This window comes from Chelmon rostratus, chromosome 2, assembly GCF_017976325.1.
Source record: "Chelmon rostratus isolate fCheRos1 chromosome 2, fCheRos1.pri, whole genome shotgun sequence".
NCBI classification, from domain to species: Eukaryota; Metazoa; Chordata; class Actinopteri; order Chaetodontiformes; family Chaetodontidae; genus Chelmon; species Chelmon rostratus.
The window spans coordinates 22,034,403-22,159,123 of record NC_055659.1 but is presented as its reverse complement, the minus strand read 5'-3'; the positions used below and the strand labels follow the sequence as shown (position 1 = coordinate 22,159,123).

At 43.1% G+C, this 124,721-nt stretch overlaps 1 protein-coding gene across 30 annotated transcripts; it reads right to left on the bottom strand.

The window, feature by feature from the left end:
• Positions 1–7,217: 7,217 nt before the first annotated feature.
• On the bottom strand, positions 7,218–83,229 carry celf4 (CUGBP, Elav-like family member 4). Of its 30 annotated transcripts, XM_041951347.1 has the most exons (13): positions 82,953–83,229; positions 60,803–60,885; positions 20,904–20,952; positions 15,867–15,995; positions 14,871–14,950; positions 14,392–14,532; positions 13,970–14,108; positions 12,706–12,858; positions 12,166–12,276; positions 10,689–10,751; positions 10,214–10,291; positions 8,500–8,643; positions 7,218–7,345 (listed from the first exon to the last, which is right to left on the bottom strand). In XM_041951347.1, exons 1-13 carry the CDS (start codon positions 83,227–83,229, stop codon positions 7,218–7,220), a joined length of 1,575 nt encoding a protein of 524 aa, XP_041807281.1. The 30 variants fall into 30 exon arrangements, with proteins under 30 accessions (XP_041807281.1, XP_041807289.1, XP_041807339.1 ...); XM_041951355.1 differs by lacking the exon at positions 12,166–12,276 and having other exon boundaries at positions 10,214–10,297; positions 10,686–10,751; positions 13,970–14,102; positions 14,380–14,532; XM_041951405.1 differs by lacking the exon at positions 12,166–12,276 and having other exon boundaries at positions 8,560–8,643; positions 10,214–10,294; positions 10,686–10,751; positions 13,970–14,102; positions 14,380–14,532.
• Positions 83,230–124,721: the final 41,492 nt, after the last annotated feature.

Sequence of the window (124,721 nt, the reverse complement as noted above, 5' to 3'; positions counted from 1 at the left end):
CATTCATTTCCCCACCCTCCATATGTGCTGAAATTGGGAAATAGATTTCCAGAATACTTTGAAAACCACATGAAGGAAAATGAGATTCTAGCAACACTACTGAGCTTTAGAAATTAAACCACTGATAACAGCACTGGGGAAAAAAAAATGATAGTAACTCAATATTTTTTGATGAGATAGTGCAGTTTTCGTTGAATTTTGCTCTTGGTAGAACACATCAGTTGAACAAGATCAGAGCTCTGTCAAACAATACAAAGCAGGATGGGAAAGAAATGAAGGAGGGGAATAAAATTTGAAAACAGCGAGCAGTTAATCAGTGATCAGCAGTTCATCAGACATTAGCTCCTTACATATTAGCAGCAACTTATGGTGACCTCAAGGCATATCTTCTGTTGTGATTATATATCTGATTGAACAGTTGGGTTGTGAGGGAGTGCTTAACTAGGAATTTACCCTTTTTTCGTTTTCTTTAAAGGTTTCAAAATGGAACAAATGGTTCTGAGAATGAGGAATCTTCCAACTGGCATCTTTTTTAACAAAGCTAACTTTTTGGAACAGAGGAATATGAATTTATAGTTACAAATGTACATAAGGCTTTAGTATTGTACTGCATTGTGCTGAATAGTTTATCAGCAACAGGAAAATGTAAAATCAGTCTTTGAGGTTGTTAAATTCAGAGTGTGTGCCAATACTTAAAGTGGTAATATGTGATGTGGTGATACAAAATAGCACTTCCAAGCGAACAGTGGCAATAATAGAGCTCAGATCTTGAATCAAACAGCACAAGTAAATAAATACATAACCACAAATAAATAAATAAATAAATAATAAACATAAATAAATGATTAAAATCTGTCTTTGACATCACTTGGTCAATAGGAGCATTTTTCTCCATCATCAAAGAAGTACTGAAGGCATGATCCTGCAGACAGGAGCAATGATCATCTGTGGACCACAATAGTGGCCCATGCATGTCATATAAAAACTATTTGGTCACGTACCAACTCATAGAAAAATAATGCCATGAAAGCATGCATATTATCTCAGACATGACTTATAAATAAATATCTAAACAAATAGATAAATGAATAGAACCCATCAAAGTATTTTTTTTTTTATAAAATAGGTCAATGTGTGTCCAAGCTCTAACTGAGGTCAATGCTCTCCCTGACTGTATTCTGGATAAATGCCTTGGTCAGGTCCTACAGTTTGTACCGTATCCTAGCAACTATTTTTTTTGTACCTGGTTTTATTGAGCATTATCATGTTTTCATTCATATATTTTTTTAAGTATTTAAAGTACTTTATCCAGTCCTTGTAGATAGAAGTAAAAGTCCTATAAAATATGCAAACCTATGTACAGAGGAAAACAGAGCAAAAAAGAAACAATTTACAGTATATTCATCGGTTTATGTATATATTTATATATATATATTTATATTCAAACTTCTGCTCTGTTTCTTGTTTTTGAACCACTATACTTTGTTTTACTTTTCTCATGTAAACTTGCAGCTTAAAATTGGAGCAAATGAAGAAGAGGTGCTCGGCACTCTAGTTCCCTTCGTTCTGCTTCCCCTCTCCTTGTTTCACTCCACATGAAAACATGGGCTAGGTGAAAGACATGAGTGATTGCTCAAACAAACCATTAGAAAAGCACAGACCGTGGTGACACCTTTTTCAATTTCCTCAGATCAGCGGGGGGCAGTCAAAGAGGGCGCACAGCGCGGCGATCAGGGATACCAGACACATGGCATTTAGCTTCAGATGTTGCTGTTGGCTCAAAGACAGCTCAGGTGGATGTACAAGACGTTTTGTACTAACCAACCACGGACACTGCCGGAGCATGATGGTCATCTGGTGTGCACTGTACGCCATACTCAGGGCATTGTTATGTGGCGCACACACAAACAGTGGCATCCTGGGATGTGCATTGGCATCTTTTAGCCTCACTGGATTTGGAAGGTAAATGTTAAATTATTCAATCTGCTAAAAAGGTTAGACACAGACGCTAGGGAAGCGGCATAATGAGCAGTTTATAGGAAAAACTAGTAACAGCACCCAACAGGAAGCATTGTCTTCCAAAGTGTCATATAGCCTTATAAATATTCATGTATATAAATATTCATTGAGTAATCTCCACCAACTGAATATGTGTTGGATGCAGGAGCCAATAAATCCAAGTCTGTTGACCTTTTGCAGGTATATTGTAGGTATTCATACCATTTTTGTAGACTATTATGGGAAACTGTATGCTAAAGCAATATGAAACCAGCCTCATTGGTACAGCAGTTGTAATGGGTAAATGGCTTTTCATATTTATTGCTTCATTTTACAGTTTCATTATGCTTTTATGTTTATATTTCATTGTATGAGGACATATAACATAAGGCAATATAACATCTTCTAAAGGATATGCTTCATGTCAAGTATTACCAGCAGAGATCCACGCATTAACTGCTGAATGGGAAAGTACATAAAACCTCCCTTATTCTGTTCAGTGGGAAGCCAGCTCTCTAATTATAACATATTCATCAGTGTTACATCACCTTCATAACCATTAAAACCTAACGTCAGGTCCAATAAACTCACTCACTTCGCTTTTCAAGCCACGTAACCCTGAACTTTACCCTAGTTTTGACTCCAACCAGTGGAACGTAGTCACAGGTGCCCTGCACACAGTTTTGATCGTTAGTACCTGTGGCAACAGGTTACCTAATGCCCACTTTTGTCTGAAGTGTAATCGCATGAGTCTACATTAGTTCTAAATACATTTTTTTTTTCAAAGACATTGATGGGCCAACAGTGGTCGGACGGTTTGTTATATTGGACATGCACTGAAGCTCTCTACACGGCTGAGAAATGATATGGATCTGGCTGTAGTTTTGACATCATAATAGCGCGTTGGCTGCTTGCAGTAGTGTGTGTTCAGTTTTTTTTTCTTTGTTTTCTGAGAGCACAGTGCTTGATGGCAGATTCTGCAGGTGACAAGGCACACCCTGACATGGTGACAGCCCATACGCTACATGCACTTTACTGAATGCAAAAGAGAGCAAGGGTTGTGAGACGTATTCATTTTGGTTCAAGTTTCAAAGAGAAGTTTGTGTGTGTGTGTGTGTGTGTGTGTGTGTGTCTGTGTGTGTGTGTGTGTGTAAGCTCAAAAGATATGTTTGGAATAGAGTCGAAGATAATTGTCCTTTTCCTCTAAAATCATTTAGCCTGATTCTCTTAAAGCCTGCTACTGAGATGTGGCTTTTTGCATTTTCAGATAATATTTACACCATATGTGTATTCTCACACATGTATCTTTTAGCAATATATTGTGTGTCAGCATATAGGTAATCAGAGAGAGGAATGCCTGCAGTTTTGGGAGCTGCCAGATTTGCGGTTCTTCCCAAGCAGAGCAATGTTTCAAACTCCAGCTAAAATCTACAAAAAATTACAGCTCAACATAGTCAGTAGCCGTTCTATATACAGACACACATATATAAAATATGTGCATATAAATACATATATTTGTGATTAATATCTATTTATCCATATATACTGTATATATGAATACATTTGCTTGAATGCTTGTTATACATATATATGTACTGCAAATATAAACAAGTTCATATATTTCAAACGTTTCTGATGTTATTCTATCTATGAGGTTAGGATGTCAAGTTAAAAAAGATAAGGCTGTGATACGGAGCAGCCCCTCCCATGCACTCGCCATCCCTCCCAAGACAAAATGAGAAGAGAAAAAAATAAACATTTTGAGTACTTGTAAACTAGCGAAGTGAGAGACCCCATTTGGCCATCCGAAATAGTTTTGCCTGTATTCAAAAAGCATATCAGCAATATATATGTATATATACATGTGTTGTATATATTCGAAATGTACACTTCTTTTAAGTGCAACTCCTCAACCAGTTAACACTGACTGAAAGAGATGCAGTGGTCCGAGTATAATAGAGCTACAAGTCCTCAGCAATAAAAATGTTTGGTCTTTTGGTCCCTAAAACAACTAAGGAATGACAGGTAAGACTCCCTGGAGACCGTTGCTATGGCTCTCCTTGGCAACGGTATCCCCTGGAAACGGACAGGCACTCCGAGCTAAAGATGGCCATCCCAAATCGAAGCCAATTTGTGTCCTGAAAATATCACATTCCCTACTTAAGTTCTCTCTCCGAGAATTTCTTGTCCCTTCTTGATTCAAGTCTTATAAATTGGTCTTCAAAAGTCAATTGCCCCAAACTCAAACCATCTTACAGAAGGATCTCCTACGGCAATCCTCTATTCAGTTTTTAAAAAGTTTTGTTCTTGTTGGACTTTTGACATCCATATTCCCTTTAAGAGTTCAGTGGGGTTGGTCATCGTAAGTAGGTTTGATATAGTTTCTTTTACTTCTTTTCTCATTGTTCAAGTAAAAGTTGTCTGTGGTCCAGAAAAGGTAGCTGTCATTCAAGCAGGGTTTTGTGGGGAAAGAAGTGTGTATATGTGTGCAGAAGAAAAGGGTCCTGGGGCCAACCAGGCTGGTACAAATTCTCTCTGAGTTCCAAAGTTTTAGTACATCCAAAAGGAGGTGTCTTTGACTCGGTCATCGCTCTCTCTCTCTCTCCTCTGTTTCTGAAGCAGCCTCAGTGGTCCAGATGTTGAGTTTGCACTCAGTGGCGGGTAGCAAGAAGTCAACATATGATTCAGCTCAACAAAACCTGAAAAGCACAGAAGAAATAGAAATATTTTGAGTCAACTAATACGTAGGAAAAGGAAACAAATAGAATGCTGGTGTTTCATGCACAGTACAGCGTTGTAAAGCATGTGAGATCAGGGGGCTGGACATATTTAGCCATGCTAGCCACGTGACCCCAGGGATGTCAACTGAGTTGGTCGGTAGGCCGACCACTTTGGTCCAGCCTGAAATATGTGATCTTCATGGTCCCCAGAGGATGAATCATACTGAGTCTAGGGATACCAGAGCCACCCTGGGGTTTGACATTTTAAGATTTTAGTGAAATTTGTCAGCAGCAAATGATTGCTGTGAATTTTGATGTAGATATTCATGGTGCTCAGAGGATGAGCACCAATGGTTCAAGGCGGTGTTTCTCCATGACTTTAGTGATTCTCTAGTGCCACCATGAGGTTTACCTTTGTGGTTTTAAGTTAATTGTTTTGACAACTACTGAATGGATTGCCGTGAAATTTGGTAGACATTCATGCTCTCTTCCAAATTATTTGTAATAGCTTTTCATCTAGGGTCATCATCAGGTCAAATATGTAATTATCCAATACTTTGGTTTATGACAAAAATTACTAATAGCATTCCCATCAGCCTCAGCTCAACTTTGTGTTTTGTGCTAATTAGTAAATCTAGTACGGTAAACACTATACCTGAAACACTACGTCAGCATGTTAGCATTGCCCCTGTAAGCATGTCACCATGGCTGTCCATTGGGAGCTGTGTGTTTAAATGAGCTGTACAGTTAGTATCCAACAATTATTTGCTCTAATTGTATGTCTAGTTTTTCTTTAATTGTTTATGTGCCTGCATCTCTGTTAGACAATTCCAAGAGATAAGGCTTGAACAAACATTACATAAGAAACATGTCCACATTACATTAGAAAACTACAGAAAAACTAATGGGGGAAATATTTGTTTTTAATTTTGATCTTTTTTGAATCTGTTGCAGATACAGTGTTAAAATTTGCCATAATATCATTCCATATGCATCCTCCTTTCCTGTTGACACTCATGCTTACACGTTGATGGAGCAGTGAAACATATTTACAAGACACCTGCTTCTCTAAAGCATCTTTGCCGCAGTAAAGCTCTGGGTTCTGGTTTGGATAAACAAAGATAATTTTGCTGAGACAATTTTGAAAACAAATCAGTGCACATCCTGCAGTGAATTAATTTAGCTCCCTGGCAGTGACGCTGTTGTAATCTCCTATGTGATAAACAATTAAGTTTAGTTTTTTTATTTAGATCAAACTGTTTAATCTTGTTTTTGAAGTGATGAAGGGATTTTAATCAGGACACACCTTAATCCTCATGTGTCATTAGAATTTACGTAGTTATGTAGTACTCCAGCTTGCAGTCTGAATATGGACGCATCAGTCTGACAACACTTTACTATAATAGTGCATTATTATTATTATTATATTTGGATATAGAAATAGTAAAAGTGTGAATGCAAGTGCAAAAATGGCAGTGTGCTTGTTTATCAGTTGAAATTTCAAACACTATGAAGTGTCTATCTCAGGCAAAAAGAAAAAGAAATCCAAAAGAGATGTTTTCTCTGGCATTCTGTTGAAAATGTTTTTATATATCAAAAGTAATGGTTCTACATATTTTGTGAAACATTCATATGAGATTGCACCATTCTTCCTGCAGTGATTTGCCTCGGGACACCGTCTGGTACGGTTCACTTAGTTTGTGAGTGGGTGATAAGTTGCCCTTGAATGAAGTCATCAGCGGTGAATGAACGACACAGCCTAAACTCTCCATCACACAGATGAAGGGAGGAGACAAAGAGGAACAGCACAATTACCCGCCTGAGGGGTAATAAATGCCTCTCCCTTGAAAGCAATTCCTTCCCTGTGCAACACACTGAACCATTTACCAATTATCTTTTACCTACAGGGTAACATACAGGGTCACTTACTGTAAAGCTGTTCTACAAATAGAGGAGGCTGCATGTGAGTAAATGCTCCTGCAGCTGTTTGTTTCAACAAAAAACTAAAATCATATTTGTATGAGTGGCGTGGTCGAAGGCATATATTTTCAAAACATTGTGCTAATGATAAAATGCTATATTTAAAATCTGTTATTCTTAATAGACTCTTGGTCATCAAACTAGAGATTTCTAGAAAGCGATTCAGATTGAATGGTGGGATTAACATTTACACATGCGTACTTATCTATCAACAAAGTGGTAAAACTTCATCACTAGTCTTTATAAGCAGTTTGCGGCCAGTTATTAGGCATCTGCAAATGTTTTATGACATTTATTAAAGGTTACTGAAACGACATCAGGCAGTGCCGTAAATGGGCCTGCCATTTGAGCGTTTGTCAATATAATATGCAGTGGCTGTGCATGTATTAGTTCAGTTAATCGCCTGTCAAACTAAAGTGACAACAAATATTTCCAGGCGCGTTGTTGTCTGACCTGTCTTTCCCTGTGTGCGACGGCTGCCCCTGCCGCCAGGGTGGCGGTGGCTGGCTGGGGCGCGGGCTAGTAGGGGCGGTTGGCGTCCTTTGGCCTCTTCAGCTGCACCTTGAGTCTTTTCATGCCGATCTGGAAGCCGTTCATTGATTGGATGGCAGCTTGGGCACTGCCTGGGTTGTCGAAGCTCACAAACCCTGGGGGAAAGGCCAAAAGAGAGAGAGAGAGAGGGATGTGGTTAGATGAAGAGGCAAGGACAGTTTGAAGTTACAGAAGAATGGATAATGAAGATGAGCTCAATAAGATGAAGCGGTCGTTTACATGGAAGTATAATTAGAAAACGTTCCAATAAGAATGAAATTCTTTCATCTGGACATGAAACTAAAAACAATTAGCATCTAATATAAGGCACCACTAGTTGTAAGCAGTAATAGAACAAATGCAACAACTACATAATACAACACTTTTACTTACTATTAATATAGCTAACATACTGCATGACAACAATAGATCACAATTATTACAGGGAGCGCAGCATGCAACCAAAATCACATTATGAACTAGGTGATGGGATGTAAAACCAAAACATCAACATGGCTGTGCTGTTTTTGAGTTTTCGGTTTTTGACTTCCACTTGAAAGTGAGGAAGCACAAATTAAAACCTGCATCTCAAAAATTGTAACATGAATTATACAACATTAACGCTGTGTTGTATTAATGAGCAAAAGCTACTTTGCAAATACGTTGCACCTGACGGACTCTCCATTAAATATTCTCCACAATCCATTTATAATTTGCCACATAATTATACGTTCGGCTAAATTGGGCTGTCAGCGGCATACACTGAGACAGCAGTTCTCTGTCTTTGCATGCTAGAGCAACTGTTTTATTCTTAGCATGCGTTGCTTTTGCTTACAGTGAATTAGAGACTGAGGTAGAGACTGAGAGTCAGCATTTGTATCATATGTCAAAGAGGACAATGGAACTGTAACTACAAATATGGCATTAAAAGTCATCTGAACAGCTAAACATCATCAGTTTAGCTGCTGATGTGTCGTTGCAGATATATCATTGAAATATTTATCAAAATAAGAAATTAGCCAGGGCTTCAAAAGAAAACAGCTTCAATGATTAATAGAAAAATCCACACACTCATTCTCTGTTTTTTTAGTAACAACCAGCTTTTGCATAACTGCAGAGAAATCCTCCACTGTTTTGTGTTGTTTCTTTTAAGGCAGGAGTGTTGAGAGGTTAGGAGAGGGGTGTTGACTGCGGTAAAGAAGGTGATTAGTAAGAAAGAATAATCAGAATAAATAACCAATAATCTTTTGGTTTGGTCATTTTTACCCACCAAAGCATTTACTTTGGTTTGTCGCCCGATCCACAAACACTTTGGAGGAGATGACATTACCGAAAGGCAGGAACATCTGCATCAGCTCTCCATCCCCAAACTCCTGAGGGAGGTGGTAGATGAACAGGTTGCAACCCTCTGGTCCTGCAAACAGACAGAGAGAGAGAGAGGAGGGGAGGGAAACAAAGGAGATAAGGGGCAAAGGTCAGAGAGAGAGAGAAGCATAAACGGTTGACAGAAGGAGACTGAAAAACAGTCTGAAAACAGGGAGATAATGGAGGAATTGAGTAAAAAAGTTGATATTCCTATTGAAGGTGTACTTAAAGCCAGTAGGCTTCAAATATGATTTTGGTCCGACGTCATTTTCTGCGGAACTTAGAGGAGTTTTGTTATTTCATGACGTTTCTTTATTTGACTTTGTCTCATTGATTTTCTTTTCTTGGTTTCTTTTTTTTTGATGCATCATGCACCAATCAGGATGTAGCAACATTTAAACGCTTGATTGAAAAACATTAAAGTGGAAAAAATGATTAATTGATTAGTTGATCAGCAGATTGCAGACTAAAAAATCATTAGTTCCAGCGAATCAACTGTAAGTTCTTTGTCTTATGTGATAGTGAAGTGAGTATATTTTGGTTTTGAACGGTTGGTTGGATAAAACAAAACATTTAAAGATGTCACGTTGGCCTTTAGGAGCTCCTTTCACCAAATTTGCAACATGAGATCATTTCCTCTCTTGTCGATTTTGTTGTTTAGTTTAGTTTCACTAATCAACACAAATCCTTGCAGCCTGTGCATGAGCATGCAAGCATCCTGCTGGACTCACGAATGTATCTGCAATTTGTGAGAGACCATTGTTCCACATAATAAAAAAATGTATTGATAAAAAAATGTTCTATTTACAGTCATTGGAAAGAAAAAAATTACATGGCTTTACACTGACCTTTGTTTTTATGTTGTGATCAAATAGCTGGAAAAACAGTTCTCTAATATGAATCGAAGTGAAACCAAGTTTGTTATTGGAGTTGCAAAATCATGAGAGTGTGGAGCAGTTTATCTCAGCATGTGTTTGTTGACAGTAAGTTTTTGTGCTCAGGTGGTTTGACAGTTTCAGCTGTAATGCATGAACCTCTGGGATGCCACAGCTCTTAAGTGATTTGTATTGTTTGGTTTATTTTCCACAAGAGGGCAGTAAGGTCCCAAGCATGGGTGTCCCAAGTCTGGAGGTCACTGAGTTCACCAGTAGGTTTACACCTCAGTTTGAAACACTCAGTAATGGTAGTGATGTTAGTTACCCTACAGCCAGCCAATTATAGCCTAACACTCAACATATGCTTTTCCATTTTGCGCTATTATTTGATGTTAAACTTATATCCTCCTCAGACTGTTCTGAAAGGATGAAAAATGAGAGCGTAAACTAGTCAGTCTTCTCTGACCAATCCAGACTGATACTGTGTGCTATACTCTGCGTTAGTGGGAATATGCTGAATATTTTACTTCTGACAGACTGGCAAGAGGTGAAATCATGCCTGAAAACAAAGTGAGGACTGTGAATCGCCTGGATATGTTTGAACGTGGGTGTTTATTCCAGGACTATATTGGCAAGCGGATTAAAGATGAACAGTGAAGTAAACATGACTAAACGGTTGCAGCGTGTATGAATATTTAGGAGTGAATGGTGGGCCGTGTGTGTGTGTGTGTGTGTGTGTGTTACCTTCTCGTTGCTGCTGTGGAATGATGGGTGGAGGGTGGGGGAAGGCTTGGCTGATCTGGCCGTATGCAGCGGGGTAGGCTGCTGAGACACATACACACACAGCGCGGATCAGATAACAGTCATGACTGGAGCACGCACACACACACTTGGACACATACAAACAATGTGATATATGCAGGGACACAATAGGCAATCGATCAGATAACAGACAAAAGAGTCTATGTGTTGCACACACACACACACACACACACACACACACACACTGGACACTGAACACAACAGAAAGAATAAAATGATGTAGTGAGGCTGAAATGCTTAATGTTGCATGATCAAAATTCAAACAAAGGAATCTTTTCCCTCTGTCACCTATTTTTTCCTGCACACACACCAACAAATGTACACACACACACACACACACACACACACACACACACACACACAGAGATCAGTGGTGCTGTGAGAGTGACAGACAGACCTGCATACTGCTGGACTCCTGTGTAAGCCTGCTGGAGAGGATCAGCTGCAGTGGGACTTTGAGCTGTTCCACCAGAGACACAGAGAGAAGAAGAAGGAGGAGGAGGAGGTGGCGCAAGGGAGCATGGATGGATGGAGGTGTGAGTGTGTGTGTACGGGGAGAGAGATGAGGCAGAGAGAGAGAGACGGTGGGAGAATGTAGATGGAGGAGAGGGCACGGAGGAAGGCGAGAGTAATATATAACAAGGGTGAGCGGGAGGAGGGATGGAAGGAAAGGCGATGGAGAGAAGAACAGACAGGAGAAGAAAAGCGGAAAGGTTAGAGAGCCGAACAGCGGCATGTCAACTCGCTTCGCTATCAGTGTGTGAGGAACTGAAATCTGAATCTCTCTTTGCTGGCCTTTTTACCATATGTTCCTCCTATAGCATTTCAGAAGTAGCTCGTTCCCCCCCAGAAAAGCAGAAAAGAAACACTTTGAAGGACCACAGTTAAAACACACGACAGAAAAAATAAGACATGGCTCCACTGTTACCACAGGAAAGAAAAAAACATGTCATAAACGTGTACCTATTAGAGGCAGATCTGATGAGGAAGAAATATATTAATTTCCTGACGATCTTCTGTGGTTAGATATGCAAAACAGAACAATTACAATACACACTCACAACACTGGATGCACCTGTTGCTATCACTTCACATGTTCACAGATGCTGCGCCACACTCGAAAACTACCCATCTGTACACATTGTACATGCACATTAAGTACACCACTGAGAAAACACACACACACACACACGCACCAATAACCCCACTATCACCAAAAACCAAAGAACACACCGTGGACCAACAGCAACACTGAAAAACGGTTCAGATAGCCAGAAGAAAGGAGAGAAGCATGGGCTCAAATACACATCAGTACATTTTAAGCTTGTAAAATCATGTCAAGAAATAATTTTAAACCTGTGGTTGTACATCATCCTTCGTGAGCCTGTGGAAAACGGAGTTTGTGAATGTATAGAAAAGATCTGGAGCTGTAGAAAAAAGAAATTTGCGAATGTCTGAATCCAATTGTTGGACAAGTTCTATTAAAGGCGAGGTTACACAAAGAAAGACAAAAAGAACTCCATCTGTGTACAGACTCAAAGAGGAAAACTGTGAAAATCAGTACTTAAAGTTCCCACGTGTGACACTGATATTACACATGAACACACATTTAAGTTAGGAGTGTGAATTTTGTCCCTGCTTTTGGCTGTAAAATCAGGGGACTTGTAACTTAAATGTGTGTGTGTGTGTGTTTCTAGGGTGGCTTTAACATTCACAAACTTGAGTTCCTCGTGCGTTTTTGCCACAGGTTTACAAAGGGTGATATAAAACCACAGGCTTTGAAATTATTTCTGAACATTATTTCACGAGCTCTAAATCGTACTGACCCTTATTTGAGCCCGTAGGAAAGTGGCAGGGGGGCGGGGGAGCGCTACCTTCAGAGAGAGAGGAGAGGAAGCAGCCACCCTGAACCCCAAAACAACTCCGCGGAGCCACGCCCAAGCCGTTTTTCTCCGAGTCCTCCCTAAAAACCACCTCCTGCAACACTGGAGAGACAAGAGTGTAAAAAAAAAAGACAGATTTTTCTTCCACCTCTTCACAGACAAAAACCAATGAGGTACTAGCCACGGCTCATGACACAAGCGCATACTTAGGCTCCAGCAGCCCATAAGCACCTTTGCCAAACACTCATCTCCTCGACATGCTGACTGTCTGGGGGCTACGTACGCCTGGCCTCGGCCTCCTGAACATGCTTCAAGGCTGTTCACGCCTGTAAGCCGGCAGCATGCACACTCTCCCATTACAGTGAATGTGTTTACTGCTGAGTGCGTCTATAAGGATTTAAGCTAAGTCATGGTTTAACATAACAAACAGTGGATTCAGAATGTGTGCCGGATCAACCTTTATATTGTTTCTGTGTCTCTAAGAGTTGTTTTGTGTGTTTGCATACGTGCCCCAGAATTGATCAGACTTACCGGGGTAGTGGTGTATCCCGTTGGTGAAGACAGCCTCTGCGGGAGGCTGCCCATTTGCCTGGGGGGGCGGCATGCCAGTAAAACCATTTACACTAATGGGTGAGGGGATGCTGGTCACTGTGGGGGCGCTGATGCCTGGAGGAGTACTACCACCTGCAGCCACAGGGCAGACGGGTAAAGACAGAGAGAAACAGTAAGCATTTCACCATGGTTTCTTTTTTTAAGACATTACGGAGAAGTTTTACTTTGACTGGCCACCTAACTCTTGGAAATGTCAGCGGGGCCGGTCCAGTGGACCAGTGAAGAGACTAAATGTCAGGACTGATTTCTTGTCCCAGTGTGGCCCTTGCTGTGACACGACAGCCATTAGATCTGAAGCTCGGACATATTGTAGAAGAAAACTGTGTTGAGGGTATCTTATACAGTAGGTGCCGATTCTGTATTTGCCTCAGATGATTGCATGCTATGCCACAATGTGTTTTGTTCATTTTCACCCCTCCAATGCATCTAGAAACATTTACTGTATAAATGCAGTGTTAGAATATGCCCATTTAAATCCAGTGAACTTTGTTCCTCACTACTGCATCTTTTCACTGCGATGCTACAGTAAGTCCTTGAAGGAACACACTGTTTATTTATTATAACTATTTTCAAAAGCGTCTCATACTTTTTTTCAGGTTTCTCTCCCTCTAATTTCCATGCCTATGATGTAGAAGCCATGGATATTTTAATTGAGTGAGCAAGAAAAAAAAATCGTCAGGACTACTATTTGAACATGGGAGAAAATCAGACCATTGGTTTGTAATGATCTGTTTAAATTGAAAATTCTCAGTGTATAAGCACAACAGGCCCTGCCTTGTACCCCATCGGAGGTCATTTGTCACTCTCAACCATTGCTTGGCCTGTTGCCCTCAGTAAGCTAGGCTATTGTACTCTTCGCTAATGCAAAATGGAAAAAACGAGCGGCGTGATGAATGGATCATGACACCAAACTATTTGAAGTAATGTGAAGGAGCATGCTGGATTCAACACCATAGACAGAAAAACTATGGATAAAAGCGAGGCTAGCTTTTTACTGGGCGGCAGATGCAGCGCAACTCAACAGAATAATGTCAATTACTGCAGTGTAACAAATGACTCCTTACTTTGGTAAAGAATGGTCGATAATCTACCGTATGTCCTGCAGTGTAATAGATGCCATATCCAACAGAAATACCTAAAAATCCACTATGGCCCCTCAGCCATTGGTCTTCACCACGGTTACCTGACGTCGGGGTCAGCGGTGCTCCTGGGAGGCCATTGATGGTGGCCATGTGCTGCATCTGGGCAGCAGCAAAGGCCGCCATTGGACTGAGGTAGCCTCCCTGGCCTACAGACGCCATCAACGCCGCCTGCTGCTGCACCTGCACAGCAGAGGGGAGGTGATTATAAGAAGGGTCACAGTGGGGGTAATCAGAGACTGCTAAGAAACCAGGTGCTGAATCTTACCAATTGTGTTTAACACTAATAAGGACATTTTGCATCATCTTGTAGGTAGAGAAGTATAGGATTCTTAAATGGAGGTAGCTCATATTTTTTCTCATTTCAGATACATGTTCGAGCAAGGCTTGAGCAATCCGTTTAATCTCCATGGCTCACTGAATGAATAACTGTGGATTAAAAAAAGCGTTTTGCGGGGCGTCTTGCCTGAGCGTAGGCTCCGTAGGCTCCAAACTGCAGGGCCATCGGGTTGAAGATGCCCATCTGACCAGCCATCTGCTGCATGCGGCGGATGGTGCGCTCCTTATCCGTGTCGGCGAACTTCACCACCAGACTGGACGAGGCACCCTGTGCACCCACCCATCCACCCACCCACACACACACACGTGCCAGGCAGTACATTTTAGCGTGTACCGGGAGATACGTGACATAAGCTCGTATCTGCACTCGCACACCAATACACACATCCTCTCCTGCCAAGGCAATGGCCTCAGAGCTATAGTTGGCGCCCATCGCCCTGAAATAGTTAGGATGGATCATATTTAAAGGATAAATTTCCTTACTGGGATTAATAAAGTATAACTTAACTTTAAGAAGGTAATTAATTGCTATGTGACTCATCTCACTACGTGACTCACCTCTCTCACATAAATCTACATGCTCACACACAGTTATAGTGTACTCACAGGCATTGTCTGGCTGCCGTGTAGTGCACTGATGGCTGCCTGAGCTTCAGCATGAGAAGAGTATTTTACAAATGCACAGCCTAAAGAGAGAGAGAACAAAAGAGAAAGGTTTGCTGAAGAGTATTTCATACAGTATCACAGCAAAACATTGCCAGGAACAAGACCAAAGGTAAAAAGTTTCCTGTTTTTGTTTTTCACAAGTGTCCTACAGCATTACAGCAACAAACATTTAGGAAGCGAAACCCTCTCTGCTGAGGAGGTTTGCATCAGTGCTGATTGACGCTCAGTAAGCGGGTTAACATGCCACTCTGACACCATTAACAACTTTGGGATCCTCTGATGGGGCTTAAAATGCCACAGCATTCTGGTGTCGCTTACTATTGACAAGCCCCGTTGATGAATTTGAATGATCAAGTTCCCAGTAATTATTGAGCTAAAGCCCACTTAGCCGAGTAAGCTGGCTGATGAAGCCTTGTTAATGGAGCTTCACGGAGGAATCAGAATGATCAGGCCCACTGTAATCATCAGGCTTAGTTATCATCGGGCCTCATTGATTGGCTGCTAAGCCCACTGATGAACTTCATGCAGTGAACTTGTGTAGCACTCTGACAACATTTCGAAAGGACATTTTTCTGGCATGACATGAAGCCTGGTGGTTAATAAGGAGGTTGACTTGGTTTTTTTTCTTTATCAGAGCCGTGTAGGTTGACTCATAAGGTTAATGGGGTTCATCTGTGAAGAGTCGGTGGTTTATATCACTCATCCCTGTGGGCAAAGCTTTCAAATGGCATTCACTGTTGAAATTTACAGAATCTACAGTATTCTTATGTAACCACTCCTCTGGTGATTGTGAAATAGCCCGTTTTGACATCACCCAACATGGAGTGCTGAAGGAGAACTTTGCAAGGGCACCAAGTTTGAAAGGCCAAATCATTTCTGTGCAGCAGCCTGTGAAAAAGTCTGCCGGCTCAAAGTCATAAACAGCTATACACTCACCTTTGCTGTTTCCATCGGGACCTCTGAGGATGGTGCATTCCTCGATGCTGCCAAAGGACTCGAAAAGGCGCCGCACATCATCTTCTGACTGTTGCTTGTTGAGCATGCCGACAAAGAGCTTTCTGTCTTCTAAAAGGAAAAGGAACAGGTCACGATCAGAGGATCAGAGATGCCTTTTGATGATCTACATTTAAAGACGCACTATGTTCACTAAAAGTGTCATCCCTAGTTACATGCCAAAAACGTTTTGTGATGCCGCAGACTGTATATTTTCATTCAAGATGACATACGGATATGTTATCTACTTAATCATTAATGTTACAAGCATCTGCAGATCTCCACTGGGTTTGAATTAAGGCTTGAAGCTGGTCGATTAACCGCTCTACTCTTGTTGAGGGTGTTTAGTCTGAACAAAAGGGTTCCTGGTCGCGTGTGGGTTCTCAGCCTCATTTGGAAAACGTCAGCAATGCAATAACGATAGAATAACAATCAAAATGTACATAACAAGTCACTGACAGATGCTGATAATTTTATTTAGAAGACCTTTTTTACGTGCGGTCTCTGTTCTAAAGCAACGTGGTTGGCACTGCGGCCTCAGCGTGAACGCTGTTCACAGATGCTCGCGGATTCAAAGTTTGTCTGATAGAATCAACACGATGCTCGCTCACATCGTATTTAGTGCTGCTCGCTCGACCTGTGTCTGCAGTAAATGTGTGTTTATAAGCATGCGCCTCATCCCCCATCGCCTCAGACTGTTACCAGCGAATATTTCACCTACAGTCACATTGAGCTGCCAACCTGTTTGGCTTACGGTTGTAGAGTAGCTCAAAATTTTAGATAAGAGGCTAATAAGATACTTCACTCTTCATGAGAGTGCTGTGAGTGAATGTTGTGGTTATCCAATTATTCCATAGGTAGCATCTCTCTCCATTTCATCATCTGAACTGTTGGCCTGTAATAACGTCATGCCAAACCCAGGCAGTGTTGCAGGCACGTCTTTACTGTTGTGCAGTTTCTGTACATGTCGATCTGCAGCTTGTCAGATCTGCACAGATTCAGTAATCTGTGTGCAGTTTGCGCCAAACAAACTAGAAAGTGAAGCGAGGCTGCTCATTTATTTATGGAAGCCAGTCACACTGGTAATTTCACCACTGCAGTAGTCTTTGTGCATAATTTTGCATTTTACCCTTTTTTCCCCCTCTGTTATAGCACTGCTGTCCTTGACGCTGACAAGTCCTCTGTTAACTTGGAAAGGCTACAGCCGGCCATGTGACTCCTCCGATGAACATGTAGGCCCCGCCCACTTCCTTTTACCCATCAGTAACAAAATTTATCAGTGAACACTTCGGGAGTTTATGTTATTCCTACCCATGCAGTTACCCTGACCAGTTACAGGGACTCGCTAACGCAGCAACTAGCACATGATCCCTCACTGGATTCCCACCCCCTGTAATGACTGGTGCTTTATACCCAACTCAAACTTTCTGGATTTGAGAGTGCAAAGCACATTGTAGTGGAGGTGTAGTGATACTATGATCTGAACATTATATACCAACAAGCTGTGCCTGTCCTCACTCAGGTGTGCCTGTCCTCACTCAGGACATGATTCAAATTTAATGAAAAAATCTAAGTTAAGCTCCACAGCAAGCCTGTATACAGGACATGAAATTTGTACACTGGTTGTTATTATTATTAAATATGCATCCGACAGGATGCTAGTGCCTGTTGCAAAATAATGAGACATCAGAAATTAATTGTGAAACCAAGAGATTAGATAAAAAATAAATATGCTACCACAGAAATAACAAATGATATGCATAAGTCAAAGGTTATGTTGAATCCAGCAGACAACTACGTGAATGTGGGGTTGGATGGGAGGGTAACCAGTTATTACACTGAAAGCTGTGCACACATTTTCCGAGCATGACCGCTGGAAAGCGCTGATAACCCCTTTCAAAATAAAATGCCCTCTCTCTGTATTGGAATACATCAGATAAAACATTAGTTCAAGTTCATATTATCAAGTCAGACAGCACCAGTTTAATACATGTGTTGGTCTATTTCTCATTTATGGGCACATAACATAGCAACCAGTCTTTTATACATTGCAGCTGCTGTCCTCTTCAATTGAACTTCTTCTATTGAATATATACACATATATATATATATATATAATTATATAAATATATATATATATATATATATATATATATATATATATATACACATATGTGTGTGTGTGTGTATATATATATATATATGTAAAATACGGCCAGACTGAGGTCCAGTGTGAGTTCATTATTCACCATGACAGTGTGATTGAGGCGCTGAATGAGTGTTTGAGGGAAATTGTGAGGCAGACGGTGAAAGTGTGTGAAAGTGCACAACAGTAGCAGATGTGTCGGTGTGCAAGGCGGTCTGTTTTTCCGTTACACAGAATCAGAGCTTTGTGGAAATGGATGTATATGTTGGGAAATTAATGAGCCTCAGTGCAATCGTCTCTGAATGCGCTCTGCAAATTAACGTGCGTGGAGGTGTGGTTATGTGTGTGTGTGTGTGCATGCATGCGTGCTTAGGGTCCGTTCCCCACTGCCTGCGCCTGACAGGGTGTCCTTGCCGAGTCAACAAGACTAATCTGCGCTCTGGCCTTGCACTGGGTGTGTGTGTGTGTGTGTGTGGGGGGGGGGGTGTTTACAAGAGTGGAGCGCACATCGGGGGTGGAGGACACACATATGCACACACAAATCTTGAAATGTTTGGCCCCCCACCTTCACACACACACGCAAACACGGTGACGATACACACCTCATTGGTGGACAAAGCCTACAGTTCCCAAGGGAAGGCACCGATAAACATTACATCTTTCTTTGGGAGAGGACACACACATGCACACACACTCATATTCAGCTAGGGAGCAAATCAATATACACCAGAGTGTCAACAACCATGTAAAGCTCTCTCTCTCACACACACATAGACAGCATGTGACAATCATCCCCTGATTTCCCTCTACTGTAATATTTACTGTAGCAGGCAGGAGTGTTACATCATAACAAGCATGACTATGTCAATAACAGTTTTTCCTCCTCAACATTATCGATTAGATAGTGACGGAAAGTAACTGAATACATTTACTCAAGTACTCTTACTTTACTTGAGTGTTTCTACTTTACGATGCTTTATACTTCCACTCCACCACATTTCAGAGGTAAATATTACAGCCTACTTTTTACTTCACTACACATATTAAACAGGTATAGTTACTAGTCACTTTTCAGATTTGATGTTCACAAACATATGATTCGGTTCTTAAAGACATTGTGCATCGCTAAAGGTAGCTAATGACTCCCAGCCTTTCTGGCATATAGCCACGATGAGTGATTTTTCCATCTGAGCTTTATATGGTTTCATTTGAATAACTGTTCGAGACTTAAACAGATCAAATCATCCATTCTTTAACAAAGATTAGAGAAAAGTCCCAAATCAAAATAATCTGTGTAGCAGAAGGTTGTTTTTTCTTCTTTTCCTAGGAGGGGGCTTGGCTCTTGGGAAACACGGTACTAAACTGGCTAACTTTGTATGACATTTTTAAGAGTAGCTGAAACTCCACCAGCTACAGCTGTAAAGCACTACTTACACTGGTGCATCAGCATAAACAGTCGAATATTGTCATATATGATAATACAGTATGTTAGTCACGGGGACATTTTCCTGCAGGTGTACTTTTACTTTTGATACTTTGAGTACATTTTACTGATGATATGAATGTGTTTTTACATTAAATGCAAGACATTTACTTGTAATGGCATATTTTCAGAGTATTTTACTGGTCCTTTTCTTTAAGTAAAGTTTTTGAATACTTCTTCCACTGCTGCGATTAAAAATGTAAAACCCTGACAGCACAATGGAACTTTGCATGCAGGCCTGAGAAAAACATCTAGGGGACGGGAAAGAAAAAGGATACTATCTTAGAAATAATCTTAGAAATAATCTTAGAAAAATAAGTGTATAGCAGTGGGCAGAGGACATACATACAGAGAAAGACAGACCCAAATAACAGACAGAGGTACAGACGTCCTGCATCGGCCTCACTTTGCTTCCTCACGCTGGGCGCTTGCCTCTGTTCCCTCCTGCTCCATCAATCATACTCAGAGCTCCACCAAACTAAATGTAAGAGGATGTTGCACAATCTCTCTTCCTTTCCTTACAGCTTTTTTTTTTCCTTTACAGGCTAACACCTCTCTCTCAGTCCTTATGCTTTTCTCTGCTTATCAACCTTCAACTCCTTGCATGCTCTATTTCCTCTTTTTTTTTTTTTTTTTTTACCTCTCTCTCTATCGCTTTCCCTCTTTCTTGTGGCCGAAGAATCGCTCTGGTGCCAATTATATTAACAACTGCAAAGTTTGAAAGGCCTCAGCCAAAAATGGTCAAACTGCATCAATCTTCTCTTGTACAGTCCATTGATTGATGTCAGGAGCAGGTCACTGCATGTCTAGACAGAGAAAATGCGCTTTAAGCTGCCTTAGCTGTCAATAGAGCGCGACACACACCACATACCAGACCAGGCATCCACGTTCATTCATTCGCACAGATCACTCGTTTGAATCTGCGGTTAATTTGGCTGATACGAACTCGTGGCTTTGAGTCAAACAGGATTTGGTTTGTCGCGGGGGCGTTATGAAAGGTGTTTGACAAAAAGAGGTGACCTGTTTTCCCCTCGAGCGTGACGAGACACGCATGTTTCTGTGTGTGCGCGCGCATGTGCATGCATCAGTGCATATGACGAAACTCCAAGAAAGGAGCTGGAGGCTGCGCGAGCCAAGGAAAGCGCTGTTTACATAATGCGTTCTGAATACTGGAGGGTCCGGCCAGGCCGCGCTGTCAGCCTGCGTCGCGGCACAGGGCACCGTCTAATGGGACAGATAATGGTGAGGCTGATACGTGCGGGCAGCATGTTTGTAGGGCTAGAACAAGAGAAGGAAGGTAGCAAGGATTCGGGAGGGGGGAGGAAAAGAAGGAAGGAAGGGCGTACAGTACCTCCTCGACTCTCACTGTCTGCTGGCTTCACCTGGATTGGTCTGTTCATCTGTGACAGAGAGAAAGAGCAGCAAAGAGAGGACAAATAAAAGAAAAGAAGAAAGAATAGGAGGAAAACCAGAGACAAAGAAGCCAGTGAGCATTATGTAGTCATGTAATAGCACATGCTTCTCCCCCTCCCTCACCCGCTGAAAAAACTTTTTTAGGATCACTCAGCCAAATTGCGGGTAAAGTGTATTGAAAATCTCCAAAGCTGTAGCACTTATAGCCATTGGGGGAATAGCTGGTTGGGAATATGGGTTGGAAATATTATTTGATCTGAGATGAAAGGAGAGAGAAGGGTTGGAAAGGGGGATAAGCAGAGGGATGGAGGGAGGATGGTGGAGAGGTAACTGTGGGTCAGCAGAGCTGCGACTGTGTATCGTCTCTGTGGATGCTCCTGTGCTATCACCATGTGGCCTGTGTGGACTGTGTATTTAGATTTACTGTGGTGGATATGAACACACACACATGCACACACACACACACACACACACACACACACACACACACACACAGTAAAATCAACCCGTTCCCACAGTATAAACATAGTATGTATGATTTTCCAAACTCCTAAGCCTCAATACAAAACATTCTTGCACAATCTTCTCTTAGCTTCACACACAAGCTTGTAGATACAAGTGCACACACACACACACACACACACACACACACACACACACACACACACACACATACACACACACACACGCAGTCTGTCCCCCAGTGAGACCTTTCCACAGTGTGTCCGCCGAGGCCCTCCTTTCATTTCACTCCTGCCTGTCAAACCTTCCCTCTCCGCCTCGCCACCCTGCTAAACGCTCGCCGCCAATCAATTTTTAATAATGCCAATCGCCACGCTGCCAGGAGGAATGGAGGGAAAGGGGTGGGGGTTGGTGGGGAGGAGGGAAGAAAGCTGAGGGGGGGAGGGGAGGAGGGAAAGGTCAAGGTTCTGTGCAGCATCAGTGTTTTGCTAAATGTCATTAAATCTTTTCTTTTGAGTCTGCTGATACAGTCATCATCTTAATGAAACTTGGGGCTCTCAGCTGATTCACCAAAGGCAAAACCTTTGAGCACGAGGACACAATGTCACGGCGCAAACACAATTAATGCTCGGACCTTCACCCTTTTCCGGCACTTTTCTGCTGCGAATATTAAATCACATCATTCTCCACAACACTTATTTAAAATGGAGTTACCCATTCCTTCGTCTCCCACGTCTCCTCCCTCTCTTTGACAGCCAAGAGAGCCCTACTAATGTTTTTAATGCGCTGTGATGCATTATTTATCAGACTGGCTGTTGATATGGAAAAAGGACGAGAGGGGATAAAGAAATTGGGGAATGGAAAGAGGAAGTTAAAAATGAGTAAAAAAAAAAAAGGATGTGAATTTAAAAAAGTGCTCAATAGGAAAGAGAGAGATTTTTGGAGGGGTGAAACCAAACAGGGTGAGAAAGATGAGGCACTAATTGAAACAGTAAAAAAAAACAACAACGAAAAAACAGGGTGTTTGAGAAGAGAGAAATGTGGTGATAAAGAAAGGAAGTGGGGGAGGAATGAGGAAAAGAGGACATGGGGGGAGATGAGGACATAGATCAGAGTATGGGACAAGGTCAGCCCAGTGCTCCCAAGGGGCCTATAAGCCTGCATACATATGAGCGTTTTTACCGCGCCCCATACAAATGGCCTGGCCTCAATCTGACCTAATTATGTTCTACCTCCACTGGTTTTATATGCAAGCACCGGTCTAAACCTGCACGCTATATGATGGCACTGACCCTCTGAGGTTATGTTTAATTTTCCTGGTCTTAATTTCACTCTGCACTGAGATTATATAGGCCCAAAATTAATTGGCTTTACTTTATGTTTTACTTAAAAAAAAAAAAAAAAAAAGAGTAAGATCCTTAGTTATTAATATTTTCTTTGGACTCTCTTATTGACTTGAATGTAACACCCCCTAAAAGTTCAACACTATGGATGTTCGTTGCATATGACAAAACCCGCTTCTGTAATCCACGGTGCACATCATCTTTTTGATGTAACTGCTGATTATATAACAAATCTTACAAGAGGCTTAAATGAGACAGAAATATGGGATAAAAAAGATAAAAGACTCTCCCCTGCTCTCCTCAAAAAGCAAAAACAACACTTCCTTCCCCCGTTTTGTGATCCCTCTACCACAATAATTCTCATACTGTCTCTAATCGGAACATTTATTCTTGTTATGAGGTAAATTTAAAGAAAATTATCGAAACTTTAATTCTTGATTTTGTTTTATAGTCATTCCTAACATCTACAATCCCATGACCTAACTTCACAGATTAATCAGTGAGTCTCTTAATTTGTCATCACACAACTCGCAGAATGTCCGCCCATAAATTTTTAAACACGGTTCAAAAATAATGTTAAGTGGTCAAACCATTATTGTCTTTTGTCACTGAAAGCTGAGTGGAGTTTCATGGGCTCTCTATCAGTGGTTTCCATTATCCCGCGCCCATAAACTGCTTCAAGGTCAGTTTTATCATCCTGCTCATAATAGGGTGAGTTAGCACCAGCCCACCGGACAACCGATCCCAAAACAGTTGTTAAAACCAGACGCTGACTAGCTCGCATAGCTCTCCTCGGATGTCTGTGGTGGTGTTAGCCAAAGCCAGATGGCATCATTGAGCAGCAGAAGCAATACAGTGCACAGATAATCCAACAAGCTCTCTTTAGCCTAATGCCAGGATGAGAAAAAAATAACATCCACATTCACGCAAAAAAGGGCCCCGAGATGCAGACATACATACATGCGTACATGAACACCTACACACACAAGCAGGCATGAGTGGGAAGGCTTACATGACTAGACATGCACACTTATACACACGAGCCTGGCTCGTACTCAAACATGCAAAATCACAAACAGGCCTATGCATCCAAGCAAGCATGGAAACATATAACAAGATACAAACGAGCACACGCACACAATAAAAATGGAAATGTGTCCTTGTGAGTCAACATGTGCTGTAAATTGGCTCATCTCTCAGCATGTACACCTAATACCTCGCATGCGGCGTGCCTTTCCTCCTCAGCCTTGCACTGTAAATGCGGCCGCCTACTTATCCACGCATATGCCTTTAAAAACACAGGGGAGTGCACACGCATACACACACGCACATGCACACCCACGCACACCCACCCACCCACACACACACACACGCACAGGCTAAGCTCCATTGTTGCTGAAAGTCCACCTCAGCAGCCTTGTGTTAGAGTGGCCTTGGCGTACCACATGATCGACAGCTCAAAAAGAACTGCGGCTACACAAATGCACGGGCACGCCCACACACCCACACACGCGCACAGTCTTGCTACACTCCTCTGTTGATTATGTAACTCAATGACAGCGCTCTGCCTCAGTGCTGCCATAGATTCCCTGCTAACTAGAAGCTGAGGGAATACATGGTCTGCATGCAGTCTGTGCTGTACCAAACTGGTGAGTCATTCTTCTGAATCAAACTAGTATGGCCTGAATGTCTAGTGAGGCCCACAAGATTAGCTCCAAACAGTGTGGGACTATAGTTTGCTATATTGGATTCTACCTTGAAATGGGACAAAATTGAAGTCCTTGATCTGAGTTTTGCTGCTTACTGTATTGATTTCACTGCGTGCAAACCGCAGAAATGAAGTTACAAAAACACTGTTACGATGACAACTCTATGGGATTTCTATCCGCTGAATATCTGTACAGTACCTTGTTATGTCAAATGTGCTTCAAATACAGTTTATTACAAGTAGCTCGAGCCAATGCGAGTGCCAGCCTCCGAAACCACGCACAAACTAACACATGCACATGCGGCTCGCAGTCACTCACACTCCCATCATCGTCTGCGAAAAAAAGAATATTGAAAGTATGCTTTACGAAACTCGGGAGAGGAGGTAGGATTTTCTCATTTTCACCCTCGTCTAGCAGATGTGTTTTTGCGAGAGAGAGTGGAGCAGTGCAGGCCAGGTCATTTCATTATCACAGTGAGAAAGCACTCCATGAAACTCTCCCAGGGAAGCAAAGGAGGCTGCCTTCATAATATTCCTCTCCTACTATTGTCAAAACTTGCTCTATTTTACATTCTGCAGTTGAAGGCCCTTTTTCCTTTCACGTTGCGATCACTTCCATTCTGTCTCATTCGAACGCTGAGGTGTTTCTTTGTGCTTTCTGATCATGCATGTATTTACTGATTGGTGAGTGTGCTGCATGTGAAATCAAGTATGTGAAAGGGAGCAGCTCCAGATGTTCAGATTCTCCGCAGGAGCAATAGGGTCTAAGTATAACCAAATGCCAGTATTCATACTGTCAAATGAGCCACTGGCACTCGACCTGGACCCGCTTTCCAAAGTATCTCAGCGTGCACAACACTCATCTTGGGATGGAAAAATGCCAGTGGAAACATTAGCTGAACAAATATGGTTATAATCCTGAGATGCTTTTGGGAAGCTGGGCCCTTGTACACAGGGAAAATAAAACCTCAGTGGCAAGATCATCTGAAAAACTAGAAACGTTTAGCAGGTGCGTACTAGATTTCACCAGTGGTCACAGAGAGGACGTCCTATTATAAACGAATTGATTTTACATTAATTCACTCATACACTTCATACACTCCCATGGAACACCCCCCTCGCACTTCCACCAAAGCTCCTCCAGTACATGTAAAATCTTCATTTTATTGACTTTTGCAACCTCTTGAGTCACAGAAGTATTTTACAACATCTGTAGCAAAAGGGCAGTTCACACACACACACACACACACACACACACTGCCATTACCGCCGCAGACTGCAGAGCAAAGTAATGTGGATAATGGAACTGGAATCAGCTTGTGTGGGGAGAAAAGTTATTTTTCCCATGGCACAAGATGTGTTCATCAGGAGCGAAATTCGGGTCAGTCAGTCAAATAGCATCACCTCACCTCGACCTCTGCGATCCTCTTTGCATGTGCACGGGCTGATCTCGGCAACAAATGCTTTTCCAGCCAACAAGTCGCTCAGCAGGCAGAGCTGGAGAAGCAGTTGTTGTTAAGGTTGTGAATTCACTAAATTTACCCAATGCTAACGACACGCAAGCTCATGTCCTATTCAGTGGTGCTGAATAGGACATGAGGTGCAGTTAAAAATATATTTCCGTAACTACAGTTCTTAATGTATGCGTGACAAAAAGTATTTTCACTCCTGAATATTTTAGGGGCAGCTAAATTGAGCAAGAGGTGCAGGCCTTTTGTTTATTAGGTTTGAAATTTTGTTGCGCTGTCACCACGGTGAATCACAAAAGCCTGTATTTACCAGCAATTACTTCAGGTAAAGTTACTACCAGATTGAACTAGTACACTATTTTCTTCTTGGAGATGTCAGAAAGCAACAGAAGCATTTTAACTTAGAGAAAAACAGCCAAATCTTTGTGTGGCTGCAGATGACAAATATATATTCTTTATATTTTCAGTCTTGGAGAGATACCTTAATGCACACCACCTGGACTTTTGTGTTTTTCAGTGGTAACATTATAGTGTAATTCCAAGAAAAGAAGAATTTTTAAGTAATTGAATGTCACACATTTAGTCTAAATTCATCTCTGTAACCCCACTACACTACTTTTTGGCCATATAGGAACGGAAAACTTAACAAACCTAAGGAAAACATACTGCAACATTTTTAAATCGTTAATTTCCTCTTGGTAATTCTGCATTAAACTAATAACATCAAGTTTGTTATTTCAGTGAATCGTATCTTCTATCTATCTAACCTTTCTTCAGAATGGTGCCACCGTTCACTGCTCATTTCCTGCCTCTCTAGCAGTGACCTCTTCATGCTGTCGGCTGCTTTTTTGGTCATTTGTCAAAAGCAGCACCTGCGTCACTTGCGCCACATGCACACAAACAACAGCGGCTATTGCCCATAAATACTGAGTACAGAAACTGATTTTCCAGCCCTGTTTGACAAGAACTTTCAGATTAGTCGAGCAGTGTTGAGCTTGAAGGGCTTGAAAGTGGATGAATGGTTAAATCCCACTTGGATTCCCATCAGGTTTTAATCTCCACTAATGTCTACACATCTCATTGAGTATTTCCTGTCTTCCCCCTGTAGTTCTTCATCCTGACATATGGCCAAACACCAAACCTCTCTTTTGATGTTAAAGCGAGACATATTGCGGAGAGATCAATGTCTGTGTGTGAGGGTAAAGAGGACTATAAAGCAAAACATCCCAATCTCTTTCCTTTTGTTGCATTCCCTTCTCCTTTATCCCTTCTCATCTTTGCAGACAAACTGAGATGAGCAATCTGCTTCACGTCAGATCAAGGATGAGAGGAGTATTTTCTGACAACGGGACGGCATGGCCCAGTTGTTTGGGCCAGGATTGAGCGGCATTCTGCAGTCAGGCTGAGTGGACGGGAGCAAAATAAATAAATATATTTTTAAAAAAAGCATCCAGATGAATTATGAATTGGCACCGACTGTGCTTTCTTTGGCTGTTACACGGCAGCACTGAGGTGGCTAGTAGAACAACGTGGCTGCAGTGTGCATTATAGCAAATGAGACATTGCCCCTCATTTATCAATATTTCCTTATGCTCAAAATGTTGCGAGATGATGAAGCGCTGCACCAAAACTTGCTAAGAAACAATAACACACGCGTAAAATATTCTTAAGGACTTGTTAAACTCTAATTTACTGCTGAAACGGCTTTGGCGGCGGAAGTTTAAGGACACTTAAAAACAGCGAGTGATCTATTTGAACAGCAGAAGTTGCACGCTAAATTACCTCACGCCCCACAATTATAATCCTAAAGCAATTCAGTGTGAAGCACTTTCCCGATCCTAACCCTGAAATCCCTCTCAGAGCGACCGTGTGAATGAAAATTGCTGTCCCTGGCTCTCTCTGCCTGTTTCTATATGCTGCTGCTCGCTCCGTGGTGCTGCCGTCCCAGTAGTGTCTTCCGAGATCACTACGTCTCCACAAAGGCAGATGAAAGGGAAACACACAGAGATCACAAAAGGAGGCAAGCCTCTCTGTCCAACCCTCTGATCATCGCTGATTCCTTCATCAACATGGCTTTTACACGCCGTTCAAGCGTGCACGCGACATGAAAAGAGAGAGAATGACAGACAGGCATAGACACAGGACACACACACACACACACACACACACACATCCAAATCAGCTTCATCAAAGAGCGAGGAGGATTCATTCTTGACCTTGGGAACAGTATGTGTGACAAAATAATCTCAGTTTATACTCTTTTGCTTCCTGATTAATTTCCTTTTGCACTCTAACCAGCTCTGCGAGTGCTTCCTCCAACTTTCTGAAGGCCCGCTGTCGATAAACTAGTTACAAAACACAGACATTTTAAAAGCTGCAAGTTATCACACACCCCCACTCCTCCTCCACTCCTTTTCTCTCTCGCCCGCAGTTGGTTGAGAACAGCAATGCTTTTCTCACATCCATTGTTTGATCCATTTCACACCAGCCCACCTCTTCTTTATCTCCTCCTGTTTTCTCCGTCTTTCACTGGCACGCAGCCTGAGAGCTCGCAGTAGTGGGACGGCTTTCGAGCAGTTTTGAATGAGAGGTTAAAATGCAAATGCAGTGCTCTTTCTGTTTTCCTTTCTATTCTTGCTCCTCATCTTATTTTCCCTCGTTCTTCTTCCGCACGAGTTCGATGTTGAATAGAGTAAATGAGTGCGAGTGTGAAAACTATTTTTTTCCACGGCGAATTAATGCATAAAACAGTGTTTCCCCCTCCCGTTTCCCTCCGTCGTTTCAGTGCTGTACCTGTAAGAATCGATGTGGAATGAGAGTAGACAGGGTTTATGCTTCCTCCGAACACTTTAATAGGAATTGACGGTTGAGAATTCTGTTGTCACACCGTAACTGGATAGAAAAAAGCACATCATCTGCACCCCCAAATGATTTTACCCTGTCAAAACCTGTTATAACTTCACACTTGCCTGTGACATTCACATGTGCATGCACTACACCCTCACGCACTAAGGACTCGTGCAAATGAGAAGCACATGCACAGATACATACGCAATCTGTCTCACATGTACGTGGAACATGTAAAATATTCCATGCGATGTTTAAGTTTGTTGCTCTTGGCACAAGACATCACGTCTGACTCTGAGAACCTTTTGTAAGCCCTGAACACAGATCGATTATCACACCACAGCTTGATCCATCACAAAAAGAGGCATTGCTAATAGAGGACAGTGCCGGGGTGAGAAACAAATAGGCTGCAGAGCACACATGCACGCACACACTCACACATGCGCGCACACAAACAACACAACCCCTTGCGATAGTTACATAATTAGATGTACAGCACCTTGGCAATCAACAACTGTGATGTTGCCATGGGGACTATAGCTTTGACTATAAAAAGAAAGGATCTATATGTGGAGGCGGATGAGGGCGGAGGTGCGGAGCGAGGCAGCGAGAGAAAGAAAGAGGAGAAGACACGGAGAATGAGAAAGTGTGAGAAAATTGGTGTGAGAGAAGTGAAGGTGTCGCTGAGGGGCTGTGCGAGCGTGCGTCTGTGTGCATGGTGCACCTGCATGTGTGAGATTAGGAGTGTTCAAACCTTCACCGCGTGCACCGTGTGTGTGTGTGTGTGTGTGTGTGTGTGTGTGTGTGTGTGTGTACGGGCGCTGCCGTGTACATACGCGAGCTTGCAGGAGGAGAAAAAAAAACATGACAAGGACAAAATGTGATAGAGTTGGTTAGTAAGTGAGAGGAAGAGAAAGAAAAAAGGAAAAAAGCTAACTAGAGAAAGGGACAATTTTCAGCCTCTCTCTCCCTCCCACTCTAAGCTGACTGCATTGCCTCGGCTTTGCAGCATATAGTGAAGATTAGGCCAGACGAGAAAGCCATAAATTCTACTTTTCTCTTTGCAGAGGTGAACATAAATCATGGCTGGTACTGGCATGCCATCACTGGGTTTCTGCTTTTCACTTATCTAATGAATAATAATAAAAAAAACAAGTTCAAAAGCTGTCATATTATGAGCCGGGCAGACTGCTTTCACTTCCATCCCCCTGCAACTTTTGTCCTCTTCTCCAGCCACCACTGAGGTACGGAGACGATGAGTGGGTTTGCACATAATTGGGAGTATTCATGAGCTGCATATCGCTGGACTTAGTGTGTCTGTGGCGTGAATGTGTGTGTGTGTGTGAGAAGAAGAGAGTGAGAGCTGACTTGAAAGGCCTGCGCATATGAAAGATACCTTACAGCATATGCAAATGTAAATATAGACACAAATAGCAGCAGGGGCAAACACGCCATGAATGCGCTCAGCGAGGAAATGCAACCTCTCTTATGTTCAAATAAGCAGAAAAATGGGCACATGCGCGCCCACACGCTCTCTTACACACACGCGTGCACACACACACACAAGCACACTCATGTTTCATGAGGTTAGGGGGTGAGGAGATGGTGTTGTAATGAGCTGTCACTCACAATAGCCTGCCCTTGTATTGGAAAAAGGCAGGGAGAGAAACAGTTTTGAAAAACAAAAATAAAGGGAAAGACAGTCTGTTGAAATCTACAGAACCAACAAATGAAAGTATGCCCACACTTTGTTGGCCAAATTTGAAAAACACAATATTCTTCTCTCCATTTTGGCCCTTGGTCCACACTGAATGCGTGTCCACACCCCAAAACAACTGTTCAAAAATGTTCTGCGGAGAAGGTGCATCTCAAGAAGCCCGCCTCATGTTTTAATGTGGGTCAGGAAAGTTCAGAACATGTGACTGCTGCGTCAGACAACGATCGTAAAATGGGGATTTCATTGACATGCTGCCATATCAGAACGCTTTTCCTGGCTAGGGTCATGAGTTTGACTGTGTTAAAACAAAGTAGGGGTGATCATGGAGAGCAGGAGGGGGCAGAGCAAAGATTTCACAAGAACTTGCGGTTTAACGGGATTATGAAGTCATCACAGTTAGGTTGCCAGGCAACCAGCGGATACCTCAGGATGTCCATTCTCCTAACGAAGAAATAGTCCAGCTCACAACCCCTCGTGAAACCACAACTTGTCGTTTTTACCCTTTGGTTTTTGAGTGGCTCAAGCAAACGAGATATAACTTGTTAATTAGCGAGCATTAGAGGAGACAGGCTAGTTAAAAGTGAGCCCCTTTGAACTTCCAGACGACTGTGCGGTTTTTGCTTGCGGCCTCTGCAACGGCACCACTGTATGTACCCGATGCAGCTGAAATGAATGATGCAGTGCAAATGATTTTTCATGCAGTGCCAATGTGGGTCTGAACGAGGCCTCAGAGCAGATGTAGTCTGAATGGACAGAAACAAAGAGTGAGGGAGAGCGAAGTATCGTGGACTCGCTGTTGGAGAGTGCCAGCAACAGGCGTACCGAACCTTCGTTGTCACACTGTTAACGTTGTGAAACGGTTAAGGCAACAAAAATCGTAGTTTGGGTTAAAACGTTACTGCTGCGTACGTGATGTTGACTTTCGCTTTCACTCAGGACACGAACAGCGGTCTACTGGGTGGAAATCCTGTGTTTGTTTGACCCGTCCACCCACCCCACCTCCTCCAAATGTGGACTTTCTTCCCCGTTGTACCACGCCAAGAGTTCCTCCATTGTTCCCGCCATAATTACTACAGCCACTAGAGGTCGTGGTCTAACAATAAACATAAATATAGGTCATAATAACCTGCCTGCACAGATGACAAAACATGGCTGTTTTTCTGGTGAGGACGGGCTGGCTATGCATGAACGAAACCTCTGCAAGGGCTTTTATGCGACACATAACCTCAGTACTCCTCTGCTTCCTCCAAACTCTGCTCTGCCCTAAAATTACAGGACGGCATGAGAAGATCCAGACAGATAGATCAGCTCTTCTTTCCTCTACACTCACACTCACACTCACACACACACACTCCTTTTCTTGCCTGCATATTTCCATCAAATAATCACTAATTCCACACTCCCTGCCTGATTAAATATAGAAAAGGCAGGAAGAGAGGGGGAAGAGAGAAAGAGATGAGTGTTGGGAACAGAGGAACAGAGCAGATCGAGGGAGAGGAGTAAGAGTGGAGGAGGAGGAGTAAGAAGGAAGCGATACAGTCAAATCTGCCTGTTAGGCTCTGCCAAAGAAACAACAGGGAGTTTTTCAGTAAGACAGCTCTATTGGCTCCCAGCGAGAGCCCAGGTGGGCGATGTGAATGTTCTCTCACTCCCACACACTTAAGAGTCAAAAATATGCACGTGCACGTGATTGAACGCGGTATACGCATACGCACGAATGCTGATGTTTGCATGTACTGTACCAGCCTGCCCACACACACGTACAGAAGGAGTGCACACACGCAATGTCAACAACAAAACACACTTCGGGCAGAGAGGAAGGATCTTTTGTCCTCATCAGGCCTGAAGGACGCAGCGGCCAAAACGTCACTCTATTTCTCATTCTTTGTCTTTTATTACACTCATTCATTCCTATATTCACAGTGATGGCTTCACCTGTTCAGCGGCCTGTGGTAATATCAGAAGCTTGCTCCGTCTGCAATTCCACATACAAGAAAACACCAAGAGGAGACTGAAAAGGAGGAGAACTTGAATTGGTGACCATGAAAGTGAATGTAGCTCTGCAAAATAAATTGAACTTTGGTTACAATATGAAACGTTCACTCTCCATATTTTCTCTTTTAACTCCCCATTATGTTTTCTGTCTCTCTTTGTCTTTTACTGTCTTTCTTTCTTCATTTACGGCTGCTTCGCTTGTCAGCACCCTCTGTCTCTTTTTTTCTCCTGTAAAACTGAGGGTTTAGCTAAGGATAAGAAGAGGAGAGCTGAGAAACTGTGAGAGGGAGAGTTTTAAGTAGCAGCAACAGCACAGCACCAGGTTCGTTCCTGGGGGAAGTGAGAAAGAGGGGAGAGGAGAGGGGAATACGATTTCATTATTAATGGAGGAAAAGTTCCTTCAAATTGAACCTGTAAAGTATCTCCAGCTGCCTTTCCTTTCGAACAGAACAGGGAGGCCAGGGACAGGGAGAGGAGGGGAGAGGACCTGAATGAGGAAGGGGCAAAGAAAATGGACGGATAGCATTATCAGAAGAAGATTTTACAGTCCTTGTTTTTCTTGTTTGTTTGCCAGAGTTTGGTTTATTTTGGTAGCGCTTGTTGTCGTACTGTCACAGTCAAAACAAGGCATCCAAGTGGTCTTGGTCTTTGAAGGCATCATGACTCGACATTTAATGAGGAAGATTCAAAGCAAGACAATGCAACTTTTAAAAGGAGAAAGAAAACACATTTTTATGCCTACAAATAAAAAGTTGACTTCATAAGCAACTAAATGCACCACTGCTCAGTTCGATACACTTGGTTTTATTGCTGCAGCCTTACTTGGTCTAGTATGACCAGTGGCTCAACGTGGCTAATGTTAGCTAATGTAGCAAAGTTTAGATTGATATCGCTGTACAGCTGATATTACAGAATTACTTTGCTGACGTTAGTGCTTTTTATTATTTACTTGTGCTACAGTTACATTGTAATTTAGCATTGTATTCAATAAACCTGTTGAATCTTGTTGAATGATAAAACCACTGACATGGTAATCTGTGACATAATTAAATATAGTGTCACCAAGCTGACTCAGTAATGTCAGGTATAGGGATTAATATTTTCCTCATAATAAGACATTTTTTATCCTAGGAATAGAAGCAGACCATCCCGGGAATGCTGGGAACTGCACTTTTTAAGGTAAAACTTCACTGTAGTATTTCTAGTATTAAAATCTCTGACTGTACCCAAACGAGTAACCGCGTGTTTTATTGCTTAATAATTCATCATTTCATATGTAGGAGGAAGATTATGTTATTTTGTGTCTTAAAATTGTCTCACTTTAAAATGTCTGGTGCCACTCGGTTCCTCATAACTGAGTTAATTTAACTATTCCCTGACTGCATGGCATCTGAGTTTTTTTTTTGTTTTTGAGCAGAGGAGCTTCTGCTCACATGCTCCGCTCCCTTGGTATTAATTTCACTCCTATGCTTTGATGTACTTTGCAGGAATGGTGCCAAAACGCAGCAGTTCTTCATATTTATCTCATCTTGTGAAACAGGCCCCCTTTACATCTGGCACTAAATGACTCAAATGAACTTGGAGTTTGTCCAGACTGAGCTTAACCACATAAAAGTGCACATGTAAATGCACCCAAGACACACTGGAGTAGGTGATCCAACCACCTCGAGGACACATTTTGCCGTAATGATGCAACAGCGTGCATCCAATATACCTAATTCAAATATAACTGCATACTGTATGCAGAGGAGATGTTTTGGATTGTCTTGTTTTTTGTGTTTGTGCTTCCTTTCGTGTTCAAACAGATCTGAACTGTCAGTAGCTCACACCACTTATACGAACAGTAATTGCTTGTTATATGAGACACAGTTTTGAAATGATAAAAAGTGCATGCATCATTACAACTTTCCCCATATTTGAATAGTTTGGTGCCTTCTGAGAATGAAAGTTGTCAGTGTGGATACGGCTGCGTTTTCTGAGGCCGAGAGCAGATCCGTTTAGTGTCGATCTCTGGGATGGATTTTGATGAAATTCAGAATAATATCTCTACATCAAGTCGAACCCATCGGATGCCTTGGTTGTGTGATGAAATCAGGAGTTACTTCTACAGCATGTTAGGGGACCACTTCCAATTGTCAGACCTCCACCTTTAACATCCAACCACTCTGAAAACTTCCCTCGGGATATCCCATATGTCAGGGCTAATGTTTTACGTTGTATGAGCTAAAGTTAAAGCGTTTATGCAACTCTGTGGTGGAGCAGCCTTTATTTTCATTACCTGTCAGGATAGGTATTATGTCATTCTTATGACAGCCCTGGCCAATATGTCAGCCTCTTTAGGCTGAGTGCATCCATCTGTGTTACTATATATCTGACTGTAATATCTTGCTGGCCACTGGCCAACTGAATCTTGGTCTGCCAGGGTTGCTACTGTATCTCACTGTATCTCTCCAGCTCTCTCCTCTACCCTCACCGCCCCCACGGACCTAAAAATATTGGACATAGTGATAGGAAAGCAGATGCTCCAGCCAACTTTTTACATCCTTTAAAATCCATGAAGAGAACTGACCATTTGTACACTTCCAAGAATTTCTGCGAGGACCAGAATCCAAATCTATAACTAAATGCACAAGTTTGTACTTCCTGTGGTTGCAAAGACATTTAGCAAGAAGAAATCTATAGATATCCAAGTGAATACTCTCATGGAGGAGTGCCTGGGAATGCTGAGGCAGAGTGACTGATTTCAGGCGATAGTTTCTCCCCTGCAGAGTTAAGAGGGCCCACTAGCCCTTGGGAGCAGCCTGTCACAACCAGAGAAACTCCTGCTGGAGCCACTCTGTTGAGGTTTTCAGCCGGCTCCCAGGGGGTCCCCACCACCACTTACCCGTTGAAACAAAAATCAATGGCTTAATGATCCAAAACAGGAAATAGAATGAGGAAAAAAGAAAGTCCCTAAAACAACAAAATGTCTTTTGGCAAGGGACATTCTGTCCTGGGCCTTCATTTGTTTGTTTGTGAGTGTGTGCGCGTGTTGAAAGAAATTTGCCAGGATGGTAAGTGAGTATATATGTGTGTGCGTACATGCATGCGCAGCTTTGAGAGAGTGAGCTTACCCTAGCTTAGTGGCGCAAAACATATTGATTTATTGATTGCCTGTTTCACCCCCTCACCATCTCTCTCTCGCTCGCTCGCTGCCTGTTATAGAGGCTCCAGGGACTCGAGACTGCAGCGGGGACTGAAAAAGTCACGTGAGGTTGGGAGAGATGGAAGAGGAGAGAGAGTCAGGGAAGGAGAGACAGAGACAGAAAGCGAGGGAGGGGTGTCCCATCCGAGAGTTGATCCAGCAGCCTTTTAACCAAGGCCCCTACATCATTCAGATTTATGAACTAAGGTCACGACCAAATCAAAACCTTGACCTATCTGCGAGGATGCCGATTTATAAGCACCTTGTAGTGGGGAGTGGTGGGGACTTGGCAGGAGCTAGTATTCTTCTCCTTGGCCCTGGCTTCCCTGTGGAGAGAGCTGGATCAGGGCTAGAGGAGAGGCTGGCTGTAATTTGTGATTAGCAGACAGGTTGTGCTTTATGATATACTACCTCCGGCTGGTGCAACTCCCAGTTCAGAAGAATGTCACTGTCCCACGCCGTATACAGTAAAGCTTGCTGTCTCACTAAAGCACAGCAGGCTGGAGGAGGTCAAGTTCCGACCCTGCACAGTGGGGATTTTTTCTAGATCTGCTAAGTCACATAGCTGTTAGCACACAAGCAGGAAACCCTTGCGAGCCCTGCTGAGTAGCCTCAAACAAACAGCTAAACATTGTCACAAGGTATCACTGAAACATAACGACACTTAATGGGAGCTTATCTGCAAATGCTTGAGATGGGAAAATGGCATCAAGTGCACTGCGTAGCTAACAGAAACATGTGTCACCATTGATTTGTACCCCCTCCAGTTGCTTATGACTCATGGGGGATGCTTATGACAAGCATCCCCCATGTTAGTGCAATGTCCCTTCCTAAACCTAGTCTCTCCATAAATTATGGACAGGATGAAATACGATTCTCCATTCGACAGCCCTTCATTTCCTGCTCCCAGGGAGACCCTGCACAAAGAAACATTTGCCGCTTTTTTGTTGTCCCTCTCAGAACGAGAACAAGGGATGCAAAGAAATGAGCCAAAGTGAATTGCCTCACAGACGTTAAGAAACAGTGAATAACAACGAAGGAATCCACCAGGAAAGAAAGTGCAAAGTCACAGAGAGAGAGAAAGGAAGGCTACAGTAGGTCTTTCCATTTCCCCTCACCAGTTGCCTCCTGGTTGTCATGACGACGTCTTATCCCGGGGCTCGTGCTGGTCTGCTCCCCCTGGAGGCAGCCGGGAAATCAGGTAGGGGAGGGCCACAGGGACCGAGGCCGTTCTATTCTTAAATACACAGCATCAGGCAAATGCAATTACAAACCCGAGGAGGGCCAGAGACTAATCTAATAAAGTAGAGGTGGTCCACATGGTGAAAGCCTGCCACTTGCCTGAGATGGCACGCCCAGGCACAGAGCGCCACGGCCCCCCTGTGGCACTGACTGACCCCCCACCATGTGATGTGCTGGAAGAGACTAGATGTATGACTGTTACAGAGCACACAGCATGAACAGTCATTTTATCTTTAGCTCAAACCCACTGACTGAAACAGTTGATTGACTGGGACTAAACTTTACAGAGCTGTCTATAGGCAAAGCTCTGTCTCCTCCATGTAATATTTTAATGGTAGAAAATGCAGTTCTGTTGCTTTTTGTGTACGGAAAACCCGTTTGATACATCATGTTTAAGTCCCAAACTTTTGGGATGTTCTTGGCTAAATTAGAGGCTCTAGAACACCTAAATAATACTGACTGCATGTGCTTATATACACATTTCTATACCATGATGGTGTTTTGTCAGATCTGTCTGGCTTCAAGCAGTTTGAAACATGATTCCTGCAGCATCGTGTTCGCCTAAGATGGCGAGTTGAGCAAAATCTGTCTACTCAGAGGGGTTAAAGAGTCCAATTGAGTCTTGGACGTCAGCTCGTCAGCCCCGGCCAACTCACTCAGATTACAAATGAGAGGATCTGATGATGTCGTCTGCAGCCAAATTCTTCTAATTAAAATCACAATGGCTGAAAACACTGCAACACTGGTTTGTGTTTGCTGAGGGACGCCCACTTTGCCCTTATTAAAGGAAACCTGGAGAGGAAAGGTTAATAGCACTGAGCTCTGTAATACAAGTACAGGTGTAATCCTATTAAGTATGGTATATAATACAGTTGTGGGACAGTGGTTTAGCATGTCACATATGTGACTGTGTTGGAATCCTGCTTTGTGTTACTTTTACTCTGCACTTCCTTTTTGTTACACCCCAAAAACTGCCGATTACATTTTCTCTGCTTTGAGTAAGTGTGCAGGAGATTTATGTTCTTCCCATCGCTCGATAAAATCAAAGAGCTGGGAATACTCCCTCCTGGAGAAAGACAACTTTTCTGTAATTTCTCATCCAAGCTACAGTAGTTCAGAGCACGTTCACGTCAAGTGACAGAATGAAAATTAATTATGATGAAAATAAATCATTAGGTGGGGGTGGGGGTATAATTTATGAGTTATTTAGCTGCAGTTTAGCATCCAGAAGATAATTGTTATATTGAAAGTATAACAAGTGTAATTGAAAGCTTCCATTACTATTCCTGGATAAGATGAAACACGAATAACAAAGAGAAGCTACTGATTATAGTGAACTATTGAAGTGCACGAGGGACCAGAAAAAAAAGAGAGAGAAAAAAGCCCCATAAACTCACTTTCTGCTTTGTCTCGCAGCTATTGCACCACATTAATGCAGCGTTATCTAGTTTGCCCACACAGCATCTCAGCATTGATGTGAAACAATTATTTCTGGCTGGTTCAGACAGCTAAAGTTTAACTATCAGTCAACTTTGTGTTGAGTTAGAAGGGTAAATGCCAATCAGAAATCACCATTCTGGACTGACTGTTGACTGATAAACAGACACACAGGGGCGGATTTACTGAGGCTTTTGGAGCTTGTTTCAAATGTATTTTGTGCCTGGAGACACGCATGTTATTTATCAAACAAGCTCACTGGCCTGGAAGAGCAGTTTGCTTGTCATCTGAAGCCCACCTTGCATGTAATCAGTAAAATGTACCTCTCTTCTTTATGCATATGCATTTAGGTCACAGAAATAATGAGAAAAGATAGGACGGTTGTGGACACGAGGGACATAACTCTGAGGTCCACGGGGCAGTGATCAGTGTGAATCTTGTAACATCCTGTAACAGCAACAACCAGAGCGGACCGCACTCCATGAGGGCGCAGACCTGTGCTCTTAGATCAAGACTCTGCTCTTCAAGAGTAACATAGCCACTTTCCTCAAGGCTACTGGTTTCTGACAGGCTCTGACTGAGATGCCGGTCAGGTTTTTGATTTCTCCAGTAGACTGTAAGTGGTGACCTCAGAGGCGCATATTCACCTTAAAGGAAGCCTCTTTCCCACTAGTGTCATGGACTTGCACTTTGATTGTATTTCAGCAATCATGTACAGCGCTGAGTCATCAGCATACAAGCAAGTACATCACCGTGTCGCAAACATTGATCTGGTCATTGCTGATGGAGAGGGCTTCCAGTGTTTGGGCTGACAGGACAAGCTTGATGGATCTGTTTAGCTTTGGATTCTTGTGGATAGCATGTGGATAGACAGGAGTTTGACAGTTGTCCATAGTGCCACACGTTTTCAAATGCCTCTGGATATTCATGGCTACATCACACATGGCTGGATTAACCTGTTAGGGGGGAACATTGTTGTGGGCCTGCGAATGCTGCTGACACACATGCTGGCCGTCCTGCCCACTAAGAATCGTGTATATGTACCCTGTCACCTCCAAGTTCCCAGAGTTAAGCACAGTGCACACAGCAAACTACAGTATACATGGTAGCTTAATTATTTGCCCAGAGACTCAGGGACCAACAAGTACTCATGTGCAGTAATAAAACAATCTGACCCAAGGTTTTCTGTGTGTCAATTAGATTGTGTTTAGAAATGTGCACCATATGAGCACAATGTAAACTAAAACCAACAAAAGTCTAGATTTTGGCACCGAGTCCCTCTACAACAAAGGGCCACAAGATAAGCTAACAATAATGTATGCGCTTTAGCTGATGTTGTACCTTGCAAATTCCTTTAACAGCTTCAACTTATCAAATTAGGTGCAGTTAATTGACACTCACCTGGGGCTTTTAGGGCCTGGGGAGGCCTGTGGCCCTGGGGCAGTAGCCTGTTATGCCCTGTGGGTAATTCAGCCTTGATGACACATAAATCCTTTCCTACATGAGGAGGGTTTTTTTGCTCTTCTGCTGCAGGATGTAGAGACGGTCTGCAGTATGTAGTGGTCTGAATTTGAAATGCCTATCAACTATCGGATGTTTCTCTGGAGAGGTATGGTTTGGGTTATTTAGTTGGATCTGCTTCTTGTTCTGTGTTCGTCTCTGATAATAAGTGAACACAGTCTGTGACCACTTAATAACTACAAACAAAAAGGGCACATCCAGTGAGCTGATATTACAAATGTACTTTCTTGATGAGATGTCTAAGACAAGGCTGCAGTAACCTTGGGGTTAGGAGGTTTCCTGTTAAGAAGTCTCCAGTTTGCAGGCACGTGAAGCCCTTGCCTGTTTTTTTTTATTTTCTTTAGAAGAGGTCTGATTTGTAGTTTTAAAATTGTAATATTCAAGAATCTGTGGAAGCACATTTTTTATGCTAGTTTTAAATACAGTGTGGGCTGAATGAGTGAGAAGTTACGATTTATTAACTGCTGGAACTGAGAGAAAAAAATTAATTTCCCTGCATAAGATTTCTTTGAAAGCAAACCCCTGTTGCTCAGATGATTCCTCCACATCAAAGAGGTCAACTCAAGTGTAGCTTTTATGACTAAAAATGTTGTGCGCAACTAGAGGAATGAAATAATTTCTGTGTTGCCTCTGTAGAGGATTGAGAACTGACAAGAGCTGAATGTTATTTTACTTGCCATTATTATGAGACTCAACTTAACCAGGGGATTTTAATAAAGGCTATGAAAACTGCATAGGGTAGAGCTGAGGGACAGAAAGGGGAACAGGAGGAAAGCACTCTGGGGAGAGAGCAAAAAGCAGAGAAGAAGGTGCACAGAGAGCTGAGGCTGACATGAGATGATACATGCATGGTAATAAATGAGAAATAAAGGGAGAATGGGAAGCGGAGAGAAATAGAGGAATACTGCTCTTTCCCCCAGATAAAAAAGAGGCACATTACAAGACTCGGCTGAGTTATGCTCAGCTTACTTTGAACACATTTTGACACATAATATCTTAAATTTGACATTTCGTCTTCTGTCATGGTCCCTCATTGACAAATGGAACCGAATCAAAGGAGCAGGCAAACTCAAAAGACCTGATGAAGGGGAATTTTTGAGGTCTCCTATCTTAAGATGTGTTTAAACAACACGCCTCTAAAATAGAATTTCCCAGCGCTTAGTAATTTTACCAAAAAGGAAGGAAGAAAGTAATCCTGTAATCCGAGCCAGTCTGCACACAGGAGGCCAAACAGCCAAAGAGCTCCCAACATGTGGGCCAGATGAACCTGCTCTCTTGGAACCTTGCCTGGACAAACAAGAGAGTAAGCTTGTAAGGTCTGTGCATCAACACACCTGACATCAGCCAGGACTCTGCTCTGTAACACATGTAGGCTTTGGCAAGGCATGTGAAAATTTAGCATAATATGATACTGAAGCTCCTACAACAATACTTCTCAGTTCTATTCTTACTCTACAAGCAGTGACATACAACACATGTGACAACAAGCAGCTCTGACCTGAGCGGCATTGTTCGTGCACTTTTCTGCCTACTTTCTGAACTTCTTTCGGCGAGTCGAAATGAAACCACATAACTTCCGGGTCCTGCTTCATTCAAATCCCACTGACATTTCTAATAATACAAATAACTGAAAATCCAGCAGTGGAACATAACCTTTCTCGACAGTATATCGGATAGCTCACAACAAATGTGTAGATAAGGACCGTACGATATCGTTGTTTACTTAATATTTCTGCTTTTAGCTGCTTTTAATGAACACCATTTCCCATAAGCCCCCAGACCACTGCTGGCTAAATGTCACAGCTTAACAAAAGAGGCGAATCTGGGGGCCACGGCTAGTTCAGGCATGTCCACAATAACAGCAGGGCAGAGAAGAGCGAACAGCTGACGTTTTTAGACAGAATAGATCATAGCTATATAATTATAGAAACACGTTGAGGAAAGAGGGCTGGTGGATATCATGGACATGGAAGAAACCAAGTTAGGATGACACAATTTCTAACAGGGTATAGCAAGTAAATGCCACTTTGCCTCAGCAAACTGCTTAATCATCATAGAAGCAGGTTAGTCCAGATGTGAAGTCAGAACTTCAGCTCTGTATTTTTCACCAAGTTACCATAATTAAACATGGTGACTTGTTAATCACTGCCCACACTGTTCAGGTGCTTTATTGCATGCTGCAGACGTGCAGCGTTAACTTTTAGAGATGCTTGCAACCGAAGCGCTAAATGTAGCCATCATGCACAGAAGCATGCCTGAAAGCTTTTGAGTAAGTGCTCCAACTCTCCCGATCTTAAAACATTTTTATCAATGGTCAATGCTCCTGCTCGATGCAATCAGGCTACTAAGTTCTCCAAAAAGTCCCCAAAGTTTACATTGTCTGACTGAGACGATCATGCTTGTCCATTTCTCTTACACAAAGCCCTGCAGGACGATCGTAGGTGTTCCCCTTACTTCCTCACCTGTCCTCCCCTGCTCCTTTGTTCCTCTCCTCTTGTCCTCTTTTACTCCCCTGTTGGCTCCCTCTCCATCCCCTACCTCTTCCCTCTGCTAATGAGCAGGGTAATTACGGTTGGCCCAGGCCAAAGGGAGAGGGGGAGGTCGAGGAGGAGAAGACAAAACAGGAGGAGAGAAGGAGGAGATCCTGCCGAGTCTAGCCTGGTGCTCCAGATAGCATTAGTTCTCTCCTCTTCTCTCCCTTTCCCTCTGACACATAGCCCTACGCTTAATTAAACATGCCTCGGAGGGACGCAGAGAGAGAGAGGGAGAGACAGAGAGGGTGGGGGGGACTCATGTTGGCAAAGAGTTAGAGGAAGGGAGAGGGAAAAGTGAGGGTGATGCAAATGCAGAGAGAGAGGCAGATAAGAAGCTGGTGATGGAGTGTGAGAGAGGGGGAGGTGGGGAGAGTGAGGGGAAAGGTGGGGAGATATGGTGAGGAGGGTGGAAGGATGGGTGGTTAGTGAGCCAGAGAGAGAGAGAGAGAGAGAGAGAGATGGAGATAGAGGGAGGAGCTGGAGGGGGTTTGGAGCGAGGTAAGAGAGCTGAGGATGAGGACATCTTCAGCAGGAAAAACAAGTGAGGTCTGATGGAGACAAAAAGGAATTAAAGACTGGGGAAGAGTGAGGGGAATGGGATTACTATAATATATGAAAATAATAGCAAAGAGACTCCCATGAGACTGTCGAGTAGCCACTCCAGAGAAACCAAAGTAGTGAAAATGGCGCCTAGGAATAATATATCTGCATGCTAATTTTAGAACAGCAGGTGAGAAGAAGACAATACTGCAATCTAAAGTGTTGATACCTATTGATGAGGTCATTAAAGTGCACTGCGTCACAGAGCAGCCTGCAGCACACACCGGACACGTCCAACAAATCCTCCAAATTCATGAAAAAATGCTAAATTTGCCTACGCCGTCTACAACGACACATAGAGGTGTTTTCTGATCTGACACCTCTGGCCCGCAGGACGGCATCATCTCTCTGTCCTTCGCCTTCCAAAACCATTACAATTCACTACAGACAACAAAAGAAAACTATTTTATGACTTGACAATGCGATGGTTAAGGTATGGTGAGGCTTAGGTACAAATTAGGGTTTGGGAAAGATCATGCTTTAGGTTAAAAAGACAGATTAAAACACAGAGATGAGCAGTAATCTCTCCTATATATACACACACACACACACACACACACACACACACACACATATATATATATATATATATGTTATCATGCTCATCATGGTACTGAAGAAGAGGCCATGGGGCCGTTAAAATCAGCAGGAGTTATCGTCAACATGGATGTGCTCAGCAGGTTGCTTGGCATGCTGCCTACTAAATTCTAAAATATCTTGTGTGTGTGTCCTCAATAAACTACAGAGCAATCTGTCCACAAGGTCCTGATATTTCTTATGTCCTAGCGGATATTTTTGCCCAACGATGGGGGTCAAGTGGCCTCCAAAATGTCGGGGTTCAGCCTCTGGGGAGCATGAATGTCCACAGGAAAAAAATGTATTGAATTACTGCATTTGTTTTTCTTTTAGTTTTAAAAACTCCACAGCCACATATTCACAAGTAAAGAAACAAAAAAAGAAAACCGAAAATATAGGAAGCTAAAACATACCTTTAATGAAGAGACTGAGTGACAACATGCTGCAGACCCATGCCAATTAGTGGGCTTTGCTGTTGTGAATAATAAACTAGGCTAATAGCAGCACAATTATGAATGTGTAATCACATTAAGGGGACATGGAGACATGGCTTCAACCTGGTAATGATGACACGCAATTAGAGCGCAACTGTTATCTCCAGCATCATATCAATAATTCATCACCACACGCATTTTGTGTTTCCCAAAGATGACATCCAATGATTAATAACTAGATACATGTGTCTGTCTGTTCTCCGAATGCTGACAGTTGATGCCACATAATTGGACAGAACTTTTTTCCACAGTTTTGAGAAGGACTCAAAGAGTTGGAAAAGAAATAAAAAAAAGAGAACATACAAGCCGAATAGTCTCTGAATTTAATTAGCTGAATATCAGTTGCCAGACAGTTGTTAATGCTTACTAATACCTCTCCCTGTGACAGTTACGGAGTCAAAGAAAAGCAGAGCCAGGAAATGGATGCTTTGTGTCTTCATAAAATGATTTTTGAAAAAGCACATAAAAGTCACATAAGAATTATATAGCTCCTCATTACAACAGAAAGCAGGCATCGTCATGTCATCTCAAAGAATCTGAAAATGGACCAAAATGCCAAGGTATAAAGGAAAAGAAAACAACAATCAAAGAGCCATGCATTTACTCCCGCACATAAAAAGACACAGCCAGTACGGCTTACACAGAGAAATGAAAACAACTTTCCCAAAGTTTAATTAAAGAACAGGAGCATTGTCGTCAAGAGTCAACCGCCAGCCCCGACATCTGGGCTCTGTTGAAAGCGCTGCAGCTTGCATGCTGCTACAAGCGTCTGCAGCTTTTCTCAGCGGCCCGCCTCATTGGTGAAAGAGGGGCATGGCGAATGAAAGAAACGAGCACTCCCGGGTCCTTAGCATTGCAATGAGAAACAAAAAGACAGGAAGGAGCGAAGACGTGGAGATGGAGGGAGCGGGCGGCTTCAGACAGACTAACAGGGTCTGCGTTATTCACCGCGAGTGATTTTGGAGTGAGTTGTACTTTTAAACTTTAATGAATAAAGCCCTTGAGTCATGATGTAATGAGACCAAGACAGGAAAAATAACAGAGAAATCCCAAAGAGAAAGAGAGAGAGGGAGAGGGAGAGAGAGTGTGGGGGAGAACAAGAAAGAAAAGAAATGCTGTGTCATTATTGTTGACTCAGCACTCATTGAGTAAACACACCAGGATCATACTGCGCACACGCTGTCCAGTGTATGCACATATCCAGCCTCGACTCACTGTTAAATTACTATTGATTCACCGGCGCGGCTGCCTGCACACAGCTCGCAACAAAAGGATCTGTGTATCAAAGTTCTGCCAGAAACTCTAAAGACAATGCTGGACGGGGGGAAGGAATGTGGGACGGACAAAGCGGTATAATGCTAAGGCCTCCATCTACCAGATGCGGCTGATTATAATAATAAGATGAGGACATTCAATTAAGAAAACATTGGGTGCCCTATCATCAGTTCTATTATCCCTTTTGCTTACTAAGCACATTACAGCAGAGACATCTAAGAGGAATTTTCCTCTCTGAATGATCTGTGTTACCCGTCCCTCCTTCACTGTAGCTCCGGCGGAGGGTTAAACATCAGCACGGTGGCGCGGTGCTGAAATGCACAGCAGTTGTAGTTTTAAACTGATCCAGACTAACAGACGACATTTGGAGCGTTTTACAATAGCCAGTCCTGGGTGGGTAGCCGTTTCCTGGTAAAAAATCCTCTGGCGTGCACTTAGTGATGGCACAAATAAAAGAACAACTGTGTAGTTAGCATGAGCAGAGGCAGTAACCAAGGCTGAGGGAATGAAGAACAGAGCGCCATCTGCGCAAGCCCACACTTGAAGTATAGAAAAACATTATTCGCTCAGAGGGAGGCAAAAAGCAAGCTGTCTTTGAGTTTGAGGGAGAGTCAACATCAGCGTTGCCTTTCCAGTGTGATGAAAAAATTGGTGACTGAGTGATGCAGAGATTTTCCTCTTGGACTGACTGAACTGTCATTTATTAGCTGCAGTCTACAATGACTTATATTATTATTTTGGATGGGTGCCTAGATTGAGATGCAGTTATTTAGATGTATTGCAAAGTGCTAATGTACAGTAGGCCCAGTGGCAAACTTTCTGAGCAGCAAGTGCCATTAGTTGATGTGATGTTATTATTGGTAGCGTATCTAAGACAACTGTAACATGTCTGCAGAAATAATGCCTTGCAGTCATCGCGTCAACATGCTTAATGTATTACTGCAGCGTAGATATTACTGTGTCTCCATGGACGCGGCCGCTCTTAGACGCCGTCTTCAATGCTGTCTTTGTGTTTGGCGCACTAGTGTCAGTAGTTCATTCCATGTCAGCCTGTTTGAGTTTAAGGGAGCTGCTGTCAGTCCAGTAAGAGTACTGGTGGCACCGTTTCAAAGGGGCCGCTGGAAAATGCAGTGCGAGAACACAAAAGCAGCGACTACCAAAGGTGCCCCCGAAATCGATAAGAAGATAAACAGGAATCTTAGAGATTAGAATTTAAAAACATACTGAGGTGAAGAAGCAGACATTTTAATTATTAGTGTGCAGAGAGGGTTATTCACAGCAGCCATTAAAGGAGAAAATATACACTAGGTAGCTTACCACTAAGTGCTCTTGCAAGAGCCATGTCGAACTTTTAAGTCCTTTACTGCCCAGGAAGATGTGTTGCTGTTCGGTAAATGAATTATTGGTTGGACTGGATCCTTGCCAAAGACAACCTTGCTGTGGAACATGATTGTTAATTAGGTCTAGATGTGCTTAAGGGCTAACAAAACTGCACAAGCACCACATCTCCAAAACCCAGCTGAGAATACACTGATACTGCAGTCTTATCTTAGTTTCCTCGACTAACTTTGCGGGCCCGAACCTGTGACTAACTACCTCAAAACGCTTTGCCCTTTAGTGCAAAAAGCAGTTATTGCAGACATCCGTTTAGCCGTCTTTCATATGATGCTAATATTCTGTTTTGCAGCCGGTGGGGAATTCATTTGTCTGTTTAATTTCACAGGTGCCCTTAACGCACCGATCAACAACATGCGCCGGTCGTGAACAGGCGGCACCATCTGTGTGCAGGGAGTGCCAGTGGCCCTGAAGTCTTCACTCTTTGCCACCAAGCACTGAGACTCCATTAAGAAGCTCGGGTCCATGCATCTTTGGCCATCATTTATTTGGCAAAGGCAATTAAAAAGCTTCCCCACCCAAAGACAGCATGTGTGGTAGAAGCCACGTCTCCTCCCTTAATCACTGGTAGTAATTAGTTCCTGCGAGCGGTATCATTAGGTATCAGCGCCGGCGCAGTTGTCACAGCCAGCGCACGTCTGGGATGACAAAAGGAGATGGAAGAAAAAAGGGAATCGTCGCTGTAACAGAGAAACTGGGCGAGTTAGAATCCTGTCCAAAAACGTTACAAGGTTGTCCCACGAGGGGCATAATCCATCAAAGTGATTTTTCTTCTCTCTCTTTCTCCCACCCCCTCCTGTTCCGCCCCCCTGTCTTCTTTGCAACGTAATCATTTTCCTCTCACGGGGTGTGACATTCATAAAGGATGCTGGTGCAGGTGCCGCGTCTTGCCAAAGTTTGGGATGAGTTTCAGAGGTGTATTTACAGTGTGGGATTGCCAGAGGTGAGTTACAACGCTCCTCGGCAGACTTACCCTTCTAACTGTCCTTCTTGCCTAGTTTCTTTCGCCCTGCTCTTCTTCCCATCCTTTCGTCCCGACCACTATTGATCAGTTATCTGAAAATACTTTATTCAGATGGGAGCCCTTGGCTGTACTCAACACGTTCTCACTCCCGGCTCACGTGTGGACACTTGGTCAGGATCCCTTTCAAGGCACCAGGTACCGCGTTAGTGTCATTTTTCACAGTGCAGGGCTGTCTGTAGGCAGACCGCTGTCACTCTCAAATGACGTAGTTTCACGATTGAGAAAAGTCTGCAGTTAGAGAAAGGTGTCTGGTTGAATGAGTCAATCACAGGACCCAAAAGTGAACATTTACTTCTTTTGTAAGTGAACTAAGGCAGCCTACGTAACTTTATGTACTTAACTAAACTATGAAACTGGCGTACTTATTGCACCTAACCAAGTAGGTTTGGTACCTAAAACTAACCAAACTGTTACTATTTCAAACCATTAACCTTGTGTTTATAATTGTCCTCAGCTCGCTTTATTCTGAAAGTCTAACCAGACATTGCATATTTATTATTGCTAACTTGACTGCGTAGCCCTGCCTGCACAAACTGATGCTAGAGGGGTGCTCAGAGCCTCATAGCTTTCAAAGCGTGGGGCCCCTGACCAAGCGTATGTGATGAGTTGCAAATCAGAACATGTTGCTGTACCTTTGGAAGGTGACTGTGAAGGTGAATCTGAATTGATGCTGAACTGTACTGAAGAGCTTGATTGAGGGTCCAAAATATCAGATCCAGGCTTGATGACAAAGCATTATTCTTCTCAGTCGATTGTAGTTTTGCTAACCCCTCTGACTTCCACTAAATCCTCAGTTCACCCCAATGACACCTTGCTATCCTAAATGACATGTTGAATCTCTCTTTGAGCCAAACTCTACACAGTACTAGTTATTTATGGAGGGAAATAATGTCCTCAATAAAATGCAGCTTGTTTGTATAGTTTCTTGCATCGGGTGTTTGTTTCTCGGTGGAGTTCTGCCACAGTTTTTGGTTGCAAGAACGCAGCTGTTCTGTCCCTTAAACACCTTTGGTTTTCAGCAAAATAGCCTTTATTCAAAGTTTCTTGGGAGCCTCAGCGGATAGGTTGTTTACTTATAGTCTTCACAAATATGCTAACAAGCTGTCGGAACATACAAACCTTATAATCACATGAACCTTGTGACTCAGTCTGGCCGCCGCTCTCCCCCCCCTCCCCTGCAGATTCCCACTTCAATAATGACGCTGCAAATTTTCATTCTGCCGACATGCGAGTGCAGCGCGTGTCACAGCACTTTGTCAAATATGTAGACAGAGTTAAAACACACTCATGCTGAAAAAGAGGTACGGCAAGGGGTGGAAAACAAACATCATCTGACAAGTTTGTGGCACATTTGGTTCAGACAGTGTGATTCCCTCCGGATCTAAGAGAGTGGTGGCGACGAGAGGAGGTGTGGGAGAGGAGGGCGGAGAGAGAGAGAGACAGACAGAGTGAACTCCGTCAGAGCAATTGTTCTTCCATGTGGAAAGGTGACAAAAGAAAAGTGTGAAAGGGCTCACCAGAGGGAGGGGGCTGTGGAGGAGAGGGATGGGGAGACGGATAGAAAGGGAAGAGGTTGCAAGAGAGGCTGCGAGAGAGTGCGAGGGATGTAAAGATTTTAGATGGCTGTAAAGCAGCTGGTACAGTTGTTGCTCTGCAAATAACGTTAGCGCACTTAAAGGACGGGTTCAGGTTCTCAAGTCTGTCTTCACACACATGCGGCACATGTGTGTTGAGAGAGTTATCGGTCCCTTCTCTAACATGACTACACTGTAACAAAGTAGGAGACCACACAGCTTGACGTCCAGTGTGGGGAAACGAGAATGGAATCATGTAAAGACGGGAACCGCAGAGAAGACGTGAGACAAGTTCTCACCTCGCGTTGTTTGCGTAAATTTGAACACTAGAGTGTTTTTGCAGTCTGTGTTTACCTTCCACAAACAGCCCATGCAGTGACTCTATAGACATTAGCTGTAGCCAGCTAGCTGTCTGTTGGGACACGGCGTGAGTATTCCTGCAACGGCTCAATCTCCGACTGATGCTCTCCTCGTTTTTTTTTTTGTTTACACCAATCACACACCTTTTTAAATTGTTGCAGCTCACCGCCCAGCGTCCGAATTCACATTGACTTCGTATGCAATCTGGTCGCCTTTAGAATTTGCTTTACGTTTGTTCTAAAAAAACACTTTGGTTGCATAATCTTGTTGTTAAGGTATCACTATATGGCCAATATGGAACAAGGGATGATGACACTGATCAGCTCTTTCAGCGTCATACCTGTAGAGCATGTGACTGAAGACAGACAAAAAAAAAATTCTGAAGCTGTCCTTTAAGAAGACGAGGCACCACTCGCTCTCATTGGCATCATTTAATAAATGAAAAAGACAATCCAGTGAGACAAACCATTTTTCCAGAATAGCTTCTCTCTCTCTCACACACACACACAGTTGTTACATCTGCTGGTCAGAGTTGATGCTCCCAGCAGTAGCATATCAGGCCATAATTAAGGCTTGTTGCACAAAGTCTGGCAGTGTGGACAAACACTCTTTCTGTTCCCCCACTCACTCACTCACTCACTCACACACACACACAGAAACACTTAAGTGGGTGAGTCAGAGCAACACTCTTCCTGTGTCTCACACACATAAACAGTCGCCCAGCAGAGGCGAGGCGAGCGGCGGGGCCCCTGCCAGGTTATATGGAGGGACAGAGTGTTCTGAGTTACTGCACAGTGCAGCCACTCTCCACGGCAGCACCATACAGAGTCCATAAAGCATGATGGATGGCCTATCATCATTTACCTCTTTGGTGACTTCTCAATGCTGTCACACCCCGCCAAGCACATGCAAGAGAGGTGAGACACACCAAAACAGACAGGCAAGCAAAGGCGGTGCATAACGACAAAAAAAAAAAAAGCAATGCAGACAAAATGATGCTAAAAGGAGGATTAGCGAGAGTGTCGGAGGGAGGGAGAAGGAGAAGGAGAGGAAAGACAGAGAGATGGATGAGGGAGCATCTTTGATGTTTGCTAGAATTAATGCACACTCGGTCACATACGCAAACAGTCGCACACACACACACACACACACACGCACACACACACACCCACTATCACAAAAGAACTGAACCATCCCCTGTCCCTTCTCTGCTTTGATGACAGCACCCCACACACGTAGAGGCTGTATTTAGAGCATGCAAAATCTACTGTCTCCTCCGCTCTCCTCTCCTCTCCTGCTCTCCATGCCACAGCAGAGGGAGCAGGAGGAGGAAAAAGAGAGGGGGGGCAAAAGCATGAACACCAGATGCAGCAAGATGACACGGTGATAGTTTACACGTCAAAGCGGGTGAGATATCAAACATGGGAGCAAGAAAAGACAAAGAGAAGTAAAGTATAGGGTGTGTGTTTGTATGAGTGTGTGTGTGTGTCAGGGGGAGGGAGTCTGTGGCTGGAGTGGTAACTAACTTCCATGAGAGTGAGTGCAGCCGGGGAGCCAGAGGGGGCACGGGGCTCAGACTGTGCGCTGCAGTGGAAAGTAAAGCGCTCTGCACATTGTGATCAGGATGAATCTGAGCTCTTGTGCTAGTTTAACCTCTTGAACCCGCGGCTGTCTGTCACTCAGTCTGTTTCAGCCACATATGCTGTATGTTGCTACTTTAAAGAGGCACTCCAGTGATTTAGCACTGAACTTCCAGAAAGATGGGGGACTCATAAGAGACAGTTTAACAACACAATCATCAAAATCGGAGCAGGAGGGGCTGAAATATCCTGGCCGCAGTTGGTGGCTCCTGCATTTCCTATCATGAAAATGATGAGTCTTCATTAGACTCTCCATACATGGTGAATTGACACATCTTCCAGACCACACAACCCAGTCTTTCTGTTGGAAATTTGTAATCTCCAATCTCAAGCTGAGGTAACCCTGATGACATGAAGGGTTATTTTCCCGCAGTTCACGAAGCTCCTCTTGTTTTTAGCAATTTATAGGTGTTGCTCTGGTGTTGTGCTCACTGTCCCCGGTAAAGGCTACAAGTTTGATAATGACAGAAATCTGGGGGTGTGTTAGTTTACCAGACCTCTGTAGCCAGCTCCTCATCTCTGCTGCAGACCAGCACCTTGAGGCTACGTTAGCGATTTTGGTATCTGCCAACGTAAAAGGGGTTCAATGCTAAATTGATGGAGAACTCTTTTATGTTACCGAGCAACAACACAGTTTGTATGTTGAGTGAAAATGACATTAGCGTGATGGATATGTCAGCTGCTGCTGATGAGTTAGGTGAAAATAACCACCCCTATCAATCAAAAAGTGGCATACAGGTTGAGCAGTGCTCCTTGTGAATGGTAAACTGATGTTAATGGGCAAAATTAGGCTGAGTTCCCCTTTTAGGGAAAGATTAAAGTACTTAGAAATGGTATCATTTACCATGCATGCACTGCTATGCACACTCTGGGATACTTTTAATTAAAAATGTGTTGAAGGGGTTAATGTGTATAGCAGGTGCTCACAGTGATTCGTGAATGAATCCCCACAGTGCTGTTGTTGCACCGAACACTGAGAGAAAAGTCTTCTCGCCTTCTTATATACAGAAAGAGAGAGAGAGGGAGAGAAAGACCGCATCTCTGGACAGTGCCTATTGATCGCCACCCGGCACACATCACCACAACTTTCACAAATTGCTATTGAGAAGTGACCTGTAATGCAATTACTGGCCAATCCAGGGCCTTGGCTGCCATCAATTATTAAAAGCTGCCTGAGTCGCGGCCCGCTATCCGGCCTCAGCTGGTGCGTTGTGTCATTATCACATCTGCCGGCCACCAGCTCGCCAGCTGCTACGGCGGGGTCTGGAACAAGATTTCCAAGCGCCACTTCCCACTCCGTCGCACATATCAGATGATACGGCCAAACGAAGAAATTGAAATTGCTGCATTATGTATTCCAGCGGCTCCGGCGAAGGTGAGGCGGTGAAGGTCATGCAATAAAATGGTTTTCTTGGTGTTTCTTGGCACATTACCACTGAGCATGAGAATGGTATTTACAGAGGAGTAAACCCCCTTTGTGAAAACTGTGGGGCTAGTTTGTGCTTTACAAGAACTTTTGTAAGTAGAAAAACAACATTAATATTGCAGCGCGGCTCACCACTGGGTCCTAGTTTTAAAAACGTTCAGTAGCGTAGTCAATGCCAGCAACAAATCAATAGCTACTGTTTCTGCCCCTAACCTGCTACTTCTCACTGTCTTCTACTAATTCCGTATATGTTCCCACTTTGCTACACTGTTAGCTCTTCTGTAATCACTTATACGTTCCTTGAATAGTTTCTAGCCATCAGGGCTATGATGAAAGAAGACAGAGAAAACAGCAATGCAAGCATTGCATGATAATTGCCCTTTGCTTTGAACTGACACAATAATTTTTCTTTTAGTTGTTCTCATTATAAAAGCTCTTGTTCAAACTGGGCTTGTGATTTTTTTTTTCTTCTCTGCAGTCATTGTGAAATAATTTATTTGTTATCTAGCTTTACACCAAAGTTGCATTTTAAAGTGCTGCTACCGAAGAGGCAGCATTGAATCTACACAGCAAATTTAACACCAATTTTGAAAACCCTTGAACGCTTTTATTCTGAAATTCTACAAAGCCATTTTGGAAAACAAGTGATACCTTACGTTCATTGCTTCAATAAAGTATCTTAAAGAGACTTCTAATAAAACCAAAGGGCTTAGTCAACTATTGACATTTAACTTTTAATGTCGCATGAGCAGTTGGACTGAGTGAAACTAATAGAAAGAATTTAAGACTAATATAGAGAGAGGACAAAATGTATGGCTGGCTTCATGCTGTACGGTGGAAGCTGCAAGAGTCGTGCGAAGCCTGAGGAAAAAATGAAAGCACTGAACGACAGTGTTCTCTGGTGCTTCAAAGCCCTCTGCCCTCTCTCACACTGACAACTGAGGGAGAGACTTGGGAGTAAAGCAGAACAGTCAAACCACACTATGCATGACAGAAAGAAAAGGTATACAGTACGGACCATAATGCTCTCCAATGATCAATAAAACACCACTCTAATAGATACATTATGTTGTAGGTGTGACTGATTTATTGCATTTTTATTGTTTTCAGTTATCTGTTCCTCAACATTTACTGTGCACGGTAAATTAACTGAGCAGACAACAATAAAAACATCAGACTACACTGCACTTACTGTTGTGGAAAGTCGCACACTGTACTGCACGTGTGTGTGTGTGCGTGTGTGTGTGTGCGTGTGTGTGTGTGTGTGTGGGGGGGTTAAGAGCATGAAAAAACAAGGAGATGGAGTAATGTGACAAACAACTGACATACATACAACAAAAAAAAAAAAAAAAAAAAAAAAATCAGTAACAAAAAATCCCTGAACTGGCAGGATATTTCAAAGCAGCTGGAGTCGAGCGGACTCGATGCAGCAGCAGCAGGAGCTGAAACTATGACAATGGCAGAGTGACTATCACAAACAGCTTATGGAGATACGTAAATCTATGAACTATACACACTCCAGGCGCACAGTGGTTAGGATGCTATTAAAGCTCTTTTTTTTTTTTTTTGGAGGAATGGCTTCAGCTGCAGCAGCCCATGCCTCTGTCCTCTCCCCAGTGACGGTCACAGCCACTGCCGGGTTTTTATCAATAAGGAAGTGCAGGGCTTTAAGACAACAACTCCAATCGTGCAAGAATTGGATGGATGATTTCTCAGCACTTGAACAATAATGTGGCATGCACCAGAGAGAAGTTTGTGTCAAATTTTCTCTCTTTTCTTACCTATAAGTGAACCATCTGTGCCTGGAAATGACTTTTTTTTTGTGCCACTTTCCATTCTGGTGAGTACATGGAAGAGTCCTAGAGTGCCAGCAGTGACATTAACACTTGTAAATGCTCAGTGGAGCAGGCTACTGAGGATGAAGACGCATTGGTGCGCTGTGAGGCTATGCTTTTGTGGATCAATACAAACTCAAGGAAAGGACAAGTTGATTTCAGGCTGTGACAGTAGCTTGAGCCAGCAATAGATTGAGATGCTGAAAAGAGCTATGGCACCTCTGAAACTTCTGAAGTGGGGACATGCTTTTAGAGCCAACACAAAAAACATCTGGATCACCCAATAATGGCACTTACAAGAGGTGTTTTGAATTGCTCAGACAGTTCGATCCGTTCCTTCAGAGAGCGTATTGCACGTTTTAGGACCGCTGGCTGAGGACTCCATCTTTTCTGTCATCAGCAATTTGTGGTGCATTTACTTAAAAGGGAGAATACGTGTTATTTGAAATTATAATTTGCATTAATACATCAAGACTTGACTCGACACATCCCAGTGGAGAGCGGTAATGGGGCATTTAGCTAAATCTTATTTTGAATAGTTACACTGGGGAGTCCTGGCCAAAACTCCAAACTCTCCTTTTTAAATGCGACTACAGTACAATCAAAAACTGGGTTACTGCTATGACATTGCATGCACTGCAATATGGCACGGCTGTATAAAGGTGCACCATTTCACATATGGATCATGAATCTATTGCCCCAGCGGGTAGCATGCACCACTTCTGAAATTAGTTGGATTATTGGACTAAAGTGAACTGCTGCCTCCAGACAGATGATTTTTTCTCATTTGTACAATCTGCTCAAACTCCACTTGGCAATGGGAGGTTGTAACATCAGGCCTGGAGCCCAACGATAATGGGAGCATTCAGACTTTATATGACAAAAGATGGTGTGTGGGCTTGTAATGATCTTTGTTACAATTATGGCACCATTCATGCTTCACTCCTTAAAGGGGTTTAACCAAAATGGCACCGTGTGGCCAAAAGTATGCGGACGCCCGAACACCATTCATAATGATTTAACATCTCATTAGAACATTTCTGTTAAATGAAGTGGAGCTTTTAAAATGCCTTGAATTCGGGGATCTGTGCTTCGTCTCGGTTGCTGTTGTTGTCGAGTGTCGTGTAAAGTTGTGCGCATTATAAAGGAAAACTGCTGTGACATAGTTGGAACCACGGTGTTACCTCAAATGGCCTAGTATGCCGTAGCATTAAATTAAACAAAGCTGCCGAACCCAAAACACAAAATACAGCCACAGACCAACAGTAGCAAAGCTTGTGTGGACAGGGCCATACAGTGTGTGTGTGTGTGATCAAATAAAACTTAGCTCCGCTGTAGGCTGTTAGAAGAAAAAAAAAACACAAGAAAATTAATGAACTATGATGAGTTTATCGACAAACAGTGGCATCTGTGTTTAACTCTGAATTTATTACAAACACTATTTTCAGGAAGTCTTTCTACTTTCGTACTGTCTGTTGGGGAGACTCATTTGAATTTTTATTGCAGGCTTATGACCTGCCAGATTCAGGCTGCGTGCTGCCTGAATTAAAAGCTTTGCTCCAGTTTGGACACTGGATACTGTTTATTCCTTTGTTACACTGACGACTGCAAGTGCCTGCTGCTCTTTCCTTTTACTGTTACAGAGAAGAGTTGCTCATTAGGTCAACGAGTTCACAGAAATCAGGGTTTTTGTGAAGCATGTATCCCTATTGATGCTGCGCTCTGGTGTCATTCTGGGCTAAAACTTGCATGTGCATCACTCCGGCATTCTGTCAATGACTGGATTCATTAATTGGAGCGTGTTATGTGGCGAACGGTTTTCTTGTGGATGAGGGTGATTAGGATAGTTGATGAGGTGATGGCTTGGGGAGAGGGAGGGCACATTTTAGCTCCAGGGCCTGTGGCATTATTTATGTGGACGTGCAGCTATGCCTCCTGCACACTGCACCACTAATCTAAATCTACAAGACAGAGCGGACTACTGTACTTGTGCACACTTAGTGGAAACAAATCATAACTGAGCACCATCAGCCCCCCCCCCTCTCCCATCCAAACACCCCCTTCACCTACTTCACCTGGGGAGCCTGGCAGTTATCGACCAATGAGGGCGACTTATTGAGAAAAAGCTGCCATGAAACTGGGTCGCAGGAGCCAATCAATGCCATGGATTTCTTGCCCTGGCATTATCTCAACTGAGGGGGTGGGGGGTGGTGGTGGGGTTGCGAAAAAAGAAACAGACACAAATCAGTCGTTATGGAGGCACCTCGACTATACCTCTCCTCCCACTCCCTCCATCCACCCACGCTCTCCAACGTGCCATCATCAACCCCTTCCTCTTTCCTCCCTTCTGCTATTCATTTGCTTTGCCGTCTTTTCTGTTGTTTGTTTGCCCCTGGGCTGAAAACTCTCTGTGTATATGTGCTCCATTATGTATGTGTGTGTTTGTGTGTGTGTGTGTGTGTGTGCGTGCGTGTGTGAAAGCGCTCTGAAATGACGCATTGATTCACAGTGTTCTATATTTTCTCATCTGGCTCACTATTACAGCGCGAGTCAATCGACGCCGTATTTCTCTCTCGCTCTCTTTTACTTTCTCCCTATTTCTCTCCCTCTCCCTCCCTCTCTCCCTCTCCCTCTCTTTCTATGAGTATCAGAGTATCATGTTGTTGAATGGAAGTGTTTACGAGGAGTGTTGTATTGCCGCTACAAGAGCCGGGTTTGGAGTATCAGCGGTGTGTTTTGTACCTGTGCGTGCTCGTGTGCGCTTCTGTGTGTTATTTTCTCACCTGGAACACGGTGTTAAGTATGCAGGAGTGCATGCTCTTTTTGTGCACAGCGTGGGGGCATATGGTAGTGCTGAGGCCTATACTGTATATCTGACAGCGCGTTTGAGTGGATGCCAGATCTGTTTTTTTATTTATTTATTTTTTTTTAGCGTGTGTGAGTATTTATACGTGTGAGGGAGGATTTGCTGGTGGGTATTTGCTCCCCGTGGTTTGTGCACACACTGCACTAGCTCGAGCTCTGCAACTCCACCCTGTGACCCACACATACACACACGTGCGCGCACAGAAACGCATCCTCCCACTCATGAGGACTTTTGCCAGAATCAATAGAGGCTTTTTAATGCCTCTTGCTGTAGTATGAGTCTGAAACTGGAGCGCGGGATCACAAATATGGCAGCCAGGGCCTGGCGTTTGGGACGCGCCCCATTTTAGGCCTGTCTCACGTCACTGTCTCCAAAAAACACCCCTCCTCCATTTATCTCCTCAATAGCTATGTAACTCAAATAAGGAAACAAAACTTTTGCACTGGTGATAGCTTAAATAATATTGACTGTTTTCACAATTGTGGTTTGTGTATATTTCCAGGAAAGGACAAAGACAGGCAGAGTCATGTCACTTAGGGTAGTTTTAAGTCTTTTTGGTGACTTTTTATAGTTTAACATAACACTGAAGTGCTGCAGTTGGTTGAAAACTGTCTAAATCCATTGAAAGACAGGACATTTTCAAAATAAGTATATGGGGAACTTGTAATTATGTTGCTGTATTGTGTTGGAGAAAATAAACCAAAAATGCGATAAAAATAAACAGCAGACCTGTTTGGCAGATACTTACTGTTAATAAAGGACTTGGATTGGGATCAGGAGCTGAAAAAACACGATTGGGACATCTGTACAGTTTTACTGCATCCTTTATCTTTCCAACAAAAAATGTTAACAACAGTGACTCCATATCGAGGCCCTGACTTTGTGGCCCTCAGATCCCCTTTGGCCCCTGGGCCCGTGCGTCAGAGCCCTCTTCTATGATCCATCCAGGGAGTTTTCTTTTCGTTCAAATGTACCTCTAGAATGTTTTGAATGTCCTCAGATGGTGCAGTAATACTGGTTTCTGTGTCAGTTGATTTAATTATTCTCCATCAGCATAATCCTGTGCACCTGTAGTTTGTGGCACTATGATGGAATGAGGGATGTGAAAACAATTTGTCATCTATCACGAGTAGTTCAATGTCAGTGTCACTTTAACATCAGTATTTCTGCTTGTCGCTTGTTTACCCAAAGTCTCTCCTGACACTGCACAGGCTCAGTCGCACACACACACACACACAAACACACACACAAGGCAGCCCTCAGTACTTCATCTGAGCTACACTAACAGCCTACAGCCATGCTTACAGGGCATTTCCACTAGGAAGCCAAATCCCCTCTTCTCTCGGCTCACCTGGCAGCGAAAGAAAAAAGACGGCAGAAAACTTTTTAAATGTAAGGGTTGGGGAGCAACTTTGACGATAAAAAAAGCGCATCAGGACGCGAAGTGAAGGGGAAAGAGGCTTTAAGGGGGGAAAAAAGGGATTTCATTTGCAGGGTTTTGGTTGTGTTGGCCTGTGAGTGGGGGATTGATAGAGGATGGAACGAGGGAGAGAAGAAGGTAGATGAAAAAAAAGTGAAGGAGCGGAGGAAAGAGGGTGTAGTCGTGTGCCATAAAACGTCCCACTGCCTTTCCCAGGGCCAAGTCCTCGCTCTGTTTCTAATGAACTCATTTATTCTGTTTTGCTGGCTTTACCTCCACCAGCAACAAAAGACAGTCTCCTGGTCTGCCTCTCGCAGTGCTCTGCTTCAGGGTTTGTTGAGCATCTAGGTCTGTCCTATGGCATTACCTTTGTTTACTTAACGCTCACCATCGATCAAATGCAAACCTGACACTGTCCTCCGCTGGCAAAGGCATTGCTAATTAGCATTTCCTTCTAAAACAATGCTGATTGCGAGTGACTGATCAAATTTATTTGCTGTTGATGCATTACTATGTAGCGCATGACGCCAAGTACAGTCCCTTAAAGATGTGAAGACAGAATCCTTAAAAGAGGTTGTTTTTGTGCCCATATCTTCTGGTCCGTGTCAAACAATCGCAACAAAAGCAAAAACATCAATCAGCAGCACATTTTTTGTGAACACAAAATCGCATTCTGGTTTTGGCCAAATATTTAATCTGTCCTCCTCTCTCTTTCTCTCTTTCTCTCTGTGTCTCTCTCCCTCCCTCCCTCTTTCTTTCTGAATAATATGCCACTGGGAAGTGAAAAAACAACAACAACAAAAAAAAACTGAGAGCACGGATCCCCACTCCTCCGCTCTTCTCGGCTGCACGTCTGTGATGTCATAATCACTCACATCAAAGGCTGCGCGCTCAACACGGCGACTGTCAGCTTCCCTGGAGGCGTCATTAAAAACGAACAGAGCAAACTGAGCCTGGCCTGACAGAGACGCATCAAAACTTCCTAACACGCACACACGCACACATGCGCAGGCGGGCGCGTGCACGCAGGCACGTGCACCCGGGTGCATGCACGCGCGAGCACATGCTATTAGAGACACGCATGCACACACAAGTAAACAATCATAACATCATGCATACGCTAAAGAAAATGCTCACAATGCATATAATCCCTCGCACACACAAACACACGCGAACAATACAATATCTACCTCTTCTTTATGATAATGTCAAAAATCCCTCATTCTAGCATGTGTGAAGAGGAGCGGAGCATTAAAGCAGGACACGCGTTGCTTCCAGCTGCATTGCACATGTGAGTGGTAACATCCTCGGCATGTGAACATCTGTCGAGGAGCGATGTGCTGTCGTGATGTACATTCATGATGCACACTCATGTTGCTGCCAGTCCGGGGCATGATGCAGAGCGCGTACATAAATGTACAAATAGCCAACATCCACCCGCTCACCCGCTTTTACACACACTTGCCCACACACACGGATGAACACACACACACGCACACACACACAGAGGCACACACTCATTTACACAAACCGGAGGAAAGACTATAAATAGTATTCCTATGATGTGATGCTGTGTGTGGTTTCTCCCTATGGGTTTGTGTGTGACTGTCAAAGTGAAGAGAGAGGGAGGCAGTGAAAGGGGTGGGGGTAGGGGGGTGGCAGAGGAAAAGATATTTAAGGGAAAGAAGGGCTGTGCTCATGTCTGGTGTACAGCCAGTGATAAACAGTGCATGACAAGCATGGCAAAGGCAGTCAGTCCCCTTTGATTTGAAATGAATATAAGGCATTATATGTTCAAAATGAGCATCTGTGTTTGTGCCGGAGTGAATCCAAGATGTGTTTATGTAAGATTTTGCTTCTGGGTCGACATGGCGTTCCTCCTGTACTACTTACCCCTGGCAGGGTCTTCTGCTCATGCAATGCATTCTGGGCTTTCAGGGCCGACTCTCTGGCACAGTAGGTGAGGAAGGCACAGCCTGAAATACAGCAAGAGAGAGAAAGAGAGGGAGATAATTATGTTATGCGAACTGGGGACAGAGAAGGAAAGGCAGCCGTGGGAGGGGGCTGCACCAATCACCAGCGAATAGCCAAAAACAACACACACACACACACTCGCGCGCACACACACACAGAGTGAGCCTGCAGCCAAAGCTCTGAAACTCTGTCTACATGGCCGCACTGGGAATTCGCTCGTGTTTGTGTGTGTGTGCCTGCGTGTGTTTGTGCACAGCGAACAGCATTTCAGCGACTGAACAAACGAAACATTCCTGTGTACACAAATGCAATCCGTAAAAAAAAAAAAAAGAAGAAGACACGAAAGTGAGACGAAAAATTGTGTCTCTGGAGCTGTGACGATTTGTGCATTCTGTTGCGTGAGAGCCACGCTGCCCGCAAAACACGTCAAATCTGACGGAGCTCTCTCCCTGGCAGTCTGAAATAGCAGTTATCCATTCGTCCATCGCACTCTTCTGGATGCTGTGACAGGGATAGACATTTCCCTGACAGCTTCTCTCCCTCTCTCTCTCTCTCACCCACCCCTCCCCGCTCCTCCCTCCACCCTTCGGTTCTCCGTCTCCCTGCTCCATATGTTCCAAGACTACCCACAATCCTCAGTTTTGTTAGCACCTGGGCTGACATGTGGGGGTGGAAGGAAGATGGAGACGCAGGAGGCAAGGAAGAAGAAGAAGCCGTGGGGAACGTGTAAGCCGTTCCCTCGCCACCCCCTGTTGACAGTGAGGCGCACGCCACTGTCAGAGAGCTGACAAACTGTCAATCTGCAGATCAAGGCTAATGATTCATGTGTTTGACAGTTTAATAAAACACTTACAAAGACAATTGCACAATAGGCTGCGGTGACACGATTCAGTTTGAGGCAAATATTCTTCATGCTGCATGTGCAGGTGTTTTGCCCGTGTGCTGGGACCCTGGAATTTTTTAACTAAATGCGAAAAAAAAGAAATTCAATTTAATTCAATTCAATTCAGTAAAAGAAAAATAATCATCCACAAGGGACAATAAGTCTCTGGGCTTGCACAATGATAGAAGACATTTGAAGCATTAGAAAAGAGCTTTTTTAGTGAACAATATGGTTGACGTAAACAGTACAGCAGCAAGAAAAAAAAACTCTTCATGCGCAGGGTTTTGGCTACTTTTTTTTTTTTTTTTCATATTTTGGATCACAGAAGTCTCCATGCAGACATTGACAAACTGTTCCCTGCTGCCACACAACTAACACGAGCACAAAGAGACAAAAGAACCGCAGTTTGTTCTGGGAACATCAAGGGCTGAGCCGACGATTATCACAGACCCCCTCCCCCCCGAAAAACACAAACACGCAGTGCAGTTTAAAGAAAGCACCCTCCTCTTATAGCTCTTCCCAGCCGTGCTTTGCTTTGTTCTTTTCGCATACTGGGGGCTATTTATTGTTGAGGGCGGCACCATGTACTGTACGTAGGAGCAGCATGCCTGCCATCCTCTCGGCTCCGTGTCTTTAACCCCGGGTCGTCCTGATGGCGGGACACAGGGGAGCTCCGCCTGTTGGTGTTTTTAATTAACGGGCCTCTCTCTCATTAGGCGAAGTGGGAGCTGGCCGCTGACAGCTTGGCTACCTCCTAGTCCTCTCCGGGCCTGTCGCGTTAACGCTACATGCCGCCGTCGTCCCACAGGAGACGCACGCGAGCCTCTGATTCACACGCCTGACGCTCGCTGGCATGTTCGGAGCGCAGGCACCCGCCCCATGCAGTGAATTCAGTAATGGAAGTATTCAGATCCTGCTACGTACCACAATGTAAAGAATCCTCCAAAAATACCACATTATCTGCCAGTGTTATATTGGTATATTTTGCACTTTTGCGTTGCTTATTACTGGCACATGAACATATAAGTAGCATTTTAATGTGACGAGTAGTTAATATGGAGATTAATTGAGCTACTTTCTTTACTGTTGGGTAGCTTAATCTAGTGTTTTGTTTCCTGATGTGCTCTGACAGCCGTTTCAGATAAGCACAAGTATCCGCTCATCCAACCCTGTTGCCTAGAAAGTGCATTTATATACTATGAATTTGTAAGAGCAAATACAGTCATTACAAGAAATGTGCTGTAATGATGTTTTCTGCTAAGTATCAAGGAAACTTTGCTGATTCACATATTTGCCAAGTTGCCAAATTTTTGTTCTACATATATCCACTCACGCCGAAGGTTCATGGTTATGTTGATGCACTCACAGCACTTAGTTACGGTAAAGGAAAGTTTGTGGTCTTTCTTTCCTGCAGACTTTGTACACCCACCATCCACCCGAGTGCCTCACTTCAGCTTGCGTGCAGCATAGCGACGTAGCGTTTCCTACCCTTGACATACCGTTACCATGGAACATACTGCAGGCAGCAATGACATTTCTTTGCAAAACATAACTGACGAAACAAATCAGTTGCTCACCGACAACGCGCATGTTCTAAATGTGTTCGTTTGACATTTTAAGGTGGATTTCATAAAATGTTCTATTAATTATATAAAAGTGGATATAAGTATTTCATACAACACATGGTGAACCTGGAATTTTAGGCATGTCTCTTGCTTCTTTCTATTTTTCAACATTTTTTGATCAAGCGTTCATTCACTTCCACTTGGAGAAGCTGGACGTTTCAACCATTTATCACTTACATTCATTTATTTTGACTTCTCTTCTGCTCATGTGCTAACTCCTCTTCATGCACTCTGAATTGCAGCACATGGTGTTAAGCTGGTACAGCCGGGGGCGTCCTGGTGAAGTGGTTTAAAATGCTGACCATGTACTCGCAGCCTCCCCCGTTTCAGTCTGGCTGGGGACCTTTGTTACATGTCACCCCCAGCTCTTTCTTTCCCCTCACTTCCTTTCACCTCTATACTACATAGCTCTAGTAAATGCAAATGCCGAAAACATACGAAAAAAAAAAAACTGCTACAACTGTCCTGAAAGTTGTTCAGAGATGTGTCGTGCGCTCCAATTGTAGCTGGTAGTTTACTAGTTATTAAGATTATTATATAAATGAGAGCAGCTACATACCAATTTGCTTGTTTCATTTCCCTCTAAACACAAATATGTGGATAATTACATTTTTAAGAAATCATAAGTCTTAATTTAAATTCATAAGCTTCCCATGCACCCCATGGCAGCTGCAGAAGTACACCCTTGGGTACAAGTACCCCTGGTTTGGAATCAGTGTTTTAATCTACAGCAACATATCATGCTTTACATGATGGTCACATTTTGTATGTAAAATCTTAATCTGCAAAGTAACTAGTGACTATAGCTGGCAAGTATAAATGGTGGAGGAAGGAAGGAAAATATTTTCCTCCCGAATGTAAAGTAAGCATATAGAGTATCTCAAGGTACCTCAAAATTGTGCTTACATGCAGTACCTCCACCTCCATAGGCTGAGTGTATTCACACATGTATGGAAGGGGCAAGCACGGATGCTAACACGGTCACACACGCTCACATACACACACACACGAAAAGTGACAGTCAACAAACGTTCAATTTATCATCATTGTCACAAGTCAGATGCTGGCAGCGGCTCTAGTATCTGACTAAGACCCATATTGGCCCAGGAGAGAGAGATAAGCTGTTTGTTTCTGCTGTCAATGCTGCCAATTTGGTTTCCCATCACTTCAAATTCAAATCAACAGCAGCGCAGAGGGGATCTGAGAGAATATGTGTGCGTGAGACGAGAGAGAGAGAGACAGAGAGAGAGGTGGGGGAAGAGAGAGAAAGAAGGGCACGGGAGCAAAAAGAAAGGGGGGAGGAGAACAGCAGAGAGGAACAGCAGAACAGCGAGGGAAGCGCGGTAAGAGAGGGAGAGGGAGAGAGAGTAGATAAGATCACCTAGCTTCTGTGAACACCATCCCCCTGTGTCCTACACTCGCTTCTTATCTCAACCGCTGCAGACACCCTAAAGGGACACACACCCACCGCGAGAGAGAGAGGAACAGGAAGAGAGTGAGAGAGAGAGAGAGAGAGAGAGGGAGGAATATGGGGGAGAAAAAGAGAGGAGATGAAAGAACGCAGCAAGGGAATGGTGGAGACGATGAATACTTACTGGTGGGGGAAGAAGAAAAGACACGAGCTTCAGTGGTGAAATCCACCAACTGTCACCAGGCCTCATTTAAACGGCAGCTGTGTTGGACCACATAGAGCTTTGACCTTGTTAACTGTGGGAAACATTCACTTGATGAGCTGTCTTGGCGAGATGTAGCTTCTCAACAAGTATATATATATATATATATATATATGTATCTACAGCAATGTCATGTTGTTTTAAATCATCGTCTTAGGATCAGCACATTTGAAAACCTGAGTAATCCAGCAATGTTTATTTCAAATGACTGAGTACTGGCTGAAGCAGGTTTCATGAGTTTTGAAGCGATGTCCCTGAATATCAGTTGGAATATTTTTTATTTTGTAATATTAGGTTTTCAACTACATGAGTGACTGCAAAATTTCATGCAGTTTTTCAGATAATTTAGCCTCGGTTCCCAGGGTTTTATGGTTATTTCTGTTTTTCCTTAAACCTACCATAATTTTTTTTTAAAGAAAAAGAAGGTGTGAAGGTAACACTGATGTACTTTTAAAGTTGGTATGGCTAACCAACTTAAAAAGTACTAACATGTACAGAGCAACTTTCCCATTCTTTTGGTGTCATGTTTCGTTCCACCTGATGAATGTAAGCCCAATATTTACTCTGCTGTAAGCTCTGCTTTTGGTCTCCACCAGCTCCTAAGAGAAAAATCTGACTCTTGAGCAGCTAAATGCTCCATCTGCTTATTCACTTTGTCTGTTAGCCATTCGGTGCTGGGCAGAAAATGTGAAAATGTGCTGTGGATTTTGAGAGCTTTTTTTTTTTTTTTTTTTTTTTTTGCCAAAAACAGCTGCTTGATGCTGCTGCAAACAGCACTTGAGAGAGCGGTGAGCGCGAACCAAAACAGCAAATTTAAATTCAAACACCAAACTAATGAGCGCTAGGATGCTAAAATGCTCCATAGTGTTGAGGAGAACTGCAGAGTCAGGGAATCATTCCCTGTGGGTTCGTCTCTATAAGCGACCCCTTCCACAAACACAGGCTGATTATAGCAGCCAGTGTTGTGTTTTATCGTGCACCTACATGTAGCTGTCAAATTCTAAATCCTATTCTCACGTTTTATTTGAAATTATTTTTTGCCTTAGGACTGTGACAAATTTAAAAGCATTCAGTCCCGCCCTGCGTCTTTTAGGTCTAATTACACAATGTAAACTCCTGAAGTCAATAAAACCACCAACTACCCAGAAACAATCCACAGATCATGACCTCTCTGCCCTCAGCGGCTGCTTCGGCCCTTGACGGGACCACTCCAATTTTGAAATTCTCCTTTGAAGCTAATTGTGATTGTACTAAAAGTAAAACTACTAATGCACTCCTGAATTAGCACTTTACAGCGTTACTGGACACATGAATTACTTTTTACCAGCATGCATTGCCTGACGCCACCCAAGACTAGACAGCTTGGGGACAATGTTATTGCACAGAATTCTCTAATTATCTTGTGCCTATTAATTCAGGGATTGTAAAAAGGCTGACATAAAAAGTTCCCTCCTCTCACTCTATCCTTTTATTCTCAGCCACAGACGGGTAGAAACTCCCAGTGATCATTTAAATATTTCAGAACATCTTGGTAAGAGCCTAAAAAGAGTCAATAGCATTAAAAAGCTTTATCCACGGCGCAGCTGAAACTCCACGCTGCATAGCCCTGGAACTCTGCCTCGAAAAACTTTGGCATGAAACTTTGTTTGAGGCTGTCCAATTTCAGTCAGTCAATAGAAATCTCCGCGTCTCCCCCTACCTCAGTTCTGTTAGCACTTATCTCCTCCTGAAAGGGTTGACCAAGGACAGCCTTTGCTCAATAAACAGAAGAATGTTTTTTTTTCTCCTTTTTAAAAGATTGACCTTAAGACAAGAACGTTCTGACTGGATTTTTGTGAGTGCTAAGGCTTAGATAACACTCTTCAATTCACTCTTGAAATGGGTCAGAGTAAAGACGAAAATTCTTGACTTATTGTGTTCAGAGAAACAGTATATAAAGCCTTGGTCTTTTAGTCATATGGTGACGGTGAGTACCACTGAGTGCAGAGGACGAATACTAATAAGTGTCGTATTAACAGAGTTTCTGATTCAAGAGTGATACAGTTGCCCTTGTACTGCTGTAACTGGGACACTCAACATGAGCCATGTGATAGTTGCTATTCAGGCTTGTCTGGTTCAAAACACCATAAAATTAAATGAGGAAAAAGTGATATTTGCAATTCCACATTTGAAAATAAAATATACGCAGCTATTGCAACCGTGGTCTATGTGCCTGCTATGGATTTTTTCCCACATTAGACACATCTGACCACCTTGCTGTCTCTGTGGAAAAGGTGTCCATATAGCGCTATGCGCACATACTGAGGATTGAAAACTTTTGGGCTTAATTTAACCTGCAGACTGGTCTAAGTTAAATATCTCCCATTGAATCCGGTATCAAAGCGAAAAAGCCCAGGCAAGCTCCTACACTTTTGTTCTGCGAGGAATAGTAATTCAATAAAGTGAGCAGCAGTCGCTCATATCCCCTTCACCTTTGCTGACCTTTCAGATCATTACTCACAATGGAAAAAAGAGACAGAAGATAGAGGCTATTTTAGGGGACACGGCCAAGGTCTCCAGGAACACTCCAACTTTCTCCCCGTATCATCTTAAAATCTTTAATTGGCAGCTGTAAACCCTGATTAAATAAAAAAGCACTTTGAAGCCGACAATATGAGCTCAGAGAATGGTACTGTACTCTGTGCTGTGAACATGGGGGAAAAAAACTTCAATTGCTGTTCAGAGACCACAAGAAGCCTTTTTTTCATTGTGTAAAACAGGCCTTAAAAATTCAGGAGCTGTTTCGGGGACTAATGAATGCTGGTCTTAAGTATGATATTATTTCAGCGGAGTGAGGCAGAACTATGGGGCAGTATTATGAAAAGAGGAGGTGAATTCATTTATAATGGAGTGTAATAGCAGTCCCAGCTCTCCTATAGGCGACTATATGCAGATCCCTTAGTCCTCTCTTCAGGGGAACGGAAATAATCTGTAATATAGGAACACGTACTGAGCATGTCACAGAGGGAGCTGGAGAGCAAGACAAGACAGAGCAGAAGTTAATAGCAAGGTGATGAAACTCAAAGGGACGGGACAGCGCTGCTGTACATCTGCTGCATTTTTTTTTCCCATCCTGAAAAGTGCAGGACATTGTAATTTAGAACAATCGTGGCTCCAGTTGTAACTAAATTACTCTCTGAGATGAGGATATGAAGATCGTCAAATAAAAGTTATTATACGGTATCCTGGGTGAATACTGAGTTCTGATTGACCGTGGGGTGTCAAATAAATTTTTATAACTGGGCCTTTCCTACAAACCTGTTAAATCATCATGCCAAATTAATGTGCTCTGAGGGGTTTGAATGTTACTTTCAGCAACACGCTGAGAAATATTCTGAACAAATTGCTTAGAAGTTGCCCAGAAATGTGCAGCAGTGTGGGAAAAAAGATTGCCTGATTTAAGACAATAAAAGTTTAGAAAATCACTGATTACTACATGCATATTAAACCGAACACTCGCACTTATCGCACATAACGCTCATGTTTCTGCACACAGCGGTACCTTTAGGAGGCTATACAGAAAAAAACAAAGCAAGCAACACACACACAAAAAAAAACTGAACAAGTAAAGACCAGGAGAGCTGGATGTGGACAGCCTTCATATTAAAATGCATGCTGTAATCCAGAGATTACAGGAATTAACAGCACGCAAACTCGACACTTTCTCACACACACTGATGTACTTTTACAGTACAAGCATAGCTAGATAATGACAAAAGTATTGTTTGTGACAAAAAATGTACGGGAAAATGGTATCAAATGGTTTGTGTGTGTGTGTGTGTGCGTGTGAGAGAGAGAGAGTCCCTGAAGATAACAGGTCCCATCTCTCGCCCTGCTTCCCAGAGTGGCCGTCTCTAAGCTGTGCTAATCGATTGGCAAAGGAGGAAAAAGGGCCAGCTTTAATGTGTTGCATGTGAAGGATTTACTGGAGAGCAGAGCCACTGAATCAATGGCGTAGAAAATGCATCATTAGGACAGTGTCGTCCCCCTACACCCCCCCTCCACCACCATGAACCACCTGCCCCCCCCCCCACTAGGCCCCTCAAGGGTCAGGATGGATACACACATTTATACCCAAACACACAATGGAACACACAAGTAAACTGGGCTTGCACGTGACACCCGAGCTCTCACGCCACAAAGTGAAATACCTTTCTGAACAACGCTCATATCGCATGTAACATAAATGTTAAACACACACGCTCACACATACACACGCACACTTGTTAAAAGCTCCCTTGAGGGCAATACGCACACACACACACACATGCACACCAAACAGCTAAAACTGTCCCCGATATCCAGGCGGACGAATCGCCCCACTCTCATCCTACCTCAGCCATTTTGTCAGGAAATGTTTGGGACACCCAAATTTAGCTTTTCACAATATGAATTATTAAACATGGAATGACTCCTAAGATGAACCAAAAGTCTGCACGGTTACATACCAGGTCTGACACTCCGGGAAATGTTTTCATGTTGTCCAACTGATAATAGAAACAGTTTTTTTTTTTCATGCCAAAATCACAACTGATCAGTGTTTCATTTGGGAACTTTATATACTTTGAAACCGTGTTTAGACCATCACGAGACACTAAAACTTACCTAAAACCTGACAACACACAGAGCACTTTAAGGTTGGGTGTCTTGTTTCATCTCTTCAGCGATTGGGTCGCTCTCATGCACGACGGCCGTTAAAACGCAGAATGTAGCAGCCCGGTATCGCTAAGAATTAATGTCGGCGCTGGAGGATTTTTTTCCCCTCGTGATAGAAGTCCAACGTCAGCGTTCATCACCAGCGCAGGAAGGAGTGCGCCCTGAGGTGAGGCGGCAACTTAAGGATGTGGATCGGCATGTAGCGCGCCAGGCCTCCATGCAGGAGCTCACCTTTCACCACAAACTTGCAAGTATAGTTACGTTTAATCCTAACCATGCTTTTCCTAAAAGTCAATATTATCTGCCAAGATAGATCGATAGATAGATAGATGGATAGATGGATAGATGGATAGGCATCAGGAGCATGTTGTGTCAACAGCTGGGGAAGTACCTGGCAAAGCTGATTAATCAAAAACGTCCACAGATGAATCATGTATCACTAAGAAGACAAAGTGCTTTAATTCTGTCATGGGAGTGGTCCCATGTCTCGTCCCCGTGGTAAAACACTTACAGGATAAACACTCCCATTAATATTCCTCCGTGCACGTCTCCTCTCCACTCTGCTCGCCTCTCCTCTCCTTTTCCTCTCCCTGTCCTATTATCCTGCCTCGGCGGACATCCTGTCCTGTCCCGTCCGCCTTGCCAACCTGCAAGATGGAGATGAGAGGACGATCCAAATGCAGAAGGGGGAACATGAATCATTACACTTCCTGTTGTTGCGCGCCGTCCGGGGAAGGAAGAGAGAGGACGCCCCCGGGGCTCCGATTGATTCCGGAGACTTAATTGGGTTTATTAGCCAAGATGTTGGGCCCCGCGAGGAGGCTCCCAGAGGCCGCCGAGCCCCCCCCATCCCCATTCCCACTCTTCTGAAGGAGAAAGCCTGCGTAATTGTTTTCCCTCCATCTTCTGTGTCATTGTCAGATGGGTCCTGCGGGATTATTAGCAACCCCAGGTCCCTCAATAATTCATCCAGAGCTATTTATACACAGATGGAGAGTCCTCTAAAGTCTCCCCCAGTGAGCTTATCTGACGCTTAGACAGACAGACACAGAGAGAGAGACAGAGAGAGAGAGAGAGAGCAGTGGAGGGAAACAGTGCTACAAAGGGAAACGCAAGAGAGAGACAGAATGAGAGAAAATGAGAGAGACGTACAAAGAGAGTAAGAAGGATGGCGATCACGAAAAGGAATGCAAAGACGAGCAAAGCGAGTCCGACAGCGTATAAAACAGTGAGAGCGAGAGACAGCAGCGTTGTCGGTAGACACAATGACAATGTTTCTGGTGTGCATTGAGTTTCAAGGTGAAACTCTCTCATCTGCTTTGCCAAAGTGAACAAAAGCACCATCCCGGGAATAGCACACCCTCACGCAACACACATTAATGGCTTTTAATCTTCCCCCCTTTTTCCTCCATTTAACACAATTAAGATGTTTGCAAAGCTAACATGGACCACTAGTCGCTATAGGAAGGACAGATGAAAGACATCCAGGGATTTCCATATGCAAAGTAAACACAGTTATCCGTCCTCTCCAACGTGTCAATGCGTAAGACCAACAAACCGGCAGCCAGCCATTTCTTAAATCACCTAATAATTCAAACATAACATTAACACATTAGCATATTAACATTAGCGCATTAAGTAGCTTCTAATCCCAAACAGATAGTGGTTGGGCTGCAGAAGGCTGCGCGACTGCATGTTTTAATGGCTTTGCAGATACCTGTGTCTTTCCAACTGCAAGTCGAGGGGACATTTTGTTGTCGTCAGACTAATGAAGCCTTTGGCGCACAAAGTTGATTTTCAAAGTCTCTTTGTTGGCGCTCCAGCCACAGATAATTATATATATTCATCCCCTTTGGCAGTCACTTTTATCCAGCTCGTTTAGAAAGCTTGGCTTCCTCTTGGACAAATTGGGACATTGAAAGGCAGATTGGAGTGATAGTTTTTACATTTTGCATTGATGGCACATTAATCAGGGCAACTATAGCTAAGGGAAAAGACTTGCCTAAACGCCCTGTGAAACGCCGGCCGTTTGTCTGCAGCAAATACTATCACAAAAGTTATGTCACGATTTGAAATACGTTCTTTCCGTGCGTATAAAGGCGAAATGGGAACTTTAGGTCAGGAGCACAACTGCAGATTCATTTGTGTGTAACAAATCACATGCAATTTATTTCTTATTTAGAGTCACCTGAACAAACACTGATGTTTCTAAAAGTGGAGCTTTAAATAGAAACTTTCCTAGTTTAATTAGTTTGAGAGAATAATACGAGGACTTCAGTGTTGCAGACTGTTACAGACATTTTCATGTTTTGTTTAAATAAAACACTTTTTAATGAAAATGTTTTTGGAACATGCCATCGGAAACTAATTCTCAGTTTTTGTTTCTGAAGTGGACTTTTGTTTGCTTTGGGTACAGCCAATGCCAAATTAATTGCTACTGCCCAGTGCGTTCTCGTGGTATTGATAAACGATCCATAGAGGAACACGTTGTTTTTTTCTCTCTCCTACACACACACACACAAATGCTGCTGTTTCTCCAGGGAAAGCAAAGCTTATCAACTAGCCGGTGCTCACACACTCGTGCACACGCCTGCACGCGTGCACAGACTTCTCTGTCTCTATCTATAAACCCCATGAAATCATTCCACACCAAGTGAAGCGGGGTATGTATAGGTTTGGCTAGGATTCCCATCTCCTGTTCTGTGATTAAAGGACCAAACTAATAGGCTCTGTCTCGTTGGGAACCTGTGTGGGGCTGGGAGAGACCTCAGAAGCCATTAAATTGCAAATCTGTAATAATTTGCTGAAGGCTTTCTGTCCAGATCATTCCCTGGGCTGATTTGTGCATTGAGGTAGCGCTCTGAATGGCCAAGCACAAACCCAGCTGAGCCCACCGGCTAGCCAGCCAAGTTAGTCGACTAGAGGGCACGCTCCGGATACACACAGGGCCGTATTTACTTTAAACCACAGCGCAAACTCACGCTGCTTGTTTCATTCAGTTTGTGCCCGCAATCTGAACAAAATTAGCGCCTAATTTACGACAGCAGCAGCTAATCATTCAATGAGCAACTAGGCCAGCCCTCAGAATGAAGGAGGACTTTAAAGGCACAGGCAGGTGCAGACAGTGTTCTGAGGTGTTTTTGATCAGCAGACTCAAAAAATAAATAAAAATCTGTAATGTTTAAATGAAAATATTCTTAAATACAGTGGTAAGCAGGTAATTTGGCTGCAATAACCTGATAATAACATTTAAAAGATATCGATTTTTCTCTTAAAATTGAATGTAAAATATTTAAACTTCTAAAGAAATCAAAAATTAGGTGCAATTAAATGCATAGAAAAAAAATACTGCTTATAAAGTGAAAATGCAAGGTACGGCAGCATAAATGTCTTACCAAAAGAGTGAGTTCACCATAGCACATTAGTAGCTCAGAGAAACCTATGTTCAAGTCAAGCCACAGTCATTATCTGTTATTTCTGAACTAATTCTGGAAAAATGTGATTGATTTCTCACCACCTCAATCAGGTGTTAATAAACCCATGAAGGTCTTCACCTGCTTTGGAGGTAGCCATTGATCCCAAATCCCAAACAAACTACATGAGCCTGCTTAAATCCAGCAGAATGTCATCATCCACCCTTGTGTCCCCTCCCGTACACCTTACAGAGTCTAAAAAACAATTATTAACATTAAATAAATGTGCCTAAAGGAGTGGAAACTTATTACATGCATCATGTGACCCTTCCAGGCTGGTTTATCTGTGTGAAATCAAAGACAAAAGGTTTAGTGAATTTAAAAAGTTTAAAGACAACAAATTGTTTCAGAACGACCGTGGCCTGCCCAGATGTTGTTGCATCATCAGACCAAAATCCCCGCTATCACCCAAAATGCTTCAAAGATATTCAGCCTCTCAGCTGCTGTACGTTGATGGCAGTGTGACTGTACTGCCATGCAGCCGGGGGCTATTTTGCACATGCACATTCATCAATTTCTGCACACACACAACACACAAAAACTTAAATACTGTAGCCTGCTCCTGCGCTGTCACATTAATATATGGAAATACAAGAAGAAAAGAGCAGGAGTTTTAAAAAAAAGGAGAGAAAAAAGGGTTCTTGACAAATCTCCTTTTAAACCTGTCCCATTAACATGTCAGAGATCCTTCTAATATGAGGAGCACTTGTGTATTTACCCCCAGGTTGGCTGGGAGCTGCAGGGGTCTAATTCTGCTCCCATCCCAGGAAGGTCATTCTCCCTTCTCGAGCCATGATGACCACAGAGTAGTGCTTAAATCCGGCAAAACGCAGCCTATAAATTACAGCAGAGGACAGAGGGGTCAAAGCCTGGCATGGAACTGGGCCAGGAGCTATCAATCTGCCGGGGCCGGCGAGGGCGACATCTGTCTCTGGGACTCCCTCACTCTTTCTACTTCTCTGTCTGCTGTTTTCCTTTCCTGCTTTTCAGTCTTTTCTTGTCAGGCCCTTCCCTCTTCCTTTCGCTCCTTTGGCTCACTCTGTGTCTGTCATTGAACAATCGCTCCGTGCCTCCATTTTTAGTCTGCACCTCTCTCAACAATCTCTGCTCTCTTTCTTGTGTATCGCTCTGCCTCTTGATATTCTTTGTCTGTCTTTGTGTGCAACCCCCCACCCGAACTCTCTTCCATGGATCTCCCTCGCCTCTTTTCACGCATTCTCTTACATCATCCCTGTTTCAACATCTCTCTAATTCTCCTTCCCTCTCTCCCTCTCTCCCCCTCTCTCTCCCTCTCTCTCTCTGTCTTGAGCTCCTTGTCGTTTTACGCACTCTTGCACCATCTCCCTCTGCAGCGATATGTTTTGGTCTATCTGCTCTCCAACCAGCAGGATAGGATAAAGCCTTGATGTACTTTCCCTCAATGTGATGCCAATATGATTTGAATGGTAATATCTGATAGCAAAAGGCACTGATGTGCAGAGTTTTTGGGGGAATGAAAATGGAATGATATGGACCCAGCGGGCATCTAGAGACAAATACAAATTCAAAGCCGATCACTCGCCTTATGTCACTCAGAACGGTGCCTTAACTTAATATATTTCTTGAATTTAAAATGGAATATTGGCAAAGCTTCTTTAGACTGAGTTGCTAACTTCAGATGTTCCTCATGCATCTGTTAAAAAGAAGTAATAGTTTCAATGTAGGATGCTGACTCTGGGAATCCAAGCTTGTCAAGCCTAATAGGCAGCAAACATTTCTTTTCGGTTGTCGCTTGTGCTAGTTTCATCAGAACATCTTGCATTACATTTGGTACCCGAACCCTCGAAAACTTCTGCATGATTTATTAATCCTCCTCCATTTTCTGAATCAAACTTGGCCTTGAATAATTGAGAGAGATCTTTGAAAAGCCCTAACCTCCATTCCCACCTTCCTTTTACAAGTCAACGTGGTGCATTTTTAATTGGGGGGCATGAAATAGGCATGAAGGGAGATGGGAAGAAAGTGAATTGAATCAGGGACACTCAAACCTGGCAGTCATCACACAGCATAGGAGATTGTATGCATGCATACAGAGGAGGCTAAATGTGCGTCTGGCCTGACAAGTCACACACGCTCAACACTCTTTGACGTGCTTTCTGTCTGGGACAAATAGTACACGGCTCGTGTAATCCCTGCTTCAGAGTATCCCAGCAGGCAGACCCAGATACGCCACTTCGAGTTATGTTTGGCAAATTTGTTGAGAATAAACATCAATTCAACTTTCTATGAACCATAAATCTCCAAAACCGAATGATTTGTTCAGTGTATATGAGCCAGTTGTGCACGGTTATTGGAAGTACATGTGTCTGTTCGCGGGGTATTAACAGTGATCTGCTTTGTCTGTGATATTAAAACATACCTTGACCTTGAGAGCAATGTAAGAAAGGGTATAAACAGAGAAAACATTAGGTATCAGATGGAGTTTGAAGTGGATAAAATAGGTTGGAGCAGAATATGGAACAGGAATTAATTCTTGCTGGATATGCATTAATGGGCCTCTACCACAGTTGGCTGTGACAAACTTTGGTTCTGTTTTTCATATTGCTGCTGTGTCATGCTGCTATTTCGTCGTGGAAAGCCTCTGCAGGAGAGAGCTGCAGCTGGACCCATTTTCATGTGCACGCTGCGCGTTCGAGTCAGGTTTGGGCCTAAGATAGAAATATTACAGTGAAACATTAAAAGTTACGATGAAGCACTGCTTTAATAAGGGCTGATATTTGGGACATGCAGTACTATATTCTGCTCTATAAACACACACACACACACACACACACACACACACACACACACACACACACACACAGTCGTCTTCCCATCCTAACCCTAACCCCATTAACCTTAACCAAAGTCCTCATACTAAAATGAATTGATTTACATTATGGACACTTGTGTTTTGTCCCCATAAGGAAGACGAGTCCCCACAGTGTGACTGTTTAAACAGATTTGTGTCCCCACGCCATGAGTAATACATGTCCACACGCATACACACACCCACAACATATGCACATAATGGGATAAACACACGGCAAAAATACAGGGAAAATGTATACATGTTCATATAAACACACACACATATACTGTACACATACAGATATTGTGTATGGATATTATAGTGTTCCCTATGATAATGCCTCCTGACTGTGCAAAGCTTGATAAAAGGAGCCAGCAGCTGTAATCCAAAAGGCAAAAAACACCAGTTTCAAAGTTCACACACAGAGGAGATTCATAACCTCTTGACTGGTGAACAAAGGACATGGTGTTTAAGCCTTTTACACTGAACAACTACACATAGAGCATGGTGCCTGTGTAATTGCACTGGCACAGATAAGAAATCCAGAAATGGAACAAAAAAGGTATATGTAAGTATATAGTGTTAAATAGCAAAGAGACAGGAATCACATCCACAAAGGGGAATGGAACTGATCGTGTTATGGAAGCAGTATGGGTGAAACTACTGTTTATATTTATCATTATATGATATTATATGAATTATCCTTGAACCGGATCCTGAAATACAGTGGATTTTTAAAAATCATTTTAAAAAAATGCAGGGCGCTCTGTTATTAGCAATGAAATCATCAGTAGAACAAAAGTAAAACCCCTGAAAAAACATGTAAGACTTTCCAACATTTCAAAAATATTGCATTCCCCATCGCCAGAACCGGCCACCGGTACTTGAAGCAGGGGGGCTTGGAAGTGGTATTAAGCGTAGCTAAAAGATTGAAGAGGCCTAAAGCGTCAACTTCTTAAAAATTTAACACAAAGCACAATAATACTTAGCTGATGCAAGAGCCTTGAAAACAGAAAATATTTACCTCTCCAAGGAGCATTTGTCAAAAAAGGATTTTTTTTTTCATCCTCTGGAAGAACGGCACACCGGGGCAAAGAACATGGCAATAAGAAAGTAAGAGCAGGAGAGAAGCCGGGGCAAGATGTTTCGCCTCTCTTTATGGAAAACAAAAGGCCAAATGTTGATGAAACATTTAAGGCAGACTTTATTTTAACTCAGCTCTGGGCTACCGGTCGAGCAGCTTCACTGTCAGAACACAAGAAAGCTTCTTTGTTGAACATATAAATTTTTCAGTATTTTTCAGTATTCAGTATTTTCGATGTTATAGATCACTTTTGTCTTTAGTACATCAGAATACTGATATATCAGAGTTGGGTTTTGGCACAGTCAGTGGCCTTATTGCAAAAAAAAAAACAAAACACACGAGGCACTTCATTAGAAAATAGTAAGAAATAAGTAAATAAAAAGGCTGGTGTCTATCTATCTATCTATCTATCTATCTATCTATCTATCTATCTATCTATCTATCTATCTATGTGAAAATTGTTGAGATCAGCAGCCTCCCAGATTTGTAATGATTGCCACAAATCCTCGGCGTTGTGCTTCTCCACAGGTCAGCACTGCGTCTACAGTGAGCCATGACTTTGCCATGTGGAACCATTAACCACACATGAACACGCCGATATATGCTGACTGGACCATTTTACTGTATGACACCGGACGTGAATGTGCTCCTGAACTAGTATCACAAAAACTTTTGTGTGAAGAAAGTGAAGTATTTTAGCTTTAGCTGACAGTTATTTCAATTGCACGACACACGTCTGTTATTGTTATATATGCTATTGACATACTTCATATACTCATATATAAACACACATTTACTTTTGCATATGTGTTTCCTTAACTTGAAATTTCTGCTGAATGTATGTCAGCTTGTTTGTCTTCAGGAAGTGAACTGGCTTGAACGTGTAGGTACAGCCATCCCTTTACATTGTCTCTGTCTCTCTCTCTATGTAAAGGTCAGTGGTTTTAATGAGAGGACTGCCGAGGTCAGACGAGTCAGAGGGCTCCACCTCCCTGACAGGCGCCATGACTCCGAACCTGCTGTTAGCATGCTAATCCTTGCAGGAGCTCCATGAGCGCTCCCTCCTTTGGCTTGGTGCGGTCATCTCTCACTGTGACTAACTGGCTCCCTGCTCGGCCATCAGCCGTCCCCCATCTGACAGTCCCCTCCAATAATAATGGACAACAGAGGCAGTGCTGCCTTGACAACGGCCCTCTTGACAAATTAGGCTCACTGTACTCCCCGCTCTGGCCCCGCCTCTTGTTTCCCCTCTTGTTGCTTAGCAGTTCAGGGCTCTGCCAGGACAGGGGTGGCGGTGTGCGGCGTGGCGCCGGTGGTCGAGTGTACTTTGGTACGAGGCGACCTCCTCTGTGACACAGGTTGCCTTTCTCCCTGACAAAACACTCAAAACCGATCGCGACGCGCCTTCCTTGAAACCGGACACAATGTGGGGCCTGAGTGTGCATTCTGAGCTGAGCTGAGTGGAGGATTCTGGGCCAGGGAGGAGAGGAGGAGCACATAAACACACACACGCTCACACACACACACACACACACACACACACACACACACTCATCCCATCCCAAACCAAATGCGAGAGGAGGAGAGAGAAGGATCCCACAGAGAGAGGATGATGCAACGAGAGTGAAATTTTTCGGCCGGAACACATGCTGCATTAACGCAGACCTGCAGGACGAAAGAGACACACACGCACGTCTTTCTCTCTTTGTTCAAAGGCAAATTTGGTTTTATCCTTCCTTTTTTCGCAGACGGCACTCCTCTAATGGCAACCTGTAACACCTAATTGCCTGCAATAAAACACAGCATGGGTCCTTCATGTTTTTGGCATCATGACTTCCTGGCCTCACCAAACACGACGAGCCCAATGATCTGCTCTGAACCTGCTCCCCCGACACGTTCAGTTAAAAGGGCTGACATATCAAAACCATAGGCGTTCAGAGGGAACCATAACTCCCTTTATGACCAGAACAGATTATAGCCCCCATCTGTAGCATAAACCATCTGCAGCATGGGTAAATTTAAACCAGATTACTAGTGGTCATTACTCTGCATCTCTACTTGTTTGATTTCAAACATATTAAACCTTATATGATCATATCATTATTTTCTCAAGTATTGATATTAAATCATAAAATGGTTGAAAAACAGCCAAAGTATTATCATTAATCACCACAGTTATTTAAAAGCTGTGCTCTAAATGCAGTTTCAACGCTAGTTTTTTTTTACTTTGAGCAACTCTCTGGCTTTGCAACTACTTTAACTGTCTGGTCTCGTGACAAAAGCTGTTGCTAATGTATTTAGTTTGGCCGAGGATAAATATATCATACACATTAAATTACCACCAAATGAAACTCCAGCACTAAAACAAACTTGGTGACAGTTACATTTGCATTTGCTCTGGAAAAAAAAAACAAAAACGAAGATGTAGACAATAAAGGTTTGGCTTGCAACACAATAGCGCCTGAAGATGTGACGGCAGTAAATAATAGATAACACCTTCAGTTATTAAATGTCTTCCTCATATCATCACAGCTCAATTGCCCCAGTGATTATTACATGAAATCACGCTGATGAATAGCGCGAGCAATCATATCTACACCTTCTCCTCTTGAGTAGATCCCCACCGCCCATGCTGCAATGCCAGGGAGAAGAGGAAGAGAAGGGGCTGGCTCTTTGTGCTAGCCGTGCCTCTCAGCCCCGTTGTGCTTGGTAGCAGCAGCAGCAGCAGCAGCCGGTGACCATTATAAATGGCCTCTATTAGCATGGCTCGGTCGCAGAGGGGAGAGAAATAAAATCATTGGGAGAATGTAGGCCTGCACTGGTGTCCCTGCGCCCGCTCCCAGCCTCTGCAGACCCCCGTCCCGTGCTCCCCTCCTCCCCGCTCCTTCCACCCCTCCATTCCAAGGGGACAGAATCCTAAAGACTAGATTACGAGTGATACATGGAGTCATTATGGGGAGGGTTATGGCAATAGTATCACAGGCACGGCTGACAATGGCTATAATAGGGGTCTCTTTCTTCAGAGGTAGCATTACCATAGCAAAGGCTGTTTCTGTAGGCTTGTTGATGTACAGCAGAACAGGAGGGCCTTTTATTACCTGCCGTAGCAGAAAAAAGCTCTGTATTATCTAGCTGAAAACCATGCTTATTTCTTTGTAGAAGTGCCATGTCTCTTTGGGCAAAGTTAAATGAATGCAACAGTATCCCCAGATGAGGCTTTGCATTGTTAACAATGACAGTAACCAAGTACGTGCCATTAGAAAAAAAAAAACAAAAAACAACAAAAAACAGAGGTAGGACAATGCTGTAAAAGGAATGGCAGGTGATCATCTACAATCTCCGACTGGAGCTGAGGCTTTGTGCTGCCACAGCCATTATCCTGCACGATGCACCGCCACTGAACGAGCAACACGTCAGTGCAAGTACTGGAAGTGAAGACAAAAAAAGGGGGGGGGGGGGTGAAAGCAAAGAATGGATCAAGCAGAGTTAATGAAGAGGACAAAAGATGGAAGGGAAGTTTTCTTTTGAGCAGCTCTGTAGACTTCAGTGGAACATTTCACACCTTAAAGGGTCACCATGCCCTCTCTATTTTGGCTCTCTATACTCTATGGCAGGACTCTGAAAAATCCGAACGGCGTGAAGGAGTTGAGGGAAGAGGGGAGAGGGAGAGATCGTTCACATGTGCATGCATAAATGTACATCTGTACAAAATGTACGACATTATTTTTAAAGCACCACCGTTCAGCTCAAGGTTTTTCAGCTGCTGGTCGGCAACAGTGAGCCTGACCTTCTACAGAAAATCCAGGAAAAACTGCTCCAGTTTCAAATGCAGAACATATTGAACATGAAACTGGCATCATTAACAGTGAAGACGCCTTTGAAAGGTTTTCATTTTACAGGACACAGAAACATTGGATACAGCATGAATTATTTCTCTTCAAAATAAATGTAAATTTGCCTGTAAGTGTATTTACTCTTGTTTCAAACTCTTGCTGCGATAGCGTGCTATACCTGATTCATGTGATGCTGTGTAGTCTTCAATAAAACCAGTACGGCGGCAGTGCACGCAGCCAGTCACTCTGCCTGTTATTTGTGGGACGTGCTGTCTTTTACTGCTAATTTGGGAATCTTCTATGGAAACCTCAGGAAGGTGCTGGGAGTCTGGGGAGGGGATGCGGCCTTCGAGCAGCTCGCAGCGAGCCAGTGAGCTGGCGAGCCGGGGAGCAGCTAGTGCCTCTAGCTAGTTAAAATATGAGCGCAGCGGGGGCTCGCTAATGAAAGCGGGGGCCCAGCCCGGGAAGCAGGGCCGTATATTGCGGTGAGGAGACAGTTCTTAGAATCAGCTGGTGAGCCGTGCCTATAGTTCTGGGGCCACTGGTGATTAACTGTCCAACAGGGAGTCGCTACTACAGCTGGGCTATTAATAAAAGATAACCCCCCCTTCTCCTTCTCCACCTCTTTGGTTTCCCCATGCCTGCAGACAGTCTCCGCCCTCTGAAATTATTTGTATATCATAATCATTTCCTGACACATGGCACATGCCACACATTGTTTACATGAGGCAGAGAGGGCTTTAAAAGGGAGGGAGGGGGGGCTTCCAAAAAGTGATAGCTCATTCTTAATGTACTTTACTCCCCTGGGAGATGTCCTGCAGGTGTAGCAGATCAATTAGTGACCTCTCATTAGATGGTGATTTGCAGAGAATGACTGCTCCCCCGAGAGAAGAAAATAAAATAAAGGGATAAAGCACCATCATTCCTGTTGCACCAAAAATGCACTTCTGATCGGTGATATCAGCCCAAAAGGCCACGTAGCATTGTGACACCAAAAGTTCATGATCATTCACTGGCATCCTCACTGAAACAAAGGAACCTGCTGTGTCAGTCAGGGTTGGAAAAGTTAGAAAATAGACCCCAGACAATAAACTGTGCATGATTAGAAAAGCTAAAAAATCAATTAAAACATATTTCTGGGCAATTTACTTTTCTGTTTTGTAGTTAAGTTTTCATTTTCACGCAGAGATAACTCAGACCACCAACACCGGAAAACCTTGAATATCTTAAAGGCTGAACAAAAGTACAATATATTCATAGGCCTTCTCCTCTTGTGTTGCACACGTGCGTACACACGTGCACGCGCGACCGCCCCCCCTCACGCCCAGCGCCCCCCCCCCCCCCCCCCCCAAAAAAAAAAAAAAAAAAAAAAAAAAAAACAACACACACACACACACACACACACACACACACTGAGAGAGTTACGGGTAACAGAGTGTGCGGTGCTGCGGGCAATCAAACACAGCCTCCCCGCTGTTGCAACGTGAAAACGTGAGGTTAATGGCCTGGATTTAGAGCTGTAGTGAATGAAAGCACGTTTACAACCGCCGGACTCGATGTGTGAACACTCCCGTGCACACTGCCCAAATAGGAACATTGCTCCTCCTAACATCACCCTACATAAATTTATGCCGTCGTGACTCCCGATTCGTGACACCCTGATGCTTGGACATGTTTGCTCAGTGAGGCAGAGAATGATGCGCTGAATTGGAGAAACAATGGCAAGTCTAACAAAAGAATAAATATCCTTTTTTTTTTTTTTTGGATGCCACAAATCCACACAACAACATGCATGAAGTCATTCGGGCTTCAGCCTGACAGAAATTTTGCACAATTTTGCCAACAATCGTGCAGTTCTACCCATCAAATCCTGCATTATTCAGGATCCTCACTTTGACCAGCGTGTGACAGATTTCACGCTGACAAAAACAAGTACAGCCATAGTTGTCTCAGGGAATCTGGGCATAACCCACCTTTGTGCATGCCCGTGAAGCGGTCCTTCAGCACAGTGAGCTCGTAGATCTTGCCGAACTCCTCGAAGAGGGGCCGGAGGTCCTTCTCGTCCAGGTTGCGGGGGATCTGACCGATGAAGAGTTTGATGGCATCGTGGTCCTTCATGGGGATGGTGGCTGGGCAGCCCACCGGGCTGTGGCTGTGGCTTAATCCGTTCACGAGCCCGTTCGTGCTGGCGGAGACCACACCGACACCGTGCACCGTGCCGTCCACCTGCCCGTTGGTTAAAGTTGCCATCTTCGGACCGGCCAGTGAGTTGGGATGGGTACAACGGCAGCAGATGGTAAAGGTGGAGAATCGTTTTACGTTGAAAAAAAAAAGCTGGTGGAAGTCTTGGTCAAAATTTGGTTCCGAGACCAAGCCGTGCCAGAGCTGATTCCGCTCTCGTCCTATCAAAGCCAATATTTACACTGATGTGAAAACACATGTAGCATTTGGCGAAGACGCATATCAAAAGCGCGCAATGCCGTTGGTCCCGGTGGAGGCTTTGATTCCTTATATTTATGTCCTACCCAATAACTCGTTCATTGATTTCATAAAAGAGAGACAGAGAGAAAGAGAGAAGGGGGAGGGAGAGAGAGAGAGGGAGAGAGAGAGACCAAGACCGTTCACTGTCTATTTACACCCACGTTCCCTCGTCCCAGCTTCTTGGCACCCTTTTATTTTTTTGCATTGAGGAGTCGGTATGGGTGTCTTCTCGGTTTAAACGGACAGGGCCGGCTCAATCTCTGCCGGAGCGGCGGGGAGGTTTGAATAAAAGGGGGGCGCTAAAAACTCGGCATATATCAAACGCAGAGTTTTCTGCCCCCCCTCTTTTCTTAGTGAAGACCAAGTGGTACATTCCACCGAGGGGAGAGGGTCTATAAATAGAGAAATATAGAGAATACGCTCCTTTGTGCTCCTACTCAGAGCAAATAACCACACATTCACGAACTCACGAATTTATCACTTCGTGACTGAGATGCACGCTCTTCTTATTCATTAATACGCTGCACAATTGTCCTAACAGCATTTTGCATCCGACATTTGTCGATTTATGCAAGAAATAAAGATCCGCTGTAGATGGAGTGTGATTGAGGGGGTGGCTGTCGTTCTTAGGTGCTTTGATTTTGTGCTTAAACCACATTTTATATCATCTCATAGCCTCCGTCACCTGCGGCGGCGGCGGCAGCAGCAGCGAGCCGCTGCGCCCTGGCTGCGCCCTGGCTGCGCTCCTGGACGACGGACAGCTCCGCGGTGCTGAAATGCGGTCCCACAGGCGAAAGTAAAACACACTGATGGAGGATGCCTCTGACGGTTCCGACTGCTCGTTATTGTTAAGAACAAACACGGGTGCTGCACCGATGAGACGACGTCTTATTAGCTTCCTGTGCCATTTCCAAAGTCATGTGGATTAGATGATTTGATTTCCAGAGAGGGGAAGTCTGTGAGCACCGCCGAGTGGCGTAGAGAGGGGGAACATCGAAGGGAAAAAAAGCAAAAAACGAATCACACAAGAATGGGACAAACTGACAAGATGTACAGACATCCACGTTAGGCGATGTCGGCAACGCTTTGGGTTTAGTCCGTTGATAAAGGGGGGGGGGAGCGTTAAATTCACAAAAATGACCATATGGAAGGACATCCAATTCATTCATTTTCCTCTATAATGAGTTTTTAGCTTTCTGTAGACCTTTAGGCATCGACCAATCAGTTTTTAATCAAATGTAGAGTGGCCAGTCTGATTGTGATTTATGAAAATCTGAGTCTGAGTGAGTTAGGTGTTGGTATTAAACACTAAGAGAGGCAGGTTTAAAACGCTTAAACGTAAATTAAAAGCATGTTTTTTGGCTGTGATAAAAATGGACTGAGCATTCCTGATCAAATCGGTAGAAAACAGAAAAACATTCTGCTGGCTTGCAGGGTAAACATATTAGGACGGAGTGATCCTTATTATTAGACAATGAACACCACCACAGTTTTGCCCCTGTGAGTTTACACAGCTCGGAGCAGAGTGACCTGCAGAAGGGACAAATGTAGCGACAGTAGGTTTGAACACCCCCTGTCAAAGTGTGGACAGTTTAGACTGACTGACACTTCTTTTGGATTTTATATCACATAGCTTAAACTCAGTCCATCGTATCTTTGGCACGATATGACCTCTCAGTTAAGAATCATTGGCTATTCTCTTTTATTCCTTTAGGAGTCAGTTCATTTTGTTTATCTCTATTCCCAAAGGACGACAACAATACCCGAGGCCCTGGTAGTGTGTAAATGATAAGAGTGCAGATATTCCTATTGAAATCCAGTCTGAAGAATGCCATTTAAATGGTCAACAGAGTAGCCCATGAAAAATGAATCAGTGACAGTGGAGTGATGATAACCTTTATAACGGTTTTATCTCAAGTTGGGTAGCCCTTTTTGATTCTATGGGAAGCATTAAAGTATATCTCACTTTCTCTTGTGCTTCAATAAAGATCCATACACATTCTGACCTACACTATATGACATATGAGGACAGTACATTACCCACACATACATCATGTGTATGACCATGATGATGCTCATATGAAGGCAGTAATACAGCTCCTATATATGATAACATGTGATATTCATAGTAGACCACAGGGTAAAGTGTGGGGTATACAGGCCACAGGGCACTGAACCATTCTCCAGTGATGAGCAAAATGAACAGCTAGTGTACTCCAGTTATGCTTCAGTGTCTTCACTTAAACCACGCAGCCTAAAGGCCTCATGCTATAGCGACGGCATTCAAAGCTCATAATGTTGACCTATTTGTTTTCATTTTTGGCTATGAGGCATACCCCCCTCTGCCGAGACATTAGCCAACCATTAAATAACAAAAGCGAGACACCTCCGCGCCTCTCTCACCTCTTTCTGCTCTTCCGCCAGCTAAATGGCCCGGTAATGTCATCCCGTTCTCACGGCATGACCGGGCCCCAGCGGGGCGGCGGCGGCGGTGGTGGTGGGGGCCTTGGCTTTCTTTGGCATGACACCGTGCTCTGCTCTACAAGCTTTCCCTCGGGGCCACACTCCATTCACCACAGCAGCCTTGCCTGCTCTCACGCCTGACTTACCTCCAGCAATATTTTTTAATACAAGGGTGAAATGGGAGGGCACAAATCATTGTAATTATGTTCAGTGGGTACTGCCGCGATGATTATGTAAGGTATGGCGCCATGATGGTTCCCTCACGGTCTGTCTCGTCACACAACCTACCTGTGAGCCACTAGGAAATGTTTTCAGTGTCGCCCGGAGTGAAATGGCTTCGGTGACTGAGCCCATCGGACTGATAATAATAATATGCAATTAACGAGCAAGACGTGTAACAGTGTGTCTTTTCACTCCCCAAATGGTACTTATTTCAATCCGTTTGGGTATACTCAAATATGACTGCATAGATCTTTCAAATCATTTGTGCCCACTGCACAGGCATGCTGAGAGCAATTCAAAGCACTCGGTCTGTCAAACAATTTTCATATTTGTTCTGTGTTACACTAAAAATCTGTACATCCCCCCCAAAAAACGGTCTGATGCAATCAAATGATTTCATTTGTACACATGGAAATAAAGACTTAGTTCCCAAAGCTCCTTAGTGAAATAAATCAAGGCTGGACTTTGTTAATATTTAGAGCTTATTAATGGTTAGACTGCAGTTGTAAAACAGGACTGACAAGAGGCTGTAAACAGAGGAACGCTGACAGAGCTGTTTGTTAGAACTGACAAATGTATGTCTCTGTCCACGGTGCCGAAACTAAACAGGGCAATGCTGCCACATGTATGTCTCTGTCCATGGTGCTGAAACTAATGTAGGGCAATGCTACCAAGTGCATACCTCTGTCCATGGTGCTGAATTTAATATAGGGCAATACTGAACTGTGTTGCTCTGCTATAAGGCAAGAAGCCCACATAAATTCTCAGTAATACTTAAAAAAGCTTAAGGCCAATGAGAAGCCTGCATGGCCAAGGTGTAGATGACCATATGTGGACTCCCTGCTTTTCTCAAAATATTCCTCTGAGCTCATCAAAAAGAGGTCACTTCATTCCTCCCCCCCAAATGAACCATTGCAATCATACAGCAGAAGAGGCCTATTTTGCCCTTGGAATATTGCTCCCTTGCTCGTCATGGCTTCAATTTTCAGTTTCGGCACTGTAAACGGTGGCAGCAAGGCAAATAAATGAAAAGGGAAATGAAATTCTGGGTAGCCAAGTTACACAAATAGACTGATAATCTTCATGGGGCACCATAAAGAGCTCTGGCGTTTTCAATATTACCTATTCTGCATAGTAATGTCTTTTCTCACCTCTCCTTCATATGGGACAAAGTTCTAAATCTCCTGTAGCCTTGGGACACCCAGGCTGTATATCACCTCCCAGTAATTTAGGGGGAAGAGCGCAAAGGAATGAGGAAATGGCAGGTGCATGACTAAATGCTCAGAAAGTTTAGAGGGACGAGGAGGGCAGGAAGGTCCCCTTTAACTTGATTAGCACCAATTTGTTGGAGATTGGAAAGGATGTGCCAAGGAAAAAAATGACTGCAGTAATTTCAAATCTGTGTATGCTGTCTCATAAAAAGTACACAGCGTTCTTGGCATATACCGTATCTGTGTGGCATTATGATTTTACATATATGTCACATGTAAAAGTATCTTATCATATACAATAGATAGATAGATAGATAGATAGATAGATATACTTTATTTATCCCAAGCTGGGAAATTGCAGTAATATAATATATAAACATACAGAATTCTTTATTCATTAAGGAGTTAATAAGGACGGACACACCAATATGCGTAAACCAATGCAAACATGGCTTCTAATTGGGAGATGGAATATTCTTAATTTCCAGAGAAGAAATGTATTTTATGGGGTCATGTGCGGAATAAGCAGTCTTACAGTGGAAGTTTGTTGACAAAAGCAAACATGCATTGAATAACGCATTAGAATCATTAAAATAATTTATAAAATATCCGTCCAGCAGATGTACGGCCTAAACATGTCTTCCAGCCTTTGTTTAGTTTAATATACACAGTGATCATAATGTAGGAAATTGTGTGCTTGATAAACTTAGTATACCATGTAAAGGTCCAAAAAGTATTGCAACACACATTTAGCACACAATTTCAGTGTGCAAGGTGTCACACTCAAGTGACCAGAGGCAATAAAAATAATTTGCAGCAGTCATACAAACCAAGTTCACGAAGTTTAAAAGGTGCTGCAGTGCGAGATATGAACAGGCGTACAATCCCTCTTTCTCTGTAAGAACTGGAAAATTCTTGTCCTTCGTTGTATATTATATTACACATATGCTGCCCAAAATTCCTACAGTCAGCATACAGCTGAGCACAAAGAAATAATGACAGGATGCTCTGGATTCCATTAAAATAAAGCCTGTATATTTGTGAATTGCAGAATCTTCTGAGAATCTCATTCTGTGGAGCAATGAGGTGTGTCTGTCTCTCGCCCCTGCGGTTATACCTGCACTGCATTGAAAAGAAATTAGTGCTGTGACATTTGACATGGGTGGGCGTCTCTGCTTGTGCCGAGCGCCAGCTACATACATCAGCCATGTTGACAGCTCCTCTCCTTGACTGACTCGCTGCCCTGAAAACACAAGACTCTTGACAAACACCAGCTTCTTGACAACATCACACGTAGACCAACGTGTGCCGTGCACATGTAAATACAGCTTTGGGCGTGCAGATGCACCCACACACATGCTTTCACACTCAGGAACATGACAGGAAATGTGCCTAATTGTGCTGCAGCGCCTTTGTGACTGTAAAACCGTGTTCTTGTGTCCGATGCCGCGAGTCTTCTAGTCAATCATTCCAGACGGAAAATGTCTTCAATGTCTGGCTGCTGTCTGAATCACGCGGCGCCAAAATCCTATTTCCACTGCAACAGATCAATTCCGCAGAGGGGTCACGAGGTGAGGTGAACTCTGACCCCTGGCTTTGTTGCGCACACTGATGATACTCCGAGGGCTTGACCTGGTTGTCAGGGTGATGTGACACCTCCATTCAAGATAGGCAGCCATTTTGGGGCCAGAGTTTCTGACTCCCCGGTGTCATTAATTGCTCTGGGGAGGAAAGTGGGACTCACAGGGGAGTGCGATAACACCTGGTTCTCTGGTATACCCCTGGGCAAAAAAATGTCTAGAGTAGAGATGAGGTGTAGCGTTTGTGTCACTGTGTGTGTGTGGAAGTGTGCGAACGCTGCGTGCATGTGGTCATTCGTGTGTGTGTGTATTTATTTTTAGATTGCTGTAATTCACACGTGCTTGATGCGAGACAAGTGGACAAACTCACGTGTAAAAGCAAATATGGGCTCGTCTTTGTTCATGTGACCCAGAAATTCCATCGGCCCTGTCAAGATGAAATTTTCTTTACTTACTTACTTCTTTACTGGCAGGAATGTCTTGAAATACACACACACACACACACACACACACACACACACACACACACGCACACACAGCTGAAACAATACTGCTGTGGCAGGTTCAGTTATATACTGTAGACTGGTAGTCTCTCTGCTGATCCACATGTCCAAAAAAGTCAGGAAACAGGACGACAATGGATAATCCATTATTGACTGTCTTGGCAACTCTTAACTGCAAGTCCGCCTATTTAGCATAGTTGCAAGTAGATGATGTAAGCAGTAGTAAGCAGAAGTGTTTCTAAATGTTTTTGTGAACATCTATAACTCCTCTCTTGGGCACCCATAAGTGGAAGAATGGCAATATGTTGTAACAATATAAAATATGGCTTCATAGGAGAAGTAAGATTTGCTGACAAACACTGCACAGTAATAAATACTATGTAATTTCGTAACATCTGTTTAGGTCTACTTATAGTGTGTTATAAATCATTTATTAAATGTTTGTATTCTGGGTGTACATTCTATAAATAGGTGGACTTAATTCAATCAAACCCCACACTCTTTATTCTGCAATTACCTTTCTATATAGTAATTTTTGTCATCAGTGATGGAGCCTGCCCCTCCCGCCTTGAAATGCTATTGCCTGCCTATGCACACCTACAGCATGAGTTGGCTGCAATGTAAGCAGATGCACCAGCTTTCTTACAAAGTTGCTTAAAGGGAATTTGCATCCCCCAGAATTCTGGGACCCGCAGCATTAAGCTACACAATCACAAGTGTCATCCAATCAAACAGGATTATAGCTTTAAAGTTGCATCACGCCTAATATGAACATTATGTCCTAACATGAACAATATGTCCCATTTGAAGCTGTTCTGCTTTCCGAACCTCTTCAGCGGTAACTCACTCCACAGAGCTCCGTAAGAATGTATTTTGTGATAAAAACCACCTGAAAATGAGCCACTGAATATCAATGAACCACAGGTTTTGGCAAGTCTACAGCCCCATGTATTACTTGATGACAGCAAAACAAGGTCTTTTAATTGTTTTTCTCAAAGCCCTCTCCTCACAGAAGGCTCTGAGACTTTGGTTTGGCTGAAGTTCTTCACAATACCGTCCCAGTAAGCAGTCTAATTATAGCTGCTAAGGGGAAGTGATAGCGGATATTTACGGTGCAGTTAAATCCCTGGCACAGAGAAGAGCCCATGATCGCAATATAATAATTTGGCATTTGGCGAGACAAAAGAGGCTGCACAGAAATATGCTTCAAGTCTTAGACAGAAAAATGACAACAAAAGAAATAATGGTGTAATTGAGGTAAGTTCTTGCAGAGTTTGGTGTGTGCGAGACTCTTTCCGGGGGCCCCCATGGTTTGTTCCTGAGTGATGTGTAGACTCTTATCGGCTCAGGAGAGGAAGTATGTGTAACAATTTTTTTTTCTGATAATGACAGATGAATGGAGACGGACAGACAAAAGGATGGCAGAATGATGGAAGGGATTGGAAGGGATTGCTAGATAAACCGGCAGGTGAAGCGATAGATGGATAGATCAGTTTTACTGTACTGCCTGGCAGTGCAGTTTGAATGTGCTTAGGAGCATGTCTTTCACAGTGTGGGAATGATTGCCAGCGTGTCGGCTCTGTGAATGGAATACCGAGCTCGGATGAACATGTTTGAGGCGATTGTTCGAAATCGCAAACACGCACACGTGCGCATCCACGGATGCGCGCTCGCACTGCGCCGTACGCATGGCTGCTCTTTAGGTTCAATTAGCATGAAAAATGCGTTTTGATGAGATAGAAAGCAGTAAATGGAAGACGACTGAGTGGAAAGGAGGGTTCCTCATACTGCCTGTCTCCCCCTCTGCCTGTATCCTGCTCCGCCTGTCTTCTCTCCTGCCAGGAATGAGAAAGACAAAGTAAATACCACAACACCAATCTACCCTGTCTGACCCCTAATTTGTGTCTAGTGTGCCTCTCTGAACTTTAACATCTTGCCCACTATGTTCATACCATTCTTTACTCAGCACATGGACTCAGTGGGACAAATTAAACAGTACTTGTGCGAAAGACGCATAGCGAGTGTAGAAATCCATCAGCCAACAAGTCTGAACAAGGCCGTAGCATCTGCCCCCAGCTTCTGGCAGACACAAACACGAAGGGGCTTCCTGGCAACAGCTTTGCTCAGGTAGGGAAAGGTCATTAATAATGAATACTAAATCAGCATCTGAAAAAGGTTACCGTTTTCAAACGCCGCACTCTCTTCCTTGTACCTCTCCCATAGCATTTATTATAGCCTTTTCACTTTCCTTTCACTGTCACCTCTTTTGTCAGTGAAAATATGAGCTATGGCTTTGCTCTGGTTCTGTAGGGGGCAGGAAGGGAGATGAGAGGAAAATGGTAGCATAGTGTGATTCATTCATACACGGATCAAGTGTGATGGCTCTGGGAGTGGTGCTGGGTTATTTGGTTTTCTAGGGCCCGATGTCATTGTGTGAGGTTTTTCATAAAATGTAATGCAGTCCTAAAACCGTGGAAAGGTGTGTCTATATATATATATATATATATATATATATATATATATATATATATATATATATATATATATATATATATACACACACACACACATATATATATATGAAGCTGCAATGGAGAAATTTCATAATGGAGTTGAGAAGGCAAGAGAGAAAAAGAGAAGGCTGTTCCTAAATATCTTAGTCAGGAGGTGGATGTACTTCATACAGTTTGTGTCTCTTTTTGATAGAGAAAATATGACTCATTCTTCAGCTGGCAGTGCTACACACATTTGGACCACATAAAGCACTCTCTCTCTCTCTCTCACACACACGCACACACACACATATTCATTACAATGCACGCAGACGTGGATACAGCACCCACATTGTGTTGTCGGATAAAGGGAGCGGAAAAAGAAGTAAGCAGTGTTACAAATAGACTTTCAGAAAGGCTTTTGAGCAGAAGGAAGGAGAGCCTTGAAGAGTGCGAGCCTTCAAAAAGGCAGGCGACAGCACATGAGCCCCCCACCTCCATCCCCCTTGTCTTCCTACTTGTGCTCATGCTGCAGCGAGAACATAATATAAACCATGACATATTTTGCCAGTGTTCAAAAAATGCATAGCCTAATCTTCAAATACATCACCGGCGTTCACTCAAAGTGCTGCACTCTCGCTCGCAGCTTGGCATGATCCTCATGGAGGACTCCTGGAGGACACTGTGGTGTCATGCTGTGAGGCTGTGGCCACATATGTGTGCACCACATGGTTCCCCTGAGGGAACCGTCTGATTGGATATGGGTGCTGGAGCCTGTCGCCTATCTGTGAACTCTCCCTTAATCTGGATATAGTAAGCCCACAGGGAAAGACACATCACAAGGGCTAGGTTCAGTGTTGCCTTCACTATCTTTCTTCCCAACTCACTCATGCAGCTGACAAGAAAAATGTATTACCAGTACTGTTATAAACTGTAGCACTTATATACTGACTACACTGACTCCAGATCCTGAAATTGCATTTTAGAGCCTTGTGCATCAACAGACAACATTTGATCAGCTCTATGGGAGCTGCTTATGGAGTTAAAGGCTCAAACAATATTCCAAATTGTTTTTTCTTTTGATAGCACGCACCTAAAGAATGTGGTTTGTGCGTTTACATGTTTACCTACGAGGTACACTGAGGAGTTGTTATTTTGTTTTTAAAAAGATACAGTGTTGCATGAGAAATGTTATATTCTTCTTTGTACATGCCCTACTGCTCAAAGAGAAAGAAATGTGATGTGGTGCTGTTGTTAATTACCCACCTAGACCTCATTACTGAGGTGTTGAATCATTAGGAGGTAGGGAAGTTAACTGGGGTGATGCTGCTAGGAGACGTTTCCAAGGCAACTTCATCCTACACAAATGCACATACACATCCACGATGAAAAATGCTAGAAAAGTTTCAAAATAAACCAAATTCAGAAGCGAGTTCTAATAATAGTATATGTATAAGTTTGTGTCTATGTGTGTATATATGTGCACCCCTGCAAGAACATGCTTAATGTACACAGGTGTGTCGTCCTGACTCTAGCTGGGTGACCTCTGCCTTTATGTTGGAACCTCATGTCATGCAGAGGCAGAGACAACACTACCCAGGGTGGATCGATCTCCTCTACACCGCAGCACTCCGCTCTCCTGTCTCAAACACAAAGGGAACGCACCTGCCTGGAAGTGCGGCTCTGACACAAAGCCTGCAGGGAACCAGATGTCTCCGAGGCGTGTTGTGGAATTGATGCTTCCACTTCCATTCATTTATGTCCAACAAAAAAGGAGACCGATCCAAACGGATAGATATGTGAAAATTGTGCCTGCGAGTCCTTTCATGAAAATACAAAAAGTAAAAATATTATCAAAAATATTCATGTTGAATGTTGTCAGGAGGACAAAAACATTTAAATAGGGATAATTTAGGGCAGGACAATATTCAACAAAAATTAACATAATTACTGTTATATCATCATATCTTGTTTTTTAATTTTAAGATAAGATAAGATAAGATAAGATAAGATAAGATAGATAAGCTAAAACTTTATTTATCCCCAGCCGGGGAAATCTGGGCATTACAGCAGCATGTAATACCAGTGGGAAGGAAAATAGCAGCAGAGATAGAGAACATTCGAGAAAAAAAAAACAATGAAAATACAAAATAAAAAAGTAAAAAGCAAATCACTAGTCTCACCAGTTGTACATCCATAAGAATGCACGATGCAGAAAAAATATGAGAATCACAAGAGAAAACACTTAAACAGAGAAAAACGGAGCTGCTGTAGCAAGATGCCACTTGTGCGGCGCCATCTTGAAAAGAGGATTTTAAACAATTGTCTTGTCAAAACTAATGATTGTGAGCACACAATTTGAAACAAGATGAACAAGTCACTGACGTTTTTGTGCATATGTAAAAACAGGTGTAAATAGCTTTCTTCAAAGAAAAGTAGAACAGCGGAGCAAAGTACATTGCATAGTTTCCGGTGGTGCGAGGAGGAGCATGTGCACATGGGGGGCAGAAAACAAACCAAAATGACTCAGCATGAAAAGAGGATTTTGTGCTATAAACTGCGCAAATCACACAAGTAATGGGTGGAAATTTTCATTTCCTCAAGAAGAAAACCTCCCAATTAGCAGTCAGCTGCAGTGATCTGGTCGGACTGCTGGATTTTATGAAGGCGCTGGATTGTTTTGCAGAGATAAAGAAGAAACACTCATTTCAAAGACAGCTAGATAGGAAGCTACATGGACATTTATTGTCTCCATAAGGCAAATTTGCACAGAGTGTGCATTATGTGGGCCTCCAGAACATAGATACATACAGGATACATAGTGTGTTGTTGTGGTTAGTGAGTTATGGAACCAATTCATTTGATAAATTGTGCAAACATTTGTCAGGCTCTGTGATAAATGCTTTGGTGATCAGTTTGATGGGTTTCAGTGTGAGACTCATTGACAGCTGATAGAGGTGGCAGACTGATAGTTTTGGATGGAAAATGCATCAAGTTATTATGCTTATAATCCTTCAGAGAGAAAACTGAAAGAGGTGCGCAGAGTCTATTTCTATGATCCTGTGTGACTAATAAATAATCCTGATTGAATTCTGTATTGACACAGTTTGTTATGAGTGAAGTTTTTGCACAAATGCAACACATCAATCTAGTGTCTGCTTTTTTAAAATCTCAACTGGAGTTCCGTGTTAGATGGCTGCGGCAGAAGACGGGTGTGACGTGAGCATGTCTGGACTGGTCTCCAGCAACTTGCTTCACTTCTAAATGCTAAAAATTTAATTCCACAATTAAGCTATCTTGACAGTGTAGCAACAGGTTAGTGTATAAAAGTAAAGTGGTAATATATGGATAATAAAATACTGTGTTTTTTACTATTGCACAGCAGCACCAAATACGTAACATAATATAAATAAAAATATAAGAACAGTAAAAAAAATATGCAATATTGCAGAAGATATGAACTGATCATGGTAAAGCTGATTTGAACTATTTTAGATAATGTGAGGGTGTTATCTATAGGTCATCCATAACGAGCATTACACAAACTTATCAAAAGTTTTAAAATCAAAAGTAACTCTTGCTGCATTGTGGGCTACAATAGTACAATAAAGAAAAGTAAAGTATAGTTTTCATGTGAAAACTGGCGCTGTAGAAGTTTAAAATGATAACAAATGGAAATACCCAAGCCTCAAAATCATATTTAAGTACATTAGTACTTATGAGCGAGAGAACATGAGCGTTTGAAGGCCATGCTAATGTCCAGCACCTTATTGCTGTGTGGCGATAACCACTGAGACTCTGTGCCATCCGACTGTGATACCTTAGCACTGTATAATTACCATAACAAATGAGGACATTGTCGGATGATAATTGAGTTTCTAAAATGAGGACCGTATTTTCCATAAGCCTTATCCGACCCTGTCACTGTTTCCTGGCTTTGTTAAACATGTTGAAAGTTGTCTTCTATCAAACTTTCACTCGTTCCAACACCGTCAGAAACTCTGACAGCTTTAACGATAGAGCCTGCCAATTCTCTCAGCGATGGACCCGCTTGTTTACTGTGATTTATGGTGATCAAAATTAACACGGTAATGATTTATTGATGTTAAATTTCCTCTGACTTTGGAATGAGATGCCTCATTTTCATTGCCAATGTAACAAGAATGGTTCAGTGAACATGGGCGACCCAAAGAAGCCACAGATTTTCATTAGACAGTCAACATTAACATCATGTTTACTGTAATTCTTCATATGAGGCGAGAATTAGGAGAGCTAATGTGGTAATCAACAAAACATCATTAGCTGAATGATGATATGTCATATGGAATATTTACATCAATCTCTATTATCCTTGTTAAATGAACTGAAACTAAGAAAGCGCGGGTATTACGGTTCACTATTTTGAGTGAGAAATGATATGACTGACCTCCATCGCTGAGAGGTAAACAGACCAAAAGAGACAGGTAAAGGCAAAGACACAAGGACGAGGCAAACACACGCATGCACATGCTAATACACACACATACACACACACACAAACACACAGTGCTGTCTTTAATCTCCCGCCCTCTCTCCCATTTACTGTTTTTAGGGAACACGCAGACACACCATCTTCCAGCAGGAATACAGACAAACAAGGCAAAGAAGCCGGTGTGAGGGGCTCATCACATCAGTGTGGTGGAAAAAAGACACTCACAACAAATCCTGGTAACCCACCACCAAAAAAAAAACGCTTCACCACCGACTGTCTGCTCTCAGGCTGAGTGAGGATTAATGTTTTTCCCATTAATAAAATTACAAAGACAGGGAATGAACATAATATCTGGGACTGCCCCCTGTGAAATGGCTTTCTCTCTGCCCTCCTAGGGACGAGCTGCTTTATGTCCAGACTAATCTTGCCCCCCCCCAACCACCACCACCACCACTCGTGCCACCTTTCTCTGTTCCAACACATTTCAAATCCAAACCCAAACGTCAATAGTCATTTCAGCCACAGACAGGAAAGAATGAGAAGTGTATGCATGTGTGTGTTTGTGTGTGTGTTTAGGGGAGGGTGGATGTGGGCTGGATGAGGGGGTACAAGCGTGGGGGGGGGGGGCTAGCTGTACCATGACGGACGTGTGAAACAACAAATGAACAATGCCTCGAGCAATATCAAAGATGTCGATGGGAGGAGATTTGAATGGCGTGTCGGCGGAGACGTTGATTATTACTCATGCCAATTGTTGAGACAATGGCTGCTCTGGGGCATCTGTCGCTCTCTCTGGCTGTTGCTCTTGTCCTATCCAGGAGTTTCAAGGTAATGAACGCCTTTCGCTCTGTTGTCTGCCGTAATTGAATAATGGGTTATGTACACATGTCGTGCAGCATGATAGCCACAGAAAGAAATCAAACCATGTCAACGCTGCTTTATTTAACAGGCACACATACATTGGCGCGCGCGCACACACACACACACACACACAGGAAGGCAGGAACACACTAGATCTAAATTGTCCCAGGAAGCAGCTCTAGCAGCCTAAAAGATAAGGCTGGTGATATTCTAGATTTTTCTTGTCAGCAAATTCAGTGAAAAGACCAAAACTAACACTGAATTGATGCTACTAACAAGTATGGCCGGTTTAGCCAAAGCCTGATGTATTGTGTGCCATAGCCTCTATTGTTGTAGAAACCTATTAAAAGTACATAAAGAGCAACACTGTTGCACTGAATGACATGTTCATACATTGCCGTGAACATGGGCACTGTAGTTTATTTCAAGTCAATCCCACATACACTGTCCTGGTGCTATAAATACTCACTGGAGACCATATATATATAGACACACACACACACATACTCCTATTTGAGTAACGCTTACTAAAAGCAACAGTCCCCAGAATTAATTATGTATTTGTGACCTGGTAATTTGTATGTCAACAAATTGGCCTTGGGACCACGTCTCACAGACAGGGTAGGGAAGTTCTGTAACAGTGGCTTATTATTCATCGAGCAGACATGGGGCAACATGAGCAGTCATTTGGAGTTGTGTTTGTGTCCACCTGATGAATGTACAGTCCATGACCAATATTCACTCTTCTTTAAGCTCCTGAGAATAATACCTGTTAAAAGCTACACTATGTTCACCAGCAGTTGCTAACGTCTGCCATTTGGTGCCAGGCAGATAGCATATAGTGAGTTTATCTTAACTTTTTCTTCAGAGAGTTGAAGGAATTTTCAGAGTTGGGTGATAACTCTTTCTGCCTTGTCACTGTGAAGGACACCTTTCACATTACAGTAGTCGTTTGATATATAGTTAAAATAAAAATATTGATTATAGCAGCTTTAAACTCGTGCATCTTATACACTGTATCTAAATGTATGACTGAAGTCCCCTGGAACTGTAGCTTATTAGTGTAAGGCTAGTGAGGCAAGATGAATAAAAAAAAAAAATCCAACAATAAAAATGTGTGTTGAGAGAAAGACAGAGAAAGACAAGAGTGTAAGATGACAGGCAGATAAACAGGGTGGAGAACAGAAACAGCAGGCAGACAGTGAAGCAAACGGAAAGACAGACGGACAGCGATGTGACTGGCGGAAAGATTGATATACAAGCTGGTAGACGTGGACAGGAAAACAGACTGGCAGATAGAGAGACAACCAAGCATGTACAGTAAGATGACAGGTAGGAAAACATGCAGAAAGACACAGGGGCAGATAGACAGTGATAGAGGAAGACGCACATGCCGGTGGACAAACACAAAGACAGACAGACAGACAGACAGACAGACAGTCATGTTGAAGGCATGTTGAAAAACTGTCCGTCTGACAGGCGCACTTTAAGACACAGCGAGACTGTTGTACATGACCAGGTCTGATCAGACAGTCAGACAGTCTGGGAAGACTGCAGACTTCCAGATGGAGAGACAAAGAAAGAGAGAAAGAAAGAGAGAGAGGAAGTGTTTCGAATGGGCAGGTGGAGAGCACACACACACACACACACACACACACACACACAGAGGGCATGCAGGCAGACAGGCAGGGCCAGGAATGAGCCTGGGCAGGAGATAAGATTCCTGGGTGGCTTTACCATGGGCACGGGGCTGCAGAGCACAGCAGCCTGGGGCAGAGGGAGGAGCAGGGCGAGGTGTCGTGGGGGGGAAGAGGGGGAGATGGGGACGGCGTTATCAAGCCAGTGCAGGGGCTGGGCTGAGCGAATGGGCAGTTTGGGAATCCGACTTCCACGGCCGCTCTCCCTCCCCCTCCCTGATCCAGCAGCGGCGCCGAGCCACAGAGAGGGAAAACAGCAGAAAGGACCAGAAAAAAAGGTGACTGTGCGCGAGTTCGTGGGCGTATACACGTCTACAGATAAGTGAGGGACACAATGTTCCTTTATCACTTTATTCAAAATAACTGCGCTTGTGCGTATGTGTTAGTTTGATGAGCCGAGAGAGAAAGGAGAGGAGAGGAAAGCAGACACAGGCGACAGAGAGAGAGACAGAAAGCAGGCGACGACACACATAATGATGGGCTCTGTGTGCGGGAATGTTTACAAAATAATATCCATGAAGTTCGAGCTGGATCAATCTGAATGTGAACAGAGTGAGCTGAAACTAAATTCACACTTATATTCATATACATTCTCCTCTCGCTCCTGCCCTTGCAGGTGTGTGTGTGCTACTGTGAACGATCATGCGTCTTTGCCGTCTGAATAAGTATCTCCCAGCATGCAGGCGGTGCATGTGTATGTATGCGTATGTCTTCACAGCAGGATCTGATCCACTCTCTATATGTGAGGGTCTGAATAACATGCAGCACGCCGCCTCGCCAACAGCTCCGCTCAAGCAGCGCCGCAGCACAATACAGCCGAGGAACATTTTCTCAGACCGCACGCAGCCGTGCCAGGAAGCGTGATTTGAAATGTTTGACCAACAGCTTGTTCCGTGTGAATGTCACGTTCGAGCCTACAGTGTGACTTCATTCCCGTCCTCGTCAAGGAAGTGTTTGGTCACATTTGTGTCTCAAAAATGACACGCTAGATTTAATTCACATTTTGGTTGCCGGCCAAGAAAAAAAAGGCAGAATGTGACAAATAAACCCTGCAAATAAAGAAAACATTAGCAAAAATGCTGCAAGTTGGATAGAACACAATGTAAATTTCCTCTGGATGCTAAAATCTTGAAAATAAACTGATCACTCGTCAGTGATTCAGAAATGTTTACCTTTGTGTTAACGTTCTGATTTTATGATTCTGATTTTATCAGGGCTCGAGGTGTCCAGATGCCTATATAAATATAATATAATCAATATATAATGTACTTGGGATGCACTCAGATCTTCGCCTGGAACTGGTGGGAAGGCGTTAGCTGTTAGCAGCCGGTGGGCAGCGAAGTCCTGTGGTGTGTTTGACAATGAACAGTGGTCTTCTTCAAAGCTCAGGCTTCTGGCTTTTCTTGCTCTTTATACTACGTCACCTGCCTTCAACGGCACATCAAATCATTACGCTAGTGGGTCGCCTATAGACACGACGCTGGAGGGGTACCTACAGTGTCATGAGCTTAGGGCCACTGCAAGCTTTGACACATTGGGAGTGAGAACAGTTTGTTTTATCATATATTATTATTTAAGTAAAACATGTAACATGGTGTACATATTGTATTCAATAAAATAATTTAAGGATGCAGACAGGCTGGGCAGGGATCCTTTCCCAATCCATCTCCTTTTCCCTCATGTCTCAATCTAGCTGTGATAAAGGAGAGCCTCTTCTGCCAGACACATGGCCAATTACAAATTAGCCAGTTTGTCGGGGGGGAAAATCGTAATCAGGCTTCAAGAGGTGGAGGCCCTTGAAGATTAATTGGAAATGGGCCCCTGGTAAATGTCAATGGCAATCAAGGGTTTGTACAGCTCTGATTGACTCTATACACAGACCCCTCTACCCAGGATAAACTTTCTCCAGCCGTGACATTGTTGGCACCACTCCCTCGCCCTCTCCATCTCCACTGAAAGGGAGAGAGGACAGGCAGAAAAGAGGCAAGGAAAAATGCAGTCGCGAGACAGCGACGGAATACCAAGGCAGGAAAGAAAAGAGGAACGTTTGACATTTCCAACCTCCCGGTGTGTTCATGTTTAGGAGCCTTGGTTGCTTTTGATATGAAAGGGTGCAGACGCGGAAACACCAAAAGAAGCAATTTTCTATGGTGGGACCAGAGCCCACGAAGGCCATTTTCTCTTCTGTCAGACACGAGCTTGTAAGTTGTTGTTTTTTTTATTCCATTTCCATCTCTTCCTCGATTCACTTACCCATGTTTTCCTCTTTGACAACACTTGATGTCGATGAAATTATTTAGTATCTCATTACCCACCACATACAAATGAAAGCCTAATAGGTCCATTACTTCATTGCAGTTACATGCAGCTTTTTAAAACCTCTATGGATTAAAACATTGCAGTAAGAAGGCTCTAACAAGAATAAAACTCTGTATCTCAAAGGTTTTAAGAATAGTTTCTTTTTTGTAGTCTTTCAAAAATCTAAAACAGAGAGCAGACAAGTGAGGAGTAGATTAAACTTTGTCTTTATGTGCTGTAACGTATATCTAACCGGCTTACAACTACAGTAGCAACCAAGCTTTATGTCCGAAGGCAATGGCTATGTTATTAGAGTTCTACATTATTTACAACAGCGATGTTGCAGGGTTACAGGTTACCGACACATCCACTGTTTGTGGATATATCAGCCTGTGAGCCAAGATGCAACTACATCAGAGCTGAGAGTGATGATAGCAGCTCAGTCTTGCTCCTTGTTTGTTTTGGGGATGTTCACACTCCAGCAACTCCAGCCAAACTTGTGTTGGATGCAATTGCATTTGCAGAAACTAATGACTTATTCCTCATGTCCTCAAATCCCTCTCTCTTGTAACAGCGAAGCACACAAACAATAAAACATAGCCTGCATCTAATCACTTGCTTGTTCAAGTACATCTGTCTATAGTCAACATTCGAACAATTTAAGGGTTATGTTGGAACATACAACATTTTAATTATCCCACATTGTTTTATTTTGAAATCTGTTTTTAATACCATGCTATGGGGTGAAGTAGCTCTGCAGTGAAATACACAAACAACGCTGGTTCCTCATGTAGGATGCTGATGTCATGCCTGGGACATGCAGCTTAGCCTCAGTCTTTTAGCACTTTATCAGGTATGCAGCCATCAAGTACTTATTTAAGATCCTTGGTCCTCTTTTTAAAATGGGTCACATGGAAATATCAGCTAGAGACAGACCTCTCAGCTAACTCACAGCAAACAGGGACACGTTGGCAGCAAGGCTGAGTGGCAGCGCCATATAATACAGAACAGGTAAATACATTGTTTAATCATTACACTTTCACTACTGCACCATGCCCACCATGTTCGGCATGTGGGAAATCCAAAGTTAATTTCCTGCCGATATGCTGGCAGCAATGATTTCTCGTACATTTACCTCGTAAGCTGTAACAACAGTAAAAATACAGACAGGGCATGTCTGCTATTTTGAGGCAAGTGTTAAATTCCCTGCTGAGTATCCATAAACTTAACTTTTAATTGAGCTGGAAAGTAGTTACAGCTCCTTCGCCTCTCTCATCAAGAGTTACAGTAGCATCACCATAACATATTCATGCATGAGCATCCAAAATGTTTGAAGGAACTTTTTTTAAGGAGGTGTTTGCAATGCCTGAGGAGACGCTTGTCAGTATTGGATGCTAGGGAAGAATTGTCCTCACTGTCAGAGCTACCTGTCTTCATGCATCGTGATTTTCACCTGCAAACAGCCGGTATGACAGCGAATCGAAGCATGACAGGTCAGCCTGGGTTGGATGGCATCTCGCTACCCTCGCCAAAGCTGTACCGTAGTGACAAATGCTGTCAATATATTGACAGAATGTCAAAAAGTTGGAAAACAGCATCTTTTTACACAGCCCAGCCATGTCACACACAATCCCTCTACAGTACATTTAATTCCACTGCTTCCTCCGGTCTCCTCATACCCTTGCAAATTTGTGTTACTGAAGCAGAAAACACCCGCTTTAGTCGATTAGATGCCTCCACCGACAGGAAGAGCAAAGTCAACTGAGCGTTGAGGCAAGATGACTAATGAGGGGGGAGTGACAGAGGAGGAGACTGAGTGTTACGTCAATTATTTCATCGATACTGGCAGTTCATCATCCCGAACAAACATTAGTTGCCGCTAAACAAGATTTTAGGATTTAGCATTGGGAGTGGGCAGCGTTCAGCAAAAACCGTTAACTGAGTCAGTCTCTGATCCTCCTTGCTCTCTTGTGTCACCGTCTTTGGCGAGAAATCATTTATGCAGCATATGCAATAGTTTAAGGCTGTCAAGTGAACAGTTTGTACTGCCTACACCCATGTCTTAATCATGGTATCTATCTATAGATCATAGCAAAGTCGTGTTCCTCGAGGAGTACACAGTCTTCTTTGATGGCTGCTGCTTGACTGGGAGACGGGAAAAAGCAACGGAAACAAAACAATAACTGGCACTCCATCTTTTTCACTGAAAGCCCAAAATACTCAGGTGCTAATGAGGATAGACGTTTTTTTTTTGCATTTTTCTAACACAAACAAAATATTTTGGGCTTTTTGAACTGAGTTTAGGTCAGAAAGTTCAGGATTTCTGGGATTTTGAATCTCACGCAAGCACGAGAATGCAAACATGCATAACAGAGCAAACACAGATACAAATATCAGTTTCTATATATGTGAATGTGTTCACTTATTATTCTTTTTTAGCTATGCAGTGCAGTGAGTGGCTTGAGAGAATAAGCCAGGATCAGGGTGTAAACATGCAGCATGAGGTGAATTTAAATGCTTCTAGTGGCCCCACGGAGGAACTATACTATCATACAGAGACATAAAGGTGGTTAGGTCAGCAATGACAATAACATCTGTGTAGAGGAGTGTCAAAACATTAAGACTAACAAGCTTCAGACAAACATACACAACACAATTCACGTAGAAGTGACACACAGATGGATGTCGCCTCTGCTACCTATTTGGAGGGCAGACATTTTTATGAAAGTGAGGGCAGAGGAGCTTTTAAGAGGATGTTGATTTGCCGTGCCAACAAAAGTAAAGAGCTGTGTGCTCTCCTGTCAACCACAGCCCTGCTTTTCATCTAGCTTTAATACCTTTGACGAGTCTAAAAATCCTGGACTTGTACGCCACAAACAAACAAACAAACAACCAGAAAAAAAACAAGAGTCAATCTCATCAAGTTGATTTGTGCAGGACATAGTCCAAAAGCAGATGGTAAACAAATATTTTGAAATCGTGTTTCCTTTGATATTCTGGATGGAGCTTCACCGTCTGATTTGTAAGCCAGTGCCAGCGACAACTGCATTTTAGAAGCGCTGCCAGATATATTACAAGGGGGAACTGGAGCAGAACAGCTCTCTGGCGATGCACCATGGACATTATGCAAATACCATGAGAGAACATATTAGCTAGTCTATCGGTTCCCCTTTAGAGATGCCTCCACCAAATTGTCTCAGAAGTCGCACTGAGCTCCCACTGAGCCGAGGAATGGGTGAATTTAAATCAGGGTGACAGAGCCGCCTTTTGGACATTTCATATCGCTCTTCCTACTTCCTGAATGTATAGGTCCCTCATTCCACAGAACACACTGTGTATCGCCGCCAACGGTACATCTCTTCATTTGTGTTACAGCATGCAGCCATTGCGTGCGGATGCCACATAGTTGATCATCACAAATACGCCTTGATGAAGATGCATTCAATCTGAAAAAGCCATAGTAGTTCAATGAAACACATTTGGTGTAATGCCCCATAACACTTGACGTGCACATCTCCAGCAGAGCGTTTGAGCACAAGTCAGAATGGTTGGAGCAGCAACGTTGACGATGGCATATATTCCCAGTAATAGCCCTGATGTTTGTTTTTAAAGAGGCTGTGGCACTGCATGCCATTATACGGCTAATGATGTACGATTGTCATCTCACACATTGCAGAGTTAATTGGGCCTCTGTGATCATGCCTAATGGCTTTACCAGGGAATTATTGACACAATGATGTGGGCCGACGTGCTACAGGTAGGTGAATAAATAAATAAGCAAGCCCCCACTACCCCCACCTCTTTCTCCCCAGACGCGAAGCTCGTCAATCTTGGCAACTGCCTCTGCAGCACCCCAGTCAGTTAACATTTTAGAAAATGGCTGCCCATTAATAATAAAGGCATATTAACATAAGTGAATTCTGCTGCGGTGTGGGATTCAGTGGAACAGTTATTAAAGTCCAATTTGGCCCCATTAATAATGCATCCACCTTTGACTTTCTGATATCCAGATTATGTGGTATTACTGTGGCTATACATTATTTATTAACCACTTTCAATTGGGGACCTTGATGACTTCTAATTGGTAGGTGGCGATGCCATTAAGTTATCCCTGATGAGACTTGTCAATCAAGATGCATTCGCTCGACCTCAGTGTCCAACAGGCTACGCACACACATGCATGCACACACAGTCAGAGCCAGGTGCCAACAGTGCCAACAGTGCCACAGTGCGGGACAGGGGCATAGTGCTCCACCCCACAACCCTGCCGAGACACAGGGGTCTGACTCCTGTCCATCACGGCCATTTGAAGTGTTGCAGAGTGGAGGCTAAACGGCATGGGGCCTGCTGTTAGAGAGGCCTGGCTTTAAAAGTTAATGGCTCCTGTACTATGCTGAATGACACTGGAAGGGTGAGCGATTGTCATGCCTCCATCCTCTGGGGGCCTTTTGTCAGTCAGTCACTCAGATAGACGGTGGCACATGCCCGACCATACAGATACACCCAGCCATATACTGTTTGCACTCTATACACTCCCTATACACAAGGGAAAGTGGATATTCTATGCGAGCAGAAACATGCAACATGCATAATAAATATTTGTGAATATGCAAACGCATCATGCTGAAGAAACAACAAGGCTGTCAGCTTGCAAGGCTGTAACTTTTCTGATGACACATAATGTGCTGTACAAACGGCAAGACAAGCGACAACGCATCCCGCTCAACGTCAGGCTATTACCATCATGCTGAATAGCATGTCATTCTGTCCAGCATGTTGAGATTTTATTGCATGGTAGATCAGCCCAAACTAATTTGAAACTGAATGACAATCACTTGCTGAGGAACGTAGCCGCTGCACAGAAATGGCTGAGTAACAATTTGTGCACAGCAGAGTAAAGAGAAAAAGGAAAAACGAGTGCGAATGAATTCAGCTCCCCTGAGTGCTGGCAAGAAATGGAATCAAGATAAAAAAAAGGAGGAAGTGAGATATCTCGTTAAATACACTGGAATTGGATACACGCAGGAGCACCGCAGAAAGCCCCCCTCCCACACACACACACACACGCCTACATCTCACCCTTACAAATACACAGAACCAGCTGAGTACACAGTTTTAGGCTACACACACCCTAAAAGATTCAAGTGATGCAAATATTTCAACAGAAATAAACACAATCTTTAGGAACCTACCTGGGCTTTATTAATTGATATTTAATTTGGGCTTCATGGGGGAGATTTTCTGGCAAATAAAAGAGACCTCATGTTGAATCTGGCAAGCACTACATCCCAAGAGCTGCAGCAGCACCAGCTGTGCGTGACTCAGAGATATTCAGCAGCTCTGTTAACAAGGATGGATATGGTGCAAAGTGTACTTGAATGGGAGTTTTAAGGCCACCTGGATCACTTCATCAGACTGTTCTGAGTGCGTGACCACTGCCCACTGCTTGTGTGCACGCCAGGTAATACATGCATTTGATGCATGAATCAGTTCTCTGCAAAACTGAGAATAGAAACTGATCTGAGCTGAACAAGAATTAAAATACAAGAGTAACATGGACATAACGGTTTAGCTTGAAATCAACCTTCACACTGACTGGGCTCACACAGGAAGCTAACCCCGGTCACCTGGGTGAAAGTTTTGTGTTTGGCCCATCCAACCACTCCAAACTCCTCTCATTCTGTATAGTGCGTCATCTGATGTGTTGGGAGTCAGGATGGGCTGTCTATAGAAGTGTATCAGACTAGGGGAACCCAGGACCTTAAAAAGTGATGCAAAGGGGTCCTGCCCAAGCGTCCATATGTGAGGAGTTGTGAGCAAGAACAGGATGGAAATTACGTGAGGAAAAGTATATAAATGAATGAATACTGTATATTTTCTTAACTCTCGTCACATTAATGATGCACTAGTCATTTTCATATATTTATAGAATGATTAACGACTGTTTTTCATGTTTAATTAATCATTAACTAATAGTTTGTTAGGGTCTTGTTAGCGACATTATTCTAAAATGTTTGCATTAATATTCATGTACACTGAATATTCATGTCCATCTTCGCCCATCAGTATGCCTGCTAGGCGCCAGTAGAAGGCCAGCACTTATAATTGGCAATCTTTTCCTGTTGGTTGACAGTACAGAAGAGTCATTTCCTTGCATTCAAATATGCGAGTCGCACAAAGCCGGCTTGTCAACTTTCCACTTCATTACAGGTCAAGCAATAGACTCATTTCTCTCAGGCGCGTCGCTCCCATAATTGTTTTCTACCTCTCCTTTCGTAGCCAATTTACATGTGCTTCCTTGCTGAGTGTAAAAGAGACAGAGAAAGGAAAGATGAAAATGCTCCCGCTTTTCACTTCCACTCTCCGTCCATTAACGACTTGACACATGGAACGCAAAAAGTAATATGAATTTTGTTCCCCTTTCTGTAGCATTTGCTTTGAGGCATATGATACAGTATGTTGAACTGAGCTGAGAATTTGATAGGAAATTATGGTGTAGAACAGAGAAGAATGGGATGAAAGCAGGTAGCAGGAAAAGTAGAGACTGCATGTGGCAATAAGATGAGAAATAGGAGGTTGTGTGCGAGTTTCTATAAGTGCTCCCATATAAATCTGACTCTATGTACTGCGTGTTAGTGAAACATGACAATGAACGGAAATGAGGTATAACTGTGGGAGAAATGGAAGACGTTTGATTGTTGTGGTGAAATGGAAGCAACCACAACACAGACCGGGAAAGAGGCAGTTAAGAGCTTATGTGAAATACATTAACATGCAATGCTTAAAAGATAGAATAATCTTCAGAAATCAAGAATAAAAATTTAACAAATTGTGTTTTGAGGACCAACGCCCCCATTTCTATCAACGCAGTGCTGGTGCAGTCACAATGAACACAGCAGTCAAGTGGCCAGTTGATATCGCGCACATGCGTACACACATGTATACACACATGTATACATGCAGTTAAAATTAATGAAAATACATGATTTTATCTACTGGTCCGGCTAAAAAATGGAATGTAAAAGGGGATAATGAGGCAACACGGAGTGCTAGGTACCAGATAAAACTTGATATATCACAACAACAACCCAAAACACTCACCTGCAGAAGGCAGACTGCCCACAGTGAACCCACAGGCTGCTACCAGGAAGCCCTCCACAGAGACAGAGGAGCCGGTGTCACTGAAGCACTGTTAAAATATTAAAAACCTGCAACAGTAATAAACACTAGTGAAATCGAATCATTTGGCAAGTGACTGATAAGACAAATGGTGGCAGTAAAATTAGCCCAACATAAAAAGGAGAATTACAATTTCACCCTGTGGCTTTGGCATATGTTTCAAAATAAAACTCACACAGGTTCACAGAGCCACAGCAGCCACAGCTCTGCAACTCCAGTTTTCAAATACCTGTGGGACAAATACAACTATTAGCCAACCAGTGCTTAATGTTTACTACAACTTTATGACATACGTCCACAGGAAGCCCCTCCAACCACAAAACTCCCGTTTAGTTTTTTTTCCTCATTCAGTTTCACTAATCTGAGATAATTCATGTGTTCCTCATGGTGTCCTTACTAATACCCATTATAACTTTTACATTTCTAAAATAAATAAATGAAACAATGAGTTGCTGCTGTTCTTTTAGTTACCACAACTATGTACTTGGAAGGCTGTGACAAAATACAAAGGTTTGTCTGAAATGTTCCATGAATTATTTGATGGCACTTAAATATGTATTATGTGGGAGTTTACAGTTGGTGTGCGCAGTACTACTTATACTCAGATATTTTTATTTGTTTTGAGAGTCGTTGCCAATCAGCCTATTCAGTTGGCGAGGTACGAGGATGTGTTGGTTGTCATAGGAACACCTTATAAATCCAGCCTAACCCTACCCACTATGTCTGTAACCCTAATCCCTCCCATCTGACCTACAGCTTTCTCGACACTTAGCCCTGAAATGTCATCATTTACCTTGCAGGTATCTGCTTTTTGTCTGTGTAACGTGATTACTACAAATACACTCTGACATTTTCAACAGCATGTTCTTACTCCTAACTCGTCACATCCTTTAGCGCCACTTTTTAAGGCACTGGGTGTCCATTTAACGTTGTTTTTTCAAGTGCAGGACACCGCGGTCAAGTTAGCAGTAATGAATATACAACGTGCAGTTAGCGTTAGTAATGTTGTGAAAAAGTCGCACATCGGACTACGCTGCACGACCGAGCATCTGCATGTGATGAGCCGGGCTGAGATGAGTGTATCCATTAGTTTATAACATCTTTCGTTGCTCAGAATTCTCCCTCAACATTTTAAAAACACGTTCATACGGTGATGCTTAAACAGCATCCTCTCTCCGTCTCTCTCCTGTGTCAGCCTCTATGAATCCTCCTCCATCTTAAGTCATAGTGCTGCGATAATCGTGCCCCCTCTCCTCTGAATATCTCTCTCTCATCCTCTTTCCATCCCACACTCCTCCTCTGTGTCTCAAAACCCCATTTCTTGATGCCAACTGGCAACAGCAAGCGAAGACAAGTTTCTCTTAAGTCACCCTACGCACAGACTGCACGATAATGCTAATTCACCACGACAACAATTTAGCATCGTTACCATAAATGCTCGACATGTTCCCAAACACTCTCCATCGTGATTGGCACCACGATTACACAAAGAAAGGGGCTGACAAACTGAAATGTAACGCGGGCAATCCTTACCCAGGATTGCATCAGCAGTACAGAATTAGCTGCAACAGGCCTCTTAAAGCACATTTAGCAAAGCAGAATCAACATTCGACGTAGCTGCACACATGTTCGTTTAAGACTCCCTGACCCAGATGATTGCTAGAAGGTGTGAAAGGATTTAAAACCTCGGTTTCTTGTCACGGCTGTGTTGCTCTTCCTGTTTCCAAAAAGCAGGCTGATGCTTACTTACAGTATCAAAGCTCTGTTTCTTCTGCCTTTTGAAGTCTGATGTGTGCATGTTTCATCAGTGAGAAATGAATTGCATCTCGGTCTTATGCATTTTATCATTGGCGAGCATGTGTGAGTCTCCTTTATGGCACGTTCCTGCTGTTTTGGTAAACTTGCAACAAACCGCTATTATCAAACAGCCGATGGAAGCTTTTCATTTCCCATTTCAGCCAACCACGAGGCTGTTTTTCTGATTGTGCTGCGGCGAGACCTTCACAAGGCCGAGCTTTTAATTGCTTCTTTGCAGGGGGCTCGTCTTGACAGTGCCTCACATCCTTTCTTCCGCGGGAAAAAAAAACAGAGAAATCTTAGAAACAGAGGCGAAAAGGATTTCTGCCTACGCTTGATCTCCCCTGTGGAGTTTGTCAAACAAAAGAAGATCCTTTAATTTGGTCACAACAGGGGCCTTCCACTGTACTCCGCACGCAGAAATTCTGGCAAGAAAAGTCAGTGCTCCACCTAATGTCCCGGATGAGTTGTCTGACCTCCCAAAGGTCATGAATATGACTCTGAATATCTTGTAGTCAACATGTCTTTTACAGCGCTGTCACTTCTTCTTCTTTATTGTAATGGTCTGACACAAGCAAGTGAAACATGATGCATTTCTTCCATGTTTTATGATGAGCTGCGTATTTCACTGGGCTTATCAAACCATCTGGTTATTGCTGCGTTTAACTTTTTTCTCTTCTCCACACTTCGAGACTCGCACCTGCTCTGTGGTCTTCAGCAAGTCTCCATGGGAACTGGCACACAGGAAATTGTTGCTCATAACCAGAGCACCTAAGGTGAGAGGGGCTTAAGATCTCAGAGAAAAAGCTCAAAATAGTACCGTCTGATACAGGAGGTGCTGACAATCTGTGTGGTCTCACTGATGCAATAATGAAACATAGGCTGTGCCAGTTTTACCCTGAAAGAGATGAGTTGTAAATCTATCCATGTTCCTCACATGTGGCTCTGCTCCATCTGCTGCAGCAGTATATCCTCAGTGTGGGAAATGGAAAGTCTTAACACTTTTAGGAAAATTGCTTTTTAAGTGAGCTCGAGTTTAAATTTCAATGGGAAGGAGAGCAAACTGACAGGTAATTTAATATAGGCTATAAGCTGCAACACAATGAATTGAATTTGAGGACCTTAACTGAATATGTGACATACATGGTACACATAATTCATGACACTGAGGAGAGTTCAGGAAACACTGTTTGCTGCAATTTGTTATCAGCTCTTTCTGACGTGCTGACTATCCGCAGACATTGTTTTTCTAACAACATAATTTTAATTCACATTCCTCCAGCATTCATCTGACAGGCTCATGGGACTTCAGTGCTATTCCAACGCTTGCATATATTGCGCATTTAGATACGCTGTTGTGTATGTGTGTGCGTTTTCTTCGACGCCTGGCATTGTGTTGGCGTATGCATAAGCATTTTCTCTGCATTCTTTATTTAAAAGTATACTTTTGCAATCTATCTCTGTATAAATGTAAATCTTCTCTAAAGGAGATTTATTACGCTCGCAGGTGCCCTTTTTCCTCTTTAAAATGGTCTAAGGTGTTTCGAGAGAACCGGCAGGCTGAGTGATCCATTTGCCCAGCAGGGGCTGCTGCTCTGTGTGGAGTTGGAGGTCTCAGCGTCCCTGGAGGATCTTGATCCCCCTCTCATCCATCTCCAGGTGCACCTGTGTGCTCTCTCTCATTCAAAGCCCCTCTCTGGCTGCGCTGAAAGCCAAGTGGATCCTGGTTAGTCCAACTCTGGGGCACGCCTTTACCATGTGAAGCTTAAAGGTTTAATATGGTGTTGAAAGAAGGTATTTCAAGGGGTTACCTAACTGAAATGATAAGTGGTAACAACCCCTGTGAGTTACCTTCAAAAGCACCATGTGACGAATAACTCACCTATAGCCGAACCCCTGTTAACTTAAATATCAGTCGGACCATATGTTTTAGTCTTTGTGTAATCATAATGCTGTGTGCAGTGGATCACAACCTTTTTTTGTAGATGAACTCAAGTCCTTGCATGTTCTATGTATGCTCTTTTGAAGGGGTTTTTAACTGGTGTCATTTCACATTATATAGGAGTGGATTCTTATGTTTAAGCCATTTATCCATAACTTACAGCTTTCTATTTCAACCTTTTAGCCATTGTTTTTAGTTGACTACTTCGACGGTGTAGTCTTAGCTAATTCAGCCACTTATCTTTTACAACATATTTTAATTGAATCTAACCAACTTGTCTGCCAGCTTGCTTGCCAAATTTCATGCACTTTCAATCGCAGCCTGTGGTGTTGCATGTCAGAACTGACAGGTCTGTGGGAGGTATGTGCATATGTTGCCTGTTGTAACTGGTAGCATTAAACCAATTTGTGCTAAAATCCCAAGTTAATGTTTGTTTGACCCACATTCTTCCCACAGACCACCCAGCTACTAGAAGCCCCCTCTGTGGTACCAGTACTGCTGGTTGGAAATCACTGGCGAAGTGTATATTCATGTCATGCAGCTTATATAGTGCTGTATGTGTGCATACTGGATTTTGTGTTGGTGAAGACAATAAAGACTGGGAGTATAGCCAGCAGCATTTATCATAAAAGAAAAATGTAAACATATCAGGCGGTTATGTATCAGTCTCTGTCAAAGACATTGCGGCTAATAGGCATTTGAGAACCTTGAGTCTTGGCTGGCTGCTGGTAAGGTATCTTTCAGAAACAGCTGCAGGGATTTAGATCTTTATGACAATGAAAATGTATGAGGATAGGAGGTGCAATATAAATTCCGGTATGATGCGTGCCGTAGTTGATGGACAATTTGTGTTGTGCTTCGGAGACAAACGGAGACAAATGACGGCCGCCTGTTGATTTTTGCACGTCGGACTGCCGGGGGAATCTGCCTGAGCACTGCTCATTCTGTCATCTCTGGCAATGAGAATGAATGTCTGACATTATGCTTGATCAGCTATGACCACTATATTTGCCCTCAGGAAATGTTGACGAATACTTAAATCACACGCTTTGACTGAGTCTGCAGCTCTGCACTTCAGCTGCCCAAAATCTCTCTTTTCTCCTCGTCCCTGTCGCTCTCGCTTCTCATTTCTCCCCTTCCCCTCTCTTCCCTCTGCTTTCTGTCTCTTCATCTGAGAATATGATTTGTCATGGTGACTGAGAGAGGAGATAGAAAAAAATGTTTACTTCAGGAAAAAAATGTCTCGAACGTGTCTTAATGTATTCTTTTAAAAGAATTGACGCAGTGGCACGGAAAAAGATTAATTTATCACGCCATCAAGCACAGGAACAGCTGCAGAGAAGGATGGGTGTAAATTGCGAGTCGCTGACAATGCCTGCGTTACAGATGGATTTCTCTGTCTGCGTTTCATATTGAGATGCGGGGTGTATGAGAGGAGGGGAGAGGGAGGGAGGGGAGAGAAAAGGGGTTAGTGGAAAAAAAGCAATTTTGTCAGCCCTCATCCAAACTTTGTGACGGGGGTAATTTTGATCCATTAGCTCTCAGCTGCTCGCCTCGGCCAATTTTCCATCTTTCTCACTTTCACAAGATCTGCCCCAGGGAGAAATACCTTTGGCCCTAATGGAATCTGTTTTCAATGCAAAATGTGCATGGATACATATCTGTCGGATGCTCCCCCTTCCCAGTAACCCATTCTGTTGTTTAAGTCAGTGTGAAATTGTATGCAGGTGTGTGGATTGTTAACAGAATATCAGTGTGCTCATTCTTTAACCGGAGTTAAAAGTTTTATGAGAATTCGGGAGAAGTTATAGGAATTGCTCCTGCAGTGAGTCTGCTGAGAAAAGCCTGGGAGATGGGAGAGAGGCCAAGAAGCCACCCCCTCAAAACTGGGATTGTGAGATGACAATAACAGGCAAGATCAAAGGGAAGAGGGGAAGGGGGGGGGGCTGAAATTCTGGAGAGCCACCTTCAAAATCGCATCACTGGCTGAGCGAGCGTGGCAGCATTTAAGGTGCTATTTGTAATATCTTTGTCCCTCGGCCCACATAATGGAAGATGGAGGCAAATGCTACAATTCACCAAAAGCCTTTATTCGAAAATGAATTCACACGCTTTCGTTTTGATTAAGACGCCTTTCTGCTCAGTCCAGATGCTGTGCAAGTACAAACCACAAAACGCACATTAATGCTCGAAATAATCAGATTATCATAAAGCATTCAAAGGATGCTCTTTATTTTAAGAGAGTCCCTGATTGTATTGCAATACATTAGCCGGGGCAGTGAGATTTGTTTTAAATGATAAGAGGGCACCATTTATTGCCTTTCACAATTTTCTTTCTTCCTAGATTCTTGCCCTCTGGCATTGTTCTTGGAGCTGCTTCTCCAGGCAAAGCCTCTTCAAATGGAGAGGATTATATAGCCACAATCATAGAGCCAGAGTGCTCTCTTAGACCACAGCTCAGGACTACCTTTCTGTTGCACCTTCCAGGGCCTCGGTTAACACAAGAATGTTTTCTAAGAGACGGATTACTCTGCTGTACATTGGTCCAGCTCTCCTTCCTCACACCTTCTCCGGCTCCTCAGACTGACCACCAGTGGGGTGCACCGCTCCGCTGTGCTGCCGACCTGTTCCTGAGATTTCCTCGCTTCAGATTAGAAATGCCAATTATGTCTTATCAAGACGGAGGGTCAATAAAATATTGAAGCAACAGTGTTTACTCCGATTAAGCCTCCAAGTGCCAGATGGAGATTATGGGACAGTTCAAATTCTAGTTTGGCCAGAAATAGGGGCACTGTTGAATTATGGATCACACGGCGAGCCTCTGGGAATGCAAAGAATAGATAGGGAGGTAATCCCAGAATGCTGAGAGCCCTGAGAGGGAGGAGGGAGACAAGAGCTGATAGGAGAAGAAGTGGAAATCTTTGGACGGGTGAGTTAGGCATCGTGGTTGGTGTACTCCCAGCTTTAAACTTACTATCTGCAAACTAACCCTGTTTTAATTTACAAAAATCAATACACAGTGCTTTCAGCTTCAGATCGCCCAATTTCATTTACATAGCAGAAAATGAATATTGCATGTACCTACTTAACATACACAACCACATCACAAACAGTATGGGCACCGCACCCGGGTGTCAGAAATGAATTCGCATTGGGATTATTTTCAGGTGGCTATAAAAAGTAAAGTAAAAGGTAAAGAAGCTGATTTAATAAAGAAAACATATTGTCAGCTGGCAATCTCTCCTACTTCAAACATAATTCAATTTCTCCTATGAAAGGAGATACCACTTTTAATTAAATTTGTTTTAGCTTTCTTTGAAGGTGCAATAGGTGACAGACCTCAATTATAATGTACTAATTAAAAAAACATAAATAAATAAATAATGGAACATACTGGGGAGAAGAGAGAAAGTGTGTAACTCATGAAGCTTGTGAAGTTCCTGCTATCTCATCATTCCCATTAAAAGAAGGGAGAGCAGCTAAAATTGAAAGTGACGGTGGAGTCTTTAGGAGGCGGCCTGTGATTTCCAAATTATCATATTTTCCGAGTCAATAATAAAAAGCTTATGATAGTGCTAGCTATGCTGACAGGCTTTAATAAGATAGGGTCGCTGGAGCGCGGCAGACCGAGGGCCAAGCAGCTGTGTGTGTTTGCGTATATATCTGAATGTGTGTGTGTGTGTGTGTGTGTGTGTGTGTGCGTTGTGCAGAGAGACCGTGCATGAATGTGTATTTCTGTCTGGCAAAGCATGTTTTTTGCACATACTGTATGTGCATGTGCGTATGTGCATACATCACATACAGTATGTGTCAGTCATACTGCGCAGCGCTGCTGTCGGCCAGTGGGCTGTCAGCTCGAACTCAGAAAATGTAAAACTAGCTGGTAAAAGAAATCGTGACTCTGACACAGACGCAAGCCTTACCGCCTCTGTTTACGAGATATTTGCCGTGCACGGCACTGCAGAACCCACGCGTTCTTTTGAGTTTACAAGAGCTTGTGTTCAGTGACAAAGTGTCATTGTTTATTATGTTTTTTTAGCAGAGATCATTTGAACAAATGCAACTCTCACTGCCATAAAACACCGATATTATTCCGTAATAACACTGTCAGAGCTGTATTATCTTCATTGACGCAACACATATTTATTTTACGACGTGAATGTAACGTAGCCCACTCAGCTTGTGGAAACTTGTTCAGCTCGATTGCTAATGAAAGTAACCCTGCTGCTTGATGTGTAGTCTAATGGATGACTAAACCAACCTGAATGTGATGAAAGTTTGCACATTCTGCACGCTTGGTGAATAGCCTGCCCTCTTCCATCACGACATGACCATGTGCACTCGTACACCGATGCTACATACTGTATGATACATGAGCCACGCTATCTGGGGACCTCATTGATACCATATTAGGAGAAAAAAAATCAAAACTAACAGGTCCATTGGGCACAAGTGTAGATCCTTCATTAGGGCACCGCTCATTGATTTCCCTGTTGGTAATCTCACACTGATGAAGTGAGTGGGTACAAATATTCATGGCCCAGTGATTACCTTGACCCCATCCCACCCACAGCCATTAAGAACTGGGGGTGGAGGGGCCTGCTGGATAGTGATAATTGTCTCTGGGGAGGTCAAGAGGGAAGGTTGGGGGGGGGGTCCCGAAGGTTTCAGACGCGTGGAACAAGCGACGAGGTGCGTGTGCGCTTTTGGCGTGGGGTCACTGTGGCGGAGACAGGCTGGAGGCACAAGACGAGACGAGAAAGAAGTGCGTGTCCGCGATCTCATACACACACACACACACACAAGAACAGCCATCATTAACACAACCCCTATGGCCTGCTTTACCACAGCTCTCGAGGGAAATGAGGCTTCCCACACACACGGACACAAGTTCATTATCTGCATCCCAGTTCTGTCTTAAGTGCGGAGGGTCAGTTTTGTTGTTTGTTCAGAAAAGACAGAGAAGGTATCTTTGGTGCAGATACAGCTTGACCACATTACATCATGTTCTCACGCAACTCTGGTTGCACCTGCCATGTGGGACTGCCGATGGGGGGCTCTGCCTGGCCAGTAAGTTCAGGTCTTCACATCCCTGGCCAAATTACCCACTGACATCTGCTTCAGTTTGCTTTTTAATACATAAATATTATTGACACTGTCGTCACAATCTGATTTATGTGGCCGAAGCTTCATTACATCTGTATGTGAGACAGGCTCATTAGAATGGCCCTGCCACTCTGTGACAGCCACACGAGCCTGTTATGAAAAGCAGGCACTGCCCTGTCCTTTCCAATAACCTTTACTTGGAAGGAAGAAGACAGGGAAAGACAAAACAGGTACTGTAAAGAAGAGAGAAAGGCAGCCAGAGGAGTAGAGAGAGAAAAGGCGTGAAAGGTGAATCAGAAAGATGCAAAGTGCCAAAGGATTGTCCAGCGATGAGGGACAGGAGAGCTCGACAAATTACTTTGGCTTTTTTGTCGTTTAGTCAGTGTGGAGGTGGATGGAGGCGGGGTTGGAGGAGGAGGGTGGATAACGGTTGGTGGCATTATCGCCTACACGGCTGACAGGGAGGTCTGAGTCCAAAGCCCTCTCTCATTAGATATGCGAGCACATTAGCAGGGACGGCTGTCTTGCTAAAGGTCAGGGTTGGAGGATGCTGGGATGACGGCGTAGCGCGAAGCGATGAGCGTCCAACCTTCGGGCTCACCTCTTTGAACTTCAATCATTTTGGCCTGGGCTTAATAGGTCCCTGGGGAGGATCAGAAGCAGGAAAAGGCATAGGGAGGGGGGGGGGGGGGGGGGGGGGGGGGCTTAATGGGACATCACGCCACCTTGACATTTTAATTAAGACTCCCAGCCATTAGCATGCCAGAAGTTGGACTGTTAGAATGGGGCCTGTGTAAAAGCAAATGACAGGATGCCATTTTGATGCCAGTCCGTGTGCGTCACTTGACAATCTATAGGTTCGACATGATGAAGAGGCGAGAGGAACTGAAGGATTTGCATGATAACATTGGCCTGGTGACATAATATTCTTCAGATGGTGATCCAGAACGTTACTATACACGTTGTGTAATCAAGGGCTATATTTGTATATGTTGCATAACCAAGTGACATAATATTAGGATTTAATACTCTTCCTTAATTGTGCATCGCTGTTGTGTTGTTTCGCCTTCAATTTTCCAGCATTAAACTGAACTGAGTTCATGAATACTTGATGAGAACGCACAATTTAAAACACTGCAGCTCCAGCATACAGTGTTTCTCAGAACTTCTGTACAGTGTGAATACAAGGAACCATTTTTTGTTTGATGCAATTAAAGTGCATAATTAAAGCTTGTGACTTGTTTGTGTTTTTATTCCTCTTGTAGGTCTTACTGCCGCAAAAAGCGTGCACGTGACATCACTGACAAGTTGCCGTGGTTGTCTTCCCCGCGTGGCAAATGCGCATTCGGTGGTTTTGCAGATGAATGTGCAGATTCAGAGAGAATTCAGGCGTGCATTTTTGCAAACAGCATATATTTTAAAGAACACAAATGCAATATGAAGTAACACTTAACAAAGCAAGTGCAGCCATCAGTTCATTATTGTGTTTATTGTGGGAGAACATGGTTAATAGTTATGCTCTGTGTAATAATTGAATGTATGTTTATGTTTATTAGCCAGGCGATATTAACCATTCTATCAATGTGAGCAGCTAAATTAAGTGAATGCCACCAAACCTACACTAATTAACGTCTGTGAGAAAAAAAAAGGCACAAAGGTAGCAACTAGCTGGTGAACACAGCAGCAGCGGAAGAGCCAGATATTTCGTTTAGGAGTTCGTGGAGACCAAAACGGAGCTAAAAAGGGAGTGAATGTTGGAATGTCTGTGCTAATGTTGCATCGTGTCTGAATGTGAATCAGAATCAGGATTGGTGAAATCTAAACAACAACACATACCCAGACATGTGCTCACACAAACACACAGTCTTCAAATTGTTTTTTCTTACCCCCAAATTACGACCAGTCAGTGTGATGAACTTAATGGACTTCTTTCTTGCCCCGAATTTGACAAATCCCATCTTGAGCCATGAAGAAAGAAGGCTCTATCGATCTACAGGGCCACCTAATTTATCACACCGCCTGAAGTTCCTCAAAAAATATTTGACCAAGGGGGTTATTCAATACTATTTTCTTCCTGGACCCACAGAATGAAACTGCTCTCTTTCTGCAAAAAAGTGAATGATGACAGGTGTCAGGAGAGGATGAGATTTGCGACAGAAACTCTCTCTCTGTTGCCTTTCACTTCTGCAAGCTTCATTGACAACATGAATAGTCTCTAGGCTCTCTAACCAATGATTTACAGACCAAAACAGTACAGATGTGCCTGGTCTCACTTTACTTACCTACTGCACTGAAACAGAACACTCTATAGTGGCACCACAGCCTCTGAATATCAGCAGTTACTGTATTCTTGAGCATAAAACTGACACACAGAGACATCAATCAGAATTATCAGCTAGTTAACTTAGTAATGAATTTATTCATCACCCACACAGCCACAGTATTACACGCATCCCATCCTATAATCGTGGTCACCACATATGAGCTCTGTCCCAGATGGTACAACACATGTTTAACTGCATTTTGTTACCTCCATCTCGCACAGGGTCTTGTCCTCTGAGAGGGTCCAGGTCTCCCTATGCTCCCACAACAGACCAGACAAACGTAGCAATCTTTATAAGTGCAGAGGGAAACCATTGTAAAGGCACTGACCCTGCTGAGAACAGGGCACTAATAGCAGTGCCTCTTAAGCCAAATGTGATAGCAACTGACAAGCATCAGCCCAAAGTGCACGGGGAATGAACTCCTGTACAATGTGTCTGCAGTGTACATCAGAGCATGAAGACACAGAAACTATGAACAGAAAGTGCTGTGTGCGTGTATCCTAGCTGTATGTATGAATACCAGTACAGTATGGGGAGATATATAGAAGTAGGAGGTGAAATGCAGCTTAACCTCTGTGACTTGTTCACATTAATGGTACATGACTAGTAGAGGTCACATGTCACATCTTGTTCTGGAGGAAAAGTCTTACAGACAAATCAGAGAATCCACTTACCTTTTTCTTGTTACTTCTCAATACTGAGCTTGAGGTATTCTATGATATTTTTTCCGATGACTTTAAGTGACATATAATACAAATCCTGTGCGACAACAACCATACATAACTGTTTGCATAATAAAACACATACAGAACAAAAACAGTCATGGGATTGTGATGTAAGAAAGAAAACCTAAAGCACAAAAATTTGGGAAATAGCTGCTGGCTTTTAGAAATTGTCTGGTTTTGCCCATTCACATACATTTCTATAATCTTATAATGATAATGATAATAACTATGTCAAAAGATTAGATATTGTATGACTTGGATGCAGGGAAATCCTTATTTTATTTTTTACCAGTAAAAAAAAACTGAAACTGAATATGTAACACAAGTGACAGCCGTCAACAGGCAGCGAGCAATGTGATCGCTGCAGAGCCTCGCAGGTGCTGTGGTCCAAGCTGAACAAGACAATGATGTTAAAATGATGAGATGCTCAAATTCTGCTGTGCAGTACAGAAGCAGATACACATTTACCTTAAAATACTGACAAAAAACCGCAGGAGTATGATTTTCAGACGGACCGATCAAAGAAGCCATCTATGGGAAAACCCACTCACTGGTTGTCTTCATAGAAATATCTCTTAAGCACTTCACTGCAGAAATGAACCTGATAGCTGTTGCCATGTAAGTTACGAGCCAGCTGCTGTGTCTAGCCCTAACCAGAGGCTCTCAACTCCACTTCAGAGCCACAGATCTTAAAACTTGCATGTGTGAAATGTGTTTTTCAGCATAGAATATTAAAATTTGAGTTTGAAGCCAAGCTTCTGTGTCTTATGGTGGTTCAGTGCAGCCCAAGGGAAGTCATTTAAAAGTTGGGAAAACTGTTTTTTTTTTTTTTTGCTCTGAGGAGACACCCCAAGCTGTGGCCATAGCGTTTGACACAAAGCTTCTCACTTTAGAGAAAAGAATTTAACACAACCAGTCTGCAAAGCTGTTTGTACATTGTCGTGGCCCCTTCAGGGCTTCCAGCCTCCAGTCAGTTCAGAAATGTAGCAGCCACAGGTCGCGATGGTGGCCTATTCATTTGTCAAATTAAGAAAAGCAAACAATTTGAACTGAAAACTGTAACATAGCTCTGTGCACAGTAAGTTGAGCTGTACAGTCATACAGTCACTTACAGCAGCTTACTGGCTTACTGTTGCCAACAACTTTAGCAATAAAAACTAATCAAATCAAAGGAAACCAACAGAAACGAATAGATATGTGTTTTTTTTTAATTTAGTCACATCACATCAGCTGTTTAATATGATCATTTTTGTTAAGAAAAATGTATTCTGTGCCATCAATTAGCCCTGAAAAAAACCCCAAAAACAACACTGATTCAAGGCACTTTATTAGTGCTCCAGTCTATGGCTCTGGATAGCTTTACTGTATACACCTTCCTCTGTCCTCTCAGCGGGTTGTATTAGTGCTGTAGATGTACTCTCAGGGTTTCTCCTGGCGTCAGAGGATTGATCTACACCAGTGGGATGCTACTTTGTTTCATTGCCAAGTGTTAAGCTATCAGCGTAATGATGAACCTGTGACAGAAGCCGCAGCAAACAGCCTCTGCGCCGAGAGTTATGATGCCAGCCATTAACGGATCGGCAACACGGGCACGGGAGATAAGTCCCCGGGGTGAGGTCCTGTGGCACATACAGAGAGAACACTCTCTTTATTCCTCCTGCTTTTTCACTGACGTCCCCCAGTCCATCTCTTCTTTCCCATTTCTAGTCTCTCAGTAGCCTATAGGGCAGGAAAAACCCTCCTATATACAGCTAGCTAACAGAGAGAGAGCGAGAGAGCAGTGCTTTATTATTTTTGTACCTTCACTTCAAAGCTAAGGCCTGATATATGCCCTCCATTACCAGCTTTTGCACTCTGAACTCCTTCAGTTTTCTAAATGTCTCAGGTAGCATATTCCATCTCATATGTTCTGCTGCTTGTATTTGAGTTATAAACTTGATGCTTGAAATTTAATACAAGGACAATCAGTTTTTCACTTCACAATACCTCATATCAATACAATTTCTCTGTGGACCAGTATTGGCAGTGTTACTGGTAGTAAAGAGCGTAGCTTAGTACAAAATACTTAATTGAATATTTTGAAAATGTTGGTTAATACACTTATTTACTTTTTGCTTTTCTTTTTGAGGTACATGAGACGAGATCAATACCACTCAAATATGAAGCTCGAGTCAGAAGACAGTTAGCTTCGCATTTAGACTGCAGACACGTACACAGCTGGCCTGGCTCTGCCCAAGCGTACAGTAACAACCGACCGAGTAACAGCACCTACAACACCAGACCATAAGTGGCTTACCACGATACCATATTTACATTTAATGTTAGGCCATAGCAATTATGACGGGAGCAAAAGAGGAAGCCAGGTGAGTCAGTATAAAGAGAGGCAAAGTCTGCATAAAGAGGATGTCGCTGTGGGTGGCTGGGCCAAACACAGGACTCTCATCCAGGAGGCTGCTGTTTGCGTCCTGTGTGGAACCAAAAGTCAGTGTTGTTCTTTGCTACTTAACTCACATCATGTATGTAACCAAAGTTAACTTATGTACATAACTGAACTTGCACCGTAGCTATGTTTATTTTGACTGAAACCATGATCTGTTCCTTATCCTTACTGATCTGCGACTGTTTCACAAGGTTTGTTCAGTACAGCTGTTGCTGACAGTCTCCATACATCATACATGTCCTCTGGGAGTCATTAGCAAACGACCTCTTCTGTAGTTTAGGAAAGCGGGCGTGTTGTCTAAAACTCACTAATTAGCTGTTATCACTATTTTCATGGCATCTCGGCTGGAAGTTACTGCTTCAAGTCTTCTTAGAAGCTAAGGTAACTGCTGACATTTAGCGTGCAGACATGGGAGAGGTATAGATGTTCTCAGGTATCGCTGGGCTGCAAGGAAAGATCACATTTCCCAAAACTATTCCTTTAAATGGGATTTAAGCAAAGACAAAGCTCTGCCATGTCTAAGCAAACTGTAATATAACAAAGAGAGAGCGGTCTGAACTAATTATTTGTTTTTTTTCTATCACACATTATAAGAAGAGCGTGAGTTAATAGAGTATTAATTTCTATCTGCTCGTCTTATCTTTGTCTTTAAGAAGATTATTATTATTATTATCATTATAATTAATAATGATACAATTTATTTGTATAGCACCTTTCATACAGGAATTGCAGCTGCAAAGTGTTTTAGCACAAATAAATTGCATGCACCAAGTGAGTGCTTCACATAGAAAAGGCTGATGAGATGATTGGCCTTTTGTGCAACCTGAAGCATTGAGCAAAGCATCATAAAATTACTTTTCCTCGTTCTCTTTTAATGGAGCCGCATTTTATATGGAGATTTATTTCTGGGCATAGTGATTATTGACTCATGTTTGTTTGAATGTGTCGAACAGCAGCTTCATTAGAGACAAACCAGCTAAAATCTTAATTACTACAGTGTAGTTTGACTTACCTAAGCTTGCAGTGAGTAATCTGTTGGTGTCAAAATGGTCAGCATGACTTTTTGACTTGCATTAATAACAGAGTCTATTAGTCTAACACATTTCAGGGATTTGAGCAGTCATCCGCTAGAGCGGCTAATTGTATTGTTTTATCCCAAAGTTAAGGACCAAAATACTGAACTAATACAGTACATCCACACTACTTCAGCCAAGTCAATTTCAGTTTTTAAATAGAGAGCTTAGTTTTAAGTTGTTCATATTAATAACTGGCAAACAAACTTGCATGTGCAAGTGATAGCTTCTTCACAAAGTTTGTAAGAACTTGCTCTGAAAAATGTAAAGTGAAAACAAAATATGTAAAAGCAAATCATCTCAAGGTTTCATCAAAGTTTAGGGAGAGATTTAGTATTCATAATGAAAGCAATTTAGAAAAGCACTCCACCTACGGCAAAACAGAATGGGACTTATAATCCTGAGCATCAGAGCTGAACGTCTCAACTAGTGCGGGCTCTGTGTAAATGGGCTTAATCAAAAGCTTTACATCTGCCGGTGTCATAATTCCGATGGAAGGTCATTACTAGTTTGGGGAGCAGCTGAGCATTTCTCCATTTAAAAAAAAAAGAGGAAAAAAAACTAATTAGTTTGCACAACAAAAAAACAAAAGGGCTAAAACATGGCTGCACTGCGGGCTATCTCGCAGATAACTCTCTTAGCCAGACACGTTTCGTAATTAGTTTTTCCCCTCCACTGGGATATTCAATAACCTGCAGTTGGAGTGATGGAAGAAGAGATAGTGATACTTATCTCAAATGTTTTCTCGCCACAAAAATAATCCTGTCATTCAAAAGGAGAGGATTAAAACTAGAAAGAGTGCTCATGTTTTTTTTTTTTTTTTGTTTTTTTTTTTGTGGTTTGTTTTGTTTTTAGTTTTGTCTGGTAAACAGGTTTT

What these genes read in the sequence shown, in the direction of transcription:
- celf4 (XM_041951347.1), bottom strand. Translation starts at nt 83,229, where the DNA reads ATGGCAACTTTAACCAACGGGCAGGTGGACGGCACGGTGCACGGTGTC. An exon ending in TCCCGATGGAAACAGCAAAG is followed by an intron (nt 14,951 to 15,866) that starts GTGAGTGTATAG and finishes CTCTCTCTTTAG; the next exon opens with GCTGTGCATTTGTAAAATAC. An exon ending in AAACCAAAGTAAATGCTTTG is followed by an intron (nt 7,346 to 8,499) that starts GTGGGTAAAAAT and finishes CCTTTCCCCCAG; the next exon opens with GGTTTGTGAGCTTCGACAAC.